This window comes from Thalassophryne amazonica, chromosome 12, assembly GCF_902500255.1.
Source record: "Thalassophryne amazonica chromosome 12, fThaAma1.1, whole genome shotgun sequence".
NCBI classification, from domain to species: domain Eukaryota; kingdom Metazoa; phylum Chordata; class Actinopteri; order Batrachoidiformes; family Batrachoididae; genus Thalassophryne; species Thalassophryne amazonica.
The window spans coordinates 45,965,941-46,087,836 of record NC_047114.1 but is presented as its reverse complement, the minus strand read 5'-3'; the positions used below and the strand labels follow the sequence as shown (position 1 = coordinate 46,087,836).

The window sequence follows — 121,896 nt, the reverse complement described above, 5'->3', positions numbered from 1 at the left end:
ATCCTTGTAAAAAGTTACATGAACAAACATTCATAAGTACTTTAAAGCTGATGGACACGGACATGTAGCTTGGTGTGTATTCAGTGTGTGTGATCCGAATCCACACACACCGTGACATAAAGCCGACTGTATTCGTTCAGCCTCTGTGCATGAAAGTATCTATTCAGATGTCATTTATTACCGTGATTAATTCGACACTACATACCATTCTTGATTGTATTTTTTTTCCCTCCATCACGAGGTAATTTTGTGAGAACAACTTTTTTACTAATGTATTTCTATCTTTGCATTCAGATTGTTTTTCTGTCTGTGTCTGAAACTGCTGAAGACGTTTGCTAGCAGTTGTATGTAAAAGGATTTATTTACACTTTTCATAGTAACCATGCGATAACCACTGATATGCAGAACTTTGTAGTGTTTACCACCTAATGTTGAGCATTTCAGGGTCAGAGCGCCTTTCTTCGATATGTGTTTTCATGTGACAAAACACGGATTAAAAAAGGAAAATGGATCCGTGACGTTAAATGAACAGAATCCAGTATTTGTCTTCTCTGTACATAGGATGTGTTCACTGAAATGTATGTACAGTCTTTTTGTAATAAACAGCTCATTGAGGCAGGGAAGAGAACGCTGTGTGCCTTAAAGACTGAAATTAATCTCCACCTTAAATTGTCGCTCTGACAGAATTTATCAAATGTAAAGCCGCGCCCTCAAATCTGAATTTATTGCCCAATGGAAATGTTTTGAAAAGTGATTGTGGATATACACGGGCTAAAAACAGAATGCCACAGACCAACACTTCACATTTGGGGGCGCTGATGGGCTCTGAAGTAGTTATAGTGTCTTTATTGAGTGCTGTCATTATCTGCATCGCTGCACTGCTTAACCCTCAAGTGACCAAACTATTTTAGCAACTAATATGACCAAGTGGGGTTATTTATGACCCCAGTGACTATATATTGGAATACTTCTATTTAAATGATTGCTTTATGGTTCTTCATATTTATTTCACTCTAATATATTTGTCCGTCATCCTTTTCATCCTCACTCAGGGCATCAAGAATCAGTCTCGGTGCTTGTGCAGCTGTAAATCTTGCTATTCTAGGTCTCTCAGAGATCTTCCCTGGGTCACAAGTGTCCTAGCACAAGTTTGGATTATAGTTGCCACATGGATCGGCTGATCTTTGCAAAATTCTATGAACAAACGCAGGAAAAATAGATGGTAGGAAACTTTTTTCCAATTAAATTAAAAATAAATAAAAATAGTGCACAAAAATATATGCCGGGGTCATAAATGACCCCACTCGGTCGCTTGAGGGTTAATGAACAAAACAACAACAAAAACTTTCAGATCTGTGACAACCAACCGCACAGATTTTGTATTTTTATTTATTTACTTGTGGCTCAGTTAAGTTATCAGTTGGGTCCTGTTTTGTTTTTGTTTTTTTGCACTTGCTAGGCCTGTCAAGATGAACTAAAATGGTTTTGACAGTCATACTGTACTTTGGACATGTGTCCCTGGGAAAATGTGTCCAAACATTTGACTGATACTGTATATTTTCCACACATATATTTTTTTTATTCTCCCTTAAAAATCCAACCATGTTGTCCTTGGATGATTCCATCAGATCAAAACTTATTCAAACAATTCTTCAAACTGTCAGATTTAGGATTAGAAATAGGGACAAAATGGGGTTTTGTTCAAGGACAGTTTAACATGGAGCAATCAGTCCACCATCCTTGTGCCTTACGTCCAACCAGCTCCACTTAACCCACAGTTACCTACAAACCGAGGGAGTCATCCATCCATTTCTTGTTGCTTATCCTATAAACCTTATTGTGTGGGTGGAGCTTATCCCATCATACAAATAGAAATATATAAACAACGTCATCAGTTGATAAACTTCAACAAGAAAAAAGCATCAGATGGCTGATGTGTATCCTGCACTCTAAAAAACAAGGAACTGCTGTCTCAATGAGAAAAATTGATGTAGCAATTTGCATAGATTTCTTTCAAGCTGTTTCAACTTTCAACTGAGTTAATACCACAAGACGTCTCTAGTTAACTTGAAATAACTTTAGTTAAGTTGAAATAACAAACAAATATGCAAATTGTTACATCACTTTTCTCATTGAGACAGCGGTTAATTCTTTAGAGTGTGCCTGCACACTGAGATATGAGTTTTTAGTACTTGTTAGCAGTACATGCAGTAAGCGTCGAAGCACTAAACGGTTCTGCAAGGTGTTTTTTTATTTTTATTTATTTATTATGACTTCTTTGTGACTTTTTCATGAAGTTGCTTAAATATCAATCAATCACAAATATTTTAGTGATCAATATGAGTTTTGATCAAACCTCTACCCACATTGGGAGCAGAGATGTTACGGTAAATGTGTTTTGTGGGTTATGTTTCGCTTGGCCTTGACTTTTGACCAGTCTGTTCAAAATGTTAATCATCTGGAGACACTAACCCAAATAATATTGCCACCAGGTTTGGCGGAAACCCGTCCAGATGTTATTTTGTTCACACACAGGAACTATTAGAATAACCTGATGGGCGTCTTCCTGGAGGAGATTAAATATTATTTTAAAGAAACTTCATTATCAGGTGACCAAGAGGTTAGTGTATCGAAGCTTTCAAATTCCTAAAAGTCAACGTGACTTTGAACAAGCCACTGTAACCCAAGTTGGTCCCAACCTGAAAAGGATTTTTAACTTGAGATTCTTCATTGGTGTCAACTGCAACTTTAAGTTTGTCATACATATCAGTAGGTTCAGCTGATGTCCAAAGGCCATAGCAAAGTCTGTGCAGCTTGTTTCCTTTTTAAGTCAACTTCTTTTTCACAGGAAGTGAAAACAACAGTCTGAAAATAACATACAGCGAGTGAAAAAATGTGTTCTCGCTCATGCGTCCAATTGGACTTTTCTTCAGATATGAATTCACTAGAAGCTAAAGCCAATGTGTTCCTTATCAACGAGGAGTCGATTCTCTGAGGTTGATGAGTCCAGGAGGAGGTGGAGGAATGAAGTCCGGCGGCTGCTCACACTCTTCATCATCTGTGGATTCAGGCCCAACTGGATCTGGATCACTGCATCCATCTGTAAACAGAGAGAGAATGAAAGATTTCTAAAGATGTGTTGTTCACTACAGGATTTATTTAAAGCAAGAAATTCCTAATTCATTTTCTAAACCCACTTATTCCTGTTAAGAGTCAGTGGGGGGCTGGAGCCTATCCCAGCGGTCACGGGGCGAGAGGCTGGGTACACCTTAGACAGGACACCTGTCTATCACAGGGCCAACACATAGAGACAAACACACTCACACTCTCACCTATGGTCAATTTAAAGTTCCCAGTGCACCTAACCTGCAGGGAACCCATGCAAATACAAAACTCCACACATCTGGTGTGCAACAGGCAACAGACAGGGTGCACTTACAGGAAAAACCAAAAAAACTTGCCCCTTGGTCTTTCACTTATGCCATGGGCCCACAATTAGCAGATGTACCTTTGTGTTCAGCAGAATGTATTGCTGATCTCCAGGCAGAAGGAGTGGACAGGCAGAGAACTGAGGCTCTGTTCACTGCAGTCTGGTAGTTCTTATACAGGACCGTCCCATACTGAGCTCACACACACACACACACACACACACACACAGGACAAATTTAAGGGTGCAAGTCACAATATAGTCACGTGAATTGTGTTGCTTCTGACCTTTCCTACTCTGATGGAGTTGACCCAAAGAGACAGTGTGTGTTCACTGTCACAGCACAGGAACTTAATGTAGTTGGACTCTTTCTGGATGAACAGGTGCTGAGGAAAGAGAACAAAATTGACAGGGTATGACATCTACTGAGAGGCTGGATAACAAGCTCACACAGCTACTCAAAGTTACCAGGGTCAGGTTCTTTTATTACAAATAAACATTTGCAGACATGCAGATGCATCCAAAGTTATACAAATCATTTTAAAATGATGGTATATTATTTTTCCAAAAGAGGAAAAAAAGCACTCGTGTCCTTCATATTGAATTTCCTAGATATGATCATTCTTGCTGTTTATTCATTTTTCACCTTTTATTCGAGTCTGGGTTAAGGTGGCAGTAGACCAAGCAGCTCATCACACACTTCCCTATCCTCAGCCAAGTCCAATGTCTTCCTGGAGGAGCCAGAGGTGTCCCTAAGCCAACTGAGAAATAAAATCCCTCCAGTGTGTCCTTGATCTTTCCCAGGGCATCCTCCCAGTTGGATGTGCCTGGAAGACCTCCCTAGGTTTACAACTGGGGGCATCTTCACCATGATGCCTGAACCACTCTACTCTGAGTCCCTCCAGGTTATTTGAGGTTCTCACCCTGTCCCTGAGTGTAAGCCCAGATACCTGATGGAGGAATCTCATTGCCCCTGCTTAGATTCGTGACCTTGTTCTTTTGGTCTTCACCAAAAGCTCATGACCATAGGTCAGGATAGGAGCATCAGTCGACTTGTAAATTGAGAGCCTCGTCTTCTGGCTCAGCTCTGTAACTCACCACAACGGTCCGGTACAGGATCCACAGAACCTCAGACACAGCACCGATCTGTCTCACCCTCATTCATGAGCAAGACCCTGAGATACTTGAGCTCCTCCACTTGTAGGGCAATCCACCCTCGTCAGACAGAGGACTGTGTTCCCAGTCTTAGAGGTGTTATTTTCCCTGCTTTTGAAATATTCAATAGTTCAAAATTTCAGATTCAAAATCCAGATCATCAAAAATATAATTAATTATTTTCAATAAAATGTCATGATAGTTGTAAATTATCCTGCAAAAAAAAAAAAAAAAAAACCTACTGTAAATAAGTTGACTTCTAACTTATCTGTAGTACATAAATTAGCCAGCAGAGGGCAGAAAACACCAAGCTGTATTGACTCTTAACAGGAGTACAACAGAAGGCTGGACCTTTTATTGCCTGTACTGAGAGATGTTTTGAAACCATGAAGGAATTCTATTTGAATTAACTTAAAATTTTAAGCATCTAATTTGATGGACAGTTATTGCAAATATAATGTCATGTTCATGTAGTACTAAAGTTCTAAGGTTAATGAACAATGAATGTGACAGACAAAACTAAAGGAAGCAGATATAGACATTAACATGTCAGCTTATCCTGGGTATTATTCCAGTGTGTTAGGCCAAACTGACAGGTCTTTGTGCGTGGAAATATATCTGCATTCCATTTAACAAACACTGTGATGTGCATTTTAAAAATAGTTTAATTTAATGTAATGTAATTAAATTAAAAGCATTAAATTCAAAGGATGCTTAAGGGCCCTGTCTTTCACCCAGTGCAAAATGGTGCACAGTGCAAAGCTAATGTTGATTCTACTTTTCACCTGAGGGGGACAGTCATTTTCCCACCTAGTGCCCACATTCTTTAAATTGTGAGTTGACAGGTAATCATGTGGTGATGGACAGACTCATGCACTTTGGCTTATAGCTGATGACAGATACCACTTTGATTGGTTTAACTAATGTTATTCCCACAATATCCATGAATAATGTGGAGACTTAAGCCAATCCGTTTTGGCACAGTACCCTGGGCTGCACAAAGATCTGTGTAAATAGCAGTTTGACAGCAGACACGCCCTGAAATCACTTGTATCAGGCATTATGTGCCAACCGTCAAGATATGGCCCAAAGTCACATTCCCTCTTCCGAGGTCCAACAGTCATCTCTTTACGTCTGTGTTGACATTTTTATTTTATTTCTTTCTTTTTCAATGAGAGCTATATTTCTTTGATGTCTTCAACATTCTTGAAAGCAGTTGCTGTCCTTTGATCCTTTGAGCATTATTTCCCTTTAATTCTGATCTGTGATCCTCATCTTTGATCATGTTCCTGCCGTTGTCCCAGATGGCTGAATTTTGATCATAGTCAGTGATTCTACAACCCCTGGCAAAAATTATGGAATCACCGGCCTCGGAGGATGTTCATTCACTTGTTTAATTTTGTAGAAAAAAAGCAGATCACAGACATGACACAAAACTAAAGTCATTTCAAATGGCAACTTTCTGGCTTTAAGAAACACTATAAGAAATCAGGAAAAAAAAATTGTGGCAGTCAGTAACGGTTACTTTTTTAGACCAAGCAGAGGGGGAAAAAAATGGAATCACTCAATTCTGAGGAAAAAATTATGGAATCATGAAAAACAAAAGAACACTCCAACACATCACTAGTATTTTGTTGCACCACCTCTGGCTTTTATAACAGCTTGCAGTCTCTGAGGAATGGACTTAATGAGTGACAAACAGTACTCTTCATCAATCTGGCTCCAACTTTCTCTAATTACTGTTGCCAGATCAGCTTTGCAGGTTGGAGCCTTGTCATGGACCATTTTCTTCAACTTCCAAAGATTTTCAATTGGATTAAGATCCGGACTATTTGCAGGCCATGACATTGACCCTATGTGTCTTTTTGCAAGGAATGTTTTCACAGTTTTTGCTCTATGGCAAGATGCATTATCATCTTGAAAAATGATTTCATCATCCCCAAACATCCTTTCAACTGATGGAATAAGAAAAGTGTCCAAAATATCAACGTAAACTTGTGCATTTATTGATGATGTAATGACAGCCATCTCCCCAGTGCCTTTACCTGACATGCAGCCCCATATCATCAATGACTGTGGAAATTTACATGTTCTCTTCAGGCAGTCATCTTTATAAATCTCATTGGAACGGCACCAAACAAAAGTTCCAGCATCATCACCTTGCCCAATGCAGATTCGAGGTTCATCACTGAATTTGACTTTCATCCAGTCATCCACAGTCCACGATTGCTTTTCCTTAGCCCATTGTAACCTTGTTTTTTTCTGTTTAGGTGTTAATGATGGCTTTCGTTTAGCTTTTCTGTATGTAAATCCCATTTCCTTTAGGCAGTTTCTTACAGTTCGGGCACAGACGTTGACTCCAGTTTCCTCCCATTCGTTCCTCATTTGTTTTGTTGTGCATTTTCGATTTTTGAGACATATTGCTTTAAGTTTTCTGTATTGACACTTTGGTGTCTTTCTTGGTCTACCAGTATGTTTGCCTTTAACAACCTTCCCATGTTGTTTGTATTTGGTCCAGAGTTTAGACACAGCTGACTGTGAACAACCAACATCTTTTGCAACATTGCGTGATGATTTACCCTCTTTTAAGAGTTTGATAATCCTCTCCTTTGTTTCAGTTGACATCTCTCGTGTTGGAGCCATGATTCATGTCAGTCCACTTGGTGCAACAGCTCTCCAAGGTGTGATCACTCCTTTTTAGATGCAGACTAACGAGCAGATCTGATTTGATGCAGGTGTTAGTTTTGGGGATGAAAATTTACAGGGTGATTCCATAATTTATTCCTCAGAATTGAGTGAGTCCATATTTTTTTCCTCTGCTTGGTCTAAAAAAGTAACCGTTACTGACTGCCACAATTATTTTTCCTGATTTTTTTATAGTGTTTCTTAAAGCCAGAAAGTTGCCATTTGAAATGACTTTAGTTTTGTGTCATGTCTGTGATCTGCTTTTTTCTACAAATTTAAACAACTGAATGAACATCCTCAGAGGCCGGTGATTCCATAATTATTGCCAGGGGTTGTAAGCACTGATCTTTGATCCAAAGTGTGACTTTGATGCCGTTACATGAAAGTAGATCATGATTGCTGATCTGTATCAAAGGTCAGTGATCAAAGGCAAGATCATCCCTGATCAAAAGATTCAGGATCAAAAATCAAAGGCAGGATCTAAGTCACAATCTACTCCTTAATTCAGCTCTGTATAAAATTAAATGATCTCTTGGCTGACCCAAGGTCGACCTTTCCACCAAATGACATTCGTGTACTTTTAAGATATTCTACTGGCAAACTAACAAGATGTCCATGACAGAAACAAAAGAAAAAAGGAATTGGTATCAAAGTTCAAGTTTTAAGATCAAGGACTTCAGGATCCAAGGACTGACTGACACACACACACACACACACACACACACACACACACACACACACACACACACACACACACACACACACACACACACACACACACACACACACACACACACACACACACACACACACACACACACACACATCAAATTTACCTACAGCAATCGTAGCATCTTATTTAATTTTCAGAATGTCTATTTTTTAAATAAATTATTAAATTAGATCATATTATCATATATCATATTATTTTATGAGGTAAATACTGAGTAGGAAAATAAATTGTTCATTTTTTCCTCAGTTTTAATGAAGTAGTGGTAAAACATTTTTCCAATAACAATGTGAAAAATAAGAGCTCGCTGCATTCAGTTAGTGTTGGAATACTGTCTGTTTAATGTAACAAAGTCCAAACTGACCGTAGTTTCCATCTTTAAGATCTCAACCTCAGAAAGCTTATGTGTTATTTTACCACAGTGATTGATTTTTGATGAAAACTGTTCCAGATGTCAACTTTTAAACCCATGAGATCAGTGCACACGTCTGATTTGGATCCGAGTCAACCAATCAGCACGAGGCCCACTGACGCCACACGTGACCCTGAACGCCCTTCAACCGGAGGCCGTCTCGTCCACTTGTCCGCGCACTGCGATCAGGTCTGGTCTAAATTAAATTCTGGTGCACAACAAGCCACCACCAGAAGGCAGAAATCCACGTAAACCTTTGCTGCAGGTCGCTGGCATCTTTTCTGCTTTATGTTGACTTCCTGCCTCCGTCCTTCTGTCAAACACATTTTTAGTTTAAAGTTAACAGGAGGCGGAGCACGTGGGGTGTCACTGACCTCACAGATATTTGTGGAGGAAACTGTTTTTTCACTAATTCCTTCAGGTTGGTCAGTGAAGCACTTAAGATCTTTATCTGTTTACCTTCAGGATGAAGCAGTAGTCGGTGGGAGCTCTGTATCTTTGTTTATAGTTGCTGGTGGTGTAAATGTGGAATTTATCAAACTGGACAAAGCAGGCAAGATCACTGGATGTCTGTCTCACACACAAAAAAACAAGTTCTGTTAGCACACATAAAAGCATTCAACTGTGGTCAATAGTTTATATCAGCGGGGGTGCAAGTATATTTCAATACGGGGAGGGGGGGTAAAGAGTCAGAAACAGTTGTTCTTCTATCAGTTATTGTACACTTTTATGGTTACCAAATTCTTCCTTTGTGCTCAGATGAAATCAAAAGGGTTTATTGTGCTTGAAGAAAGGCTATACGTAGAGTCTGACCATATACCACACATTGTAATATCTTGCTATATCTTGCAAATTGTATGAATATTCAACTTCATTTTACTAAACGTTGTATAAAATTTATAGATAAGGTGTGTAATAGTGATAATAATGTAAGTACAATGAGCAATATGGGCCTTTTAGGCTCCCATTCTGTAATTGCTAACTCGAGATATCTTTTGCACAATTTTCAGTGTGATATTAGTAATGTTTGTGCCTCTTGGCAGCATAATTTTGCTGAAGAGATATTCAGACTTGCAAAACAAATTATAGAAATATGTGCAATGAGAGATAATTGTGAGGTAAATTTGCTCAGTATGCAAGAATGTATGGCTGTAATAACACACCTGTGCACAGGGTAAAAAGCCTGGTGCTTTTTAAAAAAATGTTATTTATTTCTTTTCTGTGTTTTATCCTATTTTGTTGTACAACTTTGTTTTTAAAAGTGTGTGAATAAAGGAAATACATACTGGATATTATTCTTCTCCAAACAAAAATATCCACTGCATTACGGGTGTTAAAGTGAAGTTCCCACTTTCAGGAATTATCAAGATCGATAATTCAAATCCCATTAATGTTGGCTATTTAACACAGAGAAGAGCCCCACCCACCATGCTGTCTTGACACTGTCGCAACACCATTACTACACCACGGTAGTATCTCTAGGCCCCACCACAAGCCCTTCTAGACAAAACGTCAGCGAGAATCACCACATTCTCTCACCGCACCAATACGAAACCTCACAGATATGGTACAATGCCAGTACAACATACTAGTAAGTCCCTTCGGCTGCTCCCTTGTTTGCACTCGGCGTCGCCACAGCAAATCCAAGGTGGATCTACATGTTGAACTGGCACAGGTTTTACGCCGGATGCCCTTTCTGACGCAACTCGACATTACATGGAGAAATGTGGCAGGGGTGGGATTTGAACCCGGAACCTTCTGCACTTCTGCATCATGATGCAAAACAAAACACAAACGAATGACCTATGCATTAGCACACACATCACTTGTAGTATTTCAGTACATCAGATAGTAAAAGCTCTGAGGGAATTGTAGAAGAATTTTTAGGTCCATATTTGAACTGTGATGAACTATCAAGTGTCCTGATCCGAACTGTATGTCCTCTGGTTGAACTAGCAGGTGTTCAACCCAAAAAAAAGGGCTCTATTAGTCATTCAGTCTGTCAGGGGCTTTCCAAGGCCTTTTAGGTGCTTTTCCGCAGGCCACGTGCAGGGGCCTCAGGCCAGCTGCACGTGTGACTGAGGCCACGTGCGGGGGGGGGGGGGGGGGGGGCCTCAGGCCAGCTGCACCTGTGGCTGAAGGTCTTTTAAAAAAAATCAGTTGTAAATCCGTCACGTTTTAATGGAAGCGTTTGTCACATTGAAATAATGGCCTAACACCTGCTTAGGGTTCACTAGAGGACGCTTCCAATAGAAAACCATGTCTTGGGAATGAAATAAATAAAAAAGTTGAAGGAGGAGCGATGCCCGCGGGTCTCCAATAAATAGACGAGCGCGGTTGTCATATTCAGTCTCTCTAGAGGACTCAGTTTGTCTAAGCTCTGTGTCGAAGGCTTAAATAAACTTAAAAACTCTGTGCATTTTATCTTGCTTAAGGCTGAATTATTCTAAAGTGTTGTGTCCTTTTCTAGCATATCACTTGCAATTAGTTTGTGTTATCTAAAAGACGACATCCCGAGAAGACCATAAAGACGAGCCACAACAGAACTTGGTGAGCCAGCCAGGAGTGTCCAGGGGCATTCCGGCAGCCTGGGACGGTCCAGCTCATCCCTCCAGACCGTAAATAACAGTGATCACGACTAAAAGGTAAGCAGAAACCTTTTATAACTTCTGCACGATCTGGAGGAGTGAGTCGGGATTTCCGCCCAAGTTGACAGGTGATATTTTTTAATTGCCTCTTACCCAAAAGAACCTGGACTAAGAAAATTGATAAAAAACTAAAAAAAGATAAGATTGAAAATTATCAGGCCTTGTAGATAAAATGCTCAGAAGGTGTGTGTGTTCCCGGGAAAAAGAATGTCTGTGTGAGTGAAAGGTCAGGAATGTTCATGAACTCTGGTGCGGAAAAGAGTGCATGGAGAATTAACCTGGATGCTTGGAGAATAATTGGTGTTGAAATTCGTTACTAACGTGCCGGCTGATAGCATGCGCTGTAGGGGTTAATTTAGGGGAGTATACTGACAAATAGATACAAGGTAATACAAGGTTATTTAAAGAGTTTAACAGAGACTGAAGTGAAATAAGTGAGAAAAAGAGTTTAACAGAGAATACGTGCAGAGGAAGCACAAGATAAGCGCCTGAGGGGGCGCAGTAGAAATACCGTACGTGATAAAGAGATTTAAAGAGAAAAGTGCAAAGTAGCACAGCTGACAGTAAGTAAAAGAGCTCAATAAAGGACGTCATTTTTTAAGAAAAGAGAAAAACTATAAAAAAATAAAAAAAATGAATGAAGAGTTAGTGCAGAATACATGAGAATTAATGAAGCAGAAAATAGTGCAGTAAGGCACCAAATACACGCTTGTGGGGCGTGGGAGAAGAATAAGTAATTAAGTACACAGTAATATGAGTTTTTTATAAGAAAAGAAAAAGAGAATATTTTCAGTGCAAAGGCACATTAAGCTCACGAGGAGCTCAGTAAGTGAAAAAAAAAGTAGAAGAAAGTGCAGAAAGGCACAGGATACGCACGCGAGGCGCGGTAAGGCGTCGAAATAAATGAAATATTGTATGCTCAGAAAGGAGCTTGTGAAAATAATATAGTAAGCACAGGATACGCACGTAAGGCGTAGAAGTAAATGAAATATTGTACGCTCAAAGAGTAGCTTGTTAAGAAAAAAAAAAAATAATATATGAGTTGCTGGCAGCGCCGGAGAAGCTGTCTAACGTGAAGAAGAGATACATGCTTAAACAGAACACACTGGTGTTAAGTGAATAAAAAGGTTGTTTAAAGCCGCGGAGTGAAAAGTGGCAGAAGTCTAGATAGAGATATATAGAAAGTTGTTTTTAATAATTTTTGTGTATAAAGCTTTTGAAGATTGGTGTGTGGGAGAGTGGAGAGTAATCTGTGTAAAGCTGTGAGGGCTTGCAGGCTGGCTGACATACAAGATTAATGTGAAAGAGTACGAGGAGGAGGTGTTTAGACCCAACAGAAGGACTTGGGAGGAGCATGACAGGCAGAGAGGAAAGTGTGAAACAGAGACAGTGAAGAAAAAGACAGGATAAGCGACTGCTATACAGAGAAGGTAGATATTATTTCAAAGAAAGAAAACTAATAAACAAACATAGCAGAAAAAGACGAGAAGCAGAAAGTTAAAAAATTAGAAGGAAAATAGAAAGTCGGGAGCAAAGACATTAGGAAGTGTTAGGGTTGTAAGAGGATTAAATAAATAAAGTTGGTTATAAATCAAAAGAGTTAAAGCTTAGATTATAGTGAAAAAGCTGACAGACTGATCAATGCTTGGGACAGTCTTTGATGGGAGACTTAAGTGATAATGAAACAATACTCCCAGAACATTACTTGACTGACGGAGACATCGAAACCCAGGGAATCAGGACACATTTTTGGCTGGAAAGGACCTATTTTGACAGGGTAGGAGCAGAACATTGGCAGGACGAACAAGAGATCAATCAGAAATTATGGCAGATTACTAAGGTAATCAATCTGAAGCAAAAGAAAGAACAATTCCCTCTAATTAATTGGGAGCTGCTGATAAGACGTCTGTGGCATCAGGGTTTAACCCCGTGGCTGGAGTTGCTTTGTGCTGTTCCTAATAAAGAAATTAGCATACCATTAAATCATTTAATAACACTGCCAACCGATCCAGGTGAAGAACTGTTTCCTAGGTTGACTCTGACTGTGGTCCCAAGGAAGGTTCGGTGGGAAACAGGTAAATTTTCGTATTTAGTTAAAGAAAAAGAAGACGGGCATAACAGTTGGAAATTTAATCCTTTTAAGGGTTTAAAATACAAAACAGGTGTTACAGCCAGCAAGTTATTGGTCTGGATCAGGACAGCCCCTGAGGGACTACCAGAACACCATAGAAACACCTCACATAGCGTTTGTCAGGGTTACATGGGTAACTCTTAAGGTCAAGGTCGGGAAAGTACCCCGCTAGAATTAGTACTAAGAAAATATCCAGGAAAACGCACTAAGGCCAACCAATGTATGAGAAAGTGGCACAAAAGGTCACATGGGGGCAGGCAATGGCCTTTGGAGGGATCATTTGATCCGGTGATGTGTGAAGCAGTTGCGGTAGAAATACAGAAAAAAGAAATTAAAGATCAGCAGAAGAACGTAAATAACAACAAAAAACGCACTGAAGAAAAAGAAGTTTTGGCCTTGTTCAAGCAGGAAGCACAGAGGCTACAGCAGAAAAGAGAAAAAATGACAGAGGAAAGATCCAAAGAGACTAAAGCCAGTGCACCGAGCTGGGAAGCAGAGCCACCCCCATATAAACGTCATGATATGGGAAAGACAGCTGGACAATTTGTATTAGGAACTCGTGAAGAGGACCAAGGCATGGATGTGGAGGGCAAATTCACACTGACACTAAAAGCTCGAGAGCCACAAGGAGACAGGTCCTCAGTCTGTCAAATGGATCATACAAGGTCTCCAAGTCCGAAAGTAAGTGGTCGCTCACCACGACCAGCAGGGGGGGCCACAAATAACAGTGACATGGAGGCAGACGAGGATAAAGAGAGAGACCTGAAGGCTCCGCCTGCACATCGAGGTCCACTGAAAACCGTCCCCTCCCACCATAAGTCAGCCGACTGGACCTTCACAGGCTATAGAGGCTCCGAAGAGTGGCACAAGAGCTTCTGTGACACACTGGATCTGGCCAGAAGAGATAATGAAGAACTAGCTGAGCAACTTCGGCTAGCGAAGGAAAGAATACAAAGACATAGGGACGCAGAGGAAAGAAGAATATTACAACAATCGACGCCCAATCAAGGGAATCACATTATACAGCCACCCACCCGAAAGATTTCTGGTGAGATCATCATTGAGAGTGCAAAAGAGGCCCGACTCAGGCAAAGACAACAATGTGTAGCCAAAGACATAGCGGCTTTAGAACAGAATATAACCGACTGGATGGACTGCCTGGAACCAGTCAGTCGCACTCGATCTGGAAGACAGTATGGAGCCCGCACAGAAGAAGAGGAGGACGAAGACCTCATATGCCCACTGGTGGTCAGGAATGGTCATCATGTGTATACCCCATGGAGCTGGACAGACATGGTGGGGCTGGCCAACAGGCTGCCAGACATCACCCAAGGAGCTGGGAGATGGATAACTGCCTTAGAAGAAGGCACTGCAGGGGTAACCTTGTCTTTAGGTGACATAAAAGCCTTGCTAATGCATGTCATGGGAAAACATGACACTGAAGAATTAGCAGGAAAGGTTGGACTAACACAAATGATGGGCACTAATCAACATGATGAAGTCCCCTTTAATCGCTATAGAAACTCCATGTGGGAAGGACTGAGAAGAAAGTACCCTGAGGTCTTGGATCCCTCTAAATTGGATGATGAGGAGTGGACACCTGAAGAGTGCCCAAAGAAGTTCCTGCACCGATTCCAGAAGAGATGGGCGGAGGAAACAGGAAATGCATGGAACCATTCTCCAGCAACTGAAATCCTGTTTAAAATAACTGTAAAAAAGGCTCTACCAGATGAGGTTCAGAAAGCCCTAGATGGAGTCGTGGGACTATCAAAAATGAATTGGGCTTTATACTCTGAGCATATTTGTCACCATCTTGAAATCTACAAGAAAGAAAAACAAAAAGAAGAAGATGCAGCAAAATCCCTGACGAAAAAATTGGTGCAGATGCAGTTGGGAGAGCTAACCAAAGTCAAGAAAGAAAAAACAAAGACCCAGGCACCAATGATGACCCCTGTTCCTTCTGAGTCGGCAAGCACAGGCCCTACGGCAAACACTGCTGCCACCATACAGGCACCTGTGGTAACAGCCACACAGAGCCCCCAGGGAGCAGCAGGGAGCACTCCTACAGGAGAAGTCTCAGCACCAGTGGAGCATCACTATCACTACCATAGCACTGGCACACCCGGAAATGGACCCACCTACAGTCATGGGTGGAGAGGAGAGTCACGGAACTTTCAAGGTCAAAGAGGAGGGTGGCGAAGAGGATCTCGCCAACCTTCATTTGGAAGCAGATTCCAGAACTCAGCTCCCAGGAACAGTCAAGCGGGACCGCCTATGGGACCAACACCCCCAATAGGGGATCAACCCTCTAATGAGTGTTGGAGCTGTGGACAACCTGGACATCGAATGAGAAATTGTCCGGCCCGACCTTGGGTTGGACCCGCTGCCTATTGGCAATAGGGAGGCCTAGAGAAGACAGAGGGGGAAACGGTGGCATTGGCTATTTCGATGATACCTAAGGAAGAGCCAAGCGTCACCGTTAATATACAAAACAGAGATTTCCCTTTCATGGTGGATACAGGGGCAACATACTCTTGCATAGGGAAAATGGGCGCTCATCTCCCCCTCTCTGGGTCTGTAATTAAGACCATCGGCTTCTCTGGGAAAACTCAAATAATACCTTTTACACGCCCACTTCCTGTAACGATTGCAGGAAAAACAATTGAAGCACCCCTGTTATACTCACAAAATACACCTGTGAATTTGCTGGGAAGAGACATTTTATGTAAGCTACAAACCCAGATAGTGTGTACCCATCAAGGACTGCAAATACACTTTCCTGACGAAGCACTCACCAACATTATGGTGCTTATGGACATGGAAAACAAGGTCCGACCTGTGCAACCCATGGTATACTGGCTGAAGTTACAACCAGAAAATTCAAATCTCCAACTGGAATGGGAAAAATGGAAGCCCTGGGCAGAACAACACTATGAAGCAGTATATACACCTAGTTTACCTTTACATGTCACCCTGATGTTCGATGCCAAACAAGAACAGACTGACTATGCATGCTGCTGGGATGTATTGATGAATCAACGGCTGTTTCACATAACCACCACAGAAATTTATTTAGGCCCCCAAGGGGCCGCAGCTTCTGTCAAGCTAACTTCAGCTGAACAACAATGGTATCAAGTGCCGAATGCCACGCCTCATGTGACCCTTTTAGTCTCAGAAAAGTACGAATCCCATGACCTAGGTCCAATGGTAAAGACAGCCTCAGAAGTTGAAGAATGGCAAAACATGGAAAGTCCACAAGTACATCTGTCAAAAGACCAGCAGTTTGTACGAATTAACTTAAAAGTAAATGATGAGGCTATAGCTCAAAAAGTGGAGCTCAATCCTAGACCAGAGGGACAGATGGTGTTATCGGCCTAACAAGAGAAATTGTTAGAGCAAATACCACCAGTGGTGTGGTCCAAAAGCAAAACGGATGTAGGACTAGTAAAAACAGCCTTACCAGTAAAAATAAAAGTAAAACCGGGAGCAAAACTGCCTCACCAAAGGCAGTATCCATTAAAACCTCAGGCTATTGAAGGCATAAAACCAGTAATTAAGGGACTATTGGCAGCTGGAGTTTTAATAAAAACTGCAAGCCCATGCAATACTCCTATCTACCCTATCCCTAAAAACAATACCAAAGAGTATCGGCTGGTACATGATCTGCGTCCTATCAATGCAATAATAGAAATGGATGCACCTATAGTACCTGATCCGCATACTATACTATCAAGCATCCCTGCTGGAGCAAAATGGTACACGGTAATCGATCTGTGTTCAGCCTATTTCAGTGTGCCTGTGCACCCAGACTCACAACATTTGTTTGCATTCACATTTCTGGGACAACAGCTAACGTATACACGGCTACCTCAGGGACTGAACCTGTCCCCAGCCATCTTTAACAAAGTCCTGGCTGAAGATTTACAACACCTTGACATACCCAGTACATTGGTGCAATATATGGATGATCTCCTTATTGCATCAGAGACTCAAGAACAGTGTGAAAAAGATTCATTAATTGTATTGCATGCATTGGCAGATGGAGGTCATAAAGTAAGTAAGGACAAATTGCAGTTCTGCAAACAACAAGTAGAATACTTGGGAAGACAGTTGTGTGGGACCACGCGATGTATAGCCCCAAGCCAAGTGGAGGCTATAATCAAGGCTCCCAAACCCCAAACAGTGGGACAGATGCTTTCATTCCTTGGGATGGCAGGGTACAGTCGGCCGTGGATTTGTGATTATGCTATAAAAACTGCACCTTTGCGTGCCATGATTAGAGCAGTGGGGCAAACAAGCAATGCAGCTCTCCTCGTCTGGACAGATGAGGCAACGGGAGCTTTTGAGGCCCTGAAAACAGACATGCAATCTGCTCCCGCGTTAGGTAACCCAGATTATGGGAAACCTTTCCATTTGTATGTTACTGAAAAAGATGGTTATGCTTGTGCTGTACTAATGCAGGAAACAAATGAAGGAAAACAACCATTGGCCTATTATAGTACAAAGCTTGACAACATTGAAACAGGATTGCCACCATGCTATCAGGGTCTAGCAGCAGCTGCCTTTGCATTTCAAAAAGCATCATCCATAATTATGGGACATGCAGTAACGTTGTACACGTCGCATCAGTTACATGCCCTGCTAACCAGTCAACGTTTTGTCTTAACACAAGCTAGACGCACTGGATATGAAGTTGTGTTGTCCGCTCCAGAAATAACAATACAACGTTGTCACACGGTGAATCCCGCCACCAAATTGACCACACCGTTAGATGGTACTCCACATAACTGTGTGGCAGAGACAGAGAAATTTTTGAGAGCCAGAGAACATTTGTATAATCACGCCATAGATGCAGATCTAACCCTGTTCGTGGACGGCTCATGCTTTCGGGATGCCGCGGGATTGCATGCAGGTATGGGGATTGTTAAACTAAACACGGATGGCGAGACCTTTGAATTACTGGAGTCCCAAGGAATTGATCAGCCTTGTTCAGCCCAACTGGCAGAAATCAAAGCCTTAACTATGGCTTGCCAGATAGCTAAAGATCAACGTGTTAATATCTACACAGACTCAGCCTACGCTTATGGCGTATGTCATGTACATGCAAACATTTGGAAACAAAGGGGATTCCTGAGAGCAGATGGCACCCCTGTCACTCATGGAGAAGCGATTTCCCAACTGTTACAAGCTCTCCAATTACCGTCTGAGGTAGCCATCATTAAATGTGCAGGTCATCAAATGAATAATAACATCATAGCTCAAGGTAACAACCTAGCAGATGACGCAGCTCGCAAAGGAGCACAAGGAGAAAATATGTTTCCCCTACTAACCATCCAAGATTGTGCCCCACTGGTTTCACTTGACGCACTGATAGTGGCTCAAAGTAGGGCCAGTGGAGAAGAAAAACGAATGTGGGTTAAACGAGGCGCTATTGAGACACGCAGTCAGGGGCCAGCGGACAAGCTGTGGCGCAGTAGTCATGGACATTTTGTGTTACCCACCAATTTATTACGACATGCAATCATTTGGGCCCACGGACCCGATCATTGTTCGCGAGTCCAAATTATGAACAAACTAAAAGCTGTCTGGTGGTCACCATATATGGCAGCTACAGTGGACCGTTTGTTGAAGGAGTGTGAGGTATGTGCACAGTACAATGTCCGGAAATCATTCACAGCCCCTTTAGCCCACATTCCGGTCCCTGATGGGCCATTCAGACATCTTATGATGAATTTCATAGACATGGGAGCTGAAAATCGAGTTAAACGAATGAGATATGTTTTGGTAGTGATATGCAGATTCAGCCGATGGATTGAGGCAGTAGCCTCTGCAAATCAAGACCATAAAACGGTAGCCAAATTCTTGTGCCGAGACGTCTTTCCAAGATTTGGCATTCCAGATACTATCTCATCTGACAACGGTAGGGCTTTTGTAGCCAAGGTTACACAAGAAACATTCAAACAATTGGGTATCAAACAGAAGTTTGGGTGTGTTTATCACCCCCAATCAAATGGGGCGGTGGAACGGGCTAATGGCATTTTAAAGAACAAACTAGCAAAAATCATAGCAGACAGCAATGGCAAACTAACCTGGCTGGATGCGTTGCCGCTTGCTTTATTGTCAATGCGCTCACAAACTAACCGACTAACCCATTTGACACCATTTGAAGCTCTTACAGGTCGGCCAATGCCTATTCCATACCTGAGAGGACCCTACGAAGGACCATCGCTGGAGCAGCTACAAGACGAATGGCATAATTATCTGAGACAGTTAACCCAAATACACAAAACTATCTTTTTGCAGGTCAAAGGTGCTACAGAAGACAGAGAAGCAGAGATTCCACTCGAAAATCAGAGCATCCAGCCTGGTGATCTGGTTTACGTCAAGGTGTTCAAAAAGAAGTGGGACAGGCCCCACCGAGAAGGTCTTTTTAAAGTTATTCTTGCCTCACGTACAGCAGTCAAAGTAGACGGTAAGGACACTTGGTTTCATTTAAACCACTGCTGTAGGGTTGGTGGCCCAGCGCCCCTGCGGCCTCGGCAAACTCGTCTTGGCAGAGCCGCCGGGCCAAGGGGGGAAGCAAGAGAAGCCAGAGACCCTACAGCAGCACCGAGGGACGGCCACGCCTCCCTGCAGCCAGAAGAAGCACCGAGGGAAGGCCACGCCTCCCTGCAGCCAGGCGAACACCGGCCAAGGCGCTCACAGAGACTGATTGAACAAAGACGACGCACAGCTTCAGAGAGTAGTGGATCCCTGCCAGATAGAGCAGCGACAGACTCAGATGCAGACTCAGAAACAACTGGAGACGCAGGCCAACAGACAGACAGAAATACAGACCGACAGATAGACAGGCCACAGGAGACATCAGACTCGGACAGCAACTCAGTAGATTTACCGACAGAAGAACCGCAGGAAGTACAACCCAGACAAAGCACAGATACACCACACATCCCTAGTGACAGCTCATCTAGTGACGGCTCACTCAGTAGCACATCTAGTAGCACATCTCAACAGTCATCAGAGCAATGATTAAGGAATTATTCAAGGGATTGACAATACTACTGGTGGTCAGTATGGGAGAAAATAGACATCCAAAACATACAACGGACTGTGCCGTGGCCATGGCCGCAATAGCAGCTAAACAAGGCATTCTAAACACAGGAAAAACATATAATTTGGTATACATTAAATCAAAAGCCTACAAGAACATAGGAATACAGGGAAAGCTGGGGGATTACATATTAGGCGAAGCCATTAGCATCAAATGTGAAGAGGAGGGAACACTCAACATAGAGGTAATTTGTGATAAAAGAGGATGCAGGGAAACCAAGCAAGACGTAACTGTTACAGTACATGAAGCCATAAAATGGGTAAAAATCAAACCAAGGAAAAAGAGGACAATTAGAAGCCTAGAAACAAGCAGTCACTTAGGGAGATGGGATCCCAGTACAGACCTAGCCTGTACACAAGGGTTGAAGACAAATCTATTTTACCAATGGTTGAAATTTTCGGCTAGGCAGATCAGTGAAAAGCCTTGCATAGCCTGTCACCGGAAAGGTGTGATACCTCAGGCTAAACCCCTACCTGATATCAACAACTGTTATAGGAGTCCCCAACATAACTCAGACCAAGCAGAATGCTATACACAATGTGTTACAAAAATGGCAGTAGGTGATGAAAAATATGCTGCCGACAGTAAACTTTGTCCAGTGCCTCTAAGTACAGAAGGAACCGTTCCACCTATGATTAAAATAGAGAAAGGGATGATACACCCATTCTGTATAGCTAAAGGCTTAGTAGCACAATACATAAGCGATTGGCAGGTAGGGACGACCCAGCCAAAACACCACATACAGTGTATGCAAAAGCAGCAAGAATACAAACCGGCCAAAACAGCATGGAACATTACCGTCTGTCACACCCTGCCAGCAGCAGGCATACAGTGTGAACAAATAGTACCGGCCACAGGGGGGTCTGTAATTGGACTGAATCTCACCCATGCTTCATGGGTATCTACTCCAAATTTAGCTAAGGGAACGGTACCCTTAGCTGACATCTTTTGGATATGCGGACAAAGAAGGAAACTCCTGTCATCGCTGTCCCCGAATTGGAAAGGCCTTTGTGCTCCTGTGATGCTCACAGGAGCAATAACAGTAATTGAAATGCCAAATTCAATACAACCCATGCCACAGAAACTTCGTAAGAAAAGAGGAATAATGACACTTAAAACAGACTACAACATCACAGTAAGAAACGGGATACCAGAAGGAATACCCCAACAATTAGAAGCCATAGACAGTAGCAGAGTTAAAGCAGATGAAGACGCGGATAAATGGGGATGGGCATTGGCGCTGTTCGGGGTTACTCCAAAAATCCGTTCTAGGTTCCAGGAGGTGCAGTGGATTAATTACTTGTGGTATAATCAGCAAAGATACCTGAACTGGACATTGGCAGCAGTAGGAGCCTTAACCGAACAACTGCACGCCACCTCGCTAATGACAATGCAAAATAGATTAGCTATCGAGATGATGATGGCTGATGAACAAGGAGTTTGTATTATGATCAAAGCCACCGAATGTTGCACAGCTATTCCCATGCGTACAGGGGAAGACGGAAATTTGACAGAGCTCTTAATCACACTTGAAGAGATGCAACAGGAACTGTTAAGTAACTCCATAGGAGGGAGAAATGAAACTGACGATTCTGGATACATTGTAGGGAATGGAATGAATATTGGCCCACTATTTTCACTGTTTGGGACTCTAAGGAGAGGGTGGATATCATGGAAAGACTGGTTATACCAGATAGGTGTAGTCTTGGCACTAACAGGGGTGGCGGTCTTGCTGGTAATATGTTGTGGTATTCCCTTGATAAAATTTCTGGTCAATAAATTGATTTCATCCACAGTAGGACAGCTCCCACTGTTAGCCATCCGAGCCCTAGAAGAAAGCACAAACGAAACAGACAGAGAACCAGAATATATGGAAATGGATGAAATACCAATTATCCTCCCCGACAGCCCCCAGCTCCCTAATATTGTGGCGTACACCCCTGATAGGGAGGACTGGGATGGACCGTGCTTGGTGATATTGTAGACGAGGAAGAAGACATGCACGCACATTTACATTCACACACATGCACCCACAAAAATGAGGGATAGGATAGACAATATCTGAAAGAATGACATGGAGCTGTAATAATGAACGTATATGTATATTACTAGGACACAGGAGTATGGCTGAGAGACCAGACTCCCCTGATCAGGGACCTATGCCTGATCTGCCTCTATCAAGTCTGATTGGACTCTCAGAACTGTTTGGAGAAGAGGATATACAGGAGGGATGGTCGAGACATGATTGGTCGCCACAGCCGCCATCCATCCAGCAGCTATACCAGTTGGCAACAGAAGGATCTTCATCGTTCCAGCACCTGGCGATGATGGCTTCACAGAATCTGCCTGCAGCAAGAGTCGGCCCAAGGACTCCACCATCACCTGAAGGACCCTTTGGACTCAGGAACACACCCCTTCCGCAGATGCCATGGAGACAGTCACATGTGCCAGTGGCAACGATACCCTCCAGGGGAGGCAGCCAAGGTCGGCCATATGCAGCAACCGCCCGAGTGCATCCTAGACCCAATTCACTGCTAGGACCTGTCCCCAGCTTTCCACCCCCAAGGCAGGAGAGATATTCTGATCAGCCCAGTACCTCTGGAGGAGGATCAGCAGGGGTGGACCTTAGTCGAACTCACCCACCAGGACAGAGGGGAGCTTTGTACAGGCTGCTAAATGCCCAGAGTGTCCCAACCACTTGCCTGTGCGACATCAACAATACTCCCCCCACACACGAAATGCCTTCCCCCTTGTACTTCCTGTCCCCTGGACTGCACAACCTTAATCTGGTCATGGTCACCCCACTGGACATGGCAATCTTGGTTCGAGAGCTTCGTCTTCCACAAGAGTCTGTTCCAAAAACCTTGGAGCAGCTCCTGCCCCTCACAAATCACATTCCCCATGAGCTATTTGAGGAAATCATGCCACAACTGAGTCAGACAGCTGCATACCTGTTAAGGATACACCGTGACAATGCCAACATCTCTTGTGCTCAGGAGGGCCTCCATACTCAACTGTGTGGTCTTCAGTCTAGTATGGACATGCTAGCCAGCATGATGGAGCATATGGAAAGGGAACAGCTAGGGCTGGCCACCACCACCCTGAATGTGGGCAAGAATTCTCTGGGGGCCCTGTACAACCTGGCCAAGCAGCACAAGGAGCTGGAAAGATCCATCAGAGAACTGCACGACTGTCTGAAAGCCAGAATTCCTGATCCTTCCCCCACTACCCCTGAAAGGCCAACCTCCCCATATTCCCCAACTTCTCCCAAAACTTCAGATGCTGAGTAAATGCTGAGGAGCACGGACTGACGTAATGGCACTGAACACGGATTATGATCTTGGTTCTTGAGTTTGAATTGCGGACTGGTTTCAGAAATCTGAGTGTAAATAAAAACAAAGAAGGATATATGTTAGTAACGAAGGTTGGGTAAATGTCTGTCCTTACCATCATCTGCGTAACACAGATAAAGCTAAATGCATACACATAGATATCACATTGCAAAGTTATAAAAAGGGGACCCTTACACGGCGTGTTTGTAGATTTAGTAGTAAAGATGCACCATAGGGACCCCTTTTTCTTAAATTATAGCATGCCTCAAGAGACATGCATCGCCTAAATTTGGCGTCTGGCCAAAAAGGGCATTAGAAAACAAGCTGAAAAAGAAGAAAAACAAAGTGAAGAATGTTGAGAAATGGCCTATAATGAAAACCATTATATGATTGACTAAGGCAAATGACTTAAGGACGGACATAAAGGGAAACCATTTATTGTGTTTATCATTTAACTAGATATAGCTGCGCTAACCTTAGAATAGTTTCTTGATTGGTTGACTAAATAGTGGTAACATAGGGGTTATTTGATGCATTTAAGTAATAAATGTGTGACTCTTTAACAAAATAATATGTAGAACCAAGTATAATGGGTTGGAGCCTCTGGTTGAGTGAGACAATAGATGCCAGAAGATGATTGGTTGCACTAATGTCAATGTAATGCCTTTACTTTGCCATGATTAAGAAGTTGCTGTAACTTGTTTTATGTGGCCATTTTAAGTGCCTTGAATTACACCAAAACTCAATGTTTGAATGTCACCTTGCGTTGATATAATCCGGCTAATTGCTCACCTTGTGCCTTAGTATGAAGGTTCACCTGCACTTCAATATATTTACCGTGTGAAGTATCACTGATATTCATATCCGCACCAGAGTTATCAGTAAGTCGAGTGATGTGTTTTTCTTTTTTATTATTGCAATGCACAAATGAAGATGTCTTGTCAGTAAACAACCCAAGAGTATAGTTGAAGTAATGGGACTCTTTCGAGTCCCAGAGGAGGGACTGTAGAAGAATTTTTAGGTCCATATTTGAACTGTTATGAACTATCAAGTGTCCTGATCCGAACTGTATGTCCTCTGGTTGAACTAGCAGGTGTTCAACCCAAAAAAAGGGCTCTATTAGTCATTCAGTCTGTCAGGGGCTTTCCAAGGCCTTTTAGGTGCTTTCCCGCAGGCCACGTGCAGGGGCCTCAGGCCAGCTGCACGTGTGACTGAGGCCACGTGCGGGGGGGGCCTCTGGCCAGCTGCACCTGTGGCTGAAGGTCTTTTAAAAAAAATCAGTTGTAAATCCGTCACGTTTTAATGGGAGCGTTTGTCACATTGAAATAATGGCCTAACACCTGCTTAGGGTTCACTAGAGGACGCTTCCAATAGAAAACCATGTCTTGGGAATGAAATAAATAAAAAAGTTGAAGGAGGAGCGATGCCCGCGGGTCTCCAATAAATAGACGAGCGCGGTTGTCATATTCAGTCTCTCTAGAGGACTCAGTTTGTCTAAGCTCTGTGTCGAAGGCTTAAATAAACTTAAAAACTCTGTGCATTTTATCTTGCTTAAGGCTGAATTATTCTAAAGTGTTGTGTCCTTTTCTAGCATATCACTTGCAATTAGTTTGTGTTATCTAAAAGACGACATCCCGAGAAGACCATAAAGACGAGCCACGACAGAATCAAGTTATAACTGAGAAGAAAATAGAAAAACCAGTAGTTTGTGCTCTTTCATATGAATGCTTTGTCTATGCACGTCTTTGTAACAGAAATACAAACAAGCACTCAACAAATGAGTGTCAGTTTACATCTAAGACATCTTAGTTTAAGTTGAACAGGCAGTAGTGCATGTGGACATGAAGACAATAAGGGCTATAGGGCAATCTCCCTTTTGACCACATTGAAAGTGACCTTCACCTAAATGAGCGACCTATGGCTGGCCTTACCATGACAGTTGTGGAATCCACCAATGTGTCCAACATTTGGTACAAATTAGGTTGAAAATCAAATTCCTTGACCTTGATTTTTGCCAAAATGTATGTCTGAAGGATTGTTTTGGGGTCAGTCTTCTTTGACATTCTACATTTGATAGAAATCAGCAAAATGGTAAATGGACTGCATTTATATTGCACTTCTCCATCTGAATCAGAAGCTCAAAACACTTTACAATTATGCCTCGCATTCACACCCTAATGTCAGGGTGCTGCCATGCAAGGTGCTCACTGCAGACTGAGAGCCACCTGTTGATCAAGGACATTGCCCAAGGGCCCGTACTGATTTCCCTGGCCTGATGGGGGTTTGACTCGAGGATCCTCTGGTGTCAAACCCACTACTTAACCACTGGGCCATACCTCCCAAGGACCTGGGAGGAGTAGGCCAACAAACAGACAGGCTCATTGGCTGACCTTTGGCAAATTTGACCTTGCCTGGGAAATTTCACAACCCAGCTCCATATGTGTGCCAGATTTGGTGCAAACTAGAGTGAAAACTTGACCTTTGACTCAAATGACCTTGACCCCAGTGATTGAACATTGGTAAATTTGTTGTCACTTGGGCAGTTCTACATACTGTAAGTTTGATGGACACTAGAGTGAAAAAACATAAGTCTGACCTTTGATTTCAAGGATCTTAACTTTTTCCAAAACAAACCCTTTAAGGGCAATTCCGGGGTCACCCTACACACACACAGTAATTTTGGTGCAAAAAACAAACAAACAAACAAACAAACAAACAGACAAACATTTCTTAAACTATACAATGTATAACAGTTTTCATTCATAAATCTGAGAAGATACAGTCACGTTCTGTTGGAACATTTTATTAAAAGCACTGTTTCCTGTAGGCCATGTCTGAAATACGTTTGCTGTTTGTTAGAGTTTGAGAATATTGTTTGGTTGCCGTTCTTACTGAAGACATTTTAAACTAAACATTTCAGTGGTTCAGAGAAACTTTAATAATCATTTCCACTTTGTGATCTCATGTTAAACAGCAGTGACAGTTATTCACAGAAAACTGCTGCACAGAGGGAAAATGTGGCTGCCTGCCGACGATGACTCTTTTGTTTGTCACACTGTCCTTTCTTTCCTGTCCTCCAGCGACTCCCGCTTGCTGATCACAGCTCTGTTATTCTCTCTGAACATAAGGGCTTTCGTGTTCCTGTGAGAGTTGTTGTCTTCTTGTTGCACTTCGGCATATTTCAGACTGCTGACAAGCTGCTACTTAACCGTTCGAGAGTATATCAAGTATATTGGTGTAAAGCTCCCAGTGTAATACTGTCACTCCTTTTTTGGGGGGGGGAGGAGTCATACCTTTGTCTTGCCTTTTGGCACATAGTACATGCCTGATGCCCTGAGCAAGAAATAACGTGGTTTCCAAACTTTCTTCCCTTCTTCTTTGAGGAACAGAGTGCCCTCAAGATCAGGAACAATCAGAGCAGAACCTTCAAAATTCTCCTGTGGAGTTAAAGTAGACAAATATGAAGCAGAAATATAAGTAAAAGCAAACTAGGAAAGAGGTGAGTAACTTTATCCTGATTTTCACTCTTACACTGAGATATTCACTATGGCATAAATAGTTTTAGATGGGAGATTTGTATTTTTTTTTTTCTTTTTCATTTGGAAATGACAAATACAGTAGAGTTTGATTAAATCTCAGTAAATTTCCACACTGCAGACTTGGAACTGGAACTTACTTGTAGTAAAAGGGTTTTGGCCTGCTCTGAAATCGTACTCAAATATGTTTTCGCCTTTCTCCACATGTAAAATACCTTCAGATTGAGGACAAACTGATTTACTATGAGAGCATGCACCAAGCAGTCAGACTGTGGGATGAAGGAACGAAGTGCTTCGATCCTCAGTCCTACTCACCTGAGGTTGTTTGAACAACATGTACTTCTCAGGTTTGAAAAGAAAATACATTTGATTTTTACTGTTGCGAGTCCATGCAGACAGAGTCTCCAGTAAGTACTCGTGGTCCTCAAATAGCCTTTCTGAAATGACAAGAGAGCAATTGGTAGAAATGCCCCAAACCCTTTTGAACATGTTAAAGATTTGTCTTCAGTTTGACAAAAATGACTCTTGCAGAAGCTGCCTGAGCAGTTTTACAAATGGGTGGTTAAGGTGAGGCTGACAGGCTGACAGGTCCAGATGGATTTGAAAGTAGAGGGTGACACCCCCCCCCCCAAAAAAAAAACAGAACCCATAAAAATTGCAATGAATCCTACAAAGGTCCAGCAAATTTGAAGAAATTTGTTCCAGTCATCTTCCCCAACATGGAACAATGTCAAAGTCTTCACCTTTGTAGGATTTATTACAATTTTATTACAACCCCAAACCAAAAAAAACAAAAAAACCCAAAACAAAACAAAAAACAAAAAAACAAACAAAATTGAGGAATGTATGGAAAATGAAAACAAATAAACAATCCACAGTGATCCTTCTATTTACTTTAACTTCTATTTCATTGCAGACACGAGTGAAGAAACTGAGAATGGAGCAATGTTTGCCTGTTTCATGTGCGTGGAGTTGAGAAGGATCGTAAAACAGGAAAAGAGATACAACCTAGACTCAGGTTTCCAATGTGCCTTCTGGCAAGCTGCAACTGAATTTTGCATTTTCTTTATGAGAAAATCCTCCTCTATCTCACATCATCACAAAGCTGTATGACAGTGTGACGCAAGAGAGAAAAGTTGCACGATGCGAAGTTTCTCTAACCACAGGCACAGAAGCCTGTAACTGCTCTAGAGTTGTCTGGGTGTCGTGATGGCTTCCGTCAGTCATCTCCTTCCAGCATGGTCACTTAACTTTTTGAGAACTGCCTACTTGATCTACTATACCATATTATGGAATTTTTCATTTATCATCCAGTGGTGGCGGCAGAAAATTTTTGTTGGGGGGGCTGAGGGGAAGCTGGGGTAAAAGTTGGAGGGGCTCCACAAAATGTTGTCAAAACGAACAATATATAGTAAATTGCTTTATAAATACCAAGGTATGTGTTTTAGTCACCCGTGCTCCTCTAAAATGTGGTATCAATGCACACACACACATCACTTAGAATGATTGCAAGTTTGGTAAACTTGCACATAGGTATAAATAAAGATAAGTGAAGTTTTAAGAGTGGCCATAATAAATATTTAGGAAACCTAAATGTTTGGAGTATGGAGTTAAATTTGTCTCATTAATACTTGCAAATGCCCATAGGGTGATTTATAAATATCCTTTGATTTGTACATGTGCAGCTGGTCTGCTCTGTGTGGGCCTGATCCCGTCAGATCTCAGAAGCTAAGCAGAGCAGGATCTGGTTAGTACTTGGATGAGAGACCTCTTTGGAACACCAGCGGCTGTGTGTGTTTCTCCAGGTAACACTGGACTTGCATCAGGAAGGGTATCCGGTGTAAAACTTGTGCCAATTACCGATGCGGATCTGGCTGTTTGTGGTGACCCCAAACATAACCGGGGGCAGCCGAATGAACAACAACTTTGATTTGTTCATGTGCTTTGTGATCCACAAAAACAAATTTCTGATTTGTAACTTGTGTGTGGGTTTTTACAAATAAATGTTTATTTGCAAAAATGAAAATTTTGTTTGTGAAGGGTGATTCAGCATTGGTGGATCACTGAACACACACATTCATCACTTTGCTCAGTTACGCAATATTGAGACATTCTCAATGCAAAACTGCAGTTGAGATCCATAAATATGTCAGTCGCTATTCACATTATTGGCAGAATTATTGGGGGAGCTGGGAGGGGGGGGAGCTTGGCTCATTATTGGGTGGGCTTAACTCCCCCAAGTCCCCCCCCGCTTGGCGCCGCCACTGGTATCATCTCCTGACTTGTCTCAAGAAAACTGGATTGGAAAAGTGATTATTTAATCCTTGTATTTAGAATAAATTGTCCCATACCAAATTTTTTATGTCCGCCAAGGACGTAATAAAATCATCTGTTTATTTATTTATTTGTCTGTCTGTTAGCAGGATTACGTCAAAGCTACTGCACAGATTTTGATGAGATTTTCACCACAGATAGATATTAGGCCTTGGAAGACTCCACTGAATTTTAGAGGTGATCCAGATCCGGATTGGTGTATGTCAGAAATCTTTGATTGTTCTTGTTTTTGAATGTGTTGCAGGCCTTAAATGCAGGAATGGATGTATATTAACAACTGATATGAATGTGAACATACAAACATGAAATATCTTGGGTTCATACTGTCTGCAATGAAATAGAACTCAAAGTAAATGGAAGAATCACTGTGTCTGTCAACGTGTTGGAGTGTTAATGCACTGAAGGACTTTCTTAAGAATACGGGATATGAAAAGCAACAAAATGGTCAGGGTCAGAGTTTTTTAACACCTACACCCACCTGACCCATCATGAGACAGAATCCGCACCACTTGAATTGCAAAAATATGCAGTGATTAATGACCCAAAATCTGACCCGACCAACATTAAATAAATAGTCTACATTACAATGGAATTCATACCATTCAGGTATTTATTTAATCCACATTTTAAAAAGGAGAGACACTGGTACAAACATATTGACTGCAAGCAGCAGACTGTAAACTAGGTGTATACCTTTGATGAGGAGGAAAGACGGACAGCGAGTGCAGAGAGTAATCTGGTTTTTATCGGGTAAAAGTGAATAATTTGTGTGATATTGCAGAGAGAAACTAATCCATAACTTGACAACAAGCTAATTTTTTAAGGTGCTATCATGAATGGATGAGTGAATTAATTTATTTATTCGGCACACACAGACTAAAAATAGCAATAAAAAAAAAAAAGCTCAGAAAGAAAACAATTTAACAATGTACCCATGTGCCTGAAATCATAAGAGCCAGAACTTCCTGTTTTACAACCCCAATTCCAATGAAGGTGGGACATTGTGTAAAATGTAAATAAAACTGCTTACCACTGGGTTACATCACCTTTCCTTCTAACAACACTCAATAAGCGTTTGGGAACTGAGGACACTAATTGTTGAAGCTTTGTAGGTGGAATTCTTTCCCATTCTTGCTTGATGTACGACTTCAGTTGTTCAACAGTCCGAGGTCTCCGTTGTCGTATTTTGCACTTTATAATGTGCTGCACATTTTCAATGGGCGACAGGTCTGGACTTTTACTACGAAGCCAGGCTGTTGTATTTCACAAAGTATTTTACAAATGTGGCTACCCTAAGATCACTAATGAGACAAATTGTATCTGTCAATAACTTTTATCAGTGCTTTTTGTTCTATTACTCATGGAAACAACTTGGACCAAAGAAATCAGAAATTACTTCATGCACATATGCCGTAAGCTAACACTGCATTTTGTGGTGGTCAATCAATTTGCAGAGTTGCCACTACTCCCCCCCCCAGTGGAGACACCTACAGTATGGATGTGTGCAGCAACATGAAGCATCATCTTACCAGTGTGTAGTTCGGGGTTGGTCTCACACAGGCTCCAGTCTACACTACAGTCACAGTGCGTCTTCTCAAACAGTTTGTCCAAAACCTCTCGGACAGTGTGTCTCTCATCCACCATCAGGACCTTAGAGCTGCCATCACTCATCAGCACTCTTATGATCAGCTACGGAGAACACAATTCAGTTATGTTCTACCTGTGGAATTCCCTGAAGCACTGTCACATACAATATAGATTTTAAAGCTACAGTGTGGAGGACTGACTGCCATAGTGGTGAGGATGAAGACTGCATTATGCTGGCACCGGTCACAATTTTGTAGCCCCTTCGTATTTTCACTTCTTTGTTGAATGGGAATGGATGCCTTTGCCTTCTCTTGCGATAAGCAATAGGAATGAGCCTCCATTTCACACAAATTAGGGCTCTCAAACTTGTTAGCCTGCGCTAGCAAACGTAGGCAGTACATAGGGGAGCAACCACTGATTCCTCTTTTTTCCCTTTGTTCTTCTAAACCACGCTGCAAGATGGAAAAGGTTGAGTAAGTATGTTCCTTTTGGGCTACTGTAGCAACATGGCGGTGCAACATGGCAGCCTTCGTGAAGGGACTCGCTCCCATGTTGATATGAAAGGCTCATTCTAAGCTTATTAAAAAAATACTTTGATTCATTGTTGGAGGTACTTATACACAAATAAACAGATGGTTATGAATGCTATATTCCATTTCTACTAATAAACAGCCATAATTCTTGCACACTGTAGCTTTAAAATACTCTGATGACAAAACAGAAAACTAGAGCACCGCACTCGTAGAGCGCAAACCTCCACCAACACTAGTGTTCAATTCCACAAATTTTTAACTTGGAAAAATTTTCATGGTCAAAGTCTTGTTAGAAGTGGCTTTTCATAAGTTAAAATATAATACAAAATATAGATCTAAAGGGCTTTTCAATGTTAAAATGAAATATCCGCTAAATCCGCAGTATGAATCAGATGCGGATCAACCTGACTCTGTTCGTTGAGAGTGCCAGTTTGAGCCTCATTGTCACAAGAGTGATTGACGCAGTTTTGAATGAGATAATGCAAAATATACACCAAATGAGCTTTTCAATGTTAAACTCAAATATCCACAAAATCCACAATCCAGATCAGATCCAGGTCAAACTTTGTCAGGTGATATTTAGTGCCATTCCGCACCTCTCTTTCAAATATGAGAGAGATTGGGGCACGTTTGATTAAGATATAATGTAAACTATACATTAAATGGGGTTTTTAATATTAAATTCAAATGGCCACAAAATCTGTAATCTGGATCAGATCCGGTTCAGACCTTGTCAATCAATAAAGGATACCATCCTACATAAAAGAAATATGATCCTTTTTGACAGAGGTATGAATTTTTGAAAATTTGTTCAATGTTTTTTTTCCCAGTATTTTTATTAAATTTTCTTGCAAAGATATAACATATGGAAAATTGACAATATGAACATGTCAATATACAAGAAGAACAGTACGTTTCACACACACTCATGCACACACACACATCCATACTTGTGCACATGTAAACCTTACATTGGGCAATCTATCACGATTCACTCAAATATCACTATTCAGCAGTAACAAAAAGGAAAATGCATAATAATAATAATAATGTAGAGGCTTCAATATTCTTCCAATTCAGAGCAATAACTGTTCTAGCTTGTAAAAGTCCAAAATCCAATAGTTTCACTTGGTTTTTTTTTTGTTTTTTTTGCAGTAGGCCATCAGGATATATTCCTAATATACATAATTTTGCACAAAGTGGAATCTTTATATTAAATATTTCCATTACGCATAGAATTACATTTTTCCAAAAAAATTGAATTGTCGCACATTCCCAAAGACAGTGTAAAAGAGTTCCTTTAAAGTTACCACATTTATTACAGGTGTTGGGAATATTATTAGAGATATGGTGAAGTATTTCAGGAGTTATATATGTCCTTGTTAGCCATTTGTATTGAAGTTGTTTAAGTCTTGTATTTATTGTTTGTTTCTGTGCTATTAAACATGCTTCGTTCCATTCAGTTTCACTTATATTTTCATGCAAGTCATTCCTCCAAGCATTCAATTTATCGAATGTTGAATCTTTAGAATGGACCATGAGCAGGTTGTAAAATTTTGATAATAGACCTTTCCCTTTCTGGTGTTTTATAGTAATTTCTTCAATTGTTGATAGACAGGGGATGTTCGTACTTTCGCCATATTTTGACAATATGAAATTTCTTATTTGTAAATATTTAAAAAAAATGCTTTTTGGGGATTTGAAATTTTTCGCACAATTCATTAAATGTAAGCAGTTTTCCATCTACATATAGGTCCTTAATTGTCAGAATGCCTTTGTCTTTCCATAATTTGAATCCTCCATCCATCCTACCTGGTATGAACTGGTTATTGTTCCATATAGGTGAGAAACGTGATATTGTTATAGGGGTTTTTGACAAGTTTATGGGCATTGTGCCACACTGTTATTGTGTTTTTTAAAAATGGATTTTTTTGTAGATAGTTATTTATTGGTAAATTTGGGATTGATTGTTGCTCGATGGATACCCAAGCTGGAGGAGTGTCTGTACTAAAATAGTGTAATGCTGATGTTAATTGTGCTGCCATATAATACCATTAGGTATTTCATAAGGTAAATAATGTTGTGTGGGCCGCTGAAGAGGAGGTACTGCTGGCCCACCAACACCAGAGGGCGCCCTGTCTGGAGTGCGGGCTCCAGGCACCAGAGGGCGCAGCCGCCTCGCAGGAGCAACCAGGGTGACAGCTGTCACCTATCACCTACAACAGCTGTCACCAATCATCTGATCAGCAGGGGTATATCAGCAGGACGACATCTCCACCTGTTTGCCGAGATATCGCTCTACCTAGAAGGTAACGATCTCAGCTGACTGTGTGGTTTCTTGACAGTAACCCTTTGTTACTTTGTGCGTTGTATAGCAGACTTCCTTCCAACGAGAGGTGGAGGTGGTTTTCCCGCCGTGCGGATTGCTGGGTGCAGACGCGCCCCCATTTAACTGTTTTTGTTCCTCGCCAGCAGTACCAGGTCCGACACGCGGCGGCAGTGGCCACCTGGGAGTTCGGGACTTGGCGGCTCCAGTATTCCCGGGTTCGGTGGCGGAGGAAATCGTGTGGTTCCGGTTCTGCTTCGGACAGACGTCTCTTATCTTCGAGCCTGCCACGTGACACATTCCTGTGAATTGACTTCTTTGTCTATTGTTGTGATCCGTTGTGTTTGTTGTGCCTATTCACAACAGTAAAGTGTTGTTATTTGACTTCCTCCATTGTCCGTTCATTTGCGCCCCCTGTTGTGGGTCCGTGTTCCTACACTTTCCCAACAGGATATCTCGGCCAACGTCATGGACCCCGAGGGGCATCAACCGGCTGTTGAACGGCCAATGGAAGAGCAGGGCGCACAGGCGTCTGCAGGAGGAATGATCGGTGAGTTGCAGCGAATCCTCACCGCTTTTACGGCTCGGCTGGATCTAATGACCGAGAAGAACGTCCTCCTTAACCGCAGGGTGGAGGCTCTCGCCACGCAGGTGGAAGCGCGCCCTCAGGGCGCTGCTGCGGCTCCCCCTCCTGTCGATCCTGTGCGCAACAGTGACGTTCCACAGGTCGTTCAACGACCCCTCCCACCTTCCCCTAAAGCATACATAAGCCCTCCAGAGCCATACGGGGGTTGTGTGGAGACATGCGCGGACTTTCTTATGCAGTGTTCGCTTGTCTTCGCACAACGTCCCGTCATGTACGCGACTGATGCTAGTAAGGTAGCTTATGTGATTAATCTGCTTCGCGGCGAGGCACGCGCTTGGGCTACAGCGCTCTGGGAGCAAAATTCACGGCTCCTTCTGACATATGATGGGTTTGTGAGGGAGTTCAGAACAGTGTTCGATCACCCAAATAGAGGAGAGACCGCTTCAGCCGTGCTGCTGTCAATGAGACAGGGGCGCCGGAGCGCAGCTGCTTATGCAGTCGACTTCCGCATCGCGGCTGCGAGGTCCGGCTGGAATAGCACTGCCCTCCATGCCGCCTTCGTAAACGGACTGTCGTTGGTCCTGAAGGAGCACCTGGTGGCCAAGGACGAACCGCAGGATTTAGACGGGCTTATTGATCTCGTTATACGATTAGACAATCGGTTAGAAGAACGCCGTCAGGAACGAGACGAAGGGCGTGGCCGGGCACGCGCCGTCCCTCTCCCTTCCGGTTCCGACCGAGTTCCGCCCTCCCCACGCTCCACGGCCCTCTACGCTCCGTGTGGTTACAGCTCCCCCTGCTGATGAAGCTATGGACACGAGCAGGGCCACATTTAGGGCACCAGATAGACAGAGGAGGCTGGCCCGCGGAGCGTGCTTTGTTTGTGGCTCAATAGAGCATCAATTGAGGGACTGCCCCGAGCGGTTAAAACACCAACGCCCACCCCTAGAAACTGGGTTAGGGGTGGGCCAAAACATTCACGTGGGACATACCCATATTGCCACACGACTCCCAGTGACAATCCTTTATGAGGATTTAACTCTGAAGGCCTCAGCACTGGTGGACACGGGCTCTGAAGGGAATCTGTTAGACAGCAGATGGGCCAGGGAGGCAGGGCTCCCTCTGGTGGTGCTTACCTTGCCTGTGCAGGTGCGGGCACTAGATGGCTCCCTACTCCCTCTAATCACACATAAGACACCACCAGTAACTCTGGTGGTGTCAGGAAACCACCGGGAGGAGATCGAGTTTTTTGTGACTCCTGCCACCTCCCGTGTGATACTCGGGTTCCCTTGGATGTTAAAACACAATCCCCGGATCGATTGGCCGTCCGGGGTAGTGGTTCAGTGGAGCGAGACCTGCCATCGGGTATGTTTAGGTTCCTCGGTTCCTCCCGGTTCCCAGGCTAAGGAGGAGGTCAGAGTCCCGCCCAATCTTGGGACGGTGCTGGTGGAGTACCATGACCTTGTGGATGTGTTCAGTAAGGATCTGGCACTCACCCTTCCCCCCCACCGTCCGTACGATTGTGCCATTGATTTGGTTCCAGGCGTTGAGTTCCCGTCCAGCAGGCTGTACAACCTCTCACGACCTGAGCGCGAATCAATGGAGACCTACATCCGGGACTCTTTAGCCGCCGGGTTGATCCGGAATTCCACCTCCCCGATGGGTGCAGGTTTCTTTTTTGTGGGTAAAAAAGATGATGGACTTCGTCCATGCATTGATTATAGGGGGCTGAATGAAATCACGGTTCGTAATCGATACCCGTTGCCCTTGTTGGATTCAGTGTTCACGCCCCTGCATGGAGCCCAAATATTCACTAAGCTAGATCTTAGAAATGCGTATCACCTGGTTCGGATCCGGAAGGGAGACGAGTGGAAGACGGCATTTAACACCCCCTTAGGTCACTTTGAGTACCTGGTCATGCCGTTCGGCCTCACAAACGCCCCCGCGACGTTCCAAGCATTAGTTAATGATGTCTTGCGGGATTTCCTGCACCGATTCGTCTTCGTATATCTAGACGATATACTCATCTTTTCTCCGGATCCTGAGACTCATGTCCGGCATGTACGTCAGGTCCTGCAGCGGTTGTTGGAGAACCGGCTGTTTGTGAAGGGCGAGAAGTGTGAGTTTCACCGCACCTCTTTGTCCTTCTTGGGGTTTATCATCTCCCCCAACTCCGTCGCTCCTGATCCGGCTAAGGTTGCGGCGGTGAGAGACTGGCCCCAACCCACCAGCCGTAGGAAGCTGCAACAGTTCCTCGGCTTTGCAAATTTCTACAGGAGGTTCATTAAGGGCTACAGTCAGGTAGTTAGCCCCCTGACAGCCCTGACCTCACCAAAAGTCCCCTTCACCTGGTCGGATCGTTGCGATGCCGCGTTCAAGGAGTTGAAACGGCGCTTCTCGTCTGCACCTGTTCTGGTGCAGCCCGATCCTAGTCGCCAGTTAGTGGTTGAAGTGGACGCCTCGGACTCAGGGATAGGAGCTGTGCTTTCCCAGAGCGGGAAGACCGATAAGGTCCTTCACCCGTGTGCCTATTTTTCCCGCAGGTTGACCCCGGCCGAACGGAACTATGACGTCGGCAATCGAGAACTCCTTGCGGTGAAAGAGGCTCTTGAAGAGTGGAGACATCTGTTGGAGGGAACGTCCGTGCCATTCACGGTTTTCACTGACCACCGGAACCTGGAGTATATCAGGACCGCCAAGCGGCTGAACCCCAGGCAAGCCCGCTGGTCACTGTTCTTCGGCCGTTTTGACTTCCGGATCACCTACCGTCCTGGGACCAAAAACCAGAGATTGGATGCCTTGTCCCGGGTACATGAAGATGAAGTCAAAGCGGAGTTGTCGGATCCACCGGAACCCATCATCCCGGAGTCCACTATCGTGGCCACCCTCACCTGGGACGTAGAGAGAACCGTCCGGGAGGCCCTGGCACGAAGCCCGGACCCCGGAACTGGGCCGAAGAACAGACTTTACGTCCCACCAGAAGCTAGGGCTGCAGTCCTGGACTTCTGTCACGGCTCCAAGCTCTCCTGTCATCCAGGGGTGTGAAGAACCGTGGCAGTTGTCCGGCAGCGCTTCTGGTGGGCGTCCCTAGAGGCCGACGTCCGGGATTATATCCAGGCCTGCACCACCTGCGCCAGGGGCAAGGCTGACCACCGCAGGGCATCGGGACTGCTCCAGCCGCTGCCTGTGCCTCATCGCCCCTGGTCCCACATCGGCCTGGATTTTGTCACGGGCCTCCCGCCGTCCCAGGGTAACACCACCATCCTCACGATAGTGGACCGATTCTCCAAGGCGGCCCACTTCGTGGCCCTCCCGAAGCTCCCGACTGCCCAGGAGACAGCGGACCTCCTGGTCCACCACGTCGTCCGGCTGCATGGGATTCCAACAGACATCGTCTCCGATCGCGGTCCCCAGTTCTCCTCGCAAGTCTGGAGGAGCTTCTGCCGGGAACTGGGGGCCACGGTGAGTCTCTCGTCCGGGTACCACCCTCAGACCAACGGGCAAGCAGAACGGGTAAATCAGGAGGTGGAACAGGCCTTGCGCTGCGTGATTGCCGCGCACCCGGCGGCCTGGAGTACCCATTTGGCCTGGATCGAGTATGCCCATAACAGCCAGGTGTCTTCAGCCACCGGCCTCTCCCCTTTTGAGGTGTGTCTGGGGTATCAGCCCCCGTTGTTTCCGGTGGGTGAGGGAGAGGTCGGTGTGCCCTCGGTCCAGGCCCACCTGCGGAAGTGCCGTCGGGTGTGGCGCGCCGCCCGTTCTGCTTTGCTAAAGGCCCGGACGAGGGCAAAAGCCCATGCAGACCGTCGGCGGACCCCGGCCCCTGCGTATCGGCCAGGGCAGGAGGTGTGGTTGTCCACAAAGGACATTCCCTCAAAGTGGACTCCCCCAAGCTACAGGACCGTTACATCGGCCCCTTCAAATCCTTAAGGTCATCAGTCCAGCCGCAGTGAGGCTTCAGCTTCCGGCCTCACTGCGGATCCATCCTGTTTTCCATGTGAACCAGGGTAAAACCGCATCACACCTCACCCCTCTGTGCTCCGGGTCCGGTGCCGCCTCCTGCCCGGATCATCGATGGCGAGCCGGCTTGGACTGTGCGCCGGCTCTTGGATGTCCGTAGGATGGGCTGGGGCTTCCAGTATTTGGTGGACTGGGAGGGGTACGGACCCGAAGAACGCTCCTGGGTGAAGAGGAGCTTCATCCTGGACCCGGCCCTCCTGGCCGATTTCTACCGCCGCCACCCGGACAAGCCTGAGGGGGGGGGTCCTGTTGTGTGGGCCGCTGAAGAGGAGGTACTGTTGGCCCACCAACACCAGAGGGCGCCCTGTCTGGAGTGCGGGCTCCAGGCACCAGAGGGCGCAGCCGCCTCACAGGAGCAACCAGGGTGACAGCTGTCACCTATCACCTACAACAGCTGTCACCAATCATCTGATCAGCAGGGGTATATCAGCAGGACGACATCTCCACCTGTTTGCCGAGATATCGCTCTACCTAGAAGGTAACGATCTCAGCTGACTGTGTGGTTTCTTGACAGTAACCCTTTGTTACTTTGTGCGTTGTATAGCAGACTTCCTTCCAACGAGAGGTGGAGGTGGTTTTCCCGCCGTGCGGATTGCTGGGTGCAGACGCGCCCCCATTTAACTGTTTTTGTTCCTCGCCAGCAGTACCAGGTCCGACACGCGGCGGCAGTGGCCACCTGGGAGTTCGGGACTTGGCGGCTCCAGTATTCCCGGGGTTCGGTGGCGGAGGAAGTCGTGTGGTTCCGGTTCTGCTTCGGACAGACGTCTCTTATCTTCGAGCCTGCCCACGTGACACATTCCTGTGAATTGACTTCTTTGTCTATTGTTGTGATCCGTTGTGTTTGTTGTGGCTATTCACAACAGTAAAGTGTTGTTATATGACTTCCTCCATTGTCCGTTCATTTGCACCCCCTGTTGTGGGTCCGTGTTCCTACACTTTCCCAACAGGATATCTCGGCCAACGTCATGGACCCCGAGGGGCGTCAACCGGCTGTTGAACGGCCAATGGAAGAGCAGGGCGCACAGGCGTCTGCAGGAGGAATGATCGGTGAGTTGCAGCAAATCCTCACCGCTTTTACGGCTCGGCTGGATCTAATGACCGAGCATTATTTGACTTCCTCCATTGTCCGTTCATTTGCGCCCCTGTTGTGGGTCCGTGTTCCTACACTTTCCCAACAGGATATCTCGGCCAACGTCATGGACCCCGAGGGGCATCAACCGGCTGTTGAACGGCCAATGGAAGAGCAGGGCGCACAGGCGTCTGCAGGAGGAATGATCGGTGAGTTGCAGCGAATCCTCACCGCTTTTACGGCTCGGCTGGATCTAATGACCGAGCAGAACGTCCTCCTTAACCGCAGGGTGGAGGCTCTCGCCACGCAGGTGGAAGCGCGCCCTCAGGGCGCTGCTGCGGCTCCCCCTCCTGTCGATCCTGTGCGCAACAGTGACGTTCCACAGGTCGTTCAACGACCCCTCCCACCTTCCCCTAAAGCATACATAAGCCCTCCAGAGCCGTACGGGGGTTGTGTGGAGACATGCGCGGACTTTCTTATGCAGTGTTCGCTTGTCTTCGCACAACGTCCCGTCATGTACGCGACTGATGCTAGTAAGGTAGCTTATGTGATTAATCTGCTTCGCGGCGAGGCACGCGCTTGGGCTACAGCGCTCTGGGAGCAAAATTCACGGCTCCTTCTGACATATGATGGGTTTATGAGGGAGTTCAGAACAGTGTTCGATCACCCAAATAGAGGAGAGACCGCTTCAGCCGTGCTGCTGTCAATGAGACAGGGGCGCCGGAGCGCAGCTGCTTATGCAGTCGACTTCCGCATCGCGGCTGCGAGGTCCGGCTGGAATAGCACTGCCCTCCATGCCGCCTTCGTAAACGGACTGTCGTTGGTCCTGAAGGAGCACCTGGTGGCCAAGGACGAACCGCAGGATTTAGACGGGCTTATTGATCTCGTTATACGATTAGACAATCGGTTAGAAGAACGCCGTCAGGAACGAGACGAAGGGCGTGGCCGGGCACGCGCCGTCCCTCTCCCTTCCGGTTCCGACCGAGTTCCGCCCTCCCCACGCTCCACGGCCTCTACGCTCCGTGTGGTTACAGCTCCCCCTGCTGATGAAGCTATGGACACGAGCAGGGCCACATTTAGGGCACCAGATAGACAGAGGAGGCTGGCCCGCGGAGCGTGCTTTGTTTGTGGCTCAATAGAGCATCAATTGAGGGACTGCCCCGAGCGGTTAAAACACCAACGCCCACCCCTAGAAACTGGGTTAGGGGTGGGCCAAAACATTCACGTGGGACATACCCATACTGCCACACGACTCCCAGTGACAATCCTTTATGAGGATTTAACCCTGAAGGCCTCAGCACTGGTGGACACGGGCTCTGAAGGGAATCTGTTAGACAGCAGATGGGCCAGGGAGGCAGGGCTCCCTCTGGTGGTGCTTACCTTGCCTGTGCAGGTGCGGGCACTAGATGGCTCCCTACTCCCTCTAATCACACATAAGACACCACCAGTAACTCTGGTGGTGTCAGGAAACCACCGGGAGGAGATCGAGTTTTTTGTGACTCCTGCCACCTCCCGTGTGATACTCGGGTTCCCTTGGATGTTAAAACACAATCCCCGGATCGATTGGCCGTCCGGGGTAGTGGTTCAGTGGAGCGAGACCTGCCATCGGGTATGTTTAGGTTCCTCGGTTTCCTCCCGGTTCCCAGGCTAAGGAGGAGGTCAGAGTCCCGCCCAATCTTGGGACGGTGCTGGTGGAGTACCATGACCTTGTGGATGTGTTCAGTAAGGATCTGGCACTCACCCTTCCCCCCACCGTCCGTACGATTGTGCCATTGATTTGGTTCCAGGCGTTGAGTTCCCGTCCAGCAGGCTGTACAACCTCTCACGACCTGAGCGCGAATCAATGGAGACCTACATCCGGGACTCTTTAGCCGCCGGGTTGATCCGGAATTCCACCTCCCCGATGGGTGCAGGTTTCTTTTTTGTGGGTAAAAAAGACGATGGACTTCGTCCATGCATTGATTATAGGGGGCTGAATGAAATCACGGTTCGTAATCGATACCCGTTGCCCTTGTTGGATTCAGTGTTCACGCCCCTGCATGGAGCCCAAATATTCACTAAGCTAGATCTTAGAAATGCGTATCACCTGGTTCGGATCCGGAAGGGAGACGAGTGGAAGACGGCATTTAACACCCCCTTAGGTCACTTTGAGTACCTGGTCATGCCGTTCGGCCTCACAAACGCCCCCGCGACGTTCCAAGCATTAGTTAATGATGTCTTGCGGGATTTCCTGCACCGATTCGTCTTCGTATATCTAGACGATATACTCATCTTTTCTCCGGATCCTGAGACTCATGTCCGGCATGTACGTCAGGTCCTGCAGCGGTTGTTGGAGAACCGGCTGTTTGTGAAGGGCGAGAAGTGTGAGTTTCACCGCACCTCTTTGTCCTTCTTGGGGTTTATCATCTCCCCCAACTCCGTCGCTCCTGATCCGGCTAAGGTTGCGGCGGTGAGAGACTGGCCCCAACCCACCAGCCGTAGGAAGCTGCAACAGTTCCTCGGCTTTGCAAATTTCTACAGGAGGTTCATTAAGGGCTACAGTCAGGTAGTTAGCCCCCTGACAGCCCTGACCTCACCAAAAGTCCCCTTCACCTGGTCGGATCGTTGCGATGCCGCGTTCAAGGAGTTGAAACGGCGCTTCTCGTCTGCACCTGTTCTGGTGCAGCCCGATCCTAGTCGCAGTTAGTGGTTGAAGTGGACGCCTCGGACTCAGGGATAGGAGCTGTGCTTTCCCAGAGCGGGAAGACCGATAAGGTCCTTCACCCGTGTGCCTATTTTTCCCGCAGGTTGACCCCGGCCGAACGGAACTATGACGTCGGCAATCGAGAACTCCTTGCGGTGAAAGAGGCTCTTGAAGAGTGGAGACATCTGTTGGAGGGAACGTCCGTGCCATTCACGGTTTTCACTGACCACCGGAACCTGGAGTATATCAGGACCGCCAAGCGGCTGAACCCCAGGCAAGCCCGCTGGTCACTGTTCTTCGGCCGTTTTGACTTCCGGATCACCTACCGTCCTGGGACCAAAAACCAGAGATTGGATGCCTTGTCCCGGGTACATGAAGATGAAGTCAAAGCGGAGTTGTCGGATCCACCGGAACCCATCATCCCGGAGTCCACTATCGTGGCCACCCTCACCTGGGACGTAGAGAGAACCGTCCGGGAGGCCCTGGCACGAAGCCCGGACCCCGGAACTGGGCCGAAGAACAGACCTTTACGTCCCACCAGAAGCTCGGGCTGCAGTCCTGGACTTCTGTCACGGCTCCAAGCTCTCCTGTCATCCAGGGTGTGAAGAACCGTGGCAGTTGTCCGGCAGCGCTTCTGGTGGGCGTCCCTAGAGGCCGACGTCCGGGATTATATCCAGGCCTGCACCACCTGCGCCAGGGGCAAGGCTGACCACCGCAGGGCATCGGGACTGCTCCAGCCGCTGCCTGTGCCTCATCGCCCTGGTCCCACATCGGCCTGGATTTTGTCACGGGCCTCCCGCCGTCCCAGGGTAACACCACCATCCTCACGATAGTGGACCGATTCTCCAAGGCGGCCCACTTCGTGGCCCTCCCGAAGCTCCCGACTGCCCAGGAGACAGCGGACCTCCTGGTCCACCACGTCGTCCGGCTGCATGGGATTCCAACAGATATCGTCTCCGATCGCGGTCCCCAGTTCTCCTCGCAAGTCTGGAGGAGCTTCTGCCGGGAACTGGGGGCCACGGTGAGTCTCTCGTCCGGGTACCACCCTCAGACCAACGGGCAAGCAGAACGGGTAAATCAGGAGGTGGAACAGGCCTTGCGCTGCGTGATTGCCGCGCACCCGGCGGCCTGGAGTACCCATTTGGCCTGGATCGAGTATGCCCATAACAGCCAGGTGTCTTCAGCCACCGGCCTCTCCCCTTTTGAGGTGTGTCTGGGGTATCAGCCCCCGTTGTTTCCGGTGGGTGAGGGAGAGGTCGGTGTGCCCTCGGTCCAGGCCCACCTGCGGAAGTGCCGTCGGGTGTGGCGCGCCGCCCGTTCTGCTTTGCTAAAGGCCCGGACGAGGGCAAAAGCCCATGCAGACCGTCGGCGGACCCCGGCCCCTGCGTATCGGCCAGGGCAGGAGGTGTGGTTGTCCACAAAGGACATTCCCCTCAAAGTGGACTCCCCCAAGCTACAGGACCGTTACATCGGCCCCTTCAAAATCCTTAAGGTCATCAGTCCAGCCGCAGTGAGGCTTCAGCTTCCGGCCTCACTGCGGATCCATCCTGTTTTCCATGTGAACCAGGGTAAAACCGCATCACACCTCACCCCTCTGTGCTCCGGGTCCGGTGCCGCCTCCTGCCCGGATCATTGATGGCGAGCCGGCTTGGACTGTGCGCCGGCTCTTGGATGTCCGTAGGATGGGCTGGGGCTTCCAGTATTTGGTGGACTGGGAGGGGTACGGACCCGAAGAACGCTCCTGGGTGAAGAGGAGCTTCATCCTGGACCCGGCCCTCCTGGCCGATTTCTACCGCCGCCACCCGGACAAGCCTGAGGGGGGGGGTCCTGTTGTGTGGGCCGCTGAAGAGGAGGTACTGTTGGCCCCACCAACACCAGAGGGCGCCCTGTCTGGAGTGCGGGCTCCAGGCACCAGAGGGCGCAGCCGCCTCACAGGAGCAACCAGGGTGACAGCTGTCACCTATCACCTACAACAGCTGTCACCAATCATCTGATCAGCAGGGGTATATCAGCAGGACGACATCTCCACCTGTTTGCCGAGATATCGCTCTACCTAGAAGGTAACGATCTCAGCTGACTGTGTGGTTTCTTGACAGTAACCCTTTGTTACTTTGTGCGTTGTATAGCAGACTTCCTTCCAACGAGAGGTGGAGGTGGTTTTCCCGCCGTGCGGATTGCTGGGTGCAGACGCGCCCCCATTTAACTGTTTTTGTTCCTCGCCAGCAGTACCAGGTCCGACACGCGGCGGCAGTGGCCACCTGGGAGTTCGGGACTTGGCGGCTCCAGTATTCCCGGGGTTCGGTGGCGGAGGAAGTCGTGTGGTTCCGGTTCTGCTTCGGACAGACGTCTCTTATCTTCGAGCCTGCCCACGTGACACATTCCTGTGAATTGACTTCTTTGTCTATTGTTGTGATCCGTTGTGTTTGTTGTGGCTATTCACAACAGTAAAGTGTTGTTATATGACTTCCTCCATTGTCCGTTCATTTGCACCCCCTGTTGTGGGTCCGTGTTCCTACACTTTCCCAACAGGATATCTCGGCCAACGTCATGGACCCCGAGGGGCGTCAACCGGCTGTTGAACGGCCAATGGAAGAGCAGGGCGCACAGGCGTCTGCAGGAGGAATGATCGGTGAGTTGCAGCAAATCCTCACCGCTTTTACGGCTCGGCTGGATCTAATGACCGAGCATTATTTGACTTCCTCCATTGTCCGTTCATTTGCGCCCCCTGTTGTGGGTCCGTGTTCCTACACTTTCCCAACAGGATATCTCGGCCAACGTCATGGACCCCGAGGGGCATCAACCGGCTGTTGAACGGCCAATGGAAGAGCAGGGCGCACAGGCGTCTGCAGGAGGAATGATCGGTGAGTTGCAGCGAATCCTCACCGCTTTTACGGCTCGGCTGGATCTAATGACCGAGCAGAACGTCCTCCTTAACCGCAGGGTGGAGGCTCTCGCCACGCAGGTGGAAGCGCGCCCTCAGGGCGCTGCTGCGGCTCCCCCTCCTGTCGATCCTGTGCGCAACAGTGACGTTCCACAGGTCGTTCAACGACCCCCTCCCACCTTCCCCTAAAGCATACATAAGCCCTCCAGAGCCGTACGGGGGTTGTGTGGAGACATGCGCGGACTTTCTTATGCAGTGTTCGCTTGTCTTCGCACAACGTCCCGTCATGTACGCGACTGATGCTAGTAAGGTAGCTTATGTGATTAATCTGCTTCGCGGCGAGGCACGCGCTTGGGCTACAGCGCTCTGGGAGCAAAATTCACGGCTCCTTCTGACATATGATGGGTTTATGAGGGAGTTCAGAACAGTGTTCGATCACCCAAATAGAGGAGAGACCGCTTCAGCCGTGCTGCTGTCAATGAGACAGGGGCGCCGGAGCGCAGCTGCTTATGCAGTCGACTTCCGCATCGCGGCTGCGAGGTCCGGCTGGAATAGCACTGCCCTCCATGCCGCCTTCGTAAACGGACTGTCGTTGGTCCTGAAGGAGCACCTGGTGGCCAAGGACGAACCGCAGGATTTAGACGGGCTTATTGATCTCGTTATACGATTAGACAATCGGTTAGAAGAACGCCGTCAGGAACGAGACGAAGGGCGTGGCCGGGCACGCGCCGTCCCTCTCCCTTCCGGTTCCGACCCGAGTTCCGCCCTCCCCACGCTCCACGGCCTCTACGCTCCGTGTGGTTACAGCTCCCCCTGCTGATGAAGCTATGGACACGAGCAGGGCCACATTTAGGGCACCAGATAGACAGAGGAGGCTGGCCCGCGGAGCGTGCTTTGTTTGTGGCTCAATAGAGCATCAATTGAGGGACTGCCCCGAGCGGTTAAAACACCAACGCCCACCCCTAGAAACTGGGTTAGGGGTGGGCCAAAACATTCACGTGGGACATACCCATACTGCCACACGACTCCCAGTGACAATCCTTTATGAGGATTTAACCCTGAAGGCCTCAGCACTGGTGGACACGGGCTCTGAAGGGAATCTGTTAGACAGCAGATGGGCCAGGGAGGCAGGGCTCCCTCTGGTGGTGCTTACCTTGCCTGTGCAGGTGCGGGCACTAGATGGCTCCCTACTCCCTCTAATCACACATAAGACACCACCAGTAACTCTGGTGGTGTCAGGAAACCACCGGGAGGAGATCGAGTTTTTTGTGACTCCTGCCACCTCCCGTGTGATACTCGGGTTCCCTTGGATGTTTAAAACACAATCCCCGGATCGATTGGCCGTCCGGGGTAGTGGTTCAGTGGAGCGAGACCTGCCATCGGGTATGTTTAGGTTCCTCGGTTCCTCCCGGTTCCCAGGCTAAGGAGGAGGTCAGAGTCCCGCCCAATCTTGGGACGGTGCTGGTGGAGTACCATGACCTTGTGGATGTGTTCAGTAAGGATCTGGCACTCACCCTTCCCCCCCACCGTCCGTACGATTGTGCCATTGATTTGGTTCCAGGCGTTGAGTTCCCGTCCAGCAGGCTGTACAACCTCTCACGACCTGAGCGCGAATCAATGGAGACCTACATCCGGGACTCTTTAGCCGCCGGGTTGATCCGGAATTCCACCTCCCCGATGGGTGCAGGTTTCTTTTTTGTGGGTAAAAAAGACGATGGACTTCGTCCATGCATTGATTATAGGGGGCTGAATGAAATCACGGTTCGTAATCGATACCCGTTGCCCTTGTTGGATTCAGTGTTCACGCCCCTGCATGGAGCCCAAATATTCACTAAGCTAGATCTTAGAAATGCGTATCACCTGGTTCGGATCCGGAAGGGAGACGAGTGGAAGACGGCATTTAACACCCCCTTAGGTCACTTTGAGTACCTGGTCATGCCGTTCGGCCTCACAAACGCCCCCGCGACGTTCCAAGCATTAGTTAATGATGTCTTGCGGGATTTCCTGCACCGATTCGTCTTCGTATATCTAGACGATATACTCATCTTTTCTCCGGATCCTGAGACTCATGTCCGGCATGTACGTCAGGTCCTGCAGCGGTTGTTGGAGAACCGGCTGTTTGTGAAGGGCGAGAAGTGTGAGTTTCACCGCACCTCTTTGTCCTTCTTGGGGTTTATCATCTCCCCCAACTCCGTCGCTCCTGATCCGGCTAAGGTTGCGGCGGTGAGAGACTGGCCCCAACCCACCAGCCGTAGGAAGCTGCAACAGTTCCTCGGCTTTGCAAATTTCTACAGGAGGTTCATTAAGGGCTACAGTCAGGTAGTTAGCCCCCTGACAGCCCTGACCTCACCAAAAGTCCCCTTCACCTGGTCGGATCGTTGCGATGCCGCGTTCAAGGAGTTGAAACGGCGCTTCTCGTCTGCACCTGTTCTGGTGCAGCCCGATCCTAGTCGCCAGTTAGTGGTTGAAGTGGACGCCTCGGACTCAGGGATAGGAGCTGTGCTTTCCCAGAGCGGGAAGACCGATAAGGTCCTTCACCCGTGTGCCTATTTTTCCCGCAGGTTGACCCCGGCCGAACGGAACTATGACGTCGGCAATCGAGAAACTCCTTGCGGTGATGAAAGAGGCTCTTGAAGAGTGGAGACATCTGTTGGAGGGAACGTCCGTGCCATTCACGGTTTTCACTGACCACCGGAACCTGGAGTATATCAGGACCGCCAAGCGGCTGAACCCCAGGCAAGCCGCTGGTCACTGTTCTTCGGCCGTTTTGACTCCGGATCACCTACCGTCCTGGGACCAAAAACCAGAGATTGGATGCCTTGTCCCGGGTACATGAAGATGAAGTCAAAGCGGAGTTGTCGGATCCACCGGAACCCATCATCCCGGAGTCCACTATCGTGGCCACCCTCACCTGGGACGTAGAGGAGAACCGTCCGGGAGGCCCTGGCACGAAGCCCGGACCCCGGAACTGGGCCGAAGAACAGACTTTACGTCCCACCAGAAGCTAGGGCTGCAGTCCTGGACTTCTGTCACGGCTCCAAGCTCTCCTGTCATCCAGGGGTGTGAAGAACCGTGGCAGTTGTCCGGCAGCGCTTCTGGTGGGCGTCCCTAGAGGCCGACGTCCGGGATTATATCCAGGCCTGCACCACCTGCGCCAGGGGCAAGGCTGACCACCGCAGGGCATCGGGACTGCTCCAGCCGCTGCCTGTGCCTCATCGCCCCTGGTCCCACATCGGCCTGGATTTTGTCACGGGCCTCCCGCCGTCCCAGGGTAACACCACCATCCTCACGATAGTGGACCGATTCTCCAAGGCGGCCCACTTCGTGGCCCTCCCGAAGCTCCGACTGCCAGGAGACAGCGGACCTCCTGGTCCACCACGTCGTCCGGCTGCATGGGATTCCAACAGACATCGTCTCCGATCGCGGTCCCCAGTTCTCCTCGCAAGTCTGGAGGAGCTTCTGCCGGGAACTGGGGGCCACGGTGAGTCTCTCGTCCGGGTACCACCCTCAGACCAACGGGCAAGCAGAACGGGTAAATCAGGAGGTGGAACAGGCCTTGCGCTGCGTGATTGCAGGTGCACCGGCGGCCTGGAGTACCCATTTGGCCTGGATCGAGTATGCCCATAACAGCCAGGTGTCTTCAGCCACCGGCCTCTCCCCTTTTGAGGTGTGTCTGGGGTATCAGCCCCCGTTGTTTCCGGTGGGTGAGGGAGAGGTCGGTGTGCCCTCGGTCCAGGCCCACCTGCGGAAGTGCCGTCGGGTGTGGCGCGCCGCCCGTTCTGCTTTGCTAAAGGCGCCGGACGAGGGCCAAAAGCCACATGCAGACCGTCGGCGGACCCCGGCCCTGCGTATCGGCCAGGGCAGGAGGTGTGGTTGTCCACAAAGGACATTCCCCTCAAAGTGGACTCCCCCAAGCTACAGGACCGTTACATCGGCCCCTTCAAAAATCCTTAAGGTCATCAGTCCAGGCTTCAGCTTCCGGCTCACTGCGGATCCATCCTGTTTTCCATGTGAACCAGGGTAAACCGCATCACACCTCACCCCTCTGTGCTCCGGGTCCGGTGCCGCCTCCTGCCCGATCATCGATGGCGAGCCGGCTTGGACTGTGCGCCGGCTCTTGGATGTCCCGTAGGATGGGCTGGGGCCTTCCAGTATTTGGTGGACTGGGAGGGGTACGGACCCGAAGAACGCTCCTGGGTGAAGAGGAGCTTCATCCTGGACCCGGCCCTCCTGGCCGATTTCTACCGCCGCCACCCGGACAAGCCTGAGGGGGGGGGGTCCTGTTGTGTGGGCCGCTTGAAGAGGAGGGTACTGTTGGCCCCACCAACACCAGAGGGCGCCCTGTCTGGAGTGCGGGCTCCAGGCACCAGAGGGCGCAGCCGCCCTCACAGGAGCAACCAGGGTGACAGCTGTCATCATCACCTACAACAGCTGTCACCAATCATCTGATCAGCAGGAGTATATCAGCAGGACGACATCTCCACCTGTTTGCCGAGATATCGCTCTACCTAGAAGGTAACGATCTCAGCTGACTGTGTGGTTTCTTGACAGTAACCCTTTGTTACTTTGTGCGTTGTATAGCAGACTTCCTTCCAACGAGAGGTGGAGGTGGTTTTCCCGCCGTGCGGATTGCTGGGTGCAGACGCGCCCCCCATTTAACTGTTTTTGTTCCTCGCCAGCAGTACCAGGTCCGACACGCGGCGGCAGTGGCTACCTGGGAGTTCGGGACTTGGCGGCTCCAGTATTCCCGGGGTTCGGTGGCGGAGGAAATCGTGTGGTTCCGGTTCTGCTTCGGACAGACGTCTCTTATCTTCGAGCCTGCCCACGTGACACATTCCTGTGAATTGACTTCTTTGTCTATTGTTGTGATCCGTTGTGTTTGTTGTGGCTATTCACAACAGTAAAGTGTTGTTATATGACTTCCTCCATTGTCCGTTCATTTGCACCCCCTGTTGTGGGTCCGTGTTCCTACACTTTCCCAACAGGATATCTCGGCCAACGTCATGGACCCCGAGGGGCGTCAACCGGCTGTTGAACGGCCAATGGAAGAGCAGGCGCACAGGCGTCTGCAGGAGGAATGATCGGTGAGTTGCAGCAAATCCTCACCGCTTTTACGGCTCGGCTGGATCTAATGACCGAGCATTATTGACTTCCTCCATTGTCTGTTCATTTGCGCCCCCTGTTGTGGGTCCGTGTTCCTACACTTTCCCAACAAATAAAGTAGCTTGAATCGAAGTCTTGCTTTCCTCTTGTTCCATATGCATTCACTGAATATTTTGTTGAAGTTATCAAAAAACGATCGAGGTAGCGGCAAAGGAAGTGTTTGAAAATAATATAAAATTTTGGTTTAAAAGTGACATCTTTATTATATTAATGCGTCCTATCATAGAAATAGGTAAACTTGACCAGCGAAGTGTTTCTGTGACCTCATTTACCAGGGATCGTAATTTATAGTGACAATTTTATCTATATCTGGGGTGATTTGGACTCCCAGATACTTGAACCCATCTGTAGTGATAGTGAATTTGGTTTTTATTGGAGGGGATTTCCTGTCCTCATCATTAAGAATAGTAGTACTGATTTACTATATTGATTTTATATCCGGAAATTTCGCCAAATTTCTCAAGCAGGTTCATCAGGTTAGGACTAGTGTTCTTTAAGTCTGTTAAGAAGAATATTATGTCATCTGCAAATAAGGATATCAAATGATTTCTACCACCAATGTTGACTCCCGAGAGTCCTACCTGAGCTCTCACCGCTATAGCCAGGGGTTCCTTAGCTAGTATGAAAAGAATTGGTGACAAGGGGCACCCTTGTCTTGTGGAACATTGTAAATAAAATGGTCTGAAGAGGTTATTGTTAATTAAAACTGGGCAGTGGGGTTTGTATATAACAATTTAATCCATTTGATGAAGTTTTCCCCCATTCCATATCTTGGGAGTACTTTCAACAAATAGTGCCATTCTATCCTATCAAACGCTTGACGCGCATCTACTGACAATACTGCTGTATCATGAGCATTATGTTTCTCATATTACATTTAACACACGTCTGATATTATGATAGCCTTGTCTCTGTTGAACGAATCCTTGTTGTTCAATGTTAAGATAGAGATTTTTCCAACTTCAATATTTTTCCTGACTTTGACCATTGACCTAGAAAATTGAATCAGTTCTTGCCTATCAGGATATGAGTCTTCAGTAAACTTTCATAATGTCATGATTACAGACTGATAAGGTAGAACACAAATGCAGGACTCAAAAAGAGGAATGGTCGTTCAAAAGGCTTTTGTTGTTGTCCAGACTGGGTTTGGTACACGGTACAACAAGCAGCACAAAGTAACAGTGTCCAAAACTGAGTGAGGTCAGTACACAGCTTGACAAAAAAGGAGGGACAAGGACACTGGGACATGAGAGTAGAAACGCAGGCAGAGAGCACAAACAACGTGCAGGAAATGAGAGGCTTAAGAACAGGAGAGATCAGGGATAATCAGACGCAGGTGAGGGAGAATGAGCAGGAAGAAGGCGTGAACCAAGCAAAAGGGAACCAGACACACCCACACCAAGAAAGACACATTGAGGGACAAGAGAGTGCCAACAAAAAACACCAACCAAAGCTGCACAGAAAAACCCACATACAAGAAATAACTACAAAATAAAGCTAACAAATTACTCACAACCTCACATCATGACACATAACGATATATGAAATTTGTGAGCTCCTGGCTGTTCACAAACAAACAAACACAACGTATTACCTCTGCCCGTATTACCTCTGGCAGAGATAATAACGTTGTGGCAGATGATTTTTACCTTCCTGATTTTGGCCTCTTTCAGCTTCTCCAGAGCCACTTTGATTTTATCTGCCTTTGTCTGGAGCTCACTCTGAAAATACACAACAAACAGGTCATTTGCACGTTCACAGCATTCAGAGTAATAATCTGTGATGGTAACAATGACATCTTTTACCGTCAGCAGCACAGTGCAGCGCTCACTGCCATTTGGCAGTGGAGGGAGCAGAGCATCTGCTGCTTGAAATCCTTCAGTTACGGGTGAGGGAAGCAGTTGATGATCTGTGAGATGGTCAGCAGGCTGAGTGGAGAAGATGTCTCCAGCAACAAGAGCATCCAGGTCGTGGTCCTCCAACTCATTCAGAGACTCTGTAAGAAAGTTCATGAACTAACCTTTAACCTGCAACAACAGCAGCTATCTCACACTTTAATCAACCGGGTCTCTCTTTTTTGGCCCTTTTGTAAGCTCACTCTTGTTGTCATGTGGGATCCTCCAGATCTCGGGGTGTAGACAGAAACACATTTTTGCTGAAATGAAAAAACTGGGTGCCCACTGGATGTCCCACAATTTTAAACATTTCACACGAGTGAATCATTTGACCCAATTGTTTAAATTTTTTTTCAAGCATTTTGAAGTAGGAAATCATTTTCTGATGTTCCTCATTTATTTACTACTTTTGCGATGTAAAAGAGTAAATCATTTCATGCAACAATTGGTTAATTGAGTGTTTTGAACAATGTAAAAGAAAAAAAATTAGAAATTTGATTTTTTTTTTTTGTGTTGTGAGAATTTTTGAACTGCAAATTGTTTCGTGAAGCAACAAGCGATCCACAGCTGTTCAAAGATTGAATCAGTTACTGAAGCAGTTAGTTTCATTTAAACTTTGGAGTACAAGAGTGAATTATTTTGAAAGCAACTTTATGCGGCAGATCTGCGTCCCCCTTCCAAAATAAAAAAAAACAAAAACCTCTAAACCATTTTCAACTACACTGCTGAGGGCAATAGCTGAATACAATCAAACTGATGCTGCAGCAGCGCTCAAGCAAAAAGTTGTGTGCAAGAAGCGGAAGAGATTGCCGCTCAGATTTTTGTAGTCGATAGGAAATGCATCTGGGAGTGGTTGTGTAGGAACAAGGATAAGCTTGCAACCCTGGCCAAAACAAGGAAATGGTTGCCTGCTGGGAGAGGAATGGCAGACGTTTGTGTGACAGGGAAGGGTCTGAAATACGAGGCAGAACAGACTTGCTAAGATGTTGTGGAAATGAGGGTAGGACTATTTCATTTTCATTACTGTTCTCTCAGGAATTCACAGTTTCACTACATGCAATGTGATGAAAAAAATCAAAGGGGGGTCTTTTATTAGAGAGGGAGTGTTTATTAGAGTAAACACGGTATTTGATTTCAGAGAACCCCTTTCCTCTCTCGCACCCTATGTTGTGCTCACATTACACTCCCTGTAAGGCCTTGCTCTCACTGCCTCCGATGCACTTACCAAGTCTGCGGCTCGGTAAACGCCTCAGCGGGCCACTCACACTGCCTCCCTGTCTGCTGTATGGAACGCGGCCAACTGGTCCAGAGACTACGCTCGCTGTTTTGATGTGGAGCGCTCCAGCAGCCTGCAAGGATAGACTTCTTGCGGAAAAATTCGCAGCACCACAGGGTCTCTGTAACTGCAGCCGCAGAGCTCCGTGGCCACTGAGAGAGGTTGTATCTTTTTAATGACTTGGATTCTCTGTGGGTCCTGCATCCGTACCCTGCAACGGTAACACTGGAGGCAGTGTGAGCGAGGGGTAAATAGCAAAGTGAAGTAGGATATCCCTCAAATGCATTTGCATTATAAGCTTTAGACCACATCCTATAAGTGGTAAAGATAGGGCCCTATTCAGCAGTTCAGCAGAGTTAATAGTTTATAGAAGCAAGAGATTCATTTAGTGTGTCAAACATTTCAAACCAGCAAATCATTTTGTGAAACAACTGGACCATTTGTTTTCAAAGGTTTAAAAAAGATCTTTATAATGTACATTTTGGAGAGTCATTTACACCAAAAAACTAATTTCGACAGTGTCTTTGAATACCTAGATGCTACAGTTAGTCACTTTCTGGGAAAAAAGAGGAGTCACTTCTCATTTCCCAGTAACACCAGAAGAAGAAACGCTGATGTAGAATATAATCTGATGTTTTTTTTTTTTTAGGTTTTGTGTTGTTTAGGATTAGAGCATGAAGAAAAACTCACCGTTGAGGTCTTTGAAGCCCACAGAGAAGGTCCTGTCTGTCGGCGAGGCAGGCTCTGGTTCTGACGTGTCACCTGACGGTAACAGAGTCTGTGTGAAAGTTATGAGGTTAATATGAGGCATGAAAGGTCACAGATGCGACTACTGAGGATTTTTTTTTTTTTTTTTTTTTTGCAAGAGTATAATTTGTACAGTTAAAAAGCAGCTCAAAGATAGATTGTGTATCTGATCGACTGATTTAACATTCATGAACTCTTGTTTAATGCTGTTAGACAAGTCTGCTTTAATCAGGACTGTGCTTCCTGCGCTTCCTCATGCAAGCTGTACATCTAATAAAAAACACATTTCACTCAGCTTGTGCACATACAACAAATAATCAACAATATATTCAGCGAAACTGGTTTGCTAAAGCAACTGCACAGCAAGAGGCGGCTCCACATTTTTATAAATAAGGTGGTCAATGTTAAAGTGCAAGCAGATGTAACATATACTGGATCTCTCATTATTTTGCAAATTTGCCCATTTTAGAATAGAAATGAATGGATGAAATGCCGCTGCCTGTTTCTGTCCTTTTGCCTGACTTTAATAAGAAAGTTTTTTTCAGCCATGCAAGTTTCTGGAGTGGACAACAGGAGCCATTTTCTCTGTCCGCTAAGCACTCTTGGTTGGTTTGGGGAATTTGGCCTATGTCTTTCCTTTCATTTCATTTATTAATTATTTGAATGGGTCAATGCATATTAATGAACAGAAACCAAGTACTGTAAATATGCCGGATTTAGCTCAAGGCTATTTTCCATCGGCAGTCCATGGGGTAAAAATACCACCAACACAAAACATACATGACCCCTACAAGGAATACAATACAATACAATACAACATAACACATTACGAAACAAACACTACAATAAGCAAATTAACATGACAATACAAATGAGATAACACAAAATCAACACTATTGCCAAAGTGCCTAATGTTAAGTGCTGATCATAAACAAAAAAGAAAATATTTACACACTCCTCTGTACCCTCTTCTTCATCTAAAATCTCTGCTAATGTTCACAGTTTTGCTGACCAAGGAGCCATTATTTAAGTCCCTTCTTAAATAAAATGTACGTGTTGCTTTCTCTAACTATAATTGGTAGAGCGTTCCAACTGGAACAACCCTTGAGAGAAAGCACAGTTTGTGCAAATATGGACCTGTCAAAACTGTACCAAACAATCCCCCTGCATGTGGACTGAGGACTAGTCTCACTATTCCTTTTTTAAATAATTCATTAAGAGGTGGGGGGGCAAGCCCATTCAGTACCCGATACACCAAACAATTATTTTTGAAATTTTTTAAAATTTTCAAATTAAAAATTTTGATTTCTCAATAGTGCACAAGTGTGATAAGACTGAGGCTTTTGATCAAGTATCTTAATAGCTTTGTACAGCTGTTCGATATCGTTTAGTGCAGTGACACTTGCGAAGGACCATGTAGTGAAGCAGTATTCAGTATGAGAAAATATCATACAGTAGAGGTAGGACTTTGCTGCCGCAGTTGTGATGAATGGTCTAATTTGTTATAATTTTGTACATTAAATTTTATCGTGTTTGAGACCCTTTTTAATGTTTCTTGAAAGTGAGGTTGGAATCTAAAAAAAACCCTAAGATATTTGAACTGGGTTACCAACTCCAACTCGTCACCATCCAAAAGAAAACAACAAATGATCTACTTTGTGTTGATATCTTTTTTTTTTTTTTTTTTTTTTTTTTGCTGAACAACATGCATACTGTCTTTTTTGGATTGAGCATGAAACAATTCTGTTTAAGCCAGTCATGCACCTTGTTCAAGCCACTGGTGAGATCAGCAGCAATTTTCCATGCATCCACACCCTGGGTGAACACCACAGCATCATCCGCATACATCAAATATTAAGCTCATGGCATATATCTGGCAGGTCATTGATGTATAAGGAGAACAACAAAGGCCCAAGCACAGAATGCTGCGGTACTCCTACATCACTGCTGAGGCACTGGGATCGTACTCCCTTTATGCAACACATTGTGAATGATTTGACAAGTATGAATTGAAACCATGCTAACGAATCTGCAGAAAAGTCAAAATAAGTAAGTCCCTTCAGCTGCTCCCTTGTTTGCACTTGGGGTTGCCACAGCAAATCCAAGGTGGGTCTGCATATTGAATTGGCACAGGTTTTACGCTGGATGCCCTTCCTGACGCAACTCCACATTACATGGAGAAATGTGGCAGGGTGGGATTTGAACCCGGAACCTTCTGCACTGAAACCAAGCGCATTAATCACTTGGCCATCAGTTAAAATGTTTACGTTTATTAGGTCTTAGGTTAAGTGTCGTTCATTAACATCCACCAATTTGGTTGTCGCATCTTCTGATCTTGTGAGCGCAGATTCTTGTGACTTCTTGTGTTGCAGTCAGTGGAAAGCTGTGTAGTAAACAAGAGCTTCTAGTAGGGGCAGGCTGTTCAAGACAAAAGTGTGGCCTCATCTACTGGTGCCCAGACACTCAGTACTTAGGATGAATACTGCCATGAACACAGTAGATGGCAGTAGAGACCGTGAAAACTTGCCAAAACAAAATCCAGGTAATCCGTGTCTGCTACGTTTAAGATGCGTGGAATTTAATAAATGCAAACTGAATTTCAGACATCTTATACTCGTATATATTACTCTGGAACAAAGAAGACAGACAATGTTTGACATAAGCAGGATTCTACAGCTCTAACAGGAATCGATTGTAATGATTTCAATTGAAAATAATGGAGAAGCAACCTGGGCTTCTTCTGACATTTTTACATAAACCAAACACAATAACAACATCTATAAACCCAGAGAATATATCATGAGAGTTTTAGGCACAATATACAAAGAGTTTAATGCTGTTGATTGTGTGGAGCCTGATCAGAGCATCTCAAATGCATTTCTCCTGTCGTGAATATACTGAGATTACCCATAATGCACTTTGTGGAGACAGCACGTCCACACTAAAACCTTCAAAATTAGTACATTACTTTAAAACTAAAACATATATATCTGATATTTTCAGTTTATAAAACTTCAGACGTGACGTTAATTTAAATAACTTATCCGAAATTAGTTTGGTTAAATTTTAACCATAAGTTAAAACTCTATGCTTCTGGATGACTTGGGTGATATTGCCAGCGTAGCAGTATGGGTTCAAAAGAAATGAGCTTTTTTCTTTTCTGTGACCAGTTCTATTTTGCTGGCAGAAGATAGAGCAGTTTTTCCTGGAACCAGCTCTTTTTTATTTGCAGAGAGTAGAACTACACATCTACTACAAAACATTTAACAGGTAGGTACTCAACTGATTTTGAACTTAATAAACATTTCTCACTGTTAAGCTTTGTTCACCACACCTGCAAAAATGTGGTCTAAAAATTATTAGACCAAAACTTAATGGAAGATAATTGGTCCAATGATGGTTTTCAAAGTTATCTGAAAAGCTAATCCGATAATGAAAACATTAGCTTTGATGGTTAGCGGATTAGCGGAGCTGTGCCCACCACTGGTTGCAGTTAAACTCATATCTCAGGGAACGGGGAATGCTGACAAACAAGCAAATTTTGGGTTTTGTCAGGGTTCGTAAAAGGTTGCAAAACAGTTTGCAAACAGTTTTTAGGGTTGCAAAACAATATTTCTTGTTGCAAATAAATTTTGAACCTGTTCAAAATTTCTTAGCAAATAAATTTTCTGCAAACATTGAAAAACAGTGTTAGTTTACACTGGTGATATTACTGTGCAGATCAACGGACAGGTAAGATGACAGTGGAATTGTGTCCCTAATAGTTGCTTGCTTACTTCTGGTATAGTGAGTATTTAGATACATGTGAGGTCTGCATATTGGTAGCCCAGCTCCATAGTATGAATAAAACATTTTAACATCATTAAAAGCATTTGATTGGGTTTGCCAGGCTTCTTTTTGGGACATCCTGAAAATTCATCAAATCCCCAAGAAGTTACTTGACATCATAGCCAGTCTGTACACAGATACTGTGAGTGCTGTACAGAGCAGGAGCAAAGACTCAAATTTTTTTCCCAGCGAAGGCTGCTGTTCATCAGGGATGTATTTGTGTTGTTACACTGTTCAATGCTTACATGGACTGGGTGTTGGGTAGGGTTGTAGAAACCAGTGACTTGGGTGCTTTTGTTGGTGATGAAAGGTTTACTGATCTTGACTTCGTGGACAATGTGGTGATCTTTGTGGAATCAATACACACAATGACTGCAGCAGTTGAGAAGCTGAATGAGGAATCAGAGTATCTGGGTTTAATATTGTTCTGAATTGAGACTAAGATTCAGGCTTTTAACAACTTCCTGGACTCAGCCATCAGAAGTGCATCTGTATGTGGTAAAAGTATTGAACTTATGGAGACATTCATTTTCCTTGGCAGTGACATTCAGGTTTCTACGTGTTTGGCCTTTGAGATCTGGAGACGCCTGAGAAGAGCTTATGGAGGAGTCATGAGGTAACTGGACAGAGGTGTTTTGTGATGCTGATACCTTTGCAGGAGAACAGGGTCTTGGTGCTTCCTGTCTTACTGTATGATTACGAGACCTTGATGATGACCAGTGACCTCAGGCAATGATTGGATGCCTTTGGTACCAGGGATCTTTGGAGGAATCCTTGGAATGACTTTGTGTCAAGCAAGTGGTTACTTAGGCAGACTCCGATGAAGAGTATTGTGCGCAAGCATCAGCTTGAACATGTGTTGCATCTTTCCCTTTGTGTGATCCAGTACATAGGTGCTCCAGTGTTGAGGACCCTAGTGGCTGAAGAAGCCAAAGCAAATGTCCACACTTCATCTGCCTGATAGATGGTTTACTTTTGAAAGTGGGGATGAACCAGTTGTCTCCCTGGGTGACTGCGATCCAGGACCCAAAGTGGTTCGGTTGTGTCATGGATATGGTGACACGTGACACCAGCACATGCTCCCAGACTTGACTTGACCATCAGATGCATTTCAAAGAAAGACACTTGTTGACTGGGTTTCCACATATTTTAAAGGTAATATATGCTGTGTGAGGGGAGTAACTGGCCAATGCAGCCATCCCTTTAACTACACCTGGGTGATTCTTTAACTACGGGCACTATTGGCCTTGTAAATGTACATTTCCACCACACCATTGCCTTACAATATAAAGCGCCTTGGGGCAACTGTTGTTGTGATTTGGCGCTATATACTTGTGCTCTGATGTCACCTGTTTATCTCCATAGAAACTACCCAATCAATCTTTCATACAAACTGTTAAAAGGGACATAGTAGAGAAGCTTGAATCTTCAACTGGACTGGGTTGCTTGACGTGAGGACGTTTCGCTTCAAATCACAGAAGCTTCCTCAGCTAAAATTCTTGCTCTGGTAGTCTGACGTCTGTCTTGACTCTTGTAGAGAAGAATATTCTTTAGTTTATTCTTCTCTACAAGAGTCAAGACAGACGTCAGACTACCAGAGCAAGAATTTTAGCTGAGGAAGCTTCTGTGATTTGAAACGAAACGTCCTCACGTCAAGCAACCCAGTCCAGTCGAAGATTCATGCTTCTCTACTATGGAAACCACCTGGACAACTGAGAGCCTACACAGAAACATTGTTTAAAGGGACATTACAGTGTTGTGGTGGAAATTACGGCAATAGTGTGGGACAACTACATTTTGTTTAAAAAAATCACAACAGTTGTATGACATTGAATACCCCAATTATGTTTTGATTATTTTACTGATATTTTATTCAGAGATATTTTAAAACATTAGAACAAAACGTTTTTTTTTACCATTCATTTTTATCATTGAAGATCAAAAGTCGGGTGTGGGACAAGCACAAAACGGCAATATTTGCATATAATGATGCTGAAAAAAGGTGAAAAAGTCATCATAGACTACTAGAACAAATTTCTTAAAACACTTTCATTGTAAAGATAACTATAAAAGTGTGAAATGTCCCCTTTTTTCTGTTTTTCATACAATATGATCAAAGGACATAATAAGTGCCCGTAGTCTAAGAATCACCCACCTATGGATGGTGCTATATTATTACGTCCACCAAGGACATAATAAAATCATCGGTATTATTTATTTGTCTGTCTGTCTACTGCATGGATTTTGATGAAATTTCACCACAGATCGGTATTAGACCAAGGAAGACTCCATTAAATTTTGGTGTGATCAAGATCCGGATCCGAATAGGCTTGAAGGATTACCTTTAGCAGGATTACATGAAACCTACCTCACAGATTTTGATTAAATTTTCAACACAGATACATATTAGGCCATGGAAGACTCCATTAAATTTTGGAGGTGATCTGGATCGCATCCACATACTGGATCAAGTTTCATGTTATATAGCCTTTGAAGAATTACGTCAAAACTACTTCACGGATCTCACCAAATTTTCACCCATGGACATATAATAGGCCACGGAAAACTCCAGTAAGCCTATATGAAGGGAAATCTGGATCCAGATTAAGATTCTGCATCCAGATTTCCCTTCATATAGTCTTTGAAGGATTACTTCAAAACGACTTGACAGATTCTCACCAAATTTGCACCACAGATAGATATTAGGGCATGGAAGACTCCACTGAATGTTGGAGGTGATCCGGATCTGGATTCAGATTCTGGATCAAGATTTTTCTTTCTATAGGATTTGAAAGATTACATCAAAACAACTTCACGGATTCTCACCAATTTGCACCACAGATAGATACTGTATTAGGGCTTGGAAGACTCCACTGAATTTTTGAGGTGATCCGGATCTGGATTCAGATTCTGGATCAAGATTTACTTTCTATAGGATTTGAAGGTTTACGTCAAAACAACTTTATAGATTCTCACCAAATTTGCACCACTGATATATAGATATTAGGGCATGAAAGACTCCACTGAATTTTGGAGGTGATTTGGATCAAGATTGGTGGACGTCAGACATCTCTGATTGCTCTTGTTTAAATACAGTATTAGCCTATATTAGGCCAAAAATTGAAGCGTCTGGTAGAAACGGCTGTGCCACAGAGGGAAAAGAACAATATAGAGGCTGTAATGAGCAACACACGCTATGGAACTTTCCACTGGATTAACTACATTACAGAAGTGTCCTCCTGCCACTCTGCCTGCCAGAATGTAGTGGACCCTGACAACCGCAGCTGTAAACACGTCGTCATGCTGGAGTTGGTGGTGAAACAACACTGCCAAGATTCAAATCAGAAATACTTCTCCCCCTTTTTGAATCAAGACGGAAATGCCGGGTATGTGTCCAATCAAATCTGGACCTGGACTTACTTACTTATGTTGCCTAGTCTGAGAGAGAATAAACGCTTTCATCATCATATTTCCTTGCAAACATGGGAAACAGTTTTTTTCAGTGGCGTCACTGTGCGGTTCTTCAAACAGGAATGATGCTTTCCGTTGTAGAGGTGAAGGCTGGTGTCGTTCTTGTGACGGCTGTCGTTCAGATTGTACAGATGAGGGTTGCATCAGATAGAAGAGTGTAAGGTTTTTCTTGGCCAAAGCCTGAAAGTGCAGCTTATGTGCACAAATCTGCAGCGATCGTCTGTGGTCTGATCCAGATGTGATGACTTCACATCTCTGTGTTGCCCCACATTTTTCTGTTTAAATTCTTTCAAAAACAAAGACTGCCTTGTCTGATCAGCCAATAAAAGTAAAGATCAAGACTTTTGTCTCACTCACGCTTCAAAAGCACTGATAAGAAAAATCTCAGCTCATCATGTATTGTTTTCAAAAAGAATGTAGCTGATTTCACACTTTCTCTGAATCAAGATGAAAAATATTAATGCATTATGTACAGGATATTTAAAGAAATATAAAATCTGCCTGACCAACGAAAAATAGAATCCTACACAGGCCAAATGTTTTTCAAATCTGTCTGACCTCAGCTTTTCTATATATTAATTCCAGATACAACTTGACCCATTAATGCAAGACCTGTGATCCAACCTACTGTATATCCAGTCTATGGATCCAACACAACCCACAGCTCAATATATGGTTTCACATTCCATTTATTTTATTTAGTCCGGTTATTTACACAGCTGATAAACTGTGTCAGTGATAATTTCACAATGTTTAAGTTAATACACAGTAATCCATTTTAAAATGCAATTTTAATTTTGCTTTTCATCAGAGATTTGCTTGCTTTTATATCCAGCAGATCCAGCAAAGCCTGATGCACCTTTTGGTATCATGACCCAAAGCTCTGCAAAAACTGCCCCTCTCAAAATAAGCCAAATAATCCTAAATCTAACCAAATTGTTTTGTATTAAGCAAAAAAATCTGGCAATGGGGTAAGAAAAAAATGCTTGGTTAGAATTCTCAAAACTAGCAAACATTTTCCCAAAATTGGACATTTTTTCTTATGTAGAAAATATTCAGCAAGATTATTTTTCTATTTAGACAAAAAATAAGTCAAATTTTCTTTAAACAAGTCTTTTTTACTTTCTTAGATATCAGTTTTGCAGTGATAAATAAAGTCAGCAGGTTACAGGGCTTATCTCTTATTGTGTTTCTTTTCTTTGTGGTAACCTGCCTGCTAAGATAAAATGGTCAGATTCAACTCAGTCTTTTACAACCCATTTTACAACACATTATATTTGGCCACTCATTATATTATTTTACACATTATATATACCCACTGTATAATGGGTAATTCTGTTGCTTTACATTCCACTGTGGATTCAGATTCAGACAACTTTACTGATCCCTAAAAGGGCAGTTCATTTCACACCCAGTTACCTCAGACAAATACAGCAATTAATGCACAATTATTACTAGTTAAACGTAATAACGGCACACATCAGAATTAAAACAACCGCACGTACACATTTGATTGTTTATGTATGCTAAACTTTGAAACAGTCCGTCATCTGAATTAAGGCAATGCCAGTGGGGGGGGGGGGGGCAGCAGTATGTGCTGGATTCAAGTAGAGTTTCAGTGTACTATTTACATTGCATTAGTAGACATAAGTCTTCCCTCTTCATGAAGATATAGGCCATCCTTGTTTGCATGTGTGTGTACATCCATAGCCTTCACTGTGCAACAGTCAACACCAGTCATCTCACATCCAAAATATCAAAGATAAATTAATCTCCTAACCCTCTTGCTTAGTTCAGACATGTTGACCTTGACCCATTTTTCTGGGTAAAATGAGGAGGACTGCAATGTCAATGAATGCCCCACATGTCCTTAGTGATGGCAATGTAAAGACTCATGAAGCATTGCTGATTTTTTTTAATCAGCCCATTAAATGGTGGTAAAACAACAACAACAACAACAAACAAAAGGTTCATTTCAATTTCTGTTGAACCTATTTCTTAAAAAAAAAAAAAAAAATTACCACCATCTAGTGGGCTCAGAAAAAAAAACCTCAGTCTCATGGCATGTCGTGATTCACCAGCACAAAATATACATTAATCTATTAGTTTGTGATATTGTCACAAAAAGTGCAAAATGTTCATCATGGGAGCATGAATTTATTGTAATACATTCCATGATGGCTGCACAAAATTAAATGTGAAGCGAGGGGGTCGGTTGGTTATGGTTAGGGTTAGGGGAAGGAGTAGCGTTAGGATATGGTTAAGATTAGGGGTAGGGTTAGTAATAGTGAGTTTAAAAAAAAAAAACCATCATAAAAATTTGAATTATTTTGTGACGGGAGCACGAAAAATATGTGAGACTGGGCTGGAAAAAACAGCAAATGTTTCAGGAGGCCTCATTTTGTGATCAATAACCATCCCTGTACTTGACAGTATCAATTCACTGGGCTCTGCTAATGCTTCAGTACACGTGCCTTATTAGCTGCTACAGTCTAAAACATGCTGCTGTGTTTAGTTATATCCACTTGCTACCTCTCTTTAACATAAAGAGCTGTTACAAGTTTTGGATGTTGAACTCAACTTTACAAGTTGAGTTGAGTTGTAAAGTTGAGTTCAACATCCAAAACTTGTAAGAGCTCTTTATGTTAAAGAGAGGTAGCAAGTGGACATAACTAAACGCAGCAGCATGTTTTAGAGTGCAGTGATAACACTCACTACTTCAAGTAATTATATGCGTAGTTTTGCTATATTTTTGTGGAGAAAAATATTGGGCTCCATGTGACTTGGGGTCCCTGCATTTCTGCTTAGACAACCCCATGCATTCTCCCAGCCTTGGCTCAAGAACACATGGTTGACACTCTCACGAGCGCCACTAGCTTAGCTTATGACAAGCTAAAAGTGGATGCTCTCATTATGGCCGAACAACTGTCCAGTTTCTGGATATTCTGTGTTAGTACGCACCTGCAGCCGACGTGCTTGATGAATTCCTGCACAAAGGGTAGTTCCCAGATAATTGTGATATATTCCTGTGAGATAATGAGTATATCTCTTCTAAAATTTACCAGTAATAAAATGATAAAGATAACTGAAGTTTTAAGAGTGGCCATAATAAATATTAACTTAAAGTTTATGAGCATCTTCACCTGTTGTTGCTCAAGAACATTGTAACATTGACACGATGGAGATTGATGCGGACGAGTTCAGAAAGATATGATTGCAATGTTTTGATTACCATTTACAGTTGGCGATGAAAGACTTGAGTGTTAACTTTGTGTTAAAGTCAGAACAAGAAGCTGCACTGAAAGTGATCCATCTGGGAAGAGACCGGATCCTGAGACTCATGTCCGGCATGTACGTCAGGTCCTGCAGCGGTTGTTGGAGAACGGCTGTTGTGAAAGGGCGAGAAGTGTGAGTTTCACCGCACCTCTTTGTCCTTCTTGGGGTTTATCATCTCCCCCAACCCCGTCGCTCCTGATCCGGCTAAGGTTGCGGCGGTTGAGAGACTGGCCCCAACCCACCAGCCGTAGGAAGCTGCAAACATTCCTCGGCTTTGCAAATTTCTACAGGAGGTTCATTAAGGGCTACAGTCAGGTAGTTAGCCCCTGACAGCCCTGACCTCAAAAAGTCCCCTTCACCTGGTCGGATCGTTGCGATGCCGCGTTCAAGGAGTTGAAACGGCGCTTCTCGTCTGCACCTGTTCTGGTGCAGCCCATCCTAGTCGCCAGTTAGTGGTTGGTGGACGCCTCGGACTCAGGGTAGGAGCTGTGCTTTCCCAGAGCGGGAAGACCGATAAGGTCCTTCACCCGTGTGCCTATTTTTCCCGCAGGTTGACCCCGGCCGAACGGAACTATGACGTCGGCAATCGAGAACTCCTTGCGGTGAAAGAGCTCTTGAAGAGTGGAGACATCTGTTGGAGGGAAACGTCCGTGCCATTCACGGTTTTCACTGACCACCGGAACCTGGAGTATATCAGGACCGCCAAGCGGCTGAACCCGGCAAGCCCGCTGGTCACTGTTCTTCGGCCGTTTTGACTTCCGGATCACCTACCGTCCTGGGACCAAAACCAGAGATTGGATGCCTTTCCCGGGTACATGAAGATGAAGTCAAAGCGGAGTTGTCGGATCCCCGGAAACCCATCATCCCGGAGTCCACTATCGTGGCCACCCTCACCTGGGACGTAGAGAACCGTCCGGGAGGCCTGGCACGAAGCCCGGACCCCGGAACTGGGCGAAGAACAGACTTTACGTCCCACCAGAAGCTAGGGCTGCAGTCCTGGACTTCTGTCACGGCTCCAAGCTCTCCTGTCATCCAGGGTGTGAAGAACCGTGGCAGTTGTCCGGCAGCGCTTCTGGTGGGCGTCCCTAGAGGACGACGTCCCGGATTATATCCAGGCCTGCACCACCTGCGCCAGGGCAAGGCTGACCACCGCAGGGCATCGGGACTGCTCCAGCCGCTGCCTGTGCCTCATCGCCCCTGGTCCCACATCGGCCTGGATTTTGTCACGGGCCTCCCGCCGTCCAGGGTAACACCACCATCCTCACGATAGTGGACCGATTCTCCAAGGCGGCCCACTTCGTGGCCCTCCCGAAGCTCCCGACTGCCCAGGAGACAGCGGAACCTCCGGTCCACCACGTCTCCGGCTGCATGGGATTCCAACAGAATCGTCTCCGATCGCGGTCCCCAGTTCTCCTCGCAAGTCTGGAGGAGCTTCTGCCGGGAAACTGGGGGCCACGGTGAGTCTCTCGTCCGGGTACCACCCTCAGACCAACGGGCAAGCAGAACGGGTAAATCAGGAGGTGGAACAGGCCTTGCGCTGCGTGATTGCCGCGCACCCGGCGGCCTGGAGTACCCATTTGGCCTGGATCGAGTATGCCCATAACAGCCAGGTGTCTTCAGCCACCGGCCTCTCCCCTTTTGAGGTGTGTCTGGGGTATCAGCCCCGTTGTTTCCGGTGGGTGAGGAGAGGTCGGTGTGCCCTCGGTCCAGGCCCCCTGCGGAAGTGCCGTCGGGTGTGGCGCGCCGCCCGTTCTGCTTTGCTAAAGGCCCGGACGAGGGCAAAAGCCCATGCAGACCGTCGGCGGACCCCGGCCCCTGCGTATCGGCCAGGGCAGGAGGTGTGGTTGTCCACAAAGGACATTCCCCTCAAAGTGGACTCCCCCAAGCTACAGGACCGTTACATCGGCCCCTTCAAAATCCTTAAGGTCATCAGTCCAGCCGCAGTGAGGCTTCAGCTTCCGCCTCACTGCGGATCCATCCTGTTTTCCATGTGAACCAGGGTAAAACCGCATCACACCTCACCCCTCTGTGCTCCGGGTCCGGTGCCGCCTCCTGCCCGGATCATCGATGGCGAGCCGGCTTGGACTGTGCGCCGGCTCTTGGATGTCCGTAGGATGGGCTGGGGCTTCCAGTATTTGGTGGACTGGGAGGGGTACGGACCGAAGAACGCTCCTGGGTGAAGAGGAGCTTCATCCTGGACCCGGCCCTCCTGGCCGATTTCTACCGCCGCCACCCGGACAAGCCTGAGGGGGGGGGTCCTGTTGTGGGCCGCTGAAGAGGAGGTACTGTTGGCCCACCAACACCAGAGGGCGCCCTGTCTGGAGTGCGGGCTCCAGGCACCAGAGGGCGCAGCCGCCTCACAGGAGCAACCAGGGTGACAGCTGTCACCTATCACCTACAACAGCTGTCACCAATCATCTGATCAGCAGGGTATCAGCAGGACGACATCTCCACCTGTTTGCCGAGATATCGCTCTACCTAGAAGGTAACGATCTCAGCTGACTGTGTGGTTTCTTGACAGTAACCCTTTGTTACTTTGTGCGTTGTATAGCAGACTTCCTTCCAACGAGAGGTGGAGGTGGTTTTCCCGCCGTGCGGATTGCTGGGTGCAGACGCGCCCCCATTTAACTGTTTTTGTTCCTCGCCAGCAGTACCAGGTCCGACACGCGGCGGCAGTGGCCACCTGGGAGTTCGGGACTTGGCGGCTCCAGTATTCCGGGGTTCGGTGGCGGAGGAAGTCGTGTGGTTCCGGTTCTGCTTCGGACAGACGTCTCTTATCTTCGAGCCTGCCACGTGCACATTCCTGTGAATTGACTTCTTTGTCTATTGTTGTGATCCGTTGTGTTTGTTGTGGCTATTCACAACAGTAAAGTGTTGTTATACTTCCTCCATTGTCCGTTCATTTGCACCCCCTGTTGTGGGTCCGTGTTCCTACACTTTCCCAACAGGATATCTCGGCCAACGTCATGGACCCCGAGGGGCGTCAACCGGCTGTTGAACGGCCAATGGAAGAGCAGGGCGCACAGGCGTCTGCAGGAGGAATGATCGGTGAGTTGCAGCAAATCCTCACCGCTTTTACGGCTCGGCTGGATCTAATGACCGAGCATTATTTGACTTCCTCCATTGTCCGTTCATTTGCGCCCCCTGTTGTGGGTCCGTGTTCCTACACTTTCCCAACAGGATATCTCGGCCAACGTCATGGACCCCGAGGGGCATCAACCGGCTGTTGAACGGCCAATGGAAGAGCAGGGCGCACAGGCGTCTGCAGGAGGAATGATCGGTGAGTTGCAGCGAATCCTCACCGCTTTTACGGCTCGGCTGGATCTAATGACCGAGCAGAACGTCCTCCTTAACCGCAGGGTGGAGGCTCTCGCCACGCAGGTGGAAGCGCGCCCTCAGGGCGCTGCTGCGGCTCCCCCTCCTGTCGATCCTGTGCGCAACAGTGACGTTCCACAGGCGTTCAACGACCCCTCCCACCTTCCCCTAAAGCATACATAAGCCCTCCAGAGCCGTACGGGGTTGTGTGGAGACATGCGCGGACTTTCTTATGCAGTGTTCGCTTGTCTTCGCACAACGTCCCGTCATGTACGCGACTGATGCTAGTAAGGTAGCTTATGTGATTAATCTGCTTCGCGGCGAGGCACGCGCTTGGGCTACAGCGCTCTGGGAGCAAAATTCACGGCTCCTTCTGACATATGATGGGTTATGAGGGAGTTCAGAACAGTGTTCGATCACCCAAATAGAGGAGAGACCGCTTCAGCCGTGCTGCTGTCAATGAGACAGGGGCGCCGGAGCGCAGCTGCTTATGCAGTCGACTTCCGCATCGCGGCTGCGAGGTCCGGCTGGAATAGCACTGCCCTCCATGCCGCCTTCGTAAACGGACTGTCGTTGGTCCTGAAGGAGCACCTGGTGGCCAAGGACGACCGCAGGATTTAGACGGGCTTATTGATCTCGTTATACGATTAGACAATCGGTTAGAAGAACGCCGTCAGGAACGGACGAAGGGCGTGGCCGGGCACGCGCCGTCCCTCTCCCTTCCGGTTCCGACCGAGTTCCGCCTCCCCACGCCCACGGCCTCTACGCTCCGTGTGGTTACAGCTCCCCCTGCTGATGAAGCTATGGACACGAGCAGGGCCACATTTAGGGCACCAGATAGACAGAAGGCTGGCCCGCGGAGCGTGCTTTGTTTGTGGCTCAATAGAGCATCAATTGAGGGACTGCCCCGAGCGGTTAAAACACCAATGCCCACCCCTAGAAACTGGGTTAGGGGTGGGCCAAAACATTCACGTGGGACATACCCATACTGCCACACGACACCCAGTGACAATCCTTTATGAGGATTTAACCCTGAAGGCCTCAGCACTGGTGGACACGGGCTCTGAAGGGAATCTGTTAGACAGCAGATGGGCCAGGGAGGCAGGGCTCCCTCTGGTGGTGCTTACCTTGCCTGTGCAGGTGCGGGCACTAGATGGCTCCCTACTCCCTCTAATCACACATAAGACACCACCAGTAACTCTGGTGGTGTCAGGAAACCACCGGGAGGAGATCGAGTTTTTTGTGACTCCTGCCACCTCCCGTGTGATACTCGGGTTCCCTTGGATGTTAAAACACAATCCCCGGATCGATTGGCCGTCCGGGGTAGTGGTTCAGTGGAGCGAGACCTGCCATCGGGTATGTTTAGGTTCCTCGGTTCCTCCCGGTTCCCAGGCTAAGGAGGAGGTCAGAGTCCCGCCCAATCTTGGGACGGTGCTGGTGGAGTACCATGACCTTGTGGATGTGTTCAGTAAGGATCTGGCACTCACCCTTCCCCCCCACCGTCCGTACGATTGTGCCATTGATTTGGTTCCAGGCGTTGAGTTCCCGTCCAGCAGGCTGTACAACCTCTCACGACCTGAGCGCGAATCAATGGAGACCTACATCCGGGACTCTTTAGCCGCCGGGTTGATCCGGAATTCCACCTCCCCGATGGGTGCAGGTTTCTTTTTTGTGGGTAAAAAAGACGATGGACTTCGTCCATGCATTGATTATAGGGGCTGAATGAAATCACGGTTCGTAATCGATACCCGTTGCCCTTGTTGGATTCAGTGTTCACGCCCCTGCATGGAGCCCAAATATTCACTAAGCTAGATCTTAGAAAATGCGTATCACCTGGTTCGGATCCGGAAGGGAGACGAGTGGAAGACGGCATTTAACACCCCCTTAGGTCACTTTGAGTACCTGGTCATGCCGTTCGGCCTCACAAACGCCCCGCGACGTTCCAAGCATTAGTTAATGAGTCTTGCGGGATTTCCTGCACCGATTCGTCTTCGTATATCTAGACGATATACTCATCTTTTCTCCGGATCCTGAGACTCATGTCCGGCATGTACGTCAGGTCCTGCAGCGGTTGTTGGAGAACCGGCTGTTTGTGAAGGGCGAGAAGTGTGAGTTTCACCGCACCCTCTTTGTCCTTCTTGGGGTTTATCATCTCCCCCAACTCCGTCGCTCCTGATCCGGCTAAGGTTGCGGCGGTGAGAGACTGGCCCCAACCCACCAGCCGTAGGAAGCTGCAACAGTTTCCTCGGCTTTGCAAATTTCTACAGGAGGTTCATTAAGGGCTACAGTCAGGTAGTTAGCCCCCTGACAGCCCTGACCTCACCAAAAGTCCCCTTCACCTGGTCGGATCGTTGCGATGCCGCGTTCAAGGAGTTGAAACGGCAGCTTCTCGTCTGCACCTGTTCTGGTGCAGCCCGATCCTAGTCGCCAGTTAGTGGTTGAAGTGGACGCCTCGGACTCAGGGATAGGAGCTGTGCTTTCCCAGAGCGGGAAGACCGATAAGGTCCTTCACCCGTGTGCCTATTTTTCCCGCAGGTTGACCCCGGCCGCACGGAACTATGACGTCGGCAATCGAGAACTCCTTGCGGTGAAAGAGGCTCTTGAAGAGTGGAGACATCTGTTTGGAGGGAACGTCCGTGCCATTCACGGTTTTCACTGACCACCGGAACCTGGAGTATATCAGGACCGCCAAGCGGCTGAACCCAGGCAAGCCCGCTGGTCACTGTTCTTCGGGCCGTTTTGAACTTCCGGATCACCTACCGTCCCTGGGACCAAAACCAGAGATTGGATGCCTTGTCCCGGGTACATGAAGATGAAGTCAAAGCGGAGTTGTCGGATCCACCGGAAACCCATCATCCCGGAGTCCACTATCGTGGCCACCCTCACCTGGGACGTAGAGAGAACCGTCCGGGAGGCCCTGGCACGAAGCCCGGACCCCGGAACTGGGCCGAAGACAGACTTTACGTCCCACCAGAAGCTAGGGCTGCAGTCCTGGACTTCTGTCACGGCTCCAAGCTCTCCTGTCATCCAGGGGTGTGAAGAACCGTGGCAGTGTCCGGCAGCGCTTCTGGTGGGCGTCCCTAGAGGCCGACGGTCCGGGATTATATCCAGGCCTGCACACCTGCGCCAGGGGCAAGGGCTGACCACCGCAGGGCATCGGGACTGCTCCAGCCGCTGCCTGTGCCTCATCGCCCCTGGTCCCACATCGGCCTGGATTTTGTCACGGGCCTCCCGCCGTCCCAGGGTAACACCACCATCCTCACGATAGTGGACCGATTTCTCCAAGGCGGCCCACGTCGTGGCCCTCCCGAAGCTCCCGACTGCCCAGGAGACAGCGGACCTCCTGGTCCACCACGTCGTCCGGCTGCATGGGATTCCAACAGACATCGTCTCCGATCGCGGTCCCCAGTTCTCCTCGCAAGTCTGGAGGAGCTTCTGCCGGGAACTGGGGGCCACGGTGAGTCTCTCGTCCGGGTACCACCCTCAGACCAACGGGCAAGCAGAACGGGTAAATCAGGAGGTGGAACAGGCCTTGCGCTGCGTGATTGCCGTGCACCCGGCGGCCTGGAGTACCCATTTGGCCTGGATCGAGTATGCCCATAACAGCCAGGTGTCTTCAGCCACCGGCCTCTCCCCTTTTGAGGTGTGTCTGGGGTATCAGCCCCCGTTGTTTCCGGTGGGTGAGGGAGAGGTCGGTGTGCCCTCGGTCCAGGCCCACCTGCGGAAGTGCCGTCGGGTGTGGCGCGCCGCCCGTTCTGCTTTGCTAAAGGCCCGGACGAGGGCAAAAGCCCATGCAGACCGTCGGCGGACCCCGGCCCCTGCGTATCGGCCAGGGCAGGAGGTGTGGTTGTCCACAAAGGACATTCCCCTCAAAGTGGACTCCCCCAAGCTACAGGACCGTTACATCGGCCCCTTCAAAATCCTTAAGGTCATCAGTCCAGGCTTCAGCTTCCGGCCTCACTGCGGATCCATCCTGTTTTCCATGTGAACCAGGGTAAAACCGCATCACACCTCACCCCTCTGTGCTCCGGGTCCGGTGCCGCCTCCTGCCCGGATCATCGATGGCGAGCCGGCTTGGACTGTGCGCCGGCTCTTGGATGTCCGTAGGATGGGCTGGGGCTTCCAGTATTTGGTGGACTGGGAGGGGTACGGACCCGAAGAACGCTCCTGGGTGAAGAGGAGCTTCATCCTGGACCCGGCCCTCCTGGCCGATTTCTACCGCCGCCACCCGGACAAGCCTGAGGGGGGGGGGTCCTGTTGTGTGGGCCGCTGAAGAGGAGGTACTGTTGGCCCACCAACACCAGAGGGCGCCCTGTCTGGAGTGCGGGCTCCAGGCACCAGAGGGCGCAGCCGCCTCACAGGAGCAACCAGGGTGACAGCTGTCATCTATCACCTACAACAGCTGTCACCAATCATCTGATCAGCAGGAGTATATCAGCAGGACGACATCTCCACCTGTTTGCCGAGATATCGCTCTACCTAGAAGGTAACGATCTCAGCTGACTGTGTGGTTTCTTGACAGTAACCCTTTGTTACTTTGTGCGTTGTATAGCAGACTTCCTTCCAACGAGAGGTGGAGGTGGTTTTCCCGCCGTGCGGATTGCTGGGTGCAGACGCGCCCCCATTTAACTGTTTTTGTTCCTCGCCAGCAGTACCAGGTCCGACACGCGGCGGCAGTGGCCACCTGGGAGTTCGGGACTTGGCGGCTCCAGTATTCCCGGGGTTCGGTGGCGGAGGAAATCGTGTGGTTCCGGTTCTGCTTCGGACAGACGTCTCTTATCTTCGAGCCTGCCCACGTGACACATTCCTGTGAATTGACTTCTTTGTCTATTGTTGTGATCCGTTGTGTTTGTTGTGGCTATTCACAACAGTAAAGTGTTGTTATATGACTTCCTCCATTGTCCGTTCATTTGCACCCCCTGTTGTGGGTCCGTGTTCCTACACTTTCCCAACAGGATATCTCGGCCAACGTCATGGACCCCGAGGGGCGTCAACCGGCTGTTGAACGGCCAATGGAAGAGCAGGGCGCACAGGCGTCTGCAGGAGGAATGATCGGTGAGTTGCAGCAAATCCTCACCGCTTTTACGGCTCGGCTGGATCTAATGACCGAGCATTATTTGACTTCCTCCATTGTCTGTTCATTTGCGCCCCCTGTTGTGGGTCCGTGTTCCTACACTTTCCCAACAAATAAAGTAGCTTGAATCGAAGTCTTGCTTTCCTCTTGTTCCATATGCATTCACTGAATATTTTGTTGAAGTTATCAAAAAACGATCGAGGTAGCGGCAAAGGAAGTGTTTGAAAATAATATAAAAATTTTGGTAAAAGTGACATCTTTATTATATTAATGCGTCCTATCATAGAAATAGGTAAACTTGACCAGCGAAGTGTTTCTGTGACCTCATTTACCAGGGGATCGTAATTTATAGTGACAATTTTATCTATATCTGGGGTGATTTGGACTCCCAGATACTTGAACCCATCTGTAGTGATAGTGAATTTGGTTTTTATTGGAGGGGATTTCCTGTCCTCATCATTAAGAAATAGTAGTACTGATTTACTATTATTGATTTTATATCCGGAAATTTCGCCAAATTTCTCAAGCAGGTTCATCAGGTTAGGAATAGTGTTCTTTAAGTCTGTTAAGAAGAATATTATGTCATCTGCAAATAAGGATATCAAATGATTTCTACCACCAATGTTGACTCCCGAGAGTCCTACCTGAGCTCTCACCGCTATAGCCAGGGGTTCCTTAGCTAGTATGAAAAGAATTGGTGACAAGGGGCACCCTTGTCTTGTGGAACATTGTAAATAAAATGGTCTGAAGAGGTTATTGTTAATTAAAACTTGGGCAGTGGGGTTTGTATATAACAATTTAATCCATTTGATGAAGTTTTCCCCCATTCCATATCTTGGGAGTACTTTCAACAAATAGTGCCATTCTATCCTATCAAACGCTTGACGCGCATCTACTGACAATACTGCTGTATCATGAGCATTATGTTTCTCATATTACATTTAACACACGTCTGATATTATGATAGCCTTGTCTCTGTTGAACGAATCCTTGTTGTTCAATGTTAAAGATAGAGATTTTTCCAAATTCCAATATTTTTCCTGACTTTGACCATTGACCTAGAAAATTGAATCAGTTCTTGCCTATCAGGATATGAGTCTTCAGTAAAACTTTCATAATGTCATGATTACAGACTGAATAAGGTAGAACACAAATGCAGGACTCAAAAAGAGGAATGGTCGTTCAAAAGGCTTTTGTTGTTGTCCAGACTGGGTTTGGTACACGGTACAACAAGCAGCACAAAGTAACAGTGTCCAAAACATGAGTGAGGTCAGTACACAGCTTGACAAAAAAGGAGGGACAAGGACACTGGGACATGAGAGTAGAAACGCAGGCAGAGAGCACAAACAACGTGCAGGAAATGAGAGGCTTAAGAACAGGAGAGATCAGGGATAATCAGACGCAGGTGAGGGAGAATGAGCAGGAAGAAGGCGTGACCAAGCAAAAGGGAACCAGACACACCCACACCAAGAAAGACACATTGAGGGACAAGAGAGTGCCAACAAAAAACACCAACCAAAGCTGCACAGAAAAACCACATACAAGAAATAACTACAAAATAAAGCTAACAAATTACTCACAACCTCACATCATGACACATAACGATATATGAAATTTGTGAGCTCCTGGCTGTTCACAAACAAACAAACACAACGTATTACCTCTGCCCGTATTACCTCTGGCAGAGATAATAACGTTGTGGCAGATGATTTTTACCTTCCTGATTTTGGCCTCTTTCAGCTTCTCCAGAGCCACTTTGATTTTGTCTGCCTTTGTCTGGAGCTCACTCTGAAAATACACAACAAACAGGTCATTTGCACGTTCACAGCATTCAGAGTAATAATCTGTGATGGTAACAATGACATCTTTACCGTCAGCAGCACAGTGCAGCGCTCACTGCCATTTGGCAGTGGAGGGAGCAGAGCATCTGCTGCTTGAAATCCTTCAGTTACGGGTGAGGAAGCAGTTTGATGATCTGTGAGATGGTCAGCAGGCTGAGTGGAGAAGATGTCTCCAGCAACAAGAGCATCCAGGTCGTGGTCCTCCAACTCATTCAGAGACTCTGTAAAGAAAGTTCATGAACTAACCTTTAACCTGCAACAACAGCAGCTAATCTCAACTTTAATCACCGGTCTCTCTTTTTTGGCCCTTTTGTAAGCTCACTCTTGTTGTCATGTGGGATCCTCCAGATCTCGGGGTGTAGACAGAAACACATTTTTGCTGAAATGAAAAAACTGGGTGCCCACTGGATGTCCCACAATTTTAAACATTTCACACGAGTGAATCATTTGACCCAATTGTTTAAATTTTTTTTCAAGCATTTGAAGTAGGAAATCATTTTCTGATGTTCCTCATTTATTTACTACTTTTGCGATGTAAAAGAGTAAATCATTTCATGCAACAATTGGTTAATTGAGTGTTTTGAACAATGTAAAAGAAAAAAAATTAGAAATTTGATTTTTTGTGTTGTGAGAATTTTTGAACTGCAAATTGTTTCGTGAAGCAACAGCGATCCACAGCTGTTCAAAAGATTGAATCAGTTACTGAAGCAGTTAGTTCATTTAAACTTTTGGAGTACAAGAGTGAATTATTTTGAAAGCAACTTTATGCGCAGATCTGCTCCCCCTTCCAAAATAAAAAAAACAAAAACCTCTAAACCATTTTCAACATACACTGCTGAGGCAATAGCTGAATACAATCAAACTGATGCTGCAGCAGCGCTCAAGCAAAAAGTTGTGAAAGAAGCGGAAGAGATGCCGCTCAGATTTTTGTAGTCGATAGGAAATGCATCTGGGAGTGGTGTAGGAACAAGGATAAGCTTGCAACCCTGGCCAAAACAAGAAAATGGTTGCCTGCTGGGGAGAGGAATGGCAGACGTTTGTGTGACAGGGAAGGGTCTGAAATACGAGGCAGAACAGACTTGATAAGATGTTGTGGAAATGAGGTAGGACTATTTCATTTTCATTACTGTTCTCTCAGGAATTCACAGTTTCACTACATGCAATGTGATGAAAAAAATCAAAGGGGGGTCTTTTATTAGAGAGGGAGTGTTTATTAGAGTAAACACGGTATTTGATTTCAGAGAACCCCTTTCCTCTCTCGCACCCTATTTTGTGCTCACATTACACTCCCTGTAAGGCCTTGCTCTCACTGCCTCCGATGCACTTACCAAGTCTGCGGGCTCGGTAAACGCCTCAGCGGGCCACTCACACTGCCTCCCTGTCTGCTGTATGGAACTGCGGCCAACTGGTCCAGAGACTACGCTCGCTGTTTTGATGTGGAGCGCTCCAGCAGCCTGCAAGGATAGACTTCTTGCGGAAAAATTCGCAGCACCACAGGGTCTCTGTAACTGCAGCCGCAGAGCTCCGTGGCCACTGAGAGAGGTTTGTATCTTTTTAATGACTTGGATTCTCTGTGGGTCCTGCATCCGTACCCTGCAACGGTAACACTGGAGGCAGTGTGAGCGAGGGGTAAATAGCAAAGTGAAGTAGGATATCCCTCAAATGCATTTGCATTATAAGCTTTAGACCACATCCTATAAGTGGTAAAGATAGGGCCCTATTCAGCAGTTCAGCAGAGTTAATAGTTTATAGAAGCAAGAGATTCATTTAGTGTGTCAAACATTTCAAAACAGCAAATCATTTTGTGAAACAACTGGACCATTTGTTTCAAAGGTTTAAAAAAGATCTTTATAATGTACATTTTGGAGAGTCATTTACACCAAAAACTAATTTCGACAGTGTCTTTGAATACCTAGATGCTACAGTTAGTCACTTTCTGGGAAAAAAGAGGAGTCACTTCTCATTTCCCAGTAACACCAGAAGAAGAAACGCTGATGTAGAATATAATCTGATGTTTTTTTTTTTTTAGGTTTTGTGTTGTTTAGGATTAGAGCATGAAGAAAAACTCACCGTTGAGGTCTTTGAAGCCCACAGAGAAGGTCCTGTCTGTCGGCGAGGCAGGCTCTGGTTCTGACGTGTCACCTGACGGTAACAGAGTCTGTGTGAAAGTTATGAGGTTAATATGAGGCCATGAAAGGTCACAGATGCGACTACTGAGGATTTTTTTTTTTTTTTTTTTGCAAGAGGTATAATTTGTACAGTTAAAAAGCAGCTCAAAGATAGATTGTGTATATGATCGACTGATTTAACATTCATTGAACTCTTGTTTAATGCTGTTAGACAAGTCTGCTTTTAATCAGGACTGTGCTTCCTGCGCTTCCTCATGCAAGCTGTACATCTAATAAAAAACACATTTCACTCAGCTTGTGCACATACAACAAATAATCAACAATATATTCAGCGAAACTGGTTTGCTAAAGCAACTGCACAGCAAGAGGCGGCTCCACATTTTTATAAATAAGGTGGTCAATGTTAAAGTGCACGCAGATGTAACATATACTGGATCTCTCATTATTTTGCAAATTTGCCCATTTTAGAATAGAAATGAATGGATGAAATGCCGCTGCCTGTTTCTGTCCTTTTGCCTTGACTTTAATAAGAAAGTTTTTTTCAGCCATGCAAGTTTCTGGAGTGGACAACAGGAGCCATTTTCTCTGTCCGCTAAGCACTCTTGGTTGGTTTGGGGAATTTGGCCTATGTCTTTCCTTTCATTTCATTTATTAATTTATTTGAATGGGTCAATGCATATTAATGAACAGAAACCAAGTACTGTAAATATGCCGGATTTAGCTCAAGGCTATTTTCCATCGGCAGTCCCATGGGGTAAAAATACCACCAACACAAAACATACATGACCCATACAAAGGAATACAATACAATACAATACAACATAACACATTACGAAACAAACACTACAATAAGCAAATTAACATGACAATACAAATGAGATAACACAAAATCAACACTATTGCCAAAGTGCCTAAATGTTAAAGTGCTGATCATAAACAAAAAAGAAAATATTTTACACACTCCTCTGTACCCTCTTCTTCATCTAAAATCTCTGCTAATGTTCACAGTTTTGCTGACCAAGGAGCCATTATTTAAGTCCCTTCTTAAATAAAATGTACGTGTTGCTTTCTCTAACTATAATTGGTAGAGCGTTCCAACTGGAACAACCCTTGAGAGAAAGCACAGTTTGTGCAAATATGGACTGTCAAAACTGTACCAAACAATCCCCCTGCACTGTGGACTGAGGACTAGTCTCACTATTCCTTTTTTAAATAAATTCATTAAGAGGTGGGGGGGCAAGCCCATTCAGTACCCGATACACCAAACAATTATTTTTGAAATTTTTAAAATTTTCAAAATTAAAAAATTTTGATTTCTCAAATAGTGCACAAGTGTGATAAGACTGAGGCTTTTGATCAAGTATCTTAATAGCTTTGTACAGCTGTTCGATATCCTTTAGTGCAGTGACACTTGCGAAGGACCATGTAGTGAAGCAGTATTCAGTATGAGAAAATATCATACAGTAGAGGTAGGACTTTGCTGCCGCAGTTGTGATGAATGGTCTAATTTGTTTATAATTTTGTAAATTAAATTTTATCGTGTTTGAGACCTTTTTAATGTTTCTTGAAAGTGAGGTTGGAATCTAAAAAAACCCTAAGATATTTGAACTGGGTTACCAACTCCAACTCGTCACCATCCAAAAGAAAACAACAAATGATCTACTTTGTGTTGATATCTTTTTTTTTTTTTTTTTTTTTTTTGCTGAACAACATGCATACTGTCTTTTTTGGATTGAGCATGAACAATTCTGTTTAAGCCAGTCATGCACCTTGTTCAAGCCACTGGTGAGATCAGCAGCAATTTTCCATGCATCCACACCCTGGGTGAACACCACAGCATCATCCGCATACATCAATATATTAAGCTCAGGGCATATATCTGGCAGGTCATTGATGTATAAGGAGAACAACAAAGGCCCAAGCACAGAATGCTGCGGTACTCCTACATCACTGCTGAGGCACTGGGATCGTACTCCCTTTATTGCAACACATTGTGAATGATTTGACAAGTATGAATGAAACCATGCTAACGAATCTGCAGAAAAGTCAAAATAAGTAAGTCCCTTCAGCTGCTCCCTTGTTTGCACTTGGGGTTGCCACAGCAAATCCAAGGTGGGTCTGCATATTGAATTGGCACAGGTTTTACGCTGGATGCCCTTCCTGACGCAACTCCACATTACATGGAGAAATGTGGCAGGGGTGGGATTTGAACCCGGAACCTTCTGCACTGAAACCAAGCGCATTAATCACTTGGCCATCAGTTAAAATGTTTACGTTTATTAGGTCTTAGGTTAAGTGTCGTTCATTAACATCCACCAATTTGGTTGTCGCATCTTCTGATCTTGTGAGCGCAGATTCTTGTGACTTCTTGTGTTGCAGTCAGTGGAAAGCTGTGTAGTAAACAAGAGCTTCTAGTAGGGGCAGGCTGTTCAAAGACAAAAGTGTGGCCTCATCTACTGGTGCCCAGACACTCAGTACTTAGGATGAATACTGCCATGAACACAGTAGATGGCAGTAGAGACCGTGAAAACTTGCCAAAACAAAATTCCAGGTAATCCGTGTCTGCTACGTTTAAGATGCGTGGAATTTAATAAATGCAAACTGAATTTCAGACATCTTATACTCGTATATATTACTCTGGAACAAAGAAGACAGACAATGTTTGACATAAGCAGGATTCTACAGCTCTAACAGGAATCGATTGTAATGATTTCAATTGAAAATAATGGAGAAGCAACCTGGGCTTCTTCTGACATTTTTACATAAACCAAACACAATAACAACATCTATAAACCCAGAGAATATATTCATGAGAGTTTTAGGCACAATATACAAAGAGTTTAATGCTGTTGATTGTGTGGAGCCTGATCAGAGCATCTCAAATGCATTTCTCCTGTCGTGAATATACTGAGATTACCCATAATGCACTTTGTGGAGACAGCACGTCCACACTAAAACCTTCAAAATTAGTACATTACTTTAAAACTAAAACATATATATCTGATATTTTCAGTTTATAAAACTTCAGACGTGACGTTAATTTAAATAACTTATCCGAAATTAGTTTGGTTAAAATTTTAACCATAAGTTAAAACTCTATGCTTCTGGATGACTTGGGTGATATTGCCAGCGTAGCAGTATGGGTTCAAAAGAAATGAGCTTTTTTCTTTTCTGTGACCAGTTCTATTTTGCTGGCAGAAGATAGAGCAGTTTTTCCTGGAACCAGCTCTTTTTTTATTTGCAGAGAGTAGAACTACACATCTACTACAAAACATTTAACAGGTAGGTACTCAACTGATTTTGAACTTAATAAACATTTCTCACTGTTAAGCTTTGTTCACCACACCTGCAAAAATGTGGTCTAAAAATTATTAGACCAAAACTTAATGGAAGATAATTGGTCCAATGATGGTTTTCAAAGTTATCTGAAAAGCTAATCCGATAATGAAAACATTAGCTTTGATGGTTAGCGGATTAGCGGAGCTGTGCCCACCACTGGTTGCAGTTAAACTCATATCTCAGGGAACGGGGAATGCTGACAAACAAAGCAAATTTTGGGTTTTGTCAGGGTTCGTAAAAGGTTGCAAAACAGTTTGCAAACAGTTTTTAGGGTTGCAAAACAATATTTCTTGTTGCAAATAAATTTTGAACCTGTTCAAAATTTCTTAGCAAATAAATTTTTCTGCAAACATTGAAAAACAGTGTTAGTTTTACACTGGTGATATTACTGTGCAGATCAACGGACAGGTAAGATGACAGTGGAATTGTGTCCCTAATAGTTGCTTGCTTACTTCTGGTATAGTGAGTATTTAGATACATGTGAGGTCTGCATATTGGTAGCCCAGCTCCATAGTATGAATAAAACATTTTAACATCATTTAAAAGCATTTGATTGGGTTTGCCAGGCTTCTTTTTGGGACATCCTGAAAATTCATCAAATCCCCAAGAAGTTACTTGACATCATAGCCAGTCTGTACACAGATACTGTGAGTGCTGTACAGAGCAGGAGCAAAGACTCAATTTTTTTCCCAGCGAAGGCTGCTGTTCATCAGGGATGTATTTGTGTTGTTACACTGTTCAATGCTTACATGGACTGGGTGTTGGGTAGGGTTGTAGAAACCAGTGACTTGGGTGCTTTTGTTGGTGATGAAAGGTTTACTGATCTTGACTTCGTGGACAATGTGGTGATCTTTGTGGAATCAATACACACAATGACTGCAGCAGTTGAGAAGCTGAATGAGGAATCAGAGTATCTGGGTTTAATATTGTTCTGAATTGAGACTAAGATTCAGGCTTTTAACAACTTCCTGGACTCAGCCATCAGAAGTGCATCTGTATGTGGTAAAAGTATTGAACTTATGGAGACATTCATTTTCCTTGGCAGTGACATTCAGGTTTCTACGTGTTTGGCCTTTGAGATCTGGAGACGCCTGAGAAGAGCTTATGGAGGAGTCATGAGGTAACTGGACAGAGGTGTTTTGTGATGCTGATACCTTTGCAGGAGAACAGGGTCTTGGTGCTTCCTGTCTTACTGTATGATTACGAGACCTTGATGATGACCAGTGACCTCAGGCAATGATTGGATGCCTTTGGTACCAGGGATCTTTGGAGGAATCCTTGGAATGACTTTGTGTCAAGCAAGTGGTTACTTAGGCAGACTCCGATGAAGAGTATTGTGCGCAAGCATCAGCTTGAACATGTGTTGCATCTTTCCCTTTGTGTGATCCAGTACATAGGTGCTCCAGTGTTGAGGACCCTAGTGGCTGAAGAAGCCAAAGCAAATGTCCACACTTCATCTGCCTGATAGATGGTTTACTTTTGAAAGTGGGGATGAACCAGTTGTCTCCCTGGGTGACTGCGATCCAGGACCCAAAGTGGTTCGGTTGTGTCATGGATATGGTGACACGTGACACCAGCACATGCTCCCAGACTTGACTTGACCATCAGATGCATTTCAAAGAAAGACACTTGTTGACTGGGTTTCCACATATTTTAAAGGTAATATATGCTGTGTGAGGGGAGTAACTGGCCAATGCAGCCATCCCTTTAACTACACCTGGGTGATTCTTTAACTACGGGCACTATTGGCCTTGTAAATGTACATTTCCACCACACCATTGCCTTACAATATAAAGCGCCTTGGGGCAACTGTTTGTTGTGATTTGGCGCTATATACTTGTGCTCTGATGTCACTGTTTATCTCCATAGAAACTACCCAATCAATCTTTCATACAAACTGTTAAAAGGGACATAGTAGAGAAGCATGAATCTTCGACTGGACTGGGTTGCTTGACGTGAGGACGTTTCGCTTCAAATCACAGAAGCTTCCTCAGATAAAATTCTTGCTCTGGTAGTCTGACGTCTGTCTTGACTCTTGTAGAGAAGAATATTCTTTAGTTTATTCTTCTCTACAAGAGTCAAGACAGACGTCAGACTACCAGAGCAAGAATTTTAGCTGAGGAAGCTTCTGTGATTTGAAACGAAACGTCCTCACGTCAAGCAACCCAGTCCAGTTGAAGATTCAAGCTTCTCTACTATGGAAACCACCTGGACAACTGAGAGCCTACACAGAAACATTGTTTAAAGGGACATTACAGTGTTGTGGTGGAAATTACGGCAATAGTGTGGGACAACTACATTTTGTTTAAAAAAATCACAACAGTTGTATGACATTGAATACCCCAATTATGTTTTGATTATTTTACTGATATTTTATTCAGAGATATTTTAAAACATTAGAAAAAACGTTTTTTTTTACCATTCATTTTTATCATTGAAGATCAAAAGTCTGGGTGTGGGACAAGCACAAAACGGCAATATTTGCATATAATGATGCTGAAAAAAGGTGAAAAAGTCATCATAGACTACTAGAACAAATTTCTTAAAACACTTTCATTGTAAAGATAACTATAAAAGTGTGAAATGTCCCCTTTTTTCTGTTTTTCATACAATATGATCAAAGGACATAATAAGTGCCCGTAGTCTAAGAATCACCCACCTATGGATGGTGCTATATTATTACGTCCACCAAGGACATAATAAAATCATCGGTATTTATTTATTTGTCTGTCTGTCTACTGCATGGATTTTGATGAAATTTTCACCACAGATCGGTATTAGACCAAGGAAGACTCCATTAAATTTTGGTGTGATCAAGATCCGGATCCGAATAGGCTTTGAAGGATTACCTTTAGCAGGATTACATGAAACCTACCTCACAGATTTTGATTAAATTTTCAACACAGATACATATTAGGCCATGGAAGACTCCATTAAATTTTGGAGGTGATCTGGATCCGCATCCACATACTGGATCAAGTTTCATGTTATATAGCCTTTGAAGAATTACGTCAAAACTACTTCACGGATCTCACCAAATTTTCACCATGGACATATAATAGGCCACGGAAAACTCCAGTAAAGCCTATATGAAGGGAAATCTGGATCCAGATTAAGATTCTGCATCCAGATTTCCCTTCATATAGTCTTTGAAGGATTACTTCAAAACGACTTGACAGATTCTCACCAAATTTGCACCACAGATAGATATTAGGGCATGGAAGACTCCACTGAATGTTGGAGGTGATCCGGATCTGGATTCAGATTCTGGATCAAGATTTTTCTTTCTATAGGATTTGAAAGATTACATCAAAACAACTTCACGGATTCTCACCAAATTTGCACCACAGATAGATACTGTATTAGGGCTTGGAAGACTCCACTGAATTTTGGAGGTGATCCGGATCTGGATTCAGATTCTGGATCAAGATTTTACTTTCTATAGGATTTGAAGGTTTACGTCAAAACAACTTTATAGATTCTCACCAAATTTGCACCACTGATATATAGATATTAGGGCATGAAAGACTCCACTGAATTTTGGAGGTGATTTGGATCAAGATTGGTGGACGTCAGACATCTCTGATTGCTCTTGTTTAAATACAGTATTAGCCTATATTAGGCCAAAAATTGAAGCGTCTGGTAGAACGGCTGTGCCACAGAGGGAAAAGAACAATATAGAGGCTGTAATGAGCAACACACGCTATGGAACTTTCCACTGGATTAACTACATTACAGAAGTGTCCTCCTGCCACTCTGCCTGCCAGAATGTAGTTGGACCCTGACAACCGCAGCTGTAAACACGTCGTCATGCTGGAGTTGGTGGTGAAACAACACTGCCAAGATTCAAATCAGAAATACTTCTCCCCCTTTTTGAATCAAGACGGAAATGCCGGGTATGTGTCCAATCAAATCTGGACCTGGACTTACTTTACTTATGTTGCCTAGTCTGAGAGAGAATAAACGCTTTCATCATCATATTTCCTTGCAAACATGGGAAACAGTTTTTTTCAGTGGCGTCACTGTGCGGTTCTTCAAACAGGAATGATGCTTTCCGTTGTAGAGGTGAAGGCTGGTGTCGTTCTTGTGACGGCTGTCGTTCAGATTGTACAGATGAGGGTTGCATCAGATAGAAGAGTGTAAGGTTTTTCTTGGCCAAAGCCTGAAAGTGCAGCTTATGTGCACAAATCTGCAGCGATCGTCTGTGGTCTGATCCAGATGTGATGACTTCACATCTCTGTGTTGCCCCACATTTTTCTGTTTAAAATTCTTTCAAAAACAAAGACTGCCTTGTCTGATCAGCCAATAAAAGTAAAGATCAAGACTTTTGTCTCACTCACGCTTCAAAAGCACTGATAAGAAAAATCTCAGCTCATCATGTATTGTTTTCAAAAAGAATGTAGCTGATTTCACACTTTCTCTGAATCAAGATGAAAAATATTAATGCATTATGTACAGGATATTTAAAGAAATATAAAATCTGCCTGACCAACGAAAAATAGAATCCTACACAGGCCAAATGTTTTTCAAATCTGTCTGACCTCAGCTTTTCTATATATTAATTCCAGATACAACTTGACCCATTAATGCAAGACCTGTGATCCAACCTACTGTATATCCAGTCTATGGATCCAACACAACCCACAGCTCAATATATGGTTTCACATTCCATTATATTTTATTTAGTCCGGTTATTTACACAGCTGATAAACTGTGTCAGTGATAATTTCACAATGTTTAAGTTAATACACAGAGTAATCCATTTTAAAATGCAATTTTAATTTTGCTTTTCATCAGAGATTTGCTTGCTTTTATATCCAGCAGATCCAGCAAAGCCTGATGCACCTTTTGGTATCATGACCCAAAGCTCTGCAAAAACTGCCCCTCTCAAAATAAGCCAAATAATCCTAAATCTAACCAAATTGTTTTGTATTAAGCAAAAAAATCTGGCAATGGGGTAAGAAAAAAATGCTTGGTTAGAATTCTCAAAACTAGCAAACATTTTCCCAAAATTGGACATTTTTTCTTATGTAGAAAATATTCAGCAAGATTATTTTTCTATTTAGACAAAAAATAAGTCAAATTTTCTTTAAACAAGTCTTTTTTACTTTCTTAGATATCAGTTTTTGCAGTGATAAATAAAGTCAGCAGGTTACAGGGCTTATCTCTTATTGTGTTTCTTTTCTTTGTGGTAACCTGCCTGCTAAGATAAAATGGTCAGATTCAACTCAGTCTTTTACAACCCATTTTACAACACATTATATTTGGCCACTCATTATATATTATTTTACACATTATATATACCCACTGTATAATGGGTAATTCTGTTGCTTTACATTCCACTGTGGATTCAGATTCAGACAACTTTACTGATCCCTAAAAGGGCAGTTCATTTCACACCCAGTTACCTCAGACAAATACACAGCAATTAATGCACAATTATTACTAGTTAAACGTAATAACGGCACACATCAGAATTAAAACAACCGCACGTACACATTTGATTGTTTATGTATGCTAAACTTTGAAACAGTCCGTCATCTGAATTAAGGCAATGCCAGTGGGGGGGGGGGGGGGCAGCAGTATGTGCTGGATTCAAGTAGAGTTTCAGTGTACTATTTACATTGCATTAGTAAGACATAAGTCTTCCCTCTTCATGAAGATATAGGCCATCCTTGTTTGCATGTGTGTGTACATCCATAGCCTTCACTGTGCAACAGTCAACACCAGTCATCTCACATCCAAAATATCAAAGATAAATTAATCTCCTAACCCTCTTGCTTAGTTCAGACATGTTGACCTTGACCCATTTTTCTGGGTAAAATGAGGGAGGACTGCAATGTCAATGAATGCCCCACATGTCCTTAGTGATGGCAATGTAAAGACTCATGAAGCATTGCTGATTTTTTTTAATCAGCCCATTAAATGGTGGTAAAACAACAACAACAACAACAACAAACAAAAGGTTCATTTCAATTTCTGTTGAACCTATTTCTTAAAAAAAAAAAAAAAAATTACCACCATCTAGTGGGCTCAGAAAAAAAAACCTCAGTCTCATGGCATGTCGTGATTCACCAGCACAAAATATACATTAATCTATTAGTTTGTGATATTGTCACAAAAGTGCAAAATGTTCATCATGGGAGCATGAATTTATTGTAATACATTCCATGATGGCTGCACAAAATTAAATGTGAAGCGAGGGGGTCGGTTGGTTATGGTTAGGGTTAGGGGAAGGAGTAGCGTTAGGATATGGTTAAGATTAGGGGTAGGGTTAGTAATAGTGAGTTTTAAAAAAAAAAAAACATCATAAAAATTTGAATTATTTTGTGACGGGAGCACGAAAAATATGTGAGACTGGGCTGGAAAAAACAGCAAATGTTTCAGGAGGCCTCATTTTGTGATCAATAACCATCCCTGTACTTGACAGTATCAATTCACTGGGCTCTGCTAATGCTTCAGTACACGTGCCTTATTAGCTGCTACAGTCTAAAACATGCTGCTGTGTTTAGTTATATCCACTTGCTACCTCTCTTTAACATAAAGAGCTGTTACAAGTTTTGGATGTTGAACTCAACTTTACAAGTTGAGTTGAGTTGTAAAGTTGAGTTCAACATCCAAAACTTGTAAGAGCTCTTTATGTTAAAGAGAGGTAGCAAGTGGACATAACTAAACGCAGCAGCATGTTTTAGAGTGCAGTGATAACACTCACTACTTCAAGTAATTATATGCGTAGTTTTGCTATATTTTTGTGGAGAAAAATATTGGGCTCCATGTGACTTGGGGTCCCTGCATTTCTGCTTAGACAACCCCATGCATTCTCCCAGCCTTGGCTCAAGAACACATGGTTGACACTCTCACGAGCGCCACTAGCTTAGCTTATGACAAGCTAAAAGTGGATGCTCTCATTATGGCCGAACAACTGTCCAGTTTCTGGATATTCTGTGTTAGTACGCACCTGCAGCCGACGTGCTTGATGAATTCCTGCACAAAGGGTAGTTCCCAGATAATTGTGATATATTCCTGTGAGATAATGAGTATATCTCTTCTAAAATTTACCAGTAATAAAATGATAAAGATAACTGAAGTTTTAAGAGTGGCCATAATAAATATTAACTTAAAGTTTATGAGCATCTTCACCTGTTGTTGCTCAAGAACATTGTAAACATTGACACGATGGAGATTGATGCGGACGAGTTCAGAAAGATATGATTGCAATGTTTTGATTACCATTTACAGTTGGCGATGAAAGACTTGAGTGTTAACTTTGTGTTAAAGTCAGAACAAGAAGCTGCACTGAAAGTGATCCATCTGGGAAGAGACACATTCTGTGTGTCGTCGCTCCGTCGAGAGCGGCACTCTGACCAGGGTGCACATGGTTTTTATGGTGGATAGTTTGAAACACACTAAGAAACTGTGATTTTGGAAGTCCATAAATAAATTATAACTGAAGCAATAGTCAACAGTACCAACAGTAACACCTTGCTTCAGTGCAAGGGCCATATTCTAAATATACCACCAATGCAGATTGTAATCTTCATGCCTAGCCTAGTTTGAACAATAGAGAGTGTACTCATACACTGAAAAAAAATGATACTTTGGATCAACTTAAAAAAATGATGTAATTTATTACAGCTAATTTTTTTTTTTTAGTTTTTCACAATGTATATTTTTGATTTGGTAAAGTGATTCCAGCAGATTTAAGCTGGAAATCACAATTTTCCATCAGACCAATGTAAATAAGTACTTTGAATGAAGTGCACTGATGTTTCACTTTTTTCAGTGTAGGTCAATAAGATAGGGCCAAAGAGTTCAAAAACTCACCTGAGTAAGTTGGTCAATCTCTCCCAGTAGGTGACTGAACATGGCGTCAACATCTTCCATCTGAATGTGGCAAAAGAAGACAGACATTTGTTGGGTTTATTGGGATACAAAACAAAACAACAACAACAACAACAACAAAATTATAAGACAGACTACAGACACAGTACCAGGAACTGAAAAAAAGGTCTAGAAATGATTTCAAATTCACTTTCTAAAATGAAATTTGTGAATTTGTTAAATTTGAGAAATTACTGTGAACATTTCTTTGAAAACATGTAACAAACATGTTTGCGCTATGAATATATGTGCATCTGTGGTTCACTAAATGTGACTGTTGTTGCTTCAGAAGACCATATGCAAAGCTTCATGAAACCACAGAAAGTTATAACAATATCACAAGCTGACCTACTGATGCAGTTTTCAATTTCAGTGCTGTGACAGAGCAGCATGTGCGTGTGCGGGCTTAAAATGGCTTTATGTTTCTGTACAAAAGTCATACAGCAGTGCCAAGAACACAACACAACTTATAAAAAAAACAGGAGGGCTGAGTGAACTCAGTATGTTTAATATTGCTGAAACAGTGTAGTTTGAAATGAGTCTTCTCTAAGTGTGGAGTCTGTGTTCTGGAGACAATCTCACTCAATAAAATTCATTTCAATGGTAATTTTACAAACAAACTGAATTGTTATTTCTGTTTTGATTTTATAAGACACCAGATGACAGTGAGGGTTAACAATCTAAATATCTGTTATACAGTACTCCTGCTCAAAATTTGAAGTACATTTTAAACACCTAAAATTTAACACAGAAATGAAAATCTGCTTAAAATGTAACATTTATAAATGATATAATAAATAATTTGCAACCAGTTTATACTTTTCAAAATATACATTTATTTAAATTTTAAACTCACATTTATTCTTTTCTTTTTAGAAATTCAGATCATGTTTATTTAATCAGGTTTATAAGATAAATTTTATTATTCAATGATAATCACTACTTGTATATGATGTTGTTGTATTTTTTTTTTTTTGGCAAATATAGTTTGTAATTTAGTAATTGATTTCTTCAAACAAAATAAAAAAATTGCACAGTAAAGATGCAGACATTAATTCAACTTCAACATTTTGAGAAAACCAATTACATTCTGGGAACATGCAACGGTGCCATGCATCACCACATCCAACACAACACAGAACCACACCAGGTCCTGGATGACACCTAGGCAGACATCTGGTTCATTCTCATTTTTTGAACGTGGCCATCAATCTGCCACAGACAGGTGAAGTGTAAGTGTATCGTTGGCCTTCTCTAGCCAAGGATACGCCTCAAAACTGAGACACATATGTGCTGGACCATGCACAGAGAAATGTGCTACATGGCTAACATGTTTGCTTCATCATAATGCAAGTGATACTATCCAGCTGAGTATACCAAAGTAACCGTTTGTTTGTAACAGTCATTCCAGCAGTACTCAAGGATCCTCTGATGAGACGTGGCATCAAAGACATCCAGTGATCAGCTTAGGTCACTGGTTAGCATCCAAGTTTCACAATGTACATTAAGACAGAAGGAACCTAACGACTTGAACCTTTGTTCTCCTGCAAAGATATCAGTATTGCCAAAACCCTCTGTCCAATGATCTCATGACTTCTAAACTCTTCTTGGCATCTCTCATTTCCTAGCATCTCGCAATCCGAGACATAAATGCCACTGTTGGAGACAAGTGAATGTTCTACAGTTCTAACACTTTCACCCCATGGCAGATACACTTTCTGATGGCTGAGTCCAGGAAGTCATGAAAGCCTGAATCGTAGCCTGAGCCAGACAAATGCAAACCCAGACACTCTTATTCTTTACTCAGCTTGTTGCAATCAGAGTATCCATTGATCACCAAGGACCACAGTATTGTCTGCAAAGTCAAGGTTAGGAACCTTTTTGTATTAATAAAAGCACCTAAGCTGGTGGTTTCCACAATCCTACAAAACACTGAGACGATGCAAGCATGAAATAAAGCTGAATTTATGTGAAAATGATTGTTGTACAAAAGCTTCAGAGATCTGTCGCTGAGATAGATGATGACTGGGGTGCAGTTTTAAGCAGAAATGAGGTGATATTGGTAAATCACTGTTGATGCTCTGAAATGATGCATAATGCAGTGAAGGCAGGGGACTATCCTAGTAGGGGTGGGGGGGGGGGGATCAGACTACCACGGTACTTCCCCAATGGCCATCCACACTTGCATAGAGCGCTATGTGCCTTTTGTGTCAAAGCACAAGTTCTACAAATCTTGATGTACTTATCACAATCTATGCTTTTGTTTCATACCATATTTAAAGTCTAGACCCCCTGTGAAAACTGAATGACTCCCCACCCCACCCCTAATTTGGTCTGGCTTGATGGTGCTTGGATGAAGGAAACCAATATTAAAATATGGTACAAACTACGTTTGATGAAGGACCATGCTGATAGGTGTACAACTGATGCAGTTGCAACCTATCAGTCATGTTTATCTTAATTGATTAAATTAAATTAATTCTTGATACTTAAATTATTCCAGTTTCTTCAAACTGTTCCAAGTTGGACTAAATTTTAGGTAGGGTGGTCTGGAGAGAAAGTCAAAGACTTTGATTGAGATTGTTTTGGACATGTGCAGAGGAGGGACTCAGGTATATACGTAGGGAGAAGGATGCTGAAGATGGAGTAACCAGACAAGAAGAGAAGAGGGAGGCCAAAGAAGAGGTTTATTTATGGATATGATGATGGAGATCATGCAAGTGGTTGACATGGCAGAGAACAGAGTGAGATGGAGAAGAAGAATGTTTGATGTTTAAATGTGATTTTCTAATGATCAATTCATAAAGATGAAATATACCTACTTGTGGTGCTGATGCCTGTGCGGCTACACCCATGAGTGCAAATGAGAGTCGATTATGGCAGTCGCAAAATGGACTATGCTCAAAGATGGGATCTGAAGACCCAATTCCCCTCAAACCAACTGGTGATGTCATGGACGTCTGCATGGACTTAATAACTCTCAAAAAAATTGATGTTCCTCTGTATTGTTAAAAATGTTTTTATTAGTATGACCTAGGCAGTGGGTCACCCCTTTGAGTCTGGACTGCTTGAGGTTTCTTCCTCAGTATCACCTGAGGGAGTTTTTCCTTACCACTGTTGCCTGTGTGCTTGCTCTAGGGGTTGGTATGGTTAGACCTTACTTGTGTGAAGCCAGCCCAGTCTCGCATTTTTTTCGTGCTCCCGTGACGAATTGAGTTAAATTTTCGTGACGGAGCTTTTTTTTAACTCACTATTACTAGCCCTACTCCCACCCCTAACCCTAACCTTAACCACCCCCGACCCCCCGCTTCACTTTTAATTTTGTGCAGCCATCACGGACGTTTTACTGCTGTTAGGCTGCAAAGAATTTTAACACTGCAATGAATTAAGCACAATCCACTTGGCCTCCCCTACTTAGAGTCCCTTAATTGAGAGAGTAATGACATGAATTGAAAATTGAAAATAAATAATTATTTTCAAACGAGTTGAAAAAAACAAACAAAAAAAAAAACCAAAAACAAAACAAAAAAACCCAAACCAAACCAAACCAAAACAAAATGGTCACGTGACTCGTGGTGCCATCTTGGGGCCAAAATAGCGTTCGCTGTTAATCTGTCTGCATATAAATCCAGCTATTTTATTTATTTATTTCCCGAAAATGCTGGGTTGTCGTGCATTTTGATGCAAAATAGACAGCATGGGCTTCAAGATGTACAGATTCCCTTCAGATCCAAACAGAAGAAAAATTTGATAAAATAAAGTCAGCCATGTGGGATGGAAGCGACTTCATCGTCAAAGTTTTGAGAGGTAAATTTATTGTTCATTCCCATGTACAATAAAACTCACCTAAACCGTTATCATATAAACCAGATATTCGCAGTCACCGGACAAAAAAGTCCCAAAGTTTTGTATTGTTTCCCATGTAATAAACACTGTATATAACGGATTTTGTATATCAGATTTTATATAATGGATTTTCACTCACATGAGATACAATGTCCCATCCGATTGCAATGTATATCCATTAAACACCCTGAGCAGTGTGGACGTGCACAGTAACAGCGGAACAAATTAAAGTTCAGCTCTGACACTCGCCAATTTGAGGAAAGTGGGACTGGAGTCATTTCTGTGATTTAAAAGCCCGACCGTTTATTTTTTTTTCAAGGCGTGCTCAGACTCAGACCCGTAGCCTGGAGGTGCACCTGTTAAATCAGACACGAAAGGCTGTGATTTGACACTTTTCTGCTTTCACTCTTTTGACTTTCGAGCATTAATAAATGGAATAGTTCTGACTGTGTTGAATGCTTGGTCTGCAAAGTAAAGGTCAAACAATGTTGACGTTCACTGGATTCTATGGCGTGATATCTGTTACCCCGTAACGTAATAACAAAGCATGACAGAGGGTGCAAACTATTCCTTTTTAAAACATTATTAACTCAAACAATAATTTGCATCACTTTTTACCAAAATTAGAGCAACTTGACCCTTGTACAAACTGAAATTGAAATTTGCAACAATTTTTGTTGTTTTTACCCTATAACCTCATAACATTCAGTTACATATAGTCAAAACTATACCTTTTTGGAATCTTCAAGATCAGATAAATAATGTGGTATAGTTTTCAATATGATTGAAATATGTTTTAATTTTGGCCCATGTGTAATTATTCATTTAACCCCTGCCTAGCACTTTGACATTTACTGCAAATGTAAAGTGCATTATAAACTAAATTTATTATTATTATTACCTGGCTGACTATTGAAAATTCAAGTGTTCAATTGTTTTTTTCAAAAGAGTAATGTCGAAGGAGTATTTGTGTTGAATTTGGTGCTTGTTTCTAGAAATGAATGATTGTTATAGGGCCCCTTCACCCATAACATGAAAGATGCAGAAACCGGGAGAAAATCTGTGACCCAAACACGAAATGGGGAACCACAAAACATTCCACCTGCTGTTTTGAGAGAAGCACGGTCACACAGGCGTGCAGGACACAGTGCATTAACACAGTGTGAGCAGATGGAACATGTTGCACCACATTGCGCTACTGTTGTGGAAGAAAAACAAACAAAACAAAAAACCAACTGGAACGTGTTGCACCACATCATGCCTCTGCTGTGGAGAAAAAAAAAAAAAAACACACACACACCATAAAAAAAACCACCACATTTTATTGAATCCCTCTTATCAAGCGGACAATACAAGTATGATCTGTCTGTTCCTCTCTAGATGACCCTGTACGTCATGCAATGACATGAATGAAGCAGGATGCTCTCATTATGTCTTATTATGTCCAGCCAGGTATATAAATAATTAATACAATCACTGGAGACTGATAGATGAGATATTGGTGTATAATTAGTGAAAATCATGAAAATCACTGGGTTGATATAAAAAATAAATAAAAGGGGACCCAGTACGGAACCCTGCAGATAAATAACCCTGTTTAAATAAAACATAAATGCCACTCACGTGATTTGAACCTACAATTTACAAAAGCTCTGTTTAACAGACAGAAACTTTACGACTGCTCTACAATCATTGTCGTATAATAGGTGTATGAAATGCTTAAAATCAACAAGGAAATAAACATATGTTTTCAAAAAAGCGAAATTAGGCAATGTATGGACATGCGTGTTGGGCCGGCCCGCAGCCTGCGAGGTGTGCTGTGGTGCGGCCACTACAGGCTCGTGCAAAGGCAAAAGATGTTTTATGTATTTCCACATGAGGACAGCAGGCAGAGACATGTGCCTCATGGAGGAAAGCTGTAAGTTCAGGTCCTTCAAAACACGGTACAGGTTCCTCAGCTGGGACGTCCAGGAGCAGAGATCTGTTGCTGTTGTCAGCCACGCCCCCCTGTCCGTTCAGTGCCCAGACCAATGTGTCACTCTCTGTTTCTGTGTTATGTGGTCAGTCATTTTAGTTATTTGGTATGTAATTGCATATGTAGTTATTGTCATAATTATTTATATAATTGTCCTGATGGTGGTCTCTGTGTTTTTAATGTGACACGTCGTGTGCACTGAGCCATCATTTCCAATGCGATCAGCTGACAGGCGACTCCCTGTGCTGTGTGCGCTCAGACGTTGGCTGTCCGTGTCCCCATGCGATCATGTCTGTACATACATACAAGGCATTGGAGACAGCTCCGATTTTTCACAAATGGCATGCAATTCCTCCTTCATGCGCTAGTCAGCTTCAATCGTCTTATGTGTGAAGGGGTCCTAACAGTTATCTGCTCCACTATAGATAGATACTGAAAAATGATTACTAATCTGTAGGGTATGCTAACAACATGACAAAAGGTTGTGCAGGAAAACATATTAAATGCTCCATGAGATAGAGCCTCTACTGTGTCTGAAGGGCTTGTGTTTTGAGTGAATTTACTAGCAGACACATTATCACCTTAGTTGTTTACATGTGCTGCAGGTTATGCATGATTGAGTTCTCTGTGTTTGCAAGTAAAAAAAAAAAAATTGCAAGATTTTTCTTTTCTCTTTTGATGCAGCTATCTCCTGTTGAATTGATGCAGATGTTTTTTTTTCTTTCTTATTGAAATTGCAAGTATCTTCTGCTTTTGCTGGTGGCGTCCTAATTTTAAAACATTTTGGCCCCATTGATCACTGTAATTTTCCCAGTATTCAACTAAATTCCTGGATGAATATTACTTTTTTTTTGGGAGAGGGGAGCTCACTTGTTTGAAACCCTACAATAATTTGCAAAACTTATTCGAATTCCCATGCAAATTTTAAATAGTCAGGTTTGTAATGTATTTTCATTCGAATTTTGGGCAAAATTAATAAACACAGACGTGTTTAACATTTCCATAATGCACAGGCTTACTCACCTACCAAGATTTGGAACAAAATTCAATTTTGTTGGCATTGTTAACCTGACTATAAGCACAGACTCATATTTTTTGTTTATTTTCTGTATTCTTACAACTTAGTTTAGCTATAATGTACTTGATCATGCGAATGCTGACACTATGATAAAAAATTGAAATGACTAATGTTAAATATATGTATCTTCTCTCAAGATCTTTTAACACAAAAACTGAACAAATATAACTGAGTTATATTTGTTTGCGCACAGCAAAAATAATCCTGCAAAGGAAGCACATAATGTATGTATCAAACGCGATGTTGTAGCTGATTTAAATGTATTTCTACTGGTTTCTTGGGTTTTATGCTGAGTTGCGGCATTGGATCTGGAGTGGATCTGTATCTTGCTTTGGCACAGGTTTTCATACAAGCTGAAAATGTAACCATATATTTTCATAAACTGCCTGGATCTGGCAGTTCTGCAGGATGAAGAATTCCACATGTGGTTCAGAGGTGTAGTGTAATACAGTTTCAAGCTGCTTTGCACAGAGATGGATGAGCACAATCATTTATTGGCAGCAAGACTCAGATTTTCACTCCAATTTTTAAGGGTCATTAAATATGTATTATTCATTGGTTTTTTTTTTAATAAAAAAAATCTTCAAACATAAAAGTATTTTTAAACATGTTTTGACAGATGGTTCATTTTTTGGATTACAAGCAGTTGCATAGAGACATTAAACAGAAGAACATTTTAGTAATTTAATAATGATATAATAATCAACTCAGTCACATGGGGTGTGCATCCAGTACATCTTGAGTGGTGTTTCCAAGCCCGGATAAATGAGGAGGGTTGTGTCAGTAAGGGCATCCGGTGTAAAATGCACCAAAATTAAAGATGCAGATAAGACATTGAATTTCTGTACTGGATTGTCTGAGGCCCGGGTAAACAACGAAAAACAACAGGTAAACTCTGTTGGCCAACAGAGTGCCGGGGGAAATTGGGCACCTTCTGTGCGAAGAATAAGAAGAGGAGGAAAACATGTCCAGAGACAGCGGGAGAAGAGGAAAACCGAGAGCTCGGACTTTGAATGTTGGCAGTATGACTGGTAAAGGGAGAGAGCTGGCTGACATAATGGATTTCAATTTATTTTCATTTATATAGCGCCAAATCACAACAAAGTTGCCTCAAGATGCTTCACACAAGTAAGGTCTAACCTTACCAACCCCCAGAGCAAGCACACAGGTGACAATGGTAAGGAAAAACTCCTTTTGACGATTTGAGGAAGAAACCTCAAGCAGAGCAGACTCAAAGGGGCGACCCTCTGCTTGGGCCATGCTACCAACACAACTTACAAAACAAATATACAGGAAATTTTGCCATGCACAGGACAGGAGGGTTCCAGAAGTAGACTTGACTCCCATCTCTGGATGGAGCCACACCTCAAACAGAGAAAAAACAGAATCAGGCATCAGAAAGACAACAAATACAGTGTAATTTGTCAGCATTAAGCAACAAGAAAAGCAGAAGAAATACTTAAGTGATTGCCGGCCATTAGCACTAAGCTTCACTAAAAGACCCAGACTTTATAGAAAGTTGAGGCCGCGCAATTCCCGATTACGCTACCTGTCTGCATCCTTGGACAAGACAGTTCATCTGCATTGTCCCAGTCCACTCAACTGTAAGTGGGTACTGGGCTTGGCTGGAGACGTATCCCACAATGGACTGGCATCCCACCCACGAGGAGTGGCACATTTTCATCCTGTTCACGACATGCTGATAAATACAGTAGTGTTCAGAATAATAGTAGTGCTATGTGACTAAAAAGATTAATCCAGATTTTGAGTGTATTTCTTATTGTTACATGGGAAACAAGGTACCAGTAGATTCAGTAGATTCTCACAAATCCAACAAGACCAAGCATTCATGATATGCACACTCTTAAGGCTATGAAATTCGGCTATTAGTAAAAAAAAAGTAGAAAAGGGGGTGTTCACAATAATAGTAGTGTGGCATTCAGTCAGTGAGTTCGTCAATTTTGTGGAACAAACAGGTATGAGTCAAGTGTCCCCTATGTAAGGATGAAGCCAGCACCTGTTGAATATGCTTTTCTCTTTGAAAGCCTGAGGAAAATGGGACGTTCAAGACACTGTTCAGAAGAACAGCGTAGTTTGATTAAAAAGTTGATTGGAGAGGGGAAAACGTATACACAGGTGCAAAAAATTATACGCTGTTCATCTACAATGATCTCCAATGCTTTAAAATGAAAAAAAAAAAAAAAAAAAACAGAGACGCGTGGAAGAAATGGAAAACCACCATCAAATGGATAGAAGAATAACCAGAATGGCAAAGGCTCACCCATTGATCAGCTCCAGGATGATCAAAGACAGTCTGGAGTTACCTGTAAGTGCTGTGACAGTTAGAAGACGCCTGTGTGAAGCTAATTTATTTGCAAGAATCCCCCGCAAAGTCCCTCTGTTAAATAAAAGACATGTGCAGAAGAGGTTACAATTTGCCAAAGAACACATCAACTGGCCTAAAGAGAAATGGAGGAATATTTTGTGGACTGATGGGAGTATAATTGTTCTTTTTGGGTCCAAGGGCCACAGACAGTTTGTGAGACAACCCTCAAACTCTGAATTCAAGTCACAGTTCACAGTGAAGACAGTGAAGCGTGGTCGTGCAAGCATCATGATATGGGCATGTTTCTCCTACTATGGTGTTGGGCCTATATATCGCATACCAGGTATCATGGATCAGTTTGGATATGTCAAGATACTTGAAGAGGTCATGTTGCCTTATGCTGAAGATGACATGCCCTTGAAATGGGTGTTTCAACAAGACAATGACCCCAAGCACACTAGTAAATGGGCAAAATCTTGGTTCCAAACCAACAAAATTAATGCCTCGCAGATGTGAAAAAATCATGAAAAACTGTGGTTATACAACTAAATACTAGTTTAGTGATTCACAGGATTACTAAAAAAGCAGTTTGAACATAACAGTTTTGAGTTTGTAGCGTCAACAGCAGATGCTACTATTATTGTGAACACCCCCTTTTCTACTTTTTTTTTACTAATAGCCCAATTTCATAGCCTTAAGAGTGTGCATATCATGAATGCTTGGTCTTGTTGGATTTGTGAGAATCTACTGAATCTACTGGTACCTTGTTTCCCATGTAACAATAAGAACTATACTCAAAACCTGGATTAATCTTTTTAGTCACATAGCACTACTATTATTCTGAACACTACTGTACCAACACCAATGGACCTCAGGGCCTAGTATATTGAATTTTCTTCTTTGTATTACTTGTATCGCTTTCCAAAGAGCAGCTCAGATAAACCCTTACTGAGTCCAGGAAGAACTCTGAGTCAAACCCTCTATATAAGCTGAACATTAGCTGGCGGCACTGCAGTCGTCTGGAAGTCTTGTTTGTCAATGATTCAGAGTGGAACGGCAAACAGCTAGGCTGATTTTTATGCAGCTATATCTGACAAAGGGTACGTCAACATCTGGCGAGCTCAGCAGACATGTTTGGTTGTGTTTAACATTACACTGAAATATTTTACACATCTAAGCTACAGCTGGAGCATCACAAAGAGCATGTTGTGTATACAGTGTATCTGTATGCAGTGCTCCAGACTTTCATGAATTTAGAGTATTTTTGGCTTTTGTTGGTGTTTTTGCTTTTTCGTACTCTTTATCCACATTCATGAAAGCAGAGACATATAACAATTTGTGTTGTTGGTCTCATTCTGTGTTTATGCTGAGCGGCAAACAACCTCTTACGCTGCGGTGGTAAAAGGGGAAGAGAGGTAAGGAGAGCAGAGGAGAAAGTATTGCTTCCATATGGAAGTGAAATTTTTTGAATGCAGACCATGAGCTTGACATATGGGAACGTAAACACAAACTTCTGTTTCCATAACATTTTCGTCTCATGTAACACGTTCCATTTTCAGGATTAACTGCCGATGAACTGTAGTCATCAAAGGCAGCATTTCAAAACCACATTTGTTTATGAATTCCACATTCTCACAACGCACGTCAGATTGTTGCTGCCCTCTCCCACTGTGGTCTCACACATCAACAGACAGACAGACAGACAGATGGGCACAGGGGGGACAGACAGGTGGAGAGACAGATGGGAAACAGGCATACAGACAGATGGAGACAGAGCAGACAGACAGGTGGAGACGTAGACGGAAGACAGGTGGGCAGACAGACAGGAAACAGGCATACAGACAGATGGACAGGCAGACGGGAAACAGGCATACAGACAGATGGGAACAGAGCAGACAGACAGGTGGAGATGTAGATGGAAGACAGGTGGGTAGACAGATGGGGACAGAGATGGACAGACAGGTGGAGACACAGACAGGAGACAGGGGGACAGAAAGGAAGACAGGCAGATGGGAAACTGCCAGACAAGATGAGCACAGAGGCTGACACAGATGGGAGACAGGCAGGCAGACAGGTGGACAGGCATACAGACAGATGGGAAAGAGACAGACAGACAGGTGGAGACGCAGAAGTGAGCCAGGAGGGTAGACAGGTGGACAGACAGACAGGAAACAGGCAGACAGACAGATGGGGACAGAGGCTGACAGACAGGTGGAGACACAGACGAGAGTCAGGCGGGCAGACAGGTGGACAGGCAGACGGGAAACAGACAGATGTGAAGAAGGGGACAGAGGCTGACAGACAGGTGGAGACACAGACGGGAGTCAGGCGGGCAGACAGGTGGACAGGCAGACGGGAAACAGGTAGACAGATGTGAAGAAAAAAAATAATATAGCACCTTCAACTGCACCACAGACTAAAACAGTTAAATGTGGTCTATTAAACATTAGGTCTCTCTCTTCTAAGTCCCTGTTAGTAAATGATATAATAATTGATCAACATATTGATTTATTCTGCCTTACAGAAACCTGGTTACAGCAGGATGAATATGTTAGTTTAAATGAGTCAACATCCCCGAGTCACACTAACTGCCAGAATACTCGTAGCACGGGCCGAGGCGGAGGATTAGCAGCAATCTTCCATTCCAACTTATTAATTAATCAAAAACCCAGACAGAGCTTTAATTCATTTGAAAGCTTGACTTGTCTTGTCCATCCAAATTGGGAGTCCCAAAAACCAGTTTTATTTGTTGTTATCTATCGTCCACTTGGTCATTACTGTGAGTTTCTCTGTGAATTTTCAGACCTTTTGTCTGACTTAGTGCTTAGCTCAGATAAGATAATTATAGTGGGCGATTTTAACATCCACACAGATGCTGAGAATGACAGCCTCAACACTACATTTAATCTATTATTAGACTCAATGTTATGTGTCGGACGCAGCTCGGAGAACCGACCAGCGTTTGAAGGACCCAGTATAAAATAAGCAGAGCACGGTACAAAGGCTAACAGAATTTAATACATAACAGTGATAATAACAAAAGGTGCGGCCTGGCGTGGTGCGCTCCCAGCAGCGCTAACGGTCCGGAGCCAGAAGCTGTTTCGGACCCAAGGACCCCGCCGACACCCCCCAGGTGGCCGCAACAACCGAGTCTGTGAAAGAAGGAACCATTATGTGAGTCCACACTCTACACACAGAACACTTAAAGGTGTACAAACAGCAAACACTTCCTGGCTTGATTACTGATCAGCTTCCAAACCTGCAGGCATGGAACATCCCGTTCACAAAACTCCACTGCAGTGGAAGCTGATACATGACTAACAAACAGCTCAATACAATAAGGTGTGAGGGACACCACATTTACTGACTGTATAACTGTTAGTCACAAAATCTAACGTACCTCAGGAAGTGTGCTGACGAGCGTGAGACCTCACCCCCTCCTCTTTCACAGACTGTGCATCAAACCTGGATGTTCTCAGCATCCGCTGCTGATGAGATGGCTCCCGAGACGACAATCTCACCCGTCTGGTCACAAGGTCGAGTCTCTGGCAAATACACACTGTGCACTCCAGTCTTAAATGCCAACATGTTCCAATCCATCCAGATGCACCACAGCTGTGAGTCCTGACGAGTCGCAGGTGATCAGGGTGAGGTCCTGACAGCCTCAGCAACACAGCCACTCAGTCCCAACGCAAGCCACCTGGGAGGAAAACCAAAAAACAGAAACAAACCGGCAGCCAGGCCCCCCCAGCCATATAACAGTACCCCACCCTCACGGGAAGCCTCCCGGCGACCACACACACCTGGCCCAGGAGAAACACCCCCCTCCAGGGACCATGGCTGGAAACCGCGTCTGCGTTCCTCCTCCAACAGACTGGTTGAACTGGCTGCATCTTCGCCCTTGTTTCTGACAGTCTCTTAGCACAGGTGTGGCCAGGAGTCCTTACACCTGTGCGGTCAGCCTTTATCCAAACATGTGTGATTAGTCATAAAACAAAACAACCAAAACACCCCCCCCCCTCCCCAGGGGACCGTCCCATCAAACCCCAGGGAAGGGGAGAAAGGAAAAACAACCCAAACCCAAGCCCACAAACAAAAACACCAAAACACCCCCCCCCCCCCCCCCAGAGGACCGCTCCATCAAACCCCAGGGAAGGGGAGAAAAGAAAAACCTAAACTTGAGCTCACAAACACAAATGCCAAAATACCCCCCCCCAGAGGACCGTTCCATCAAACCCCAGGGAAGGGGAGAAAAGAAAAACCCAAACTCGAGCTCACAAACAAAAATGCCAAAATACCCCCCTCCTCCCCCCAAACGACACGTAGGGACCAACACCCCCCAGAGGGCCACCCGCCAGCTCCAGGAGTAATAACCACGGCCGAGGTCCCTCTGGGATCCAACGTCACCCACGGGGACCACCAGCGCCTCCCAGAGGACCACTCGTCAACCCCAGGAGACGCCTCCCCCCACGACCAATGGACCCAGCCCCGGCCGTCCACGGCTAGATGGACCCAACGCCCTTTCCCCCCCAGAGGACACCACAGTCAAACCCTGAGGGCGGAAACTGGGGGGGGAAACAAAAAGACACCCCAACCCCCCCCCTCCCCTCCCGGGTGCAGAGGCTACCTGGGAAACGCCCAGCACAACCTAACTGCACCCCTCCAGCAATGCCGACACTACGGCACACCCGGCTGGAGTCAGAGGAGAAGAGAGGGCATAACAAAAAACAAAGAGAAAAAACAACCCAAGTACCACCCCATCACCCCCCAGGGGACCGTTCCATCTAACCCTGGGGATGTGAAACAAAAAGAAATAAAAGAAAAAACAAACAGACCAACACACAGTTGTTTGGGTCCTTTTTTTTTTTGTTCTTGTCAGACAGGCTGCAGGGTCACAACCCCAGACAAATAGTGGACAACAAAAAAATAAAATCCCACACAAAAACCAACTCAAAAAACACCCACACAAAATGAATTAACACAAAACAAATCAGTGAGTTATACCGTCAAGCTCAACCAAATGGAACACACCTGTTCCTACTCAAGAGCTTGACGGTAACGTGATTCAGTCACCACAAGGGGGAGCCAGAGTGCTAAAAATGAAAAAACCCCTTTGGCGACAGAAAAAACAAACGAGCTGCTTTTATGTGCGCAGCTGAGTGCAACACACAACCAAAATGTGCTCAACTAAATAACGCCGGAGCTGATACAACAGACGCAGAAGTTACCTTTATCCGGGGAAACGGGGCTACGACTGTAACACAGGAAGCCCAGCAACCCGTGCTAACAGAGCTCCGCCGTGCGCGTGAACCCATTACAAACGCACTCTTGCAGCTCCCGTTTAAACCTCTTATCCGGTCGGAGCGTGACGCGAAGCCGTCGCCAGTCACACTCCACCACGACCCACGGATAAGGCACAACACAGGAACACGGCTGCAAGAGAGCACAAATCAGTAGCCAGTAATGGGTCTCAAACACGCACCTTCCGGGCGGAGAGCCCCGCAACTGATCCGGATAACCACTGAACGACAGCTGCCGCCTTCCCGGCGCGTTACCGTCTCTGCTACCGCTGGGTCCGTGATGTTTGGCCAGAGACTACTGTTATGTGTCGGACGCAGCTCGGAGAACCGACCAGCGTTTGAAGGACCTAGTATAAAATAAGCAGAGCACGGTACAAAGGCTAACAGAATTTAATACATAACAGTGATAATAACAAAAGGTGCGGCCTGGCGTGGTGCGCTCCCAGCAGCGCTAACGGTCCGGAGCCAGAAGCTGTTTCGGACCCAAGGACCCCGCCGACACCCCCCAGGTGGCCGCAACAACCGAGTCTGTGAAAGAAGGAACCATTATGTGAGTCCACACTCTACACACAGAACACTTAAAGGTGTACAAACAGCAAACACTTCCTGGCTTGATTACTGATCAGCTTCCCAACCTGCAGGCATGGAACATCCCGTTCACAAAACTCCACTGCAGTGGAAGCTGATACATGACTAACAAACAGCTCAATACAATAAGGTGTGAGGGACACCACATTTACTGACTGTATAACTGTTAGTCACAAAATCTAACGTACCTCAGGAAGTGTGCTGACGAGCGTGAGACCTCACCCCCTCCTCTTTCACAGACTGTGCATCAAACCTGGACGTTCTCAGCATCCGCTGCTGATGAGATGGCTCCCGAGACAACGATCTCACCCGTCTGGTCACAAGGTCGAGTCTCTGGCAAATACACACTGTGCACTCCAGTCTTAAATGCCAACATGTTCCAATCCATCCAGATGCACCACAGCTGTGAGTCCTGACGAGTCGCAGGTGATCAGGGTGAGGTCCTGACAGCCTCAGCAACACAGCCACTCAGTCCCAAACGCAAGCCACCTGGGAGGAAAACCAAAAAACAGAAACAAACCGGCAGCCAGGCCCCCCCAGCCATATAACACTCAATTGGCTTTGCTCAAAATGTAAATAAGTCCACCCACCACTTTAATCATATCTTAGATCTTGTTCTGACTTATGGTATGGAAATTGAAGACTTAACAGTATTCCCTGAAAACTCCCTTCTGTCTGATCATTTCTTAATAACATTTACATTTACTCTGATGGACTACCCAGCAGTGGGGAATAAGTTTCATTACACTAGAAGTCTTTCAGAAAGCGCTGTAACTAGGTTTAAGGATATGATTCCTTCTTTATGTTCTCTAATGCCATATACCAACACAGTGCAGAGTAGCTACCTAAACTCTGTAAGTGAGATAGAGTATCTCGTCAGTAGTTTTACATCCTCATTGAAGACAACTTTGGATGCTGTAGCTCCTCTGAAAAAGAGAGCTTTAAATCAGAAGTGCCTGACTCCGTGGTATAACTCACAAACTCGCAGCTTAAAGCAGATAACCCGTAAGTTGGAGAGGAAATGGCGTCTCACTAATTTAGAAGATCTTCACTTAGCCTAGAAAAAGAGTCTGTTGCTCTATAAAAAAGCCCTCCGTAAAGCTAGGACATCTTACTACTCATCACTAATTGAAGAAAATAAGAACAACCCCAGGTTTCTTTTTAGCACTGTAGCCAGGCTGACAAAGAGTCAGAGCTCTATTGAGCCGAGTATTCCTTTAACTTTAACTAGTAATGACTTCATGACTTTCTTTGCTAATAAAATTTTAACTATTAGACAAAAAATTACTCATAACCATCCCAAAGATGCATCGTTATCTTTGGCTGCTTTCAGTGATGCCGGTATTTGGTTAGACTCTTTCTCTCCGATTGTTCTGTCTGAGTTATTTTCATTAGTTACTTCATCCAAACTATCAACATGTCTATTAGACCCCATTCCTACCAGGGTGCTCAAGGAAGCCCTACCATTATTTAATGCTTCGATCTTAAATATGATAAATCTATCTTTATTAGTTGGCTATGTACCACAGGCTTTTAAGGTGGCAGTAATTAAGCCATTACTTAAAAAGCCATCACTTGACCTAGCTATCTTAGCTAATTATAGGCCAATCTCCAACCTTCCTTTTCTCTCACAAATTCTTGAAAGGGTAGTTGTAAAACAGCTAACTGATCATCTGCAGAGGAATGGTCTATTTGAAGAGTTTCAGTCAGGTTTTAGAATTCATCATAGTACAGAAACAGCATTAGTGAAGGTTACAAATGATCTTCTTATGGCCTCAGACAGTGGACTCATCTCTGTGCTTGTTCTGTTAGACCTCAGTGCTGCTTTTGATACTGTTGACCATAAACTTTTATTACAGAGATTAGAGCATGCCATAGGTATTAAAGGCACTGTGCTGCGGTGGTTTGAATCATATTTATCTAATAGATTACAATTTGTTCATGTAAATGGGGAATCTTCTTCACAGACTAAGGTTAATTATGGAGTTCCACAAGGTTCTGTGCTAGGACCAATTTTATTAACTTTATACATGCTTCCCTTAGGCAGTATTATTAGACGGCATTGCTTAAATTTTCATTGTTACGCAGATGATACCCAGCTTTATCTATCCATGAAGCCAGAGGACACACACCAATTAGCTAAACTGCAGGATTGTCTTACAGACATAAAGACATGGATGACCTCTAATTTCCTGCTTTTAAACTCAGATAAAACTGAAGTTATTGTACTTGGCCCCACAAATCTTAGAAACATGGTGTCTAACCAGATCCTTACTCTGGATGGCATTACCCTGACCTCTAGTAATACTGTGAGAAATCTTGGAGTCATTTTTGATCAGGATATGTCATTCAATGCGCATATTAAACAAATATGTAGGACTGCTTTTTTGCATTTACGCAATATCTCTAAAATTAGAAAGGTCTTGTCTCAGAGTGATGCTGAAAAACTAATTCATGCATTTATTTCCTCTAGGCTGGACTATTGTAATTCATTATTATCAGGTTGTCCTAAAAGTTCCCTGAAAAGCCTTCAGTAATTCAAAATGCTGCAGCTAGAGTACTAACGGGGACTAGAAGGAGAAAGCATATCTCACCCATATTGGCCTCTCTTCATTGGCTTCCTGTTAATTCTAGAATAGAATTTAAAATTCTTCTTCTTACTTATAAGGTTTTGAATAATCAGGTCCCATCTTATCTTAGGGACCTCATAGTACCATATCACCCCAATAGAGCGCTTCGCTCTCAGACTGCAGGCTTACTTGTAGTTCCTAGGGTTTGTAAGAGTAGAATGGGAGGCAGAGCCTTCAGCTTTCAGGCTCCTCTCCTGTGGAACCTGCTCCCAATTCAGATCAGGGAGACAGACACCCTCTCTACTTTTAAGATTAGGCTTAAAACTTTCTTTTTTGCTAAAGCTTATACAACCCCTGGCAAAAATTATGGAATCACCGGCCTCGGAGGATGTTCATTCAATTGTTTAATTTTGTAGAAAAAAAGCAGATCACAGACATGACACAAAACTAAAGTCATTTCAAATGGTAACTTTCTGGCTTTAAGAAACACTATGAGAAATCAAGAAAAAAAGATTGTGGCAGTCAGTAACGGTTACTTTTTTAGACCAAGCAGAGGAAAAAAATATGGAATCACTCAATTCTGAGGAAAAAATTATGGAATCACCCTGTAAATTTTCATCCCCAAAACTAACACCTGCATCATATCAGATCTGCTCGTTAGTCTGCATCTAAAAAGGAGTGATCACACCTTGGAGAGCTGTTGCACCAAGTGGACTGACATGAATCATGGCTCCAACACGAGAGATGTCAATTGAAACAAATGAGAGGATTATCAAACTCTTAAAAGAGAGTAAATCATCACGCAATGTTGCAAAAGATGTTGGTTGTTCACAGTCAGCTGTGTCTAAACTCTGGACCAAATACAAACAACATGGGAAGGTTGTTAAAGGCAAACATACTGGTAGACCAAGGAAGACATCAAAGCGTCAAGACAGAAAACTTAAAGCAATACGAGGGCTGTCAATAAAGTTACGGTCCTTTTTATTTTTTTCAAAAACTATATGGATTTCATTCATATGTTTTTACGTCAGACATGCTGAACCCTCGTGCGCATGCGTGAGTTTTTCCACGCCTGTCGGTGACATCATTCGCCTGTGAGCACTCCTTGTGGGAGGAGTCGTCCAGCCCCTCGTCGGAATTCCTTTGTCTGAGAAGTTGCTGAGAGACTGGCGCGTTGTTTGATCAAACTTTTTTCTAAACCTGTGAGGACACATCGAAGTGGACATGGTTCGAAAAATTAAGCTGGTTTTCAGTGAAAATTTTAACGGCTGATGAGAGATTTTGAGGTGATTCTGTCGCTTTAAGGACTTTTCACGGTGCGAGACGTCGCGCAGCGCTCTCAGGCGGCGGCGTCAGCCTGTTCAAGCTGAAAACCTCCACATTTCAGGCTCTATTGATCCAGGACGTCGTGAGAGAACAGAGAAGTTTCAGAAGAAGTCGGTTTCAGCATTTTATCCGGATATTCCACTGTTAAAGGAGATTTTTTTAATGAAAGACGTGCGGACGGGTCCGCGCGTCGGGACGCAGCCGCCGCGACGCTCCGCCACAGGAAAAACACCTCTGTTGAAAGCCTTAAGGACAAGTTGGAACATGTCCTGCCTGTTAAACAATTTCTCATATTCTCACTCCACTGAAAGCCATCAAAAGCCGCCTGGATTTTACAAATGGTTATCAACACGGAGGTGTTTTCCTGTGCCGCCGCACCGTGTCGGCTGCGTCCCGACGCGCGGATCCGTCCGCACGTCTTTCATTAAAAAAATCTCCTTTAACAGTGGAATATCCGGATAAAATGCTGAAACCGACTTCTTCTGAAACTTCTCTGTTCTCTCACGACGTCCTGGATCAATAGAGCCTGAAATGTGGAGGTTTTCAGCTTGAACAGGCTGATGACGCCGCCTGAGAGCGCTGAGCGACGTCTCGCTCCGTGAAAAGTCCTTAAAGCGACAGAATCACCTCAAAATCTCTCATCAGCTGTTAAAATTTTCACTGAAAACCAGCTTAATTTTTCGAACCGTGTCCACTTCGATGTGTCTCACAGGTTTAGAAAAAATTTTGATCAAACAACGCGCCAGTCTCTCAGCAACTTCTCAGACAAAGGAATTCCGACGAGGGGCTGGACGACTCCTCCCACAAGGAGTGCTCACAGGCGAATGACGTCACCGACAGGCGTGGAAAAACTCACGCATGCGCACGAGGGTTCATGCATGTCTGACGTAAAAACATATGAATGAAATCCATATAGTTTTTGAAAAAAATAAAAAGGACCGTTACTTTATTGACAGCCCTCGTATGTCTCAAAAATCGAAAAATGTACAACAAAACAAATGAGGAACGAATGGGAGGAAACTGGAGTCAACGTCTGTGACCAAACTGTAAGAAACCGCCTAAAGGAAATGGGATTTACATACAGAAAAGCTAAACGAAAGCCATCATTAACACCTAAACAGAAAAAAAACAAGGTTACAATGGGCTAAGGAAAAGCAATTGTGGACTGTGGATGACTGGATGAAAGTCATATTCAGTGATGAATCTCGAATCTGCATTGAGCAAGGTGATGATGCTGGAACTTTTGTTGGTGCCTTTCCAATGAGATTTATAAAGATGACTGCCTGAAGAGAACATGTAAATTTCCACAGTCATTGATGATATGGGGCTGCATGTCAGGTAAAGGCACTGGGGAGATGGCTGTCATTACATCATCAATAAATGCACAAGTTTATGTTGATATTTTGGACAATTGAAAGGATGTTTGGGGATGATGAAATCATTTTTCAAGATGATAATGCATCTTGCCATAGAGCAAAAACTGCAAAAACATTCCTTGCAAAAAGACACATAGGGTCAATGTCAATGAGCAGATCTGATTTGATGCAGGTGTTAATTTGGGGGATGAAAATTTACAGGGTGATTCCATAATTTATTCCTCAGAATTGAGTGATTCCATATTTTTTTCCTCTGCTTGGTCTAAAAAAGTAACCGTTACTGACTGCCACAATCTTTTTTTCTTGATTTCTTATAGTGTTTCTTAAAGCCAGAAAGTTGCCATTTGAAATGACTTTAGTTTTGTGTCATGTCTGTGATCTGCTTTTTTTCTACAAAATTAAACAACTGAATGAACATCCTCCGAGGCCGGTGATTCCATAATTTTTGCCAGGGGTTGTAGTTAGGGCTGGATCAGGTGACCCTGAACCATCCCTTAGTTATGTTGCTGTAGACTTAGACTGCTGGGGGGTTCCCATGATGCACTGAGTGTTTCTTTCTCTTTTTGCTCTGTATGCACCACTCTGCATTTAATCATTAGTGACTGATCTCTGCTCCCCTCCACAGCATGTCTTTTTCCTGGTTCTCTCCCTCAGCCCCAACCAGTCCCAACAGAAGACTGCCCCTCCCTGAGCCTGGTTCTGTTGGAGGTTTCTTCCTGTTAAAAGGGAGTTTTTCCTTCCAACTGTCGCCAAGTGCTTGCTCACAGGGGGTCGTTTTGACCGTTGGGGTTTTTCCGTAATTATTGTATGGCCTTGCCTTACAATATAAAGCGCCTTGGGGCAACTGTTTGTTGTGATTTGGCGCTATATAAATAAAATTGATTGATTGATTGATTGATTGATTGAAGAAGGGGACAGAGGCTGGCAGACAGGTGAACAGATAGGCAAACAGACAGGCAAACAAATAGGTGGACAGACAGATAGACAGGCAGACAGACAGATGGGGACAGAGGCTGACAGACAGGTGGAGACACAGACGGGAGTCAGGCGGGCAGACAGGTGGACAGGCAGACGGGAAACAGGTAGACAGATGTGAAGAAGGGGACAGAGGCTGGCAGACAGGTGGACAGATGAGCAAACAGACAGGTAAACAAATAGGTGAACAGACAGATAGACAGGCAGATGGCCAAACCATTAGACAGACAGGAGGCCAGTCACACAGATAGGTGACAGACTGGCAGGTGGACAGACGCACACAGAGTCGGGCAGACAGACAGACGTGGACAGACAGGTAGACAGACAGACAGACAGTCGGGTGAATGTGAGCCAGAAGTGTCTGAGCCCAAAAGGCCGTTTACTGGGATTTATATGCCAGAGAAAATGCAAAAATAGTGCTGGCTGACAGTAAAACAACATGTTTTCTGTTTTCTTGCGGTGGAGATCTCCTTACTGTTTTTTAAATTAATTGCACTGTCCACTGGCTGCTGTAAAAGAATGTGTTCATCCATCAACAAAGCTTATGTGACTGTTCAAGTATTTAACCCTTTGAGGGAGCAGTGGCTTAAAAGTGGCATCTGAAATAGTGAAAGAATGTAACATACACTGGATTTATTAAAAATTAAATCCCCATTAAACACTATCTGTTTATATGATATTCATCATACAGCTGCTTTTAAATACCCCTGGTTTAAAATGTTCTTACCTTGTGTGTGTCTTCGGTAGACTGCAGTGCCACTCACTGTGCTGTGGTTGACATTCTATAAGGAACCACATGTGACTTTGCAGATATTTAGTGACATTCCGGTAAAATCAGGAAGTACTGCTTATGGGGTTTGACATTTCTAATCACATAATCTGTGGTGCTCAGATGGGTTTCTCTACAACCCCAATTCCAGTGAAGTTGGGACGTTGTGTGACATGTAAATTAAAACAAAATACAATGATTTGCAAATCCTCTTCAACCTATATTCAATTGAATACACCACAAAGACAAAATTTAATGTTCACACTGATAAACTTTATTGTTTTGTGCAAATATTTGCTCATTTTGAAATGGATGCCTGCAACACATTTCAAAAAAGCTGGGACAGGGGCAGCAAAAGACTGGGAAAGTTGATGAATGCTCAAAGAACACCTGTTTGGAACATTCCACAGGTGAACAGGTTAATTGGAAACAGGTGAATGTCATGATTGGGTATAAAAGGAGCATCCTAATGATCCTAACCCATCCCAATTATAGTTAGGCACAATCCAACCACTACAAGCAGTGTGTCAGGATTCATGGTATGGGACAGACAGAATGCTGGACACAGAATGCAGACTCACAGAAATGGGAGGTGGAGTAATAAAAGGCTTTATCTGGAAAAACAGGCACAGATACGGTACATGGGTAATCAGTCAGCGTGGGGAAGGTAATAGATAGACACAGTGGTGGGCACAGCTAACCAAAAAGTTAGCTTTGATAACTGCTAATCAGCGAACTGAAAAGTTATCTTTTATAACGCTAAACCACTAAAAAATTTATCGGAAGCTACAGCTGACTGCTAACTTTCAGTTAGCTAACAGCTAACTGCTAACAGTACTCTATTGCTGTAGGGAAGCGTCTTTTACCTTGACACCATACACTGGTCCAGCCATGAGGTAGGCATCTTGAAAAGGAAAGCAGGTTTGACTTATGGTTTTGATTTATAAATCAAATTAATCCAGATAGAATAACTACATTAATGTCAACTCTGTCGGTTGTACAAAGTAAAAATATAACACATATCTGTTAATTTTAAAATAATACACTAATCCTGAAGTTTTGAACATTAACACACAGCTGCCCAGCTCTCTCAGCTGCCTCGCTGCTGCAAAATATGTAGCAGACAGGAGCCAGCAGGGTTTATAAAAGTTTTTCACCATTACTATGCAAAAACCTTTAGCGGTCTAAAAGTTATCGGAAGCTAATTGGTCTGTTGGTGGTTTTTGGTTAGCTGAAAAGCTAATCTGCTAACAAGAAGGTTAGCTTTGCTAATTAGCGGTTATCGGATTAGCAGAACTGTGCCCATCACTGTGTAGACATGAGGCTGAGGCGTGGTCAAAGCAAGCTGGGCTCAGAGGCACAGAGTAACAATGTTGTCAGGGCTGAGGCAAAAACAGAGTCAAAAACAAGCACAGTTTCAAAAGCACAGTTAGTCCAAAAAACAATGTCAAACATGAAACAAGGTCATACACAGAACAGCAGAGAGTCGAATCAAATCAAATCAGTTTTATTTATATAGCGCCAAATCACAACAAACAGTTGCCCCAAGGCGCTTTATATTGTAAGGCAAAGCCATACAATAATTACAGAAAAACCCCAACGGTCAAAACGACCCCCTGTGAGCAAGCACTTGGCGACAGTGGGAAGGAAAAACTCCCTTTTAACAGGAAGAAACCTCCAGCAGAGTCATGGACAAAATAAGGGCTAAGCAAGGCTGGAACGCAGATGAGGTCAAACAAACTGGCAGGGAAAGAGTGAACAGAGTGGGGTTTAAATAGAAGTTGTAGTAATTAAGGGAAGAGAAAGCAGGTGTGTGAGAAAGTTCAGGAAGGAGGCGTGGAAGAAAACCACAAAGATGAGGGAAGTGCAGGTGCAAGAGTGCAGTAAAGTAACACTAAGCAGATAGAAATAAACTGAAAGATGAGTCCAAACACATGGAAGAAACAAAAACAAAACCAGAAAAACAAAAGTGAGAACTGAAAAGTGATCAACAAGAAAAGCAAAGACTGGAGCTGAAACTAGAATGGAACCAACATGTGACAAAGTATGAATGACAAACAGAAATTACAAGCAATGACTACTGTGGTAAAAGTGCAAAATAACAGTGACTAAAGTAACAGCCCAGTCTCACATTTTTTTTATTTTTTGTGCTCCCGTCACGAAATGAGTCGTGACGGGTTTTTTTAAAACTCACTATTACTAACCCTACTCCTATCCCCAACCCTAACGTTAACCATAACCTAATCCTAATCCTTTCACCCACCCTAACCATAACCACCCCGACCCCCCGCTTCACTTTTAATTTCGTGCAGCCATCATGGAATGAATTAGAATGAATTTGTGCTGCCGTGATGAAAATGAGGTGCTTTTCATCACAATATCACGAACCAACAGATTAATGTATATTTCGTGCTGCTGAATCATGACTTGCCGTGAGACTAGGTTGAAAGTAACCATAAACTGAAAATCAAAGACAGGGGATTGAAGACAGGGGGCATGGACATAGACAAAACCAAGATGAAAACCGAGACATGGGGCAGATCATAAAACAGTGAGCAGCCACTGTCCGGCGTCCAACTCCAGATGTAGAGACGCTGCCTCAGTCAGGGGCAGAGAAAGGCACAGACCCTAAATAAGCATGTTTCTGATTGTGGGAGGAAACCGGAGTGCCCAAAGGAAACCCACACAGACACAGGTAGAACATGCAAATTCCACACAGAAAGGGCGGGAAGCGATCCCATGACCTGTGAGGCACCAGTGCTAACCACTAAGCCACCATGCCACCATGTGACGTGTGCGGACATGTGTTGTTAACAAATGGAAAGATGATGGCACAGTCTGGTATCAGAACAGAACAGCTTGAAAAACTAAGTGCACACAAAGCAGAATCATGAGGGAAAAGACCAACACGATGAGAACTCTGAAGGTGACACAAGTTTCAGCGACTGTGGCTGCAGAGACTGTCCATCCCACTTTTGTCTGTTGTGTCCCTGGATGCAGATTTGTAGTTAAGTGACATATTGAAATTATTATTATTAGAAAGATCATTAGAAAGAAAACCTTTCTACTCTATAGTGTTCCATATGCCCCCGACCATTCTTATCTTAACCAATGCTTCACTGGTTTTCTTTAGATTATTCCTGACAGGACCACCAGTATGGCTGGCAAGAACAAACAATTGGCTTGTACTTTTAGAGAAGTCTAAAAACTGGTGACCACAGCCAGCTGCTTGGCCTGATGTGCATTTATACACCCAGGAACACTATTACACTGTAACATCAAACTACACTATTTTGGACAAACAAACAAACAAACAAACAAACGTTCCTCTAATTTACAGACACAACTCTAACCAGAGCCACCTTTTCTGAAAATAATTAGCACAAGACCTTGTGCTGTTTGTTAGCTTTAGCAGTAGATAAAAAGTGATGTTTGGCATGGTTGTTATAACAGTGTGACACTACTAAAAAGTTAGATTAGATTAGTTAGAACTTTACTGATCCATTGGGAAGACTCCCTCAGGGGACTTGAGGGTCCAGCAGCATTGTATAGCAGCACGCAGAGTAAGAAGCACACAGAGTATCAAAAGTGAAAGTAAAAAAGAAAAAGAGTTTGCAAATATAAACATAAATACACAATATAAATACCAGGCATACTGATCAGTACTGGTTTACTGGCTACTACTGTTCCTCTCCTTCCCGTCCTCTGTCTTCCTGTTACTCCTCCTCCCCCTGAGTGAGGAGTTGTACAGTCTGATGGCCTGAGGGACAAAGGAGTTTTTCAGTCTATTGGTCCTGCAATTGGGAAGGAGCAGTCTGTGGATGAAGAGGCTCCTCTGGTTGCTGATGACGGTGTGCAGAGGGTGACTGGCATCGTCAAATGGTAAATGGACTGCATTTATACGTATCACGCTTTTCCATCTGCATTGGATGCTCAAAACGTTTTACACATCAATGCCTCACATTCACACTGATGTCAGACTGCTGATATGCAAGGCGCCCACTACACACTGGGAGCAACTAGGGGATTAAGGACTTTGCCCAAGTGCCCTTAGTGATTTTCCGGTGAGGCTGGGATTTGAACCGAGGATCCTCTGGTCTCAAGCCCAATGCTTAACCACTAGACCATCACCTCCCCAATTGTCCATAATGTCCAGCAGTTTGTCCAGTGTTCTCTTCTCTGCCACCATCACCAGAGAGTCCAGCTTCACCTTCTGATTAAAGTAGAGATTAAGATTAAAACATGAAAAGGAACTGTTTAGTTTGGTCTCACAGAGATAACATCACCATGTCAGTAATCCAGTCCTGCATCTGAAAGCAATTTAAACTATATTTGTCTCACTGGCAAAAAGGTTTTATTGATGATGTGGCAGGCAAATGTTGTACACACAGTCAGAGATTCACTGAACCTTGTAACTCCTTTCACAATTGTCAGTGTCTTGTGGCTTCCCTCATTTGTGACCTTTGTGCATGCCACTTTGAGAATGGAGTGTTCTGTGAAGGCCCGCCATACTGTGCCATGCTCTCTTCATTTCGTCATGACTGATTAGTAAATTGGACCTGATCTGGGCAATTCCAGAACCTACCTCTATATGTGTGCCATGTTTGGTGCAAATCTGAGTGAGCCTATCCCAGCAGTCATTGGGAAAGAAGTCCGGTACACCCTGGACAGGTGAAAAGTCTATTAGAAGGCAGCAAAATTTCAACTAAAATAATTAATGAAAACCATATGGTAATTGGCATCAGGAGAAAACAGATGTATTTTAAGGTTGGATTTAAAGGTTTTAAGAGAACTGGACATTCCAATATCAGCAAATTATTCCTTAAGGTGGGGGCATGACTGGAAAAAAGTCTACATCCTGCCAACTTCTTCTTAACCCTGCAAAATGAACCTATTCTGAGACAACAGTGCACACTGTGGTACATAAGGCTCCATAAGTTATTTAAGGTAAGTAGAGCCACAGCTGTTCAGAATTTTATAAGTCAACAGTAAAACTTTAAAATCTGCTCTTTCTTTCACTGGAAGCCAGTGAAGAGATGCCACTACAGGTGTGATGTGATCAAACCTAGATACTGTCAAACCCCCATAGTCATGTTCTCTATCACCTGGAGACATCTTGCAGTCTTTTATAATAAACCAGAAAATAAAACTTTACAGCTATCAGTTCTGGAGGACACAAAATCAAGACTTGGCATCCACCATGGTAGGTAGGGAGATTGTTGTAATCTTTTATGAATGAAAACAAGAGCAATAAGAGATGTCTGACGTCCCACCAGTCCAGGTCCGGATCACCACCAAAATTCTGTGGAGTCGTCCATGCCCTAATATCTATCTGTGGTGCAAATGTGGTGAGAATCGGTAAAGTAGTTTTGACGTAATCCTTCAAAGCATATATGAAGTGAAATCTCGATCCAGATTCTGGATTTGGGTCTGGAACACCTCCAAAAATGAATGGATTCTTCCACAGGCTAATATCTATCTGTGGTGAAAATGTTGTCAAAATCCATGCAGTAGTTTTGACGTAATCCCGCTAAAAGACAGACAGACAGACACAGACAAATAAATAAATTATTTTATTATGTCCTTGGCGGACGTAATAATACTGATATTATTATTATTATTATTATTAATAATAATTATTAGTTTCCAACTAATTATTATTATTGTTATTATTATTTTATTATAATTGTTTTTGTTATTATTAATATGAGTGAAGAGCCGTACAGCGGTGTGAAGCTCGCTCTATGGTAGACGAAGGTACAAACCGGAAATGTCACCAAAATTCAGCCCCAGTGGAGATAAAGCCACCATCCAACAACGCCATAAGAGAGGTAGACACCGCACTGGTTACTGAGGCGCGAGAAATGTGGCCGTCATCTTGGAGTGGTCATCGTAGTGATTCTCTCACAAGGCACAGTGAAGGTTGATTTTTATAATCTTATTTTCTTTTTTAATCTTTCTAACATAATACTGTGTAAAATACCAAGTGTTCCAATACTTTTGGAGGACACTGTATCCTAAGCTTATGATGAGTGCAAAATGAGTGTGTTTGTTTAAGAATGTTTAGTTTTCATTATTGCTGCACTCTGTGTTAAATCATAGTCACGTCGTATATCATATATTGCCATATGATAATTTGGCCATAATATAGGCAAAAAAAGAAAAATGCTTAAAAAGGCAGTGGGGCTCCCAGAAGCTGAAAGGCAAAAACAAACAAAAATGTTTACAAATGGAGAGGGGGCCTGGGGGACCTCTGCATTTACTTAAAAAAAAATAAAATAATAATAAAATAAATAAATAAATAAATAATAATATTAAGTCTGAAGGACCTAAATGACATGGTGAGATGCTTAAGAGCTTTGCTCGTCATGTCTGTGACATATACATATTAATAATGATAATAACAAAGGATTATTAATTGAGCGTGAGATCTGTACGGGAAAATATCAGACCTTGTGGACAGAATGAACAGAGCGTTAGCAATGTTCGTGCGAAAAACACAGAGATTTGATATTCCTGTACAGACCGAGCAAGCAAAGTTAAATATTTCATTTATTATATGACTATAAACACGGGATCTTACAGTAATAAAATATTTGTTGTTGAATGTAGTGAAGAGTCAATAGACAACGCCATTGTTGTTTGCCCCCTTGCCTTCCCAGAATGCCAACAATCTGCCATATATTCATTTTTAGGATACTAAGTGAAAACCATGTGGTATGGTAACAATTAGAAAATAACGGAGTTAAACTTTTGAACAATATATGAGATACAGTAACGGGAATGAAATACCCCCTGCAGGTTTCTGCAACCTACAATCCTTTATAAATTAACTGCACTTAAATGTACTTTTGATGTCATTCAAAACAACTCTGAAGAACATCCATGGATTGGATTGTACTGGATTTATTGCAAAGTTTTATTTAATTAAAAGTACATGTCCATAAAATACATAAAACAACCATGCAGAGGATAGCACAGTAAAACAAAATCTATTTCCATTGCGGTCCTCTGGGAGGGAGACTATAATTAATTAATTCATTAATTAATTAATGAATTAATTAATTAAAAATAAATAAATAAAAAAGACCAGGCTGCAAACCCACAAATCCCACATTAACTCTGAACACTTTACCACTGAACTATTCAACAACTAGTACAACTACTGCAGAAGAGTGATCTTTCAATTGAGCAACCTTTGAATTCTACTTATCTTTTTTTCCATGTGGCAAAAAATGAAAAATGTCCTTTGTGTATATTTGTAAAAGAATAAATGGTTTTCCTAATTCAGACCAAACTGTTTAAAAAGGACTAAAAGTGTGTGGAAAGACAACGCGGACACTGTACACAAAGCATTTCATTGAGTGCTTACATCACTTGTGTACTTATATTCAGTTCCTCTCCTCTGTGGTGGTGAACAGAAGTAAAACTACAAAAACGGTTACTGTCCAAATACTTCTGGACCTGACTGCATAAAGTAGATATTTAGAATGACTTTGTAAAGGAATTGGCTAAAGGTGCACTTATATACAAATAATGAATGTTTATGAGTTCAATGGTACGAATATTTCATGAGGTGAAAGCTGGAATGTTCCAGCTTTCACCGAATTAAATATTCGTTCCATTGAAAAAATTAAAAACATTCATTCATCCATCCATCCATCCATTTTCTTCCGCTTTATCCGGAGTCGGGTCACGGGGGCAGCAGCTCAAGCAAAGCCGCCCAGACCTCCCGATCCACACACACCTCCCTCAGCTCCTCCGGGAGAACCCCAAGGCGTTCCCAAGCCAGACGAGAGATCTAGTCCCTCCAGCGTGTCCTGGGTCTTCCCCGGGGCCTCCTCCCAGTGGGACGTGCCCGGAACACCTCTCCAGCGAGACGTCCAGGGGGCATCCGGAAAAGATGCCCGAGCCACCTCAACTGACTCCTTTCGACGTGGAGGAGCAGCGGCTCGACTCCGAGCTCCTCCCGAGTGACCGAGATCTCTAAGGGAGTGCCCAGCCACCCTGCGGAGGAAACTCATCTCGGCCGCTTGTACTTGCGATCTCGTTCTTTCGGTCATGAGCCAAATCTCATGACCATAGGTGAGGATCGGAACATAGATCGATCGGTGAATTGAGAGCTTTGCCCCCCTACTCAGCACTCTCTTCACCACGACGGTCCGATACAACGACCGCATCACTGCAGATGCTGCACCGATCCGTCTATCGATCTCACGCTCCATCCGTCCCTCACTCGTGAACAAGACCCTGAGATACTTAAACTCCTCCACTTGAGGCAAGGACACTCCACCGACCTGAAGAGGGCAAAGCACCTTTTTCCGGTCGAGAACCATGGCCTCGGATTTGGATGTGCCAATCCAGAGGCACTGTCCCCGATTGCCACGCAATGTTGCAGAGGTGTGTCAGCCAAGACAGCCCCACAACATCCAGAGACTTAAGGTACTCAGGACGGATTTCATCCACCCCAGGAGCCTTGCCACCGAGGAGCTTTCTAACCACCTCTGTGACTTCGGCCTGGGTAATGGATGAGTCCGCCTCTGAGTCCCCAGTCTCTGCTTCCGCTTCGGAAGATGTGACAATGGGATTGAGGAGATCCTCGAAGTACTCCTTCCACCACCCGACAACATCCCCAGTCAGCGTCAACAGCTCCCCACCTACACCGTAAACAGTGCTGGTGGAGAGCTGCTTCCGCCTCTTGAGGCGTCGGACGGTTTGCCAGAATCTCTTCGAGGCTGACTAATAGTCCTCCTCCATAGCCTCCCCAAACTCCTCCCAGACCCGAGTATTTGCCTCTGAGACCACATGGGCTGCGGCACGCTTGGCCTGCCAGTACCTGTCAGCTGCCTCTGGGGTCCCACCTACCAACAAAGATAAGTAGGACTCTTTCTTCAGCTTGACGGCATCCCTTACTTCCGGTGTCCACCACCGGGTTCGGGGATTGCCGCTGCGACAGGCACCAGAGACCTTGCGACCACAGCTACGAGCAGCCGCATCAACAATGGAGGTGGAGAACATGGTCCACTCGGACTCCATGTCTCCAACCTCCCCCGGGATCTGGGAGAAGCTCTCCCAGAGGTGGGAGTTGAAGACTTCGCTGACAGAGTGTTCCGCCAGTCGTTCCCAGCAGACCCTCACGATACATTTGGGCCTGCCAGGTCTGACCGGCTTCCTACCCTCCCAGCGGATCCAACTCACCACCAGGTGGTGATCAGTCGACAGCTCTGCCCCTCTCTTCACTCGAGTGTCCGAGACACGTGGCCAAAGGTCAGATGATATGACTACAAAGTCGATCATCGACCTCCGGCTCAGGGTGTCCTGGTGCCACGTGCACTTATGGACACCCTTGTGCTCGAACATGGTGTTCGTGATGGACAAACTGTGACTAGCACAGAAGTCCAACAACTGAACACCACTCGGGTTCAGATCGGGGAGGCCGTGCTTCCCGATCACCCCCTCCAGGTCTCACTGTCGCCGCCCACGTGTGCGTTGAAATCCCCCAGGAGAACAATGGAGTCCCCAGTCGGAGCGCTATCTAGTACCCCTTCCAGGGACTCCAGGAAGGTCGGGTACTCTGCACTGCTGATCGGCCCGTATGCCGAGACAACGGTGAGAGACCTGTCCCTGACCCGAAGGCGTAGGGACGCGACCCTCTCGTTCACCGGAGTGAACTCCAACACTTGGCGACTGAGCTGGGGAGCAATAAGCAATGCGACCCCAGCTCTCTGCCTCTCCCCGTGGGCGACGCCAGAAAAATGAAGCGTCCAGCCCCTCTCCAGGAGTTGGGTACCAGAGCCCAAGCTGTGTGTGGAGGTGAGCCCGACTATCTCTAGTCGGTATCTCTCATCCTCCCGCACAAGCTCAGGCTCCTTCCCCCCTAGCAAGGTGACATTCCATGTCCCAACAGCCAGGGGCTGTGAGCATGGACCGGGCCGCCGGGCCACCCGCCCTCGACCGCCACCCAATCCTCTCTGCACCCGACCCCCATGGCCCCCTCTGCAGGTGATGAACTCACAGGAGGGCTGGCCCACGTCACTCTTTCGGGCTGAGCCCAGCCGGGCCCCATGGGCTAAGGCCCAACCACCAGGCGCTTGCGCGCGAGCCCCAACCCCAGGCCTGGCTTCAGGGTGGGACCCCGGCTCCGCCATACCGGGCGACATCTCAGTCCTTGATCTTTTACTGGTCATGGAGGTTCTGAAACAAAAAAAAAAAATGTATTATTTGTTTAATACAACGGCAAAAATAGATCCTTGTCATTTGATATTTTATTAATTTATAAATAACAGAAAAGGGACTTACATTTTGGTGTTCGTCATTGGTGTTTAACAGTCCAACACGAATGTTAAATAGGAGTCCAAAATTGTTCTCAGTAGTCCACAATGCTGTCCACTGACTTCGTGTACAGACTGCTGTCTGCTTTCCTCGCTCCAGTGAAAAATTGCATCAGAAATTTGTCCAGCTTTTCATCCTAACTTTATCCTCTTCATCCTAACAGGTCTTCATGCCTCAGCGTCAATTAGCCCCTTCAAATCGTTGTCCGCCAGCAAAACAAAATCTGGCATGTTTAGCTAAACACCGCCCCATTGTGGGAATATATCCGGTGGTTGAGGCATGCAATAGCACATTTCATATAGCACCAAATTGCAAGAACTATTGCATGGTCAATGAAACACAATAGCAAATGGTACGAATAATCCATGTCACGTGACATACAAGCCACCAATCAAATGACAAGGATCCACTCAGCCATTACATAATAGTCACTATTAAACACTCATATGACCCTACGTACTGGCCCGGGCTCTGCGTTCTCAGGGTGCAGGACTACTCTGGGTCTTTTAGTGAAGCTTAGGACTAGTGGCTGGTACTTTACCAGCACCTTAGTAAGGAATACCTTAGTATTTCTTCTGTTTTTCTTGTTGCTTAATGCTGACAAATTATTCTTATTTGTTGTCTTTCTGCCACCTGATTCTGTTTTTTCTCTCTGTTTGAGGTGCGGCTCCATCCAGAGATGGGAGTGAGCGTTTTCTTCTGCAGGCCTCCATCCTGTGCGCCAGCATGAACTCCCAAAATTTCCTGTGTATTCATTTTGTCAATTGTGTCAGTAGCATGGCCCAAGCAGAGGGTCACCCATTTGAGTCTGGTCTGCTTGAGGTTTCTTCCTCAAATCATCAGAGGGAGTTTTTCCTTACCACTGTCACCTGTGTGCTTGCTCTAGGGGTTAGTAAGGTTAGATCTTACTTGTGTGAAGCACATTGAAATATCAAGTTGCATGTCATCTTTCTCTTGAAACATGAATTTTTGTCCTTGGGTGACCTTGAAAGGTCAATCTTGAGGTCACAGCTG

General features: G+C 44.6%; 1 protein-coding gene and 1 long non-coding RNA gene across 2 annotated transcripts; one reads left to right on the top strand and one right to left on the bottom strand.

Moving 5' to 3' along the window:
* Window positions 1-1,447: 1,447 nt before the first annotated feature.
* LOC117522572 (amyloid beta A4 precursor protein-binding family B member 1-interacting protein-like) lies at window positions 1,448-110,568 on the bottom strand. Its single transcript, XM_034184005.1, has 13 exons — window positions 110,509-110,568; window positions 88,365-88,424; window positions 77,143-77,230; window positions 75,103-75,293; window positions 74,948-75,019; window positions 31,031-31,190; window positions 27,483-27,604; window positions 27,308-27,382; window positions 26,925-27,068; window positions 8,869-8,979; window positions 3,715-3,813; window positions 3,509-3,620; window positions 1,448-3,100 (listed from the first exon to the last, which is right to left on the bottom strand). The coding sequence occupies exons 2-13, from the start codon at window positions 88,422-88,424 to the stop codon at window positions 2,973-2,975; spliced, it is 1,362 nt and encodes a 453-aa protein (XP_034039896.1). The 5' UTR covers window positions 110,509-110,568; the 3' UTR covers window positions 1,448-2,972.
* Window positions 80,717-105,274, top strand: LOC117522573. Its single transcript, XR_004564248.1, has 4 exons — window positions 80,717-80,832; window positions 86,687-86,698; window positions 87,137-87,138; window positions 105,264-105,274. It is a non-coding gene; the product is annotated as an uncharacterized LOC117522573 (long non-coding RNA).
* Window positions 110,569-121,896: the final 11,328 nt, after the last annotated feature.

Excerpts from the sequence above, each read along its gene's own strand:
- LOC117522572 (XM_034184005.1), bottom strand. The coding sequence starts at position 88,424 with ATGGAAGATGTTGACGCCATGTTCAGTCACCTACTGGGAGAGATTGAC. Across the intron at positions 75,020-75,102 it reads GCTGCACTGTGCTGCTGACG|AGTGAGCTCCAGACAAAGGC; the intron begins GTAAAGATGTCA and ends GTGTATTTTCAG. Across the intron at positions 27,069-27,307 it reads CCAAAACCCTTTTACTACAA|GAGAATTTTGAAGGTTCTGC; the intron begins GTAAGTTCCAGT and ends TTAACTCCACAG.